Below are 144,179 nucleotides of genomic sequence, written 5' to 3' on the forward strand. Positions count from 1 at the left end.
AATTTAGGTGAGCTGTGGTCATTTCCCATTTGGAGATAAACTAGATTAGAAGACTGATTGAACATTACACCAAGGATGAGGTCTCAGTCATACATGCCCAAGGGCAGGCTATTCACAATGGTATGATATTGCTGATGTTGAGACAGTTTGCTTCTGTATTATCTTCTGACCTGTTATGAAGAGAGAAGGGGATATGGCCTCGATCACTGTGCATGCGAATAGGGCTCCTCAGACCCATGCCTATGGCAACTGATCTGGGATCAGTTCTACCTATTAAAGTTCTCACTATTGCCATTGTAGGCTAAAAAGCAAGTCGGATCCTGTTACAGGTATTGAAGGCAAGAAGCAACCACAAGACCTAGGGACCCTGGCATGTTGGTGCTGCTTTGCCCCTTGATGGTCAGTGGTTATAGATGTGCTTGGTCCCCCTGGCGTGTTGAAGGGCGCATGCCCACTGCGGTGACGCCGCAGCTCCATGTGTGTTGAGAAGCGCATTATTTGGCAACAGAGGCGGTAGCGTGGAGGGCAGAAAAAATACAGGGTATACCCTGAATAAAAAATAAATACATTGAATAATCGGAGCAGATTGTCACCATAAATACTAGTGGCCCTGTCTCTCGGCTGTGTGGCGTACAATTTGAGGTTGTTGTACCCAAAATTCGAATTCTTATTCCATATGAATCTCTAGTCTTACCTTAACTCTGTGTCCTTGATTCCTCAACCTCTTTCACAAAACGCAGGTTCCTCCCCTCGGACCTTCTCCTCCAATGTGTTTTGAGAAGGAGGTTGAGGAATCAAGGACACAAGGAATCAAGGAAAGACATTTGAGATTTACCTCATAGTTGTGCTACCACTGGGACACTGAAGAAGTGGGTAGAAGTACCCCCATACTGAAACAGGGTCATATAATATCATCCCCTAGTGGATTGAGAATTGGGCCAGTAACCCCAGAAACCCGCAGCGAAAGGTCGCTGGTTCGAATACCCGAGCCGTCAAGGTGAAACATCTTCCGTAATACTATGGCTACAGTTGTGGGGGCATAAACTGATCCTACATCTGTAGTTAGAGGCATCTTCTACCTCGAGCGGACATGAGCCAGTTACTGAGATCAGTCCTTCAGAGACTTGTCACATCATTCTCTGACTTGCAGGTAGAAAGTGCACTTCACCGCAGGTCTAGGATCTAAATCTTAACTGTTAGGGAGATGACAAGATATCTGAACCTGTATCAGAGTGTAGAGGCCACTTCTACCCCCTCAGACAGCTCCACTGAAAGGGCAGGAGAAAAACACAAATACCCCCACATAGAATCTGCTTCATCTCAATGCACATGTTTACCCCCCCAATGGTTTTTGAAAGAATAGATTGAAAAGAGGTGAGCTTGGGAAGAGAGGAATAGAGAGAGAAGGAGGAGGGGGGAGATATTCCAAGGCAATGCTGCGAGCGTGATACTAGCCACTGATACTTATTAGGTAATAGGTGTCTTAGCAAAGCTATGAGGAGGAAGCCACTTCCTGCCAAATAGTGAGTGGGGCTGATCGGGACTGGGACAGCTACTTTGTGCTTTGTTATAGTACTTAATGGGAATCATGTTGTTACTGGTGGCCATTACCTCATGCAGGGAGAGTAGAGAAGCCACAGTCCTGACCAGACCACAGTGAAAGAAACGCAGTGTGAATCTGAAATTAGGACGTGGTTCTTTGTTCTCATCGATTGATCATTATAATGTGTTGTGGTTGATGAATATTTAGCAGAGAGCATTCATTCACATTTTCACGTCTTTATGAAAGCCGCATAATGAATGTGGTCTGTTTTCTCACTAATGCTTACTGTAAATAGAAGAAAAACAGAGTGAGTTAGAGAGTGTGAGGGAGTCAGGGAACGTAAGGGGACTTATAAAAGGGAGCCATAGCATGAACAAACTTACATCACAAGCACAACACTTCCATTGTAGTACTACATTTACAAACTTACAAGTGTATGGGAAATAAAGTTGTACGACAGGGCAGCAGGTAGCTTAGCGGTTAAGGGCGTTGGGACAGTAACCGAACGGTCACTGGTCCGAATCTGTCGATGTGCCCTTGAGCAAGCCATTTAACGCTAATCGCTCCTGTAAGTCGCTCTGGATAAGATTATCTGCTAAATGACAAAACATGTAATGACACGATAGTGCTAGGAGGAGGGCTGAGAGTGTTAAAGAAACCCAGTTGCTGTCTGAAGAGAGTGGTATTCAGTCTTCGATGGATGGGTCGCTTCTCCGACTGCAGTAGGTAGTTTCTCACAGAGACCAGAACAAAGAAGCAACCTGAATGTCTGCAGTAGTCTTCTATATTAATATCCTACTCTTTGCTCCACTTCCTGGGGGGCTGTAGGCTTTTGTCTCTGCCTAATGCTACATAGATAAATCCCACCATTAAGTACTCTACGCAAACGGAGCAACGGAGTGTCATATATGGTTCATTACAGAATTTGAGCTGGACAAAAGTACATAAATTGTATGCTCCGTCACTGGGGTGGGCACAAAAGCATGGCACACACAATTGCCTCAAGGACTATAATGCTGGTTGTTCACAGGAAAGGAAAGACCAGGCAAACAGAGATGGCAGAGTGGAGAGGTCTGACATCATTCAGGCAAAGGGAGAACGGCCCCATTCACTGCATTATAAACAAGCAACAGGGCTTTTCTCTGACACTAGCAGACACAGGAACCTGTGAAGAGATGATAGAGATGTGTGTAGTAACTTAGGGCCAAAGATAAGACTTCCCTGCAGCTTACAGGATATATCAGGGGCCTTTTGTGCTCCAGGTATGAGTTACCCATAGGCACAGCCTAATCTATAACTAACATTACATTTACGTTTGAGTCATTTAGCAGACGCTCTTATCCAGAGCGATTCACAGGAGCAACTAGGGTTAAGTGCCTTGCTCAAGGGCACACAGATTGTTCACCTAGTCGGCTCAGGGATTCAAACCAGCAACCTTTTGGTTACAGGTCCAACGCTCTTAAGCGCTAGGCTACCTGACGCCTTCATTAAGGAGGGGAAACACAAAACTGACCTCAGATCAGTGTTTATGGCAACTTCATCCTGCTCCTCCTTTTGTGTCTTTTGGGATAAACAGCAGGACAGTTAGCTGATAAAGCATTCACTTTGAATTTCCCTTTTTGAGTATCCCTCCCCCGGTCCCCCTGCTCTTTGGTGTATCTATCTCACCACTTCTCCCCCCTGAGTACTTTGGAGTAGGATGAAGTTGACACTGGTCTAAGGTCAGTATGGTTAGCATTTGGGCAGAGCAAGGTAAACTAATCTGATCCAATATCTGTTTGTAGAGGAAACCTAAAAACTCACATCTCCCCACTTCCCTCTCACACAGAGCATGCATTTAGGTGAGCTGTGGTCATTTCCCATTTGGAGATAAACTAGATTAGAAGACTGATTGAACATTACACCAAGGATGAGGTCTCAGTCATACATGCCCAAGGGCAGGCTATTCACAATGGTATGATATTTCTGATGTTGTGACAGTTTGCTTCTGTATTATCTTCTGACCTGTTATGAAGAGAGAAGGGGATATGGCCTCGGTCACTGTGCATGCGAATAGGGCTCCTCAGACCCATGCCTATGGCAACTGATCTGGGATCAGTTCTACCTATTAAAGTTCTTACTATGGCCATTGTAGGCTAAAAAGCAAGTCGGATCCTGTTACAGGTATTGAAGGCAAGAAGCAACCACAAGACCTAGGGACCCTGGCATGTTGGTGCTGCTTTGCCCCTTGATGGTCAGTGGTTATAGATGTGTTGGCGTGTTGAAGGGCGCATGCCCACTGCGGTGACGCCGCAGCTCCATGTGTGTTGAGAAGCGCATTATTTGGCAACAGAGGCGGTAGCGGGGAGGGCAGAACAGATACAGGGTATACCCTGGATTAAAAATAAATAAAAATACATCGAATAATTGCAGCAGATTGTCACCCTAAATACCTTGGACGAAGCGCAGTCGACGGATCGCTGTCGAATCGACCGAGTAAGTTGATTGAGGTGTTCCGAAGTTTTTTTGGGGGAAGTGGATTAAGGGAAGCCTTTTATTTGGACTTATCGAGAGCCAGCTCCTCTTCCTCCACCTATCTGTGACGATAGAGAAACTGATGGGCTGTTGAAAAGTAGCACTTCTCCGCAGAATGAAAGCGCTACGGTTGGGTACGGGCTTCATACAAGTTGCATCTCCAGGCTTTATTGTTATGCCCACACATAGTTTGACAATATGTCGTATTTTAATTTCACTTCGCCAATCTAATTTTAGAATGGGATCGATCGAACAGAGACTGTCAATCTGGATTGTCGAGTGTCTGGTCGTGGACTGGGAGTTCAAATTATTTTTAGAGCAGCACTTCGTTACATGGCTGGTTACTTAGTTATCTTTTTTGTCAACCCAGGTAGATGGCTTGCCAGTGCGAATATTCATTATCACGAACTACTTAACACGTGTAATACGTTATACTATTATTTAAATAGAGAGCGAATACGTTTAGCCAATTTTGGAGTTGACGTTTTCCTCTGGCCACATTCTCCTGAACGAAGGCAAGCTAGCCCTAGCTAACGTTCTAGTAGCTACTTGTTTCTTTACGCCTGCTTCGTTCGGTTAGTAACTTACTTGATTGGCTTGATCGGAGGTCCGGGTACCCGGTTGTTTATTTTCTAATACAAAAAACGTCGCTAACACAGCTCAATTTGAGCTTTTCATGTAACTTAAATGCACCACGTTGTGGTTTCGTGAACTGCGTGTTGGTGTTTCACTTTTTTGGGGCAAATAAATAACTGGACAGACAGGTACTGGTAGCTAGTAACGTTAAGTTAGCAAGGTGGCCCAATAATAATTCATTGGCATTGTTCATGCTAGCTGGCTGCTAGGTTATTTTCATGGTTGCGTGATGTATAAACATGTTGTGGTCGAGCGTGACGCCGGTCGGAATACAGCGTGGGCTTTAGTTTTTAAAGGGAGACTTTGGATGGTTTATGTGGGTTTAACCGTGGCGTAATGGTGGACGGGGTTTGAGCCCCTGCCCTAGTCGTGGCACTTAACCCTACAGGCTGCCAGTGTTCTACTGTATCAAAATAGTCCTTGGTAATCTTCCTACTTCTGCAACGACCATAGTCTTCCTCCTCTTAAAGCTGAACGCACACACATTTACACAAACTCACACACACTTTCTCTCCTGCCTAGCGGTATGAGTCGGCTGATGCAGTGCAAAAGTATCTGAACCAGTCACTGTACTGTAAGGCATGCACAGATTCAGTGAGTTGTGATCGGTTGTCAGTGACCGGTTCCTATACACCTCAGCTGTGTCCAGTTTTCTTTCGGCTGCTCGGAAAGTGCTTTTTTTATGTGCTTTTTTGTTCGCTTATGTCAGTTTTGGGCTCACTTTGGTTGGTGAACTATAGGCCAATCATGCAGAGGATTCTTGTAGCCAGAGAGTGTCAACTAAGAGTAGCCTCTGGTATGGGTCCTTAGTTTTTCCTGTTCAGATCACATAGTCAGGAAATACTCAGGCCCCTAGTTATGTGTAACCAAGTAGTACGCTACAGGTTCCTGTTTTTAACAATTAGCATATGAAAATGGTTTGCATGATAAGGCTATCTGCCTGCTGTACTGCTAACTGGTTTATCTTAGGGGTTCTAGAGTAATATAAAAGAAAGGTTCTGGAATGGTCAATCATTTGTTCGTCAGAGCAATAGCTTTGGGGGTTCTTTGCAATGTGTTATCACATGGTTGCATGAATAAGCACCCTAATGGAGGCAGAGATCTGTATACAATGACAAGATGCTCATGTTTCCGTCCCAACAATGGGAGTTGTTGTCTCAAAGGCAGGCGACAAGCAGGTTCAAAATAAGCCCATAGAAACGCATTGGGCTTATTTTGGACAGATTTTGGCGAGAGTCCAACCTCTTGCTTTGCCTCTTCCTCTCTGACGGGGGCTTCTTTAATCAAGAGGACCTTATAGAAAAGGGGGATATGCAACTTAAATGTGTCTTCCGCATTTAACCCAACCCCTCTGAATCAGAGAGGTGCGGGGGGCTGCTATAATCGGCATCCACGTCTTCGGGGCCCAGGGGACAGTGGGTTAACTGCCTTGCTCAAGGGCAGAACGATACATTTTTACCTTGTCAGCTCGAGATTCGATCCAGCAACCTTTCGGTTACTGGCCCAACGCTCTAACCACTAGGCTATTCACTATAATTATAGTTGTCCTCACATTGCCAGTGAGACATTCTGGGCACATTGTAATATGGACTTGGATGGAGAGTAGCAGAGTAAAGACTTTGTATCACCTGGCAGGCCTAAACAGGCTGACGTTTCAGGCAGTCTTTTCAAAGCGCTATTACACTAAAAGGGCATCATCAATTTCACAGTATTATTCCAACCTCATAGTCTGGAAATATATATCAAACACAGGACAATCACGTTTTTGACTGCACTGGGTCTTTATCAAGTTAGGAGCACAACATAACATTTCATATTTTTTCAATTAATTTAGATATAGCCTATGGGCATTTTCATGTAAAAGGACCCATGATCACCAAAATGTGAAGTTCATAGGAGCATATCAAAATGTGTGTAAAATGAATGCCAAGAGTATATATTTTTGGGAAATGAAGGCTTAGATACTTATTTTTAAGATGGAAAATGGTTGAAAAATGTAAGTAAAGGCTTTGATTTCTGAAGAAACCGATGGAAAAGGGTCTTAGAAAACATCTACCAGAAAAAGTCTTCAGAAATACATCAAAACACAATGTTGATAAAGACCCCTGCCACCTATTATCAACACTTTTTATATTTCGTTTTGGATAACATTTTTGCATTTCCAAAAACCCACTTATCTTTAAGATATTTTCTAATTTCTCTCCCTCATGAGGAGGGAGAATAATGAAAGTTCACAGAAGTATAAAGTTATGGTAGACTTATCAATTAGTTATAGTGATTTTACCAATATAAATTTTGTTTATGAAGTGATTAAAACTCATAATTCCCTTGTTGGGTCACCTGCTACTGTCCTCACTTCCATACTGTTATGTTCAGTTCATAACTTTTTTTTCTTTGTCTTTCTGTCGTCTGGTGTTCAAACCAAGAGTGTTAAACCAGTCTGAGTCTGGAGTCGAGTCTGGACTCTCGCGCTCTCATTCATATATATATATATATACTCAGCAAAAAAAGAAACCTCTCACTGTCAACTGCATTTATTTTCAGCAAACTTAACATGTGTAAATATTTGTATGAACATAGGATTCAACAACTGAGAAACAAACTGAACAAGTTCCATAGACATGTGACTAACAGAAATGAAATAATGTGTCCCTGAACAAAGTGGGGGTCAAAAGCAAAAGTAACAGTCAGTATCTGGTGTGGCCACCAGCTGCATTAAGTACTGCAGTGCATCTCCCCCTCATGGACTGCACCAGATTTGCCAGTTCTTGCTGTGAGATGTTACCCCACTCTTTCACCAAGGCACCTGCAAGTTTCCAGACTTTTCTGGGGGGTAATGGCCCAAGCCCTCATCCCCCGATCCAACAGGTCCCAGATGTGCTCAATGGGATTGAGATCCGGGCTCTTCACTGGCCATGGCAGAACACTGACATTCCTGTCTTGCAGGAAATCACGCACAGAACGAGCACTATGGCTGGTGGCATTGTCATGCTGGAGGGTCATGTCAGGATGAGCCTGCAGGAAGGGTACCACATGAGGGAGGAGGATGTCTTCCCTGTAACATTGAGATTGCCTGCAATGACAACAAGCTCAGTCTGATGATGCTGTGACACGCTGCCCCAGACCATGACGGACCCTCCACCTCCAAATCGATCCCACTCCAGAGTACAGGCCTCGGTGTAACACTCATTCCTTTGACGAAAAACGCGAATCCGACCATCACCCCTGGTGAGACAAAACTGCGACTCGTCAGTGAAGTGCACTTTTTGCCAGTCCTGTCTGGTCCGGCGACGGTGGGTTTGTGCCCAAAGGCAACGTTGTTGCCGGTGATGTCTGGTGAGGACCTTCCTTGCAACAGGCCTACAAGCCCTCAGTCCAGCCTCTCGCGGACAGTCTGAGCACTGATGGAAGGATTGTGCGTTCCTGGTGTAACTCGGGCAGTTGTTGTTGCCATCCTGTACCTGTCCCGCAGGTGTGATGTTCGGATGTACCGATCGTGTGCAGGTGTTGTTACACGTGGTCTGACACTGCGAGAACGATCAGCTGTCCGTCCTGTCTCCCTGTAGCGCTGTTTATGGTGTCTCACAGTACAGACATTGCAATTTATTGCCCTGGCCACATCTGCAGTCCTCATGCCTCCATGCAGCATGCCTAAAGCACGTTCACGCAGATGAGCAGGGACCCTGGGCATCTTTCTGTTGGTGTTTTTCAGAGTCAGTAGAAAGGCCTCTTGAGTGTCCTAAGTTTTCATAACTGTGACCTTAATTGGCTACCGTCTGTAAGCTGTTAGTGTCTTAATAACCGTTCCACAGGTGCATGTTCATTAATTGTTAAAGGTTAATTGAACAAGCATGGAACACAGTGTTTAAACCCTTTACAATGAAGATCTGTGAAGTTATTTAGATGTTTATGAATTAACTTTGAAAGACAGAGTCCTGATAAAGGGATGTTTCTTTTTTTTGCTGAGTTTATATACACGGTACGAGTCTAAAGTTTGGACACACCTACTCATTCCAGGGTTTTTCTTAAATTTTTACTATTTTCTACATTTTAGAATAATAGTGAAAACATCAAAACTATGACATAACATATATGGAATCATGTAGTAGGCAAAGTGTTAAACAAATAAAAATATATTGTATATTCTTCAAATTAGCCACTCTTTGCCTTGACAGCTTTGCACACTCTTGGCATTCTCTCATGAGGAAGTCACCTGGAATGCATTTCAATTAACAAGTGTGTCTTGTTAAGTTCATTTGTGGAATTTCTTTATTTCCTTAATGCGTTTGAGCCAATCAGTTGTGTTGTACGGGTGGTATACAGAACATAGCCCTATTTGGTAAAAGACCAAGTCCATATTATGGCAAGAACAGCTCAATTAAGCAAAGAGAAACGGCAGTCCATCATTACTTTAAGACATGAAGGTCAGTCAATCTGGAACATTTCAAGAACTTTGAAAGTTTCTTCAAGTGCAGTCACAAAAACCATCAAGCGCTATGATGAAACTGGCTCTCATGAGGACCGCCACTGGAAAGGAAGACCCAGCGTCACCTGTGCTGTAGAGGATAAGTTCATTAGAGTTACCAGCCTCAGAAATTGCAGCCTAAATAAATGCTTTAAAGAGTTCAAGTAACAGACACATCTCAACATCAACTGTTCAGAAGAGACTGTGAATCAGGCCTTCATGGTTGAATTGCTGCAAAGAAACCACTACTAATGGACACCAATAATAATACGAGACTGTAGTAGGCCAAGAAACATGAGCAATGGAGATTAGACCAGAGGAAATCTGTCCTTTGGTCTGATGAGTCCAAATTTGAGATTTTTGGTTCCAAGTGCTGTGTCTATGAGATGCAGAGTAGGTGAACGGATGATCTCCGCATGTGTGGTTCCCACCTTGAAGCATGGAGGAGGTGCTTTGCTGGTGACACTGTTTGTGATTTTATTTAGAATTCAAGGCACACTTAATTAATAACCTCTTACATCTAGACGTTGTCCACGTATTCTAAGTCAGAGCCGTCCAGAGTACTGATGCTGGACGGGCGAGCAGGTGCGGGCAGTGATCGATTGAATAGCATGCATTTAGTTTTACCTGCGTTTAAGAGCAGTTGGAGGCCACGGAAGGAGAGTTGTATGGCATTGAAGCTCGTCTGGAGGTTAGTTAACACAGTGTCCATATATTCCAGCCTCTGACATTGCTCGTTCGGATATTTCTTAATTTCAGTAGAGCACAGTGCAGTACAGCACAGAAGGGTAGACTTTAGTACTTGTACTTACTGTATTGTACTGTACTCTACTCTACTCACGGTACAGTATGGTGCTGTACTGGTCTGTACTCAATACTGTGCTATCCAAACATCAATGATGGATTTGGTCCAGTAAATCTGTGGACGTTAACATCCAGGCCAGGGTGGACTGACCAAATGTCAACTATATTTCAACTCGGTTGGTACTCAGTGGGTGAGGATGCTGGTTACACTAAATGTAAAGAGAGGAGGCTCATGGGTAGGTGTCAGTAAGACCCAGGAGAGATGACACACAAGCATACACTACCGTTCAAAAGTTCGGGTCACTTAGAAATGTCTTTGTTTTCCATGAAAACATACATGAAATGAGTTGCAAAATTAATAGGAAATATAGTCAAGACATTGACAAGGTTATAAATAATGATTTTTAATTGAAATAATAATTGTGTCCTTCAAACTTTGCTATCATCAAAGAATCCTCCATTTGCAGAAATTACAGCCTTGCAGACCTTCGGCATTCTTAGTTGTCAATTTGTTGAGATAATCTGAAGAGATCACTCCATGCTTTCTGAAGCACCTCCCACAAATTGGATAGGCCTGATGGGCACTTCTTATCCTCTTACATCTAGACGTTCCGCTAGCGGAACACCGCTCCAATATCCAATGATTGGGCGTGGCGCGAAATACAAACTCCTCGAAAATTCTAAAACTTCCATTTTTCAAACATGACTATTTTACAGCATTTTAAAGACAAGACTCTCCTTTATCTAACCACACTGTCCGATTTCAAAAAGGCTTTACAACGAAAGCAAAACATTAGATTATGTCAGGAGAGTACCCAGCCAGAAATAATCAGACACCCATTTTTCAAGCTAGCATATAATGTCACAAAAAACAAAACCACAGCTAAATGCAGCACTAACCTTTGATGATCTTCATCAGATGACACTCCTAGGACATTATGTTATACAATACATGCATGTTTTGTTCAATCAAGTTCATATTTATATCAAAAACCAGCTTTTTACATTAGCATGTGACGTTCAGAACTAGCATTCCCACCGAACACTTCCGGTGAATTTACTAAATTACTCACGGTAAACGTTCACAAAAAACATAACAATTATTTTAAGAATTATAGATACAGAACTCCTTTATGCAATCGCGGTGTCCGATTTTAAAATAGCTTTTCGGTGAAAGCACATTTTGCAATATTCTGAGTAGATAGCTCGCCATCACGGGCTAGCTATTTTGACACCCACCAAGTTTGGTACTCACCAAACTCAGATTTACTATAAGAAAAATTGGATTACCTTTGCTGTTCTTCGTCAGAATGCACTCCCAGGACTTCTACTTCAACAACAAATGTTGGTTTGGTTCCAAATAATCCATAGTTATATCCAAATAGCGGAGTTTTGTTCGTGCGTTCAAGACACTATCCGAAGGGTGACGCGCGGACGCGTATCGTGACAAAATATTCCATTACCGTACTTCGAAGCATGTCAAACGCTGTTTAAAATCAATTTTTATGCGATTTTTCTCGTAAAATACCGATAATATTCCGACCGGGAGTCGTTGTTTTCATTCAAAGACTGATAATCTAAAAGGGGCCTTCACGTGCACGCGCGCGCCCGTCTCAATGTTCTCAGATCGACCACTATCCAAATGCGCTACTGTTTTTCAGCCATGGGCTGCAAAGTCATCATTCAACGTTGTGGCGCCTTCTGAGAGCCTATGGGAGCCTTAGAAAGTGTCACGTTACAGCAGAGATCCTTTGTTTTGGATAGAGATGACAAAGAAGGCCAAGAAATGGTCAGACAGGGTACTTCCTGTACAGAATCTTCTCAGGTTTTGGCCTGCCATTTGAGTTCTGTTATACTCACAGACACCATTCAAACAGTTTTAGAAACTTTGGAGTGTTTCTATCCAAAGCTACTAATTATATGCATATTCTAGTTTCTGGGCAGGAGTAATAACCAGATTAAATCGGGTACGTTTTTTATCCGGCCGTGAAAATACTGCCCCCTATCCATAACAAGTTAACCAGCATGACCACCACAGCATTCTGCATCCCATACGCCATCCCATCTGGTTTGCGCTTAGTCCCACTATCATTTGTTTTTCAACAGGACAATGACCCAACACACCTCCAGGCTGTGTACGGGCTATTTGACCATGAAGGAGAGCGATGGAGTGCTGCATCAGATTATCATTTTTTTTCACCTTTATTTAACCAGGTAGGCAAGTTGAGAACAAGTTCTCATTTATAATTACGACCTGGCCAAGATAAAGCAAAGCAGTTCGACATATACAACAACACAGAGTTACACATGGAGTAAAACAAACACAGTCAATAATACAGTAGAAAAATAAGTCTATATACAATGTCAGCAAATGAGGTGAGATAAGGGAGGTAAAGGCAAAAAAAAGGCCATGGTGGCGAAGTAAATACAATATAGCAAGTAAAATACTGGAATGGTAGATTTGCAGTGGAAGAAAGGGCAAAGTAGAAATAATGGGGTGCAAAGGAGCAAAATACATACGTACATACAGTAGGGGAAGAGGTAGTTGTTTGGGCTAGATTATAGATGGGCTATGTACAGGTGCAGTAATCTGTGAGCAGCTCTGACAGCTGGTGCTTAAAGCTAGTGAGGGAGATAAGTGTTTCCAGTTTCAGAGATTTTTGTAGTTCGTTCCAGTCATTGGCAGCAGAGAACTGGAAGGAGAGGCGGCCGAAGGAGGAATTGGCTTTGGGGGTGACCAGAGAGATATACCTGCTGGAGCGTGTGCTACAGGTGGGTGCTGCTATGGTGACCAGCAAGCTGAGATAAGGGGGGACTTTACCTAGCAGTGTCTTGTAGATGACCTGGAGCCAGTGGGTTTGGCGACGAGTATGAAGCGAGGGCCAGCCAACAAGAGCGTACAGGTCGCAGTTGTGAGTAGTATATGGGGCTTTGATGACAAAACAGATGGCACTGTGATGGACTGCATCCAATTTATTGAGTAGGGTATTGGAGGCTATTTTGTAAATGACATCGCCGAAGTCGAGGATCGGTGGGATGGTCAGTTTTACGAGGGTATGTTTGGCAGCATGAGTGAAGGATGATTTGTTGCGAAATAGGAAGCCAATTCTAGATTTAACTTTGGATTGGAGATGCTTGATGTGAGTCTGGAAGGAGAGTTTACAGTCTAACCAGACACCTAGGTATTTGTAGTTGTCCACATATTCTAAGTCAGAACCGTCCAGAGTAGTGATGCTGGACGGGCGGGAAGGTGCAGGCAGCGATCGGTTGAAGAGCATGCATTTAGTTTTACTTGTATTTAAGAGCAGTTGGAGGCCACGGAAGGAGAGTTGTATGGCATTGAAGCTTATCTGGAGGGTTGTTAACACAGTGTCCAAAGAAGGGCCAGAAGTATACAGAATGGTGTCATCTGCGTAGAGGTGGATCAGAGACTCACCAGCAGCAAGAGCGACGTCATTGATGTATTCAGAGAAGAGAGTCGGCCCAAGAATTGAACCCTGTGGCACCCCCATAGAGACTGCCAGAGGTCCGGACAACAGGCCCTTTGATTTGACACACTGAACTCTATCAGAGAAGTAGTTGGTGAACCAGGTGAGGCAATCATTTGAGAAACCAAGGCTATTGAGTCTGCCGATGAGGATGTGGTGATTGACAGAGTCGAAAGCCTTGGCCAGGTCAATGAATACGGCTGCACAGTATTGTTTCTTATCGATGGCAGTTAAGATATCGTTTAGGACCTGAGGTGCACCCATGACCAGCTCTGAAACCAGATTGCATAGCGGAGAAGGTGCGGTGGGATTTGAAATGGTCGGTAATCTGTTTGTTGACTTGGCTTTTGAAGACCTTAGAAAGGCAGGGTAGGATAGATATAGATCTGTAGCAGTTTGGGTCAAGAGTGTCCCCCCCTTTGAAGAGGGGGATGACCGCAGCTGCTTTCCAATCTTTGGGAATCTCAGACGACACAAAAGAGAGGTTGAACAGGCTAGTAATAGGGGTTGCAACAATTTCGGCAGATCATTTTAGAAAGAAAGGGTCCAGATTGTCGAGCCCGGCTGATTTGTAGGGGTCCAGATTTTGCAGCTCTTTCAGAACTTCAGCTGACTGGATTTGGGGGAAGGAGAAATGGGGAAGGCTTGGGCGAGTTGCTGTGGGGGGTGCAGTGCTGTTGACCGAGGTAGGGGTAGCCAGGTGGAAAGCATGGCCAGCCGTAGAGAAATGCTTATTGGAATTCTCAATTATAGTGGATTTATCGGCGGTAACAGTGTTTCCTAGCCTCAAAGCAGTGGGCAGCTGAGAGGAGGTGCTCTTATTCTCAATTATAGTGGATTTATCAGCGGTAACAGTGTTTCCTAGCCTCAAAGCAGTGGGCAGCTGAGAGGAGGTGCTCTTATTCTCCATGGACTTTACAGTGTCCCAGAACTTTTTTGAGTTTGTGTTGCAGGAAGCAAATTTCTGCTTGAAAAAGCTAGCCTTGGCTTTTCTAACTGCCTGTGTATATTGGTTTCTAACTTCCCTGAAAAGTTGCATATCACGGGGGCTGTTCGATGCTAATTCAGGATGTTTTTGTGTTGGTTAAGGGCAGTCAGGTCTGCAGAGAACCAAGGGTTATATCTGTTCCTGGTTCTAAATTTCTTGAATGGGGCATGCTTATTTAAGATGGTGAGGAAGGCATTTAAAAATAATAACCAGGCATCCTCTACTGACGGGATGAGGTCAATATCCTTCCAGGATACCCGGGCCAGGGCGATTAGAAAGGCCTGCTTGCTGAAGTGTTTCAGGGAGCGTTTGACAGTGATGAGTGGAGGTCGTTTGACCGCTGACCCATTACGGATGCAGGCAATGAGGCAGTGATCGCTGAGATCTTGGTTGAAAACAGCAGAGGTGTATTTAGAGGACAAGTTGGTTAGGATGATATATCTTTGAGGGTGCCCGTGTTCACGGCTTTGGTGTGGTACCTGGTAGGTTCATTGATAATTTGTGTGAGATTGAGGGCATCAAGCTTAGATTGTAGGATGGCTGGAGTGTTAAGCATGTCCCAGTTTAGGTCACCTAGCAACACGAGCTCTGAAGATAGATGGGGGGCAATCAGTTCACATATGGTGTCCAGAGCACAGCTGGTGGCAGAGGGTGGTCTATGGCAGAGGGTGGTCTGTAGCAGGCGGCAACGGTGAGAGACTTGTTTTTAGAGAGGTGGAATTTTAAAAGTAGAAGTTCAAATTCTTTGGGTACAGACCTGGATAGTAGGACAGAACTCTGCAGGCTATCTCTGCAGTAGATTGCAACACCGCCCCCTTTGGCTGTTCTATCTCGTCTGAAAATGTTGTCGTTTGGAATGGAGATTTCAGAGTTTTTGATGGTCTTCCTAAGCCAGGATTCAGACACGGCTAGGACATCCGGGTTGGCGGAGTGTGCTAAAGCAGTGAATAAAACAAACTTAGGGAGGAGGCTTCTAATGTTAACATGCATGAAACCAAGGCTATTACGGTTACATAAGTCATCAAAAGAGCGCCTGGGGAATAGGAGTGGAGCTAGGCACTGTAGGGCCTGGATTCACCTCTACATCGCCAGAGGAACAGATGAGGAGTAGGATAAGGGTACGGCTAAAAGCTATGAGAATTGGTCGTCAAGGACGTCCGGAACAGAGAGTAAACGGAGCAGGTTTCTGGGGGCGATAAAATAGCTTCAAGGTATAATGTACAGACAAAGGTATGGTAGGATGTGAATACAGTGATGGTAAACCTAGATATTGAGTGATGATGAGAGAGATATTGTCTCTAGAAACATCATTGAAACCAGGTGATGTCATCGCATGTGTGGGTGGTGGAACTGAAAGGTTGGATAAGGTATAGTGAGCAGGGCTAGAGGCTCTACAGTGAAATAAGCCAATAAACACTAACCAGAACAGCAATGGACAAGGCATATTGACATTAAGGAGAGGCATGCTTAGCCGAGTGATCATAAGGGTCCAGTGAGTAGTGAGGATTGGTTGGGGTCACGGCGATTCAGACAGCTAGCCGGGCCATGGGTAGCAAGCAGGCAGAAGATGGAGGGAGGTCTGTTTTTAGCCACCTCGTGCGTTTCCGTCGGTAGATTAGTGGGGTTCCGTGTGGTATAGGGGATCAATCCAATTGGCAAAATAGTTATAGTTATAGTGGCCCAAGAAAATTGTCCGATAGACCTATTCAGATAGCAGCCGATAAGACAGCTAACGATTAGCGGGCTGCAGATGGTCGTACAGGTTACGTCGCGACGGTGGGGCCAGTTGGATAACTCCCTCGCACAGATAACATCGGTAGTCCAGTTGTGAAGGCCCGGTGGGGCTCAGCATTGGCAGTAAAACGGGTCCGGATAGGTGATTGTTGCCCAGGAGTGGCTGATGGAACTCTTCAGCTGGCTAGCTCCGGAATAATGGATGTTTGCTCCAGGACCGACATTAGCCAATAGACACTCGGATAGTAGCTAGCTAGCTACAAGATGCAGGTGTAAATGTCCAGAGCTTGCGGTAGAAATCCGGGGATATGGAGAGAAAATAGATCCAGTATGCTCTGGTCTGAGTCGCGTTGTACAAAACTGCCGATAGCTTTTCGAGCTAAAGGATAGCTGATGACCACCAACCGTGGTTAGCTGAATACTAACGTTAGCCAGTGAACTGGCTAGCTTCTGTTGAGGATTTCAGATTTGAGGTAAATAATACTTTTTTTTTTTTTAATTGGTGAGGCGGGTTTCAGGGGAGAGTTTTGAAGTTGAGTTTTTAGAAAAAAAATATATTAAAAAGATATGCGAAGAAAATATGTAAATATATATACACGGGACACGACAAGGACAAAGGATGTCTGACTGCTATGCCATCTTGGATTGCCATCTGACCTCCACATTCACCTGACCTCAACTCAATTGAGATGGTTTGGGATGAGTTGGACTGCAGAGTGAAGGAAAAGCAGCCACAGGTGCTCAGCATATGTGGGAATTCCTTCTAGACTGTTGGAAAAGCATTCCAGGTGAAGCTGGTTGAGAGCATGCCAAGAGTGTGCAAAGCTGTCATCAAGGCAATGGGTGGCTACTTTGAAGAATCTCAAATATAAAATATATGTTCATTTAACACTTTTTTGGTTACTACATGGTTCCATATGTGTTATTTCATAGTGTTGATGTCTTCACTATTATTCTACAATGTAGAAAATAGTACAAATAAAGGAAAAACCATGGAATGAGTAGTTGTGTCCAAACTTTTGACTGTGTGTGTGTACATACACTAACGTTCAAAAGTTTGTTGTCACTTATTAATGTTCTTATTGTTTTGAAAGAAAAGCAAAAACAATATTTAGCCATTAAAATATCAAATTGATCAGAATTACAGTGTAGACATTGTTAATGTTGTAAATGACTATTGTCGTTGAAAACGGCAGATTTCTTTTTAATGGAATATCTACATTGGTTTACAGATGCCCATTATCAGCAACCAATACTCCCATGTTCCAATGGCATGTTGTTACCTAATCCAAGTTTATCATTTTAAAAGGCTAATTGAACATTAGAAAACCCTTTTGCAATTATGTTGGCACAGCTGAAAAGAAGCAAAAAACCTGGCTTTCTTTAGACTAGGTAAGTATCTGGAGCATCAGCATTTGTGGGTTCGATTACAGGCTCAAAATGGCCAGAAACAAAGACCTTTCTTCTGAAACTCATCAGTCTATTCTTGTTCTGAGAAATGAAGGCTATTCCATGTGAGAAATTGCCAAGAAACTGAAGATCTCGTACAACACTGTGTACTGTTCCCTTCCCAGAACAGCGCAAACTGGTTCTAACCAGAATAGAAAGAGGAGTGGGAGGCCCCGGTGCACAACTGAGCAAGAGGACAAGTACATTAGTGTCTAGTTTGAGAAACAGACGCCTCACAAGTCTTCAACTGGCAGCTTCATTAAATAGTACCCGCAAAACACCAGTCTCAACGTCAACAGTGAAGAAGCGACTTCGAGATGCTGGCCTTCTAGACAGAGTTGCAAAGAAAAAGCCATATCTCAGACTAGCCAATAAAAATAAAAGATTAAGATGCGCAAAAGAACACCGACACTGGACAGAGGAAGATTGGGAAAAAGTGTTATCGACAGACGAATCTAAGTTTGATGTGTTCGGATCACAAAGAAGAACATTCGTGAATTCAGAAAAAATGAAAAGATGCTGAAGGAGTGCGTGACGCCATCTGTCTAGCATGGTGGAGGCAATGTGATGGTCTGGGGTTGCTTTGGTGGTGGTAAAGTGGGAGATTTGAACAGGGTAAAAGGGATCTTGAAGAAGGAAGGCTATCACTCCATTTTGCAACGCCATGCCAAACCCTGTGGACGGTGCTTAATTGGAGCCAATTTCCTCCTACAACAGAACAATGATCCAAAGCACAGCGCCAAACTATGCAAGAACTATTTAGGGAAGAATCACCGGATCTCAACCCTATTGAGCTGTTGTGGGAGCAGCTTGACCGTATGGTACTTAACTTGTTATGGATAGGGGGCAGTATTTTCACGGCCGGATAAAAAAACGTACCCGATTTAATCTGGTTATTACTCCTGCCCAGAAACTAGAATATGCATATAATTAGTAGCTTTGGATAGAAACACTCAAGTTTCTAAAACTGTTTGAATGGTGTCTGTGAGTATAACAGAACTCAAATGGCAGGCCAAAACCTGAGAAGATTCTGTACAGGAAGTACCCTGTCTGACCATTTCTTGGCCTTCTTTGTCATCTCTATCCAAAACAAAGGATCTCTGCTGTAACGTGACACTTTCTAAGGCTCCCATAGGCTCTCAGAAGGCGCCACAACGTTGAATGATGACTTTGCAGCCCATGGCTGAAAAACAGTAGCGCATTTGGATAGTGGTCGATCTGAGAACAATGAGACGGGTGCGCGCGTGCACGTGAAGAGTCCATTTTAGATTATCAGTCTTTGAATGAAAACAACGACTCCCGGTCGGAATATTATCGGTATTTTACGAGAAAAATCGCATAAAAATTGATTTTAAACAGCGTTTGACATGCTTCGAAGTACGGTAATGGAATTTTTTGTCACGATACGCGTCCGCGCGTCACCCTTCGTTACCCTTCGGATAGTGTCTTGAACGCACGAACAAAACTCCGCTATTTGGATATAACTATGGATTATTTGGAACCAAACCAACATTTGTTGTTGAAGTAGAAGTCCTGGGAGTGCATTCTGACGAAGAACAGCAAAGGTAATCCAATTTTTCTTATAGTAAATCTGAGTTTGGTGAGTACCAAACTTGGTGGGTGTCAAAATAGCTAGCCCGTGATGGCGAGCTATCTACTCAGAATATTGCAAAATGTGCTTTCACCGAAAAGCTATTTTAAAATCGGACACCGCGATTGCATAAAGGAGTTCTATATCTATAATTCTTAAAATAATTATGTTTTTTGTGAACGTTTACCGTGAGTAATTTAGTAAATTCACCGGAAGTGTTCGGTGGGAATGCTAGTTCTGAACGTCACATGCTAATGTAAAAAGCTGGTTTTTGATATAAATATGAACTTGATTGAACAAAACATGCATGTATTGTATAACATAATGTCCTAGGAGTGTCATCTGATGAAGATCATCAAAGGTTAGTGCTGCATTTAGCTGTGGTTTTGTTTTTTATGACATTATATGCTAGCTTGAAAAATGGGTGTCTGATTATTTCTGGCTGGGTACTCTCCTGACATAATCTAATGTTTTGCTTTCGTTGTAAAGCCTTTTTGAAATCGGACAGTGTGGTTAGATAAAGGAGAGTCTTGTCTTTAAAATGCTGTAAAATAGTCATGTTTGAAAAATGGAAGTTTTAGAATTTTCGAGGAGTTTGTATTTCGCGCCACGCCCAATCATTGGATATTGGAGCGGTGTTCCGCTAGCGGAACGTCTAGATGTAAGAGGATAAGAAGTGCCCATCAGGCCTATCCAATTTGTGGGAGGTGCTTCAGAAAGCATGGAGTGATCTCTTCAGATTATCTCAACAAATTGACAACTAAGAATGCCGAAGGTCTGCAAGGCTGTAATTTCTGCAAATGGAGGATTCTTTGATGATAGCAAAGTTTGAAGGACACAATTATTATTTCAATTAAAAATCATTATTTATAACCTTGTCAATGTCTTGACTATATTTCCTATTAATTTTGCAACTCATTTCATGTATGTTTTCATGGAAAACAAAGACATTTCTAAGTGACCCGAACTTTTGAACGGTAGTGTATGCTTGTGTGTCATCTCTCCTGGGTCTTACTGACACCTACCCATGAGCCTCCTCTCTTTACATTTAGTGTAACCAGCATCCTCACCCACTGAGTACCAACCGAGTTGAAATATAGTTGACATTTGGTCAGTCCACCCTGGCCTGGATGTTAACGTCCACAGATTGACTGGACCAAATCCAAACCCATCATTGATGTTTGGATAGCACAGTATTGAGTACAGACCAGTACAGCACCATACTGTACCGTGAGTAGAGTAGAGTACAGTACAATACAGTAAGTACAAGTACTAAAGTCTACCCTTCTGTGCTGTACTGCACTGTGCTCTACTGAAATTAAGAAATATCCGAACGAGCAATGTCAGAGGCTGGAATATATGGACACTGTGTTAACTAACCTCCAGACGAGCTTCAATGCCATACAACTCTCCTTCCGTGGCCTCCAACTGCTCTTAAACGCAGGTAAAACTAAATGCATGCTATTCAATCGATCACTGCCCGCACCTGCTCGCCCGTCCAGCATCAGTACTCTGGACGGCTCTGACTTAGAATACGTGGACAACTACAAATACCTGGGTGTCTGGTTAGACTGTAAACTCTCCTTCCAGACTCACATTAAGCATCTCCAATCCAAAATGAAATCTAGAATCGGCTTCCTATTTCGCAACAAACCGTCCTTCACTCATGCTGCCAAACACACCCTCGTAAAACTGACCATCCTACCGATCCTTGACTTCGGTGATGTCATCTATAAAATACCCCCCAACACTCTACTCAACAAACTGGATGCAGTCTATCACAGTGCCATCCGTTTTGTCACCAAAGCCCCATACACTACCCACCATTGCGACCTGTACGCTCTCGTTGGTTGGCCCTCGCTTCATACTCGTCGCCAAACCCACTGGCTACAGGTTATCTACAAGTCTCTGCTAGGTAAGGCCCCGCCTTATCTCAGCTCACTGGTCACCATAGCAGCACCCACTCGTAGCACGAGCTCCAGCAGGTATATCTCACTGGTCACCCCCAAAGCCAATTCCTCCTTTGGTCGTCTTTCCTTCCAGTTCTCTGCTGCCAATGACTGGAACGAACTGCAAAAATCTCTGAAGCTGGAGACTCATATCTCCCTCACTAGCTTTAAGCACCAGCTGTCAGAGCAGCTCACAGATCAGTACACCTGTACATAGCCCATCTGTAAACAGCCCATCTATCTACCTACCTCATCCCCATACTGTATTTATTTATTTATCTTGATCCTTTGCACCCCAGTATCTCTACTTGCACATTCATCTTCTGCACATCTACCATTCCAGTGTTTTAATTGCTATATTGTAATTACTTTTCCACCATGGCCTATTTATTGCCTTAACTTACCTCATTTGCTCTCACTGTATATAGACTTTTTTGGTTTTCTTTTCTTGTACTGTATTATTGACTGCATGTTTGTTTAGTCCATGTGTAACTCTGTGTTGTTGTATGTGTCAAATTGCTACGCTTTATCTTGGCCAAGTCGCAGTTGCAAATGAGAACTTGTTCTCAACTAGACTACCTGGTTAAATAATGGTGAAATTAAAAAATTAAAAAAGAAAAAAGAAATATATGTACATATGATATATACTGCTCAAAAAAATAAAGGGAACACTTAAACAACACAATGTAACTCCAAGTCAATCACACTTCTGTGAAATCAAACTGTCCACTTAGGAAGCAACACTGATTGACAATAAATTTCACATGCTGTTGTGCACATGGAACAGACAACAGGTGGAAATTATAGGCAATTAGCAAGACACCCCCAATAAAGGAGTGGTTCTGCAGGTGGTAACCACAGACCACTTCTCAGTTCCTATGCTTCCTGGCTGATGTTTTGGTCACTTTTGAATGCTGGCGGTGCTTTCACTCTAGTGGTAGCATGAGACGGAGTCTACAACCCACACAAGTGGCTCAGGTAGTGCAGCTCATACAGGATGGCACATCAATGCGAGCTGTGGCAAGAAGGTTTGCTGTGTCTGTCAGTGTAGTGTCCAGAGCATGGAGGCGCTACCAGGAGACAGGCCAGTACATCAGGAGATGTGGAGGAGGCCGTAGGAGGGCAACAACCCAGCAGCAGGACCGCTACCTCCGCCTTTGTGCATGGAGGAGCAGGAGAAGCACTGCCAGAGCCCTGCAAAATGACCTCCAGCAGGCCACAAATGTGCATGTGTCTGCTCAAACGGTCAGAAACAGACTCCATGAGGGTGGTATGAGGGCCCGACGTCCACAGGTGGGGGTTGTGCTTACAGCCCAACACCGTGCAGGACGTTTGGCATTTGCCAGAGAACACCAAGATTGCCAAATTCGCCACTGGCGCCCTGTGCTCTTCACAGATGAATGCAGGTTCACACTGAGCACGTGACAGACGTGACAGAGTCTGGAGACGCTGTGGAGAACGTTCTGCTGCCTGCAACATCCTCCAGCATGACTGGTTTGGCGGTGGGTCAGTCATGGTGTGGGGTGGCATTTCTTTGGGGGGCCGCACAGCCCTCCATGTGCTCGCCAGAGGTAGCCTGACTGCCATTAGGTACCGAGATGAGATCCTCAGACCCCTTGTGAGACCATATGCTGGTGCGGTTGGCCCTGGGTTCCTCCTAATGCAAGACAATGCTAGACCTCATGTGGCTGGAGTGTGTCAGCAGTTCCTGCAAGAGGAAGGCATTGATGCTATGGATTGGCCCGCCCCGCCCGTTCCCCAGACCTGAATCCAATTGAGCACATCTGGTACATCATGTCTCGCTCCATCCACCAACGCCACGTTGCACCACAGACTGTCCAGGAGTTGGCGGATGCTTTAGTCCATGTCTGGGAGGAGATCCCTCAGGAGACCATCCGCCACCTCATCAGGAGCATGCCCAGGCATTGTAGGGAGGTCATACAGGCATGTGGAGGCCACACACACTACTGAGCCTCATTTTGACTTGTTTTAAGGACATTACATCAAAGTTGGATCAGCCTGTAGTGTGGTTTTCCACTTTAATTTTGAGTGTGACTCCAAATCCAGACCTCCATGGGTTGATAAATTGGATTTCCATTGATTATTTTGGTGTGATTTTGTTGTCAGCACATTCAACTATGTAAAGAAAAAAGTATTTAATAAGATTGTTTCTTTCATTCAGATCTAGGATGTGTTGTTTAAGTGTTCCCTTTATTTTTTTGAGCAATATATATATATATATATATGTGTGTGTGTGTGTGTGTGTGTGTGTGTGTGTGTGTGTGTGTGTGTGTGTGTGTGTGTGTGTGTGTGTGTATATATATATATGTGTGTATATATATGTGTGTATATATATGTGTGTGTATATATATATATATATATAGTGGTGTGTTTTGTATGTAACATTATTAAAGTGACCAGTGTTCAATGACTAGAATACAGTGTATATACCTTGCGTTTGAAAAGTATTTAGACCAATTGAGATTTTCCACATTTTGTTATGTTACAGCCTTATTCTAAAATTGATTAAATTGTTCAGGGGAAAAAACTATCTACACACAATACCCTATGATGATGAAGCAAAAACAGTTTCATAAATTTTGGCAAATTTATTAAAAAGAAAAAACTGAAGGGCTTCCCGGGTGGTGCTTGAGGCATCACTACAGTCCCGGGTTTGATCCCAGGCTGTGTCACATTGCATTTCCTTGTCCCATTGTGCTCTAGCGACTCCTTGTGGCGGGCCGGGCACCTGCAAGCTTACTTCAGTCGCCAGCTGGATGGTGTTTCCTCCGACATGTTGGTGTGGCTGGGTTCCGGGTTAAGCGAGCAGTGTGTCAATTAGCAGTGGGGCCTATATTGTGCTATAGCTTGCAAAATAAACAAATGTGACTCTGGGTGACAAGATAAGGAAGACTGTTTTTTCCAACATTAGTACTGTTTTCCTCAAAACATTTATTCAAATCAAAGGAAATTTTATGTCACATGCGCTGAATACAACAGGTGTAGACCTTACAGTGAAACGCTTACTTAGAAGTCCTTAACCAACAATGCAGTTTTAAGAAAAATAAGTGTAAAGTTAAAATTTAAAATACCAAATAGTTAAAGAGCAACAGTAAAATAACAGTAGCGAGGCAATATACAGGGGGTAGCGATACCGAGTCAATGTGCGGGGGCACAGGTTAGTCGAGGTAATATGTACAGTTGAAGTCGGAAGTTTACATACACCTTAGCCAAATTCATTTAAACTCAGTTTTTGACAATTCCTGACATTTAATCCTAGCAAAAATTCCCTGTCTTAGGTCAGTTAGAATCACGCTTTATTTTAAGGATGTAAAATGTCAGAATAATAGTAGAGAATTTTTTATTTCAGCTTTTATTTCTTTCATCACGTCCCCAGTGGGTCAGAAGTTTACATACACTCAATTTGTATTTGGTAGCATTGATTTTAAATTATTTAACTTGGGTCAAACGTTTCAGGTAGCCTTCCACAAGCTTCCCCCAATAAGTTGGGTGAATTTTGGCCCATTCCTCCTGACAGAGCTGGTGTAACCAAGTCAGGTTTGTAGGCCTCCTTGCTCGCACACGCTTTTTCAGTTCTGCCCACACATTTTCTATAAGATTGAGGTCAGGGCTTTGTGATGGTCACTCCAATACCTTGATTTTGTTGTCCTTACGCCATTTTGCTAGAACTTTGGAAGTATGCTTGGGGTCATTGTCTATTTGGAAGACCCATTTGTGACCAATCTTTAACTTCCTGACTGATGTCTTGAGATGTTGCTTCAATATATCCACATAATGTTCCATCCTCATGATGCCATCTATTTTGTGAGGTGCACCAGTCCCTCCTGCAGGAAAGCACCCCCACAACATGATGCTGCCACCCCCGTGCTTCAAGTTTGGGATGGTATTCTTCGGCTTGCAGGCCTCCCCCTTTTTCCTTCAAACATAACGATGGTCATTATGGCCAAGCAGTTCTATTTTTGTTTCATCAGACCAGAGGACATTTCTCCAAAAAGTATGATCTTTGTCCCCATGTGCAGTTGCAAACCATAGTCTGGCTTTTTTATGGTGGTTTTGGAGCAGTGGCTTCTTCCTTGCTGAGCGGCCTTTCAGGTTATGTTGATATTGGACTCATTTTACTGTGGATATAGATACTTTTGTATCTATATCCTCCAGCATCTTCACAAGGTCATTTTCTGTTGTTTTGGGATTGATTTGCACTTTTCGCACCAAAGTACGTTCATCTCTAGGAGACAGAACGCGTCTCCTTCTTGAGCAGTATGACGGCTGCGTGGTCCAATGGTGTTTATACTTGTGTACTATTGTTTGTACAGGTGAACGTGGTACCTTCAGGCGTTTGGAAATTGCTCCTAAGGATGAACCAGATTTGTGGAGGTCTACAATTTTTTTTTCTGATGTCTTGGCTGATTTCTTTTGATTTTCCCATGATGTCAAGCAAAGATGCAGTGAGTTTGAAGGTAGGCCTTGAAATACATCCACAGGTACACATCCAATTGACCCAAATCAGTTAGCCTAATAGAAGCTTCTAAAGCCATGACATTATTTTTTGGAATTTTTCAAGTTGTTTAAAGGCACAGTCAACTTAGTGTATGTAAACTTCTGACCCACTGAAATTGTGATACAATGAATTAGAAGTGAAATATTCTGTCTGTAAACAATTGTTTGAAAAATTACGTGTGTCATGCACAAAGTAGATGTCCTAACTGACTTCCCAAAGCTGTAGTTTGTTAACAAGAAATTTGTGGAGTGGTTGAAAAACTAGTTTTAATGACTCCAATCTATGTGTATGTAACCTTCCGACTTCAACTGTAGGTAGAGTTAAAGTGACTATGCATAGATAATAACCGAGAGTAGCAGCAGCGTAAAAGAGTGAGTGGGAGGGCAAATGCAAATAATCTGGATAGCCATTTGATTAATTGTTCAGTAGTTTTATGGCTTAGGGGTAGAAGCTGTTAAGGAGTGCCTTGGACCTAGAATTGGTGCTCTGGTACTGCTTGCCGTGCGGTAGCAGAGAGAGTCTGGAGTCTTTGATAATTTTTAGGGCCTTCCTCTGACACCGCCCGGTATAGAGGTCCTGGATGGCAGGAAACTTGGCCCCAGTGATGTACTGGGCCGTACGCACTACCCTCTCTAGTGCCTTGAGGTCGGAGGCTAAGCAGTTGCCATACCAGGCAGTGATGCAACCAGTCAGGATGCTCTCGATGGTGCAGCTATAGAACCTTTTAAGGATCTGAGCACACATGCCAAGTCTTTTCAGTCTACTGAGGGGGGATAGGCTTTGTCGTGCCCTCTTCACGACTGCCTTGGTGTGTTTGGACCATGTTAGTTTGTTGGTGATGTCAACACCAAGGAACTTGAAGCTCTCAACCTGCTCCACGACAGCCCAGTCGATGAAAATGGGGGCGTGTTCGGTCGTCATTTTCCTGTTGTCCACACTGCCAGGTCTCTGACCACCTCCCTATAGGCTGTCTCATCGTTGTCGGTGATCAAGCCTACCACTGTTGTGTCGTCTGCAAACTTAATGATGGTGTTGGAGTCATGCCTGGCCATGCAGTCATGGGTGAACAGGGAGTGCAGGAGGGGACTAAGCACGCACCCCTGAGGGGCCCCCCTGTTATGGATTAGCATGGCAGATGTGTTGTTACCTACCCTTTTCACCTGGGGCCAGCCCGTCAGGAAGTCCAGGATCCAGTTGCAGAGGGAGGTGTTTAGTCCCCGGGTCCTTAGCTTCGTGATGAGCTTTGAGGGCACTATGGTGTTGAATGCTGAGCTGTAGTCAATGAATAGCATTCTCACATAGGTGTTCCTTTTGTCCAGGTGGGAAAGGGCAGTGTGGAGTGCAATAGAGATTGCATCATCTGTGGATCTGTTGGGGTTGTATAGAAATTGGAGTGGGTCTAGAGTTTCTGGGATAATGGTGTTGATGTGAGCCATGACCAGCCTTTCAAAGCACTTTATGGCTACAGACGTGAGTGCTACGGGTCGGCACTCATTTAGGCAGGTTACCTTAGTCCCTGTGCCCAAGAACACTATGTTGGTCTGCTTGAAACATGTTGGTATTACAGACCCAGTCAGGAACAGGTTGAAAATGTCAGTGAAGACACTTGCCTGATGGTCAGCGCATGCTCGGAGTACACGTCCTGGTAATCCATCTGGCCCCCCGGCCTTACATTGAGGGAAAAAAGTATTTGATCCCCTGCTTATTTTGTACGTTTGCCCACTGACAAAGAAATGATCAGTCCATCATTTTAATGATAGGTTTATTTGAACAGTGAGAGACAGAATAACAACAATTGATTTGCATTTTAATGAGGGGAAATAAGTATTTGACCCCTCTGCAAAACATGACTTAGTATTTGGTGGCAAAACCCTTGTTGGCAATCACAGAGGTCAGACGTTTCATGTAGTTGGCCACCAGGTTTGCACACATCTCAGGAGGGATTTTGTCCCACTCCTCTTTGCAGATCTTCTCCAAGTCATTAAGGTTTCGAGGCTGACGTTTGGCAACTCGAACCTTCAGCTCCCTCCACAGATTTTCTATGGGATTAAGGTCTGGAGACTGGCTAGGCCACTCCAGGACCTTAATGTGCTTCTTCTTGAGCCACTCCTTTGTTGCCTTGGCCGTGTGTTTTGGGTCATTGTCATGCTGGAATACCCATCCACGACCCATTTTCAATGCCCTGGCTGAGGGAAGGAGGTTCTCACCCAAGATTTGACGGTACATGGCCCCGTCCATCATCCCTTTGATGCGGTGAAGTTGTCCTTTCCCCTTAGCAGAAAAACACCCCCAAAACATAATGTTTCCACCTCCATGTTTGACGGTGGGGATGGTGTTCTTGGTGTCATAGGCAGCATTCCTCCTCCTCCAAACACGGCGTGTTGAGTCGATGCCAAAGAGCTCCATTTTGGTCTCATCTGACCACAACACTTTCACCCAGTTGTCCTCTGAATCATTCAGATGTTCATTGGCAAACTTCAGACGGGCATGTATATGTGCTTTCTTGAACAGGGGGACCTTGCGAGCACTGCAGGATTTCAGTCCTTCACGGCGTAGTGTGTTACCAATTGTTTTCTTGGTGACAATGGTCCCATCTGCCTTGAGATCATTGACAAGATCCTCCTGTGTAGTTCTGGGCTGATTCCTCACCGTTCTCATGATCATTGCAACTCCACGAGGTGAGATCTTGCATGGAGCCCCAGGCCGAGGGAGATTGACAGTTCTTTTGTGTTTCTTCCATTTGCGAATAATCGCACCAACTGTTGTCACCTTCTCACCAAGCTGCTTGGCGATGGTCTTGTAGCCCATTCCAGCCTTGTGTAGGTCTACAATCTTGTCCCTGACATCCTTGGAGAGCTCTTTGGTCTTGGCCATGGTGGAGAGTTTGGAATCTGATTGATTGATTGATTGCTTCTATGGACAGGTGTCTTTTATACAGGTAACAAGCTGAGATTAGGAGCACTGCCTTTAAGAGTGTGCTCCTAATCTCAGCTCGTTACCTGTATAAAAGACAACTGGGAGCCAGAAATCTTTCTGATTGAGAAGGGGTCAAATACTTATTTCCCTCATTAAAATGCAAATCAATTTATAACATTTTTGACATGTGTTTTTCTGGATTTTCTTGTTGTTATTCTGTCTCTCACTGTTCAAATAAACCTACCATTAAAATTATAGACTGATCATTTCTTTGTCAGTGGGTAAATGTACAAAATCAGCAGGGGATCAAATACTTTTTTCCCTCATTGTATGAATGATGAATGTTGACCTGTTTAAAGGTCTTACTCAGATCGGCTATGGAGAGCGTGACCACATAGTCGTCCGGAACAGCTGATGCTCTCATGTATGCCTCTCATGCATGCTTCAGTTTTGCTTGCCTCAACGCGAGCATAGAAGTAATTTAGCTGGTCTGGTAGGCTCGTGTCACTGGGCAGCTCAGTCTGTTATAGTTTGTAAATCCTGCCACATCCGACTAGCGTCTTCTTCTGAGGGCATAGCGGGATTTTTTTTTTAGAAGCGTCCGGGTTAGAGTCTCGCTCCTTGAAAGCGGCAGCTTTCATTGTGGATGTTGCATGTAATCCATGGCTTCTGGTTGGGGTATGTATGTACAGTCACTGTGGGGACGATGTCATCGATGCACTTATTGATGAAGCCAGTAACTGATGTGGTGTACTCCTTAATTTCATCAGAAGAATCCCGGATCATATTCCAGTCTGTGCTAGCAAAACAGTCCTGTATGAAGCATTGCTTCATCTGACCACTTCCTTATTGACCGAGTCACTGGTGCTTCCTGCTTTAGTTTTTGCTTGTAAGCAGGAATCAGGAGGATAGTAATATGGTCAGATTTGCCAAATGGTGGGAGAGCTTTGTACGTGTCTCTGTGTGAAGTAAAGGTGGTCTGGAGTTCCCTCTGGTTGCACATTTTAACATACTGGTAGAAATTAGGCAAAACGGATTTAAATTCCCCGGCCACTAGGAGCACCGCTTCTGGATGAGTGTTTTCCTGTTTGCTTATGGCCGTATCCACCTCATTGAATGCCAGCATCGGTTTGTGGTGGTAAATAGACAGCTACTAAGAATATAGATGAAATCGCTCTTGGTGAATAGTGTGGTCTACAGGTTATCATGAGATATTCTACTTTAGGTGAGCAAAAGCTCGAGACTTCCTTAGATTTTGTGCACCAGCTGTTGTTTGCAAATATTAATCGACCGCCTTCCCTTGTCTTACCAGAGGACACTGTTCTCTCTTGGCGAAAAGCTTAAAACATGCCAGCTGTATGTTATTCATGTCGTTGTTCAGCCACGACTTGAAGAAACATAAGACATTACAGTTTTTAATGTCCCGTTGGTAGGATATACGTGATCGTAGTTCGTCTATCATATTTTCCATGGATTGTACTTTGGCTAATAGGACCGATTAAATAAAGGAGTGGCAGTTAGCCTAGTGGTTAGAGCATTGGGCCAGTAATTGAAAGGTTGCTGGATCGAATCCCCGAGCTGACAAGGTACAAATCTGTCATTCTGCCCCTGAACAAGGCAGTTAACCCACTGTTCCCCGGTAGGCCATCATTGTAAATAAGAATTTGTTCTTAACTGACTTGCAAAGTTAAATAAAGGTTAAATATAAAAAAAAATTATAATAAAGGGAGATTACCCGCTCGCCGTCGGTTCCTTACAAGGCACCCAGACCTTTGCCCCCGATGTCTCTTTCTCCTATGAATGATGGGTATGAGGGCCCTGTCGGGCGTCTGAAGTAAATTCCTCCAGTACTGGGTGAGTAATCGCTGTCCTGATATCTAGAAGCTCTTTTCGGTCGTAAGACACCAGTTACACCAATGAGAAGTCCCACATTTGCATCAATACTGTTTGACCATTGCTGATGCGATCTTGATTTCCTTTGTGATGAGATTTTTGCTATGAGTGTATACATCTGGAAGTTCGAAGACCACATACCTCAAGTCCATTTGTTTTGTAACAGCCCACTGGTTTCCTCTGTCCCATTGTTTTTAACAGAATGCCCGTTCTCTTTCTCCTGATGTTGAGATCTGACAAGCTTCTCTGTACAGAATATTGCTGAGCTGCCGGTATATAAAAACTCATAGGTCTGTATGATTTTGTTTTTCTTTAGAATGTTTGATTTGCACAGGCACGATGGCGAGACTACAGCCTTCGTTGCCGACCCCAGTGTGGCCACTTGTGGAAAGAGAAACCATAGCATTGCACACAGTGTCCTCTGTTGTCTCTCCAGCTGACTCTGGAAGCTTTCAACCCTATCCTCTAGTGTGTGTAGCACACTGGGGTGTTTTTTTCCCCCTCACAAATATCACATGTTAATTTCCTCGTGCAATCTTTAATCAAGCATCCAAAGCAAATGCCTTTAGACCTCAGAAACTCTACCTTTTCTTTATGTGGCTTTAACATCCTTTTACATGCTACCTTAGTGTTGTTGCCAGAACAGAACATGCATGCTTTCTGCAGTGCAACTTTCTGACTTGCTTCCTTTTCACTTTGATGAGGTTTCTCTTTTTCAGTCACAGGAGTGACCAAGTGTAGCATAGCTTCCTGACTTCAGCTGAAGCTTTGGTTTGAGAGTTTGGGTTTTGGAGTTCTATTCCCAGTGAAAGGGTCTTGGATATCTGCCTCTCAATGAAAAGCACAAGGCGTCTGAAACAAGCTCGTTGGTTAGTTCATTCTTGAATATCACAGGCTACAGATCTCAAGTTTGAATGGTCATTTTAAAATGATTATTCTCATGTTTGAGGTGCTATTCATTTCATCCATAAATCCAATATGTTGTATAGCATTGCAGCATCCTTGCAAGAAAAGTGCGTATGCGTGAAGAGCTGACTTGCCTAGTTAAATTAAATAAATACAATTACCATCCTCAGTTTCAATGGCAGACCAGCCCAAATCTTTCTCCATGTAAGCAGTTGATATTCTCATTTCACTTCCAAAATGCTGTTCTAATAGCCTCCTAGCTTCCCTGTAACACACCCCAGCTTCCATATGATGACAGCTGCAGACCAGTTCTCTTGCTTGACCATTTGTATATTGCTCAAAGAAATAAAGCTTGACTTGACAGCTTTGCGGTCTATACTGTGCTCAAAGGCTCTTATGAATGACTGGAATTTCTCTGACAGGAAGTAGTGACAACCTTTGCTGCTTGACAATGAGTTCAGTCACTTTGCTTTGTCTGTGTAGAACAGCAGCAAATATAACCTGCTCAGAATTGTTTGGCATATTGGTGCCACCTGTTGGCAATGAAGATATATGCTGGTGGCTACTCCTAGGCCATACATCTTGACTGCGCTTTGGGTTCAGGCGAGGACTAGTGTACATTTCATCATCCTCTGGTGAGTTCTCCACAGAAGACGGATTGACCTTTTCCAGGGTTCTAAGAGGCCTCATTATTCTGGACTCCTCATGATATAAATTCATGCAAATCCTTTTGTGTCTTTGGTCCCATTTGTAAGGAATCTTCATGTTCTTCCAGAACTTTTACTTTGGCATTAGATGCTGCTATTTGGGCTTGCATTTCCAGGTTTTCCTTTTTGGCGTTTAGCTCAGCTAGTATTTCTGCTTCTGAGTGCTTCTGCCTTGGCCAAGAGAGCAGCTCTTGTCCTACTTGAAGTTGTGGAGGAAGTCTTTGAGGATCTCCTAGAGTTTTTTGACGCACTGTCATCAGCATCTATTTCAGGGTGATGTTCAGTGATCAGAGATTTTGCATAACCAACCCATTTATCCATACATTCATCAAACCTTATCATTTTTGGGTCAAACCAATCCATTTGATCCCCACCCGTCATCATCCGATAATAGAGCTTGAACGGATTTATGAAGCTGTATTTTTGTTTAAACATTTTTAAATTGATTTAACCTTTATTTAATCAGGAAGGGCTCATTGAGATTTGAAATCTCTTTTTCAAGAGCGTCCTGGCCAAGATAAGCAGCACCAAGTCATTACACAATTACAGACAGACAACATGAAAAACTACCGGTAATCTAGTAAAAAAAACTATAGAATTCACAAGAGTATAACAATAAAACAGCAAATTGAAAAACTTTGACAGGTCAGGGAATCAGCCTCAAAATCCTTCATCAATGATTTAAAAACACCAATCGGGACAAGTTCTTCCAGTTTAAAAGTATTTTATAAGGCATTCCAAGCTGATGGCGCGGAGTACATAAAAGCCCTTTTTACCAAGTTCAGTTCGGACATTTGGAACAGTTAGCAGGATAAAGTCCTGCGAACGAAGAAAGTACCCACCACATTTCTGAACAACAGAAAGGCCCAAATAAAATGGTACTTAACCCTAAATGGCTTTGTAAATAAATGTATACCAGTGACTGAGCCTACGATTGACTAGAGAAGGCCAGCCAACCCTGGTATATAAAGTGCAGTGGTGCGTAAGGGTTTTGCAGTTTAAAATAAATCTCAATGGGTGTCAATTGATCTCAAACACTGAGCGGAAGCATTCATATATAAAATATCCCCATAGTCTAGTATAGGCATAAATGTAGTTGATACTAGCCTCCTTCTGGCTTCAAAAGAAAAATAGGCCTTATTCCTAAAATAAAATCCCAACTTCAGATTTTAAAAATGTGTAAGTTGTTGAATATGCAATTTAAGAGGCCGTCATCAATTAAAATTCCAAGGTATATATGAGGTTACAGTCTCAATCTCATTGCCCTGACAGGTAGTAATAGGTGAAAGGTTCAGAGGTCTATTTCTTGCTTTAGAAAACACAATTAGTTTAGTTTTGTCATTATTGAGGATCAGCTTCAATTGACACAAGGTATGTTGAAGAGTATAGACGAGGCACAACAATAAATAACAGTATCATCAGCATAAAAGTGAAGTTGCGCATTTTGCAAAATGTTGTCTAAATTATTTATATAAATTCTGAATAAGAGGGGACCAAGTACAGAGCCCTGGGGCACACCATTACAGACAGACAATTTAACTGACATGTGCCCATCAAATTGAGTGCATTGAGTTCTATCAGACAGATAGCTAGCAAACCATGCAACTGCATGCTCCGAAATACCTACACTCGACAATCTCTGCCTCAGTATAGAATGAACAACTGTATCAAACGCCTTAGAGAGATCATTAATTCATTCAGTATACTTTTAAACCCATCTGCAAGAAAGTCACTTAGTCAACCTTGTCTTTATAAACCATGAGCGCATTTACAGTATATCACAAAAGTGAGTACACCCCTCACATTTTTGTAAATATTTGAGTATATCTTTTCATGTGATAACACTGAAGAAATTACACTTTGCTACAATGTAAAGTAGTGAGTGTACAGCTTGTATAACAGTGTACATTTGCTGTCCCCTCAAAATAACTCAACATACAGCCATTAATGTCTAAACCGCTGGCAACAAAAGTGAGTGCACCCCTAAGTGAAAATGTCCAAATTGGCAATTAAGGTCACAGTTATGAAAACTGAGGACACTCGAGGCCTTTCTACTGACTCTGAAAAACACCAAAAGAAAGATGTCCAGGGTCCCTGCTCATCTGCGTGAACGTGCCTTAGGCATGCTGCAACGAGGCATGAGGACTGCAGATGTGGCAAGGGCAATAAATTGCAATGTCCGTACTGTGAGACGCCTAAGACAGTGGTACAGGGAGACAGGGCGGACAGCTGATCGTCCTCGCAGTGGCAAACCACGTGTAACAACACCTGCACCGGATTGGTACAGCCGAACATCACACCTGCGGGACAGGTACAGGATGGCAACAACAACTGCCCGAGTTACACCAGGAATGCACAATCCTTCCATCAGTGCTCAGACTGCACGCAATAGGCTGAGATAGGCTGGACTGAGGGCTTGTAGACCTGTTGCAAGGCAGGTCCTCACCAGACATCACCGGCAACAACTTCGCCTATGGGCACAAACCCACCGTCGCCGGACCAGACAGGACTGGCAAAAGTGCTCTTCACTGACGAGTCGCGGTTTTGTCTCACCAGGGGTGATGGTCGGATTTGCTTTTAGTGTCGAAGGACTGAGTGTTACAACGAGGCCTGTACTCTGGAGCGGGATCGATTTTGGAGGTGGAGGGTCCGTCATGGTCTGGGGTGGTGTGTCACAGCATCATTGGACTGAGCTAGTTGTCATTGCAGGCAATCTCAACTCTGTGCGTTACAGGAAAGACATTCTTCTCCCTCATATGGTACCTTTCCTACAGACTCATCCTGACATGACCCTCCAGCATGACAATGCCACCAGCCAGACTGCTCGTTCTGTGCGTGATTTTCTGCAAGACAGGGATGTCAGTGTTCTGCCATGGCCAGCGAAGAGCCGGATCTCAATCCCATTGAGCACATCTGGGACCTGTTGGATTGGAGGGTGAGGGCTAGGGCCATTCCCCCCAGAAATGTCCTGGAACTTGCAGGTGCCTTGGTGGAAGAGTGTGGTAACATCTCACAGCAAGAACTGGCAAATCTGGTGCAGTCCATGAGGAGGACATGCACTGCTATACTTAATGCAGGTGGTGGCCACACCAGATACTGACTGTTTCTTTTGATTTTGACTCCCCCCTTTGTTCAGGGACACATTATTCCATTTCTGTTAGTCACATGGCTGTGGAACTTGTTCAGTTTATGTCTCAGTTGTTGAATCTGTTATGTTCATACAAATATTTACACATGTTAAGTTTGCTGAAATGTTACACAGTTGTCAGTGAGAGGGCATTTATTTTTTTGCTGAGTTTACTTGTCTATTTATGGAAAATCACATGATTAACTCTTTGGTCCTATCACAGTTAATTTACTTACTAATGGCACTGCCTACTCCAGAACAGGCGTTTTTTAAATCATATGAGCAAAAACTATTTCATTTTATTTGGAATGCTGAGCCAGACAAAATTTAACGTGCCTATTTATATAATGAATATGAGTTTGAGGGGGCTAAAGTGATTAAATATTAAAGCTTTAAACCTCGCACAAAGCTTCACTCATACATAAGTTATACTTAAACCCAAAATGGTTCTCCAGTAGATTATTAATCCTTTGTTCAAAAATTGCCTTTTTGCCTTTATACAGATTACAACTTCTCATTTCCAACTAATTGAAAATGAAATTTTGTTTAAAGTATCGCCCTTTCTTAAACAAGCCATTCAAAGCTGGTTACAATTTCAGTTTTATCCCCCAGAATAGAGAACAAATATTACAACAAATGTTATGGTTAAACTCAAATATACTGATTTAATAAAAATAATGTGAAATGTCAGAATAATAGTAGAGAGAATGATTTATTTCAGCTTTTATTTCTTTCATCACATTCCCAGTGGATCAGAAGTTTACATACACTCAATTAGTATTTGGTAGCATTGCCTTTAAATTGTTTAACGTGCGTCAAACGTTTTGGGTAGCCTTCCACAAGCTTCCCACAATAAGTTGGGTGAATTTGGCCCATTCCTCCTGAGAGAGCTGGTGTAGCCAAGTCAGGTTTGTAGGCCTCCTTGCTCGCACACGCTTTTTCAGTTCTGCCCACAAAATTTCTATAGGATTGAGGTCAGGGCTTTGTGATGGTCACTCCAATACCTTGACTTTGTTGTCCTTAAGCCATTTTGCCACAACTTTGGAAGTATGCTTGGGGTCATTGTCCATTTGGAAGACCAATTTGCAGCCAAGCTTTAACTTCCTGACTGATGTCTTGAGATATTGCTTCAATATATCCACATAATGTTCCATCCTCATGATGCCATCTATTTTGTGAAGTGCACCAGTCCCTCCTGCAGTAAAGCACCCACACAATATGAGGCTGCCACCCCCGTGCTTCACGGTTGGGATGGTGTTCTTTGGCTTGCAAGCCTCCCCCTTTTTCCTCCAAACATAACAATGGTCATTATTGCCAAACAGTTCTATTTTTGTTTCATCAGACCAGAGGACATTTCTCCATAAAGTACGATCTTTGTCCCCATGTGCAGTTGCAAACCATAGTCTGGCTTTTTTATGGTGGTTTTGGAGCAGTGGCTTCTTCCTTGCTGAGCGGCCTTTCAGGTTATGTCGATTATAGGACCCGTTTTACTGTGGATATAGATACTTTTGTACCTGTTTCCTCCGGCATATTCATGAGGTCCTTTACTGTTGTTCTGGGATTGATTTGCACTTTTCGCACCAAAGTATGTTCATCTCTAGGAGACAGAACGCGTCTCTTTCCTGAGCGGTATGACGACTGCGTGGTCCCATGGTGTTTATACTTTTATACTATGTTTGTACTGATGAATGTGGTACCTTCAGGCGTTTGGAAATTGCTCCCAAGGATGAACCAGACTTGTGGAGGTCTACAATTTTTTTCTGAGGTCTTTGCTGATTTCTTTTGATTTTCCCATGATGTCAAGCAAGAGGCACTGAGTTTGAAGGTAGGCCTTTAAATACATCCCCAGGTACACCTCCAATTGACTCAAATGATGTCAATTAGCCTCAGAAGATCAGAAGATTCTAAAGCTATGACATCATTTCCTTGAATTTCCCAAGCTGTTTAAAGGCACAGTCGACTTCTGACCCACTGGAATTGTGATACAGTAAATTATAAATTAAATAATCTGTCTGTAAACAGTTGTTGGAAAAATTACTTGTGTCATGCACAAAGTAGATGTCCTAACCGACTTGCCAAAACTATAGTTTGTTAACAAGAAATTTGTGGAGTGGTTTAAAAACGAGTTTTAATGACTCCAACCTAAGTATATGTAATCTTCCAACTTCAACTGTATCTTGTTTCTTGTCACAAGTTCTGGAATGGTTAAAAAATCACAACATGCATTTAAAATGAACCTTACAAATAGCAATGTTGGGTAATTTGGAAAGCCATAGTCAGTCCATAAATTATATAATTAAACTCATAGGGAAGGTTTTCATGTTTAGCTCATAATCTGTGGATACTGTACGATTTTAGAAAGATTATGTAAAACATCACAGCACAATTGAAAAATATATGGCACATGGAAACCGAACGAGGGTGGTCTATGGTGATAGGTGGGATGGGCTGAGGGTTGGGATTAGAGAGCTTATGTTTGGTAAAGTATTATTGTTATGTGACTGCTTTATATAAAAGTACTATGTATGCAAAATGTATGTACATATATGTAGCAAAAAAAGCAGTAAAAAATCTAAAAGATATTTCTCCTCCGAAGTGGGGGTTGGTGGAGGGGTTAATAATACAAATAATAAATAAACAGCATTTGCAAAAATGTATTTATTACATGTAGTTATCAAACCCGTAAACACACAATCTATTTATCGCTAGCTTTTACGATCACAAGCCCTTTGTTCATTCATACATCCCGCGTTGGCATTCCATTATTTGATGCGCTCCGTGCGCTTTGTTTCACAATAGCCATTTGCTGGCGTGCGAAATCTATAGAGCATACATTTTCCAACTTGATGTAGTGGCTTCCAAGTCTAAATTAGCCACTGCCATAACAATAGTTGATTTAAGTTTTAACGCACCTTTTTGTTCCTTTGTTCTCCTTTACATCCAGGGTTCCGTAGTTTGCCACATGTCTTCATTCATATATAAATTAAACTTTCAAGAACAATGCAATGTCTTTTGTACATCAGTGTGTTATGTGTAAAGGATAATATGAAATGTAGTGGTTGGAAATTGTGTAGCCTCCAACCATTGCTAGTACCCCCCAGCTTCCCAAACTACCTCCCTTATATTGACTTTTGCTTCCCAGTAGAGTGGGCCGGTTCAAGAGGTGGCTCAGGTAAATGGCTCTGGTAAATAAGTGACCATAATATGGGATGCTCATCTAAATAATAATGCATATCCTTCAAATTAATCATAAATTATAAGTCTTCTTTGAAGGGCCTTTTGACTCCTGCAATCTATGTTTCCATATTTCCAAGTTCTATTCTTGAAGATCAAGGGGTATTCAATCAGTTGGAATGACTGGAAATCAGATTTTTTTTAATGTAAAGATATAGCCTAATCGAATTAATAGGCTTATCTGTAGTAGAAAGCAATATGTTAGGAAAAAGCCAGAACTGAGCAATTCCCAGCTGCAAAGTCATAATGGGTATATTGTAAAAATTCTGAAAACAAAAATGTGCTTTTTGGTATCAATTTAAGGTTAGGGTTAAGCATTAGGGTTAACAGTGGGGTTAAGGTTAGGTTTTAAAAAATCTGATTTTATGACTTGGGGCAGCGCAAGCTAGTGACCATGATGAAAAACACTAACCTGCGCCTCTTCAGGGGAAACTAATTTAAAAGTAACTTAAAGTAATCAGATTATGTTACTGAGTTTGGGTAATCCAAAATTTACGTTACTGATTTCAATTTTGGACAGGTAACTAGTAACTCTAACAGATTACGTTTATAAAGTAACCTACCCAACCCTGCCATTATGTACATTTTATAATGCAAATGTGATGATGCCAGCAATTCAAATTCTAGACTCTGTGTAGTTTGCTTGCAGCATATAGAGAGATGCTCAAGTAAACCATTGAATTGCACAGTTCTGAAAAATCCTATCTGTCAGCTATCAGTGTAGAATGTTGAAGTAGCTTAGAGGGAGGTACTGTAGCTCATCAATGCTCAATGACACCATACAGTCACAGGACTGACTAAAGGCGTCTCCATGCTTCCCAATCGAATGAGTTTGTGCATATACAGTGGATTTAAAAAGTCTACACACCCCTGTTAAAATGCCAGGTTTTTGTTATGTAAAATAATGAGACAAAGATGACCATGTCAGAACTTTTTCCACCTTTTAATGTGACCTATAACGTGAACAATTCAATTGAAAAACAAACTGAAATCTTTGAGGGGGAAAAATAAAAAATAAAAACCTTACAATAACCTGGTTGCATAAGTGTGCACACCCTCTTATAACTGGGGATGTGGCTGTGTTCAGAATTAACCAATCACATTCAAACTCATGTTAAATAGAAGTCATTACACACCTGCCATCATTTAAAGTGACTCTGATTAATCACAAATAAAGTTCAGCTGTTCTAGTAGGATTTTCCTGACATTTTCTTAGTTGCATCTCAGAGCAAAAGCCATGGTCCGCAGAGAGCTTCCAAAGCATCAGAGGGATCTCATTGTTGAAAGATATCAGTCAGGAGAAGGGTACAAAAGAATTTCCAAAGCATTACATATACCATGGAACACAGTGAAGACAGTCATCATCAAGTGGAGAAAATATGGCACCCCAGAGACATTACCAAGAACTGAATGTCCCTCCAAAATTTTTGAAAAGACGAGAAGAAAACTGGTCAGGGAGGCTTCCAAGAGGCCTACAGCAACAAAGGAACTGCAGGAATTTCTGGCAAGTACTGGCTGTGTGCTACATGTGACAACAATCTCCCATTTTCTTCATATGAATGGGGTAGGGTGACAAGACGGAAGCCTTTTCTTACAATGAAAAACATCCAAGCCCGGCTGAAGTTTGCAAAAACAAACATCAAGTCCCCCAAAAGCACGTGGGAAAATGTGTTATGGTCTGATGAAACCAAGGTTGAACTTTTTGGCCATAATTCCGAAAGGTATGTTTGGCGCAAAAACAACACTGCACATCACCCAAAGAACTCCATACCCACAGTGAAGCATGGTGGTGGCAGCATCATGCTTTGGGGCTGTTTTTCTTTAGCTGGAACCGGGGCCTTAGTCAGGGTGGAGGGAATTATGAACAGATCCAAATACCAGGCAATTTTGGCACAAAACCTTCAGGCGTCCGTTAGAAAGCTGAAGATGAAGAGGACGTTCACCTTTCAGCACGACAACGACCCAAAGCACACATCCAAATCCACGAAAACATTGCTTCACCAGAAGAAGATTAACATTTTGGAATGGCCCAGCCAGAGCCCAGACCTGAATCCAATTGAACATCTCTGGGGTGATCTGAAGAGGGCTGTGCACAGGGGATGTCCTCGCAATCTGACAGATTTGGAGCGCTTTTGCAAAGAAGAGTGGGCAAATATTGCCACATCAAGATGTGCCATGCTAATAGACTCCTACCCAAAAAGACTGAGTGCTGTAATAAAATCAAAAGGTGCTTCAACAATGTATTAGTTTAAGGGTGTGCACACTTATGCAACCAGGTTATTGTGAGTTTTTTTTATTATTTTTTATTTTTCCCCCTCAAAGATTCCAGTTTGTTTTTCAATTGAATTGTTCACGTTATAGGTCACATTAAAGGTGGAAAAAGTTCTGACATGATTTATCTCTGTCTCATTATTTTACATCACAAAAACCTGGCATTTTAACAGGGGTGTGTAGACTTTTTATATCCACTGTATTATGACATTTTGTGACGTTTTTGTTTGTTTTGGACTTTGGTATGGGTTTTTTCAGCTATCCGGGCACATTACATTTTTTCTTGAGGCAAGCCAAAGTCTACGCCCCTTCATCGGTGATTGGTCAACAGTAGGGACCCTTCAATCAAGTCTTTCTTGTCATTCAAGGAGATGACTAGTTTTCATCCAAAAAACATGTGATTGTGAAATGCAGCACCAGACATCTTAGTTAGAGGTAAAATTGTGCGACTGAGATCTCCTCCGCAGAAATGTCAAAATTGATGACATTTCTTGAGTTATATTAAATTAATTTGGACTGTTTTGAGGAAGAGTATACTGGGTATGGCATCTCAAAATGGACAAACAGTACTATTGCCACTTTTTTCAAATTTTTCAAGCAAAGGTCTTTTAAGGGAGTATGCGAGCACACTGAAGCATGCTGATGCCTTAAGACTCGGAAGATCTGCCGCTCACACTCAGTACGTAAAACCCCATCTCATCTGTTAGCCAATTAATTAGGCAGAAAGGGTTATTAAGACTGTCTTCATATGTGACAAAAAATGTCTGTCTTTTTGTCTGTCATTATAGGCCTAAAATCTAGTCTGAAAGAGAAGATTAGACATATGGTTTAATACATAGAGAAGGTTCTCAGTCCCCCCCCCCCGTGTGTTTGTAATTTTTAAAGATCGCATGTGTTTTAGGGGAGCCTTATTTTGGCAAAATGCCAGGCCCAACCATGATTCTAGAGCTATCATAATGTGTGGCTCTGTCTGCATAGATCCATTGAGATGGATCGAATTCCGCAGTGTGGATAGAAAAATATCTTCTCACCAGGGTTAAGGTCTGTATTGGTGAGTAAACAGCAGGCTGAAGACTGATGTGGCTGCAGATGACCGCTGCTGAGATTGAGTTTTTGCTGATTATCTGATCTTGGATAATCAGCAACATCATTGCAAGCATACCTACAGTGAGGGAAAAAAGTATTTGATCCCCTGCTGATTTTGTACGTTTGCCCACTGACAAAGAAATGATCAGTCTATAATTTTAATGGTAGGTTTATTTGAACAGTGAGAAACAGAATAACGACAAAAGAATCCAGAAAAACACATGTCAAAAAAGTTATATAATGATTTGCATTTTAATGAGGGAAATAAGTATTTGACCCCTCTGCAAAACATGACCCTTGTTGGCAATCACGGAGGTCAGACGTTTCTTGAAGTTGGCCACCAGGTTTGCACGCATCTCTGGAGGGATTTTGTCCCACTCCTCTTTGCAGATCTTCTCCAAGTCATTAAGGTTTCGAGACTGACGTTTGTCAACTCGAACCTTCAGCTCCCTCCACAGATTTTCTATGGGATTAAGGTCTGGAGACTGGCTAGGCCACACCGGGACCTTAATGTGCTTCTTCTTGAGCCACTATTTGTTGCCTTGGCCGTGTGTTTTGGGTCATTGTCATGCTGGAATACCCATCCACGACCCATTTTCAATGCCCTGGCTGAGGGAAGGAGGTTCTCACCCAAGATTTGACGGTACATGGCCCCGTCCATCGTCCTTTTGATGTGGTGAAGTTGTCCTGTCCCCTTAGCAGAAAAACACCCCCAAAGCATAATGTTTCCACCTCCATGTTTGACGGTAGGGATGGTGTTCTTGGGGTCATAGGCAGCATTCCTCCTCCTCCAAACACGGCGAGTTGAGTTGATGCCAAAGAGCTCCATTTTGGTCTCATCTGACCACAACACTTTCACCCAGTTGTCCTCTGAATCATTCAGATGTTCATTGGCAAACTTCAGACGGGCATGTATATGTGCTTTCTTGAGCAGGGGGACCTTGCGGGCGCTGCAGGATTTCAGTCCTTCACGGTGTAGTGTGTTACCAATTGTTTTCTTGGTGACTATGGTCCCAGCTGCCTTGAGATCATTGACAAGATCCTCCCGTGTAGTTCTGGGCTGATTCCTCACCGTTCTCATGATCATTGCAACTCCACGAGGTGAGATCTTGCATGGAGCCCCAGGCCGAGGGAGATTGACAGTTCTTTTGTGTTTCTTCCATTTGCGAATAATCGCACTAACTGTTGTCACCTTCTCACCAAGCTGCTTGGCGATGGTCTTGTAGCCCATTCCAGCCTTGTGTAGGTCTACAATCTTGTCCCTGACATCCTTGGAGAGCTCTTTGGTCTTGGCCATGGTGGAGAGTTTGGAATCTGATTGGTTGATAGCTTCTGTGGACAGGTGTCTTTTATACAGGTAACAAGCTGAGATTAGGAGCACTCCCTTTAAGAGTGTGCTCCTAATCTCAGCTCGTTACCTGTATAAAAGACACCTGGGAGCCAGAAATCTTTCTGATTGAGAGGGGGTCAAATACTTATTTCCCTCATTAAAATGCAAATAAATTTATAACATTTTTGACATGTGTTTTTCTGGATTTTTTTGTTGTTATTCTGTCTCTCACTGTTCAAATAAACCTACCATTAAAATTATAGACTGATCATTTTTTTGTCAGTGGGCAAACGTACAAAATCAGTAGGGGATCAAATACTTTTTCCCCTCACTGTACATCTGTATCCAATTGTTGGAATCAACCTGTCAAGTAGCCTTTTTCCTGTTTTCTCCATGTTGTGTGTTGATGATTACCTAAAGTTGATACTTGGATATCATGAAAAAATTATATAGATATGATACTCAATAAAACAAAACTTGCTTTATTTATCTTCAACATCTTGTATACAATTAGGCCTAGTTGGACAGGGATGTACAGAGATTGGGTGAATAGCAGAGTAAACAAAAATAGTATAATTTGGTCAGGATGGACAAGATGTCACGGAGACAAAGGACTGAAATGCCACAAAACAAACAGATGCAGTGATGCAGACGGAGACACTGTGTTAACTCCTATTGGTCGGTGGTGCTTGTGCAGACACCCTCAGCGGAATCGGCAAAAGTATGGTTTTCAGGGAAAAAGGAAGAGACCCTGTAACGCAACTTCTGCTTTTGGACGTGCCTCGCTGTTTACAGTCCCCGGTGAAACATATTGCAGCTAGCGACGGCACATTTGCAAACTGGCTCCCAAAAGTTGTTTCCATCCTGAATTGTGACACTCCATCTTAACTCCTCCTCCACATTTACTGGATTGGTTGAACAATGCAGAAGGTTACCTCCCCCGACCAGTTTTTTTCCCCTCGTCATGACCAGAATGTGGGCGTGTAGTTTCAGGCATTTCATATCAATCAAATTGTATTTGTCACATGTGCTGAATACAACAGTGAAATGCTTACTTACAAGCCCTTATCCAACAATGCAGTTTTAAGAAAAATAAGTGAAGTATTTACTAAAATATAAACTGAAGTAAAAAAAAAAATATATATATATATATATATATATATATATATATATATATATTTTTTTTTATATATATATTTTTTTTTATATATATATAATAAAAAATTGAAGGAAATAGAAAAATAACTTTGGGGTAGAAGCTGTTAACCTCTCTCGGGTATGTGGGACGAAATCGTCCCACCTAGTCAACAGCCAGTGGAATCGAGTGGCGCGAAATACAAAAACCTTAAAAATGCTATAACTTCAATTTCTCAAACATATTACTATTTTACACCATTTTAAAGATAAGACTCTCATTAATCCAACCACATTGTCCGATTTCAAAAAGGCTTTACAGCGAAAGCAAAACATTAGATTATGTCAGGAGAGTACCAAGCCAAAAATAATCACAGCCATTTTTCAAGCTAGCATACATGTCACAAAAACCAAAACCACAGCTAAATGCAGCACTACCCTTTGATGATCTTCATCAGATGACACTCCTAGGACATTATGTTATACAATACATGCATGTTTTGTTCAATCAAGTTCATATTTATATCAAAAAACAGCTTTTTACATTAGCATGTGACGTTCAGAACTAGCATACACACCGAAAACTTCCAGTGAAATTACTAAATTACTCACGATAAACGTTGACAAAATACATAACAATTATTTAAAGAATTATAGATGCAGAACTCCTTTATGCAATCACGGTGTCAGATTTTAAAATAGCTTTTCGGCAAAAGCACATTTTGCAATATTCTTAGTAGATAGCTCGGCCATCAAGGCTAGCTAAACAGACACTCGCCAACATCGAGGCTCAGTAAACTCAGAATTACTAGTAGAAACATTTTATTACCTTTGCTGTTCTTCGTCAGAATGCACTCCCACGACTTCTACCTCAACCACAAATGTTGTTTTGGTTCAAAATAATCCATGGTTATGTTCAAATATCCTCCGTTTTGTTCGTGTGTTCAGGTCCCTATCCGAAGGGTGACGCGCGGACGCATGTCGTGACAAAAAAATTCAAAATATTCCATTACCGTACTTAGAAGCATGTCAAACGCTGTTTAAAATCAATTTTTATGCTATTTTTCTCATAAAATAGCGATAATATTCTAACCGGGCGACGTTGTTTTCGTTCAAAGGCTGAAAGAAAAACATGGCCACTTCTCGGGGCCGCGCATCTCCTGTCTCTGAGCCACCAGCCTGACCACTCACAAACAGCGCTCCTATACGTAGCCCAGAGACAGCAGAGATCTCATTCCACTTTCTGGCGCCTTCAGAGAGCCTATGGGAGCCTTAGAAATTGTCACGTTACAGCAGAGATGCTGTATTTTCGACAGAGATGCCACAGAAGCACAAGAAATGGTCAGAGAGGGCACTTCCTGTATGGAATCATTCAAACAGTTTTATAAACTTTAGAGTGTTTTCTATCCAAATCTACCAATTATATGCATATTCAAAAGAGTAGTAACCAGTTTAAATCGGGTACGTTTTTTATCCGGCCGTGAAAATACTGCCCCCTAGCCCTAAGAAGTTAAGAAGCCTTTTGGACCTAGACTTGGTAGCAGAGAGAACAGTCTATGATTAGGGTGGCTGGAGATTTTGGCAATTTTTGGGGTCTTCCTCTGACCCTGCCTGGTATAGAGGTCCTGGATGGCAGAAAGTTTGGCCCCAGTGAAGTACTGGTCTGTACACACTACCCTCTGTAGTGCCTTGCGGTCGGAGGCCGAGCAGTTGCCATACCAGGCGATGATGCAACTAGTCATCTGATCTAGGGACCCATGCCAAATCTTTTCAGTCTCCTGAGGGGGAATAGGCTTTGTTGTGCCCTCTTCACGACTGTCTTGGTGTGTTTGGACCATGTTAGTTCGTTGGTGATGTCGACACCAAGTATCTTGGAAGGTCTCAACCTGCTCCACTACAGCCCCGTTGATGAGAATGGGGGCATGCTCGGCCCTCCTTTTCCTGTAGTCCACGATTATCTCCTCTGTCTTGATCACATTGAGGGAGAGGTTGCTATCCTGGCACTACACTGCCAGGTCTCTGACCTCTCAGCCTATAGGCTGTCTCATCATTGTCGGTGATCAGGCCTACCACTGTTGTGTCATCGGCAAAATTAATGATGGTGTTGGAGTCGTGTCTGGCCATGCAGCCATGGGTGAACAGGGAGTACAGGAGGGGACTGAGCACGCACCCCCGAGGGGACCTCATGTTGAGATCAACGTGGTGGATGTGTTGTTACCTACCCTTACCACCTGGGGGCGGCCCGTCAGGACATCCAGGATCCAGTTGCAGAGGGAGGTGTTTAGTCCCAGGGTCCTTAGCTTACAGATGAGCTTTGAGGGCACTATGGTGTTGAACACTGAGCTGTAGTCAATGAGATAGCAAAAGCTCAGGTTGCCCAGGCCGGCGGAGATACAATCTTCGGCAAAATCATTCGCAAGGAGATTCCTGCAAAAATATTATTTGAAGATGAAATACATAGGTGTTCCTTTTGTCCAGGTGGGAAAGAGCAGTGTGGAGTGCAATAGAGACTGTTCCCCGGAGCAAAGCAGTTAACCCACTGTTCCCCGGGCCCCGAAGACGTGGATGTCGATTATGGTAGCCCCCCGCACCTCTCTGATTTAGAGGGGTTGGACTAAATGCGGAAGACACATTTCAGTTTAATGCATTCAGTTGTGCAACTGACCAGGTATCCCCCTTTCCCTTTCCTGTGTGTAGCGAAGGGGGAGAGCTTTCTGATGGATCTATCATCTTGGTGGATGTGTGTGAGCTGCCATAGAGATGTAACCTGATACCTGTCTGCCATTAAGTCGTTCAGATCCTGACTTTCCCTGTTAAAAAGCTGAACTGCCCTTGGACCGGCTGCTGATCGGGTCAACTTCCACTACACTCTATGGACAGTGACACTGCACTTTTCACTGTAACAATAGGATCAAGTAGCCTTTAAACCAGGGGTGGGAAAGGAACTAAATATACTTTAAAATGACTGAAATCAAACTGTGTAGGAATGATAATGGACCTACGTTCATAGACAGTCAGGGAGCATCGAAAATGAGTTTAAGACACTAATCTAATCGAAAGTTAGTTTTGCGTTTTCTGCCCTAATAGATGAGTTTAGGATTTGAGGAGGGTGAGCTGATCCTAGACCTGTGCCTTGTAGGCCCTACTGCCTAGTGCCTTCAGAAAAGTTCTACCCAGAGTTGTAGTCTTGACCGCAGCAGACATGAGTGTGCTTCAGTATTTTGGGCGTTTTATTCCTCCCTCCCTCTCTCTTTTTCTTCTTCCCTCATCTTCCCGGCAGACGTGTGTTTTGGAATGCTACCTCCCTCAACCCCCCCTTCTTTCCCCCTTCCTCTCGTCTCTCCCTCACTCCCTATCCCTTATACAAGCGTCTGTTAGTGTAGAAACAGAGTTTCCGTTCCAGCCCTCAAAGGGTTAAAAACTGCTTCAGCCTCTCGCACGCACGCACGCACGCACGCACGCACGCACGCACGCACGCACACACACACACACACACACACACACACACACACACACACACACAATCACTCGCCAACCGGTTTAGACTGGTTCTTAGAAAAAGTGCTTTGTGTCTCCCTATGAATCCTGGGAAGGGTCATGTGTGCCTCAGTGATGTCAGAGGTTGAAAAAAAAAAAAACTTGAGTCAGCTTTCTTTTATCAGATGAGATGTGTGAGCATGTGTGTGTGGCCCAGGTACAGTAATGAGTGTGGCAGTGTGTGCTGCATATTTGCCGCCATTACTACCCTATTCTGAGAAAAGGAAAAAGGAGGGTGGTGAAAGGGTTAATGTGGCGTTTTTTTTTCCGAAGCCGTAGCTTCCTGCCGTGCGTCACTGGGCAGACAAGGGGCCTGAGTAAGTGAGTGTTCTGTTTATTTATGGAGGACAGCAGTGGGACCCCAGTCCACATGTGTGACGCAGGACACTACTCCTTACTGTACTGTCTGTCTGTTTCTTAGTATGACTGTGATTAGTCTCGGAGTACCTCCTACAGCCAGTCTAGTCTTGTCTCAGTCTTGTCAAGTCTCTCAACATCTTGTTTCCTGGCACCTCCTCTGTCTGTCGGTTTCCCTATCTGTGTGTGTGTGTGTGTGTGTGTGTGTGTGTGTGTGTGTGTGTGTGTGTGTGTGTGTGTGTGTGTGTGTGTGTGTGTGTGTGTGTGTGTGTGTGTGTGTGTGTGTGTGTGTGTGTGTGTGTGTACAGGAGGTAGGGATTAAGACCCGCTAGCATCTGGGTAGTGGGCACCAAGGTGGTCATGTGTGTTCCAATCACATAGCCATCGGTCCCATTGACAAACAAGGGAGAGGAGAGAGGGAGAACTAGCTACTGTAAGTCTGTCTCCATTCTGTCCCACAGGACAACTTCTGGTGCCCACTTAGCTAGCTTAATAGAGAGGGACTGAATCTGGTGCCCACTTAGCTAGCTTAATAGAGAGGGACTGAATCTGGTGCCCACTTAGCTAGCTTAATAGAGAGGGACTGAATCTGGTGCCCACTTAGCTAGCTTAATAGAGAGGGTCTGAATCTGGTGCCCACTTAGCTAGCTTAATAGAGAGGGACTGACTCTGGCGTTGTTTTTTGCCTCTGTCCGTAGTAAATGCTTCAAGGTCAACTGCGCTTTATCTCTAAAAATGGATTCAAGGTCAGCTATGCCTGACCAAGTTCTATAGACTTTATGTTTTACAACTGATTTGAGGTCAGCTATACCCATCCTGGTCCAAGGCTATATGCTTTACTGTCTATTGACGTCAGCTTTGTCTATTCAAGTGAATGTCTGACCAAGTCTTCTTCTTCTGTCTCTTTGTAGGGGGATGTCTGAGGAGGCTGTTCGCCAGACGCGCAGTCAGAAGAGGGCACTAGGGAGAGAAGTCCCTCTCACTGAGTCTGACCGCAAGAAGCCCAAACTAGACCGGGCAGAGACTGGAGTTCCAGACCAGGATGATGAGAGCTCAACTAAACCGGAACCACAACCCGAAACCACAAAAGATGACCTAGACCAGTTTAAACATGTGGTCAAGCCTGAGAAGGCACCAGAACTATCCAAGTTAAAATTATCGCTAGTGTTACCATCCCAACCAGCAAAGGAGCCAGAGCGGGACCGGGCCTCGAAACGGTCAGATCCGAGCTTAGACTACCGGCCTGAGAGGAATGACCACAGCGACCAGGTCAGGGTGAAGAGTGAGGTGCCTCTAGATGGGCGGAACAGGACCGTGAAGTCGGAACCGATGGTGGCTAGTGGTATGATGGCGACAACGGAGGTGAAGGCTACCATTAAAGTGGAGGTCCAGACAGGAGAGCAGGTGCTGGACATGAGCACCTCTAGAGGGTGAGACCACACACTATTTATTATCCTGAAAACTGATGTGAGATCAGCTCCTTTTACTGTATTTCTAGTACCATTTACTCTATGCCATTCAAAACTGGCTTGAGGTCAGTTTCCCTGACTACTCAAGTAGTTTCAAGAAGGCAGTTAGTTTTAGAAGTCTTTAAAACCTGTTTGGTGTGTGGGGGGGGCATACTGTGAGATCAATGAGAGTACGTTTTTAAGATTTTGTAATTGTAGTCTAAATAGCTTTTATTGAACAGAGTACCTACTATTGGGGGGGGTGCAGTTTTTTTATATTTTTTTTTTCGAAAAAAAACTGTCCTTCAAAACTTCCAGTGTCTGGCCCTCCCTCCATTTCCCCTGTCACCACCTGAACCCTAAAACTCCCCTCCACAAAATGAAGCCTGTGTGTCACAAACCGGTTCCAACCAGCCGTTGCCATGGTTTCCACTGTGGAAGGAAGGGGGGGGGCGTGAGAGGCAGGGTCACGTGATGATGCCTGAGTGGAGGGTCATGTGACCTGCTTTGGATGAGTGATTAACCCACAGGAAGTGGTAATGGGGCGACACACACACTCTCAAGGTGCTAAGCCCTGAGGAGGAGAAGGCTGCGTATTGTAATGCCCACTTCTGAGGATTGACAATCTGTCTCATTAGAGTTCATCATTTACTCTACATTTAACTTTCATTTTCCAATCTAAACTGGGTTATTCATATCCATAAAGGTTTACAGCAATCCACATTTCATTGATGCTGATCAAACTCAAACAGAATGTCATTAGACTAGCGGCAACTGGCAAGCCCACAAAATATTTTGGACCCACGAACATACAACAGATATAAACTGGTAGCCTTCCAATACAAACACTGCTACTCCTTAACAAATCAAATCAAATGTATTTGTCACGTGCCAAATACAATGGGTGTAGAATTGACCATGAAATGCTTACTTATGAGCCCTTTTCCAACAATGCAGAGTTAAGATTTATGACAATTTGCAACAACAAGAAAAAAGATAGTAACACAATAAAATAACAATAACGAGACTATATACAAGGAGTACTTGTACCGAGTCAATGTGCTGGGGTTATGAGGTAATTGAGGTAATACTGTGTGTACATGTAGGTAGGGGTAAAAGTGACTAGGCAATCAGGATAGATAATAAACAGTAGCAGCAGCGTAATGAATAATGGCGCTGGAGGGGATGGCCGCCGTTTTACGGGCTCCTAACCAACTGTGCTATTTTGTTTGTTTTTTCGCATTGTTTAACTCATTTTGTACATAATGTTGCTGCTACCGGCCCTTATGACTGAAAAGAGCTTCTGGACATCAGAACAGTGATTACTCTCCTCGAACTGGACGAAGATTCTTTCTTTAATGAGTCCGACGTGAAGGATCTACTGCTTCCCGAGACCAGGCCCAAATCCCCGTCATTAGCTTGAAGAAATGACGGGAATACAGGGGGCGGGGTGCCTTGTGAGAATTAATTGGCGAGTGGGTAAACCGCCTTTACCATCCGTTCTAATGTGCAATGTGCAATCACTGGAAAATAAAAGTGGATGATCTTCGATCGGGACTATACTACCAACGGGACATTAAAAACTGTAATATCTTATGTTTCACCGAGTCGTGGCTGAACGACTACACAGAGAATATAGAGCTAGCTAGGTTTTCCGTGCATCGGCAGGACAGAGCAGCTTCGTCTGGAAAGACGAGGGGCAGGAGTGTGTGGCTATTTGTCAATAACAGCTGGTGCGCGATGTCTAATATGGAATAAGTCTTGAGGTATTGCTCGCCTGAGGTAGAGTACCTCATGATAAGCTGTAGTCTACACAATCTACCAAGAGAGTTTTCATCAATATTATTCATAGCCATCGATCTACCACCACAAACCGATACTGGCACTAAGACCGCACTCAACGAGCTGTATAAGGCCATAAGAAAATGCTCATCCAGAAGCGGTGCTCCTAGTGGCCGGGGACTTTAATGCAGGCAAACTTAAATCCGTTTAACCTCATTTCTACCAGCATGTCACGTGCAACCAGAGGAAAAAAACAGAGACGCATACAAAGCTCTCCCTCGCCCTCCATTTGGCAAATCTGACCATGATTCTATCCTCCTGATTCCTGCTTACAAGCAAAACTAAAGCAAGAAATACCAGTGACTCGCTCAATATGGAAGTGGTCAGATGGATGCTACGCTACAGGACTCGTATGCTAGCACAGACTGGAATATGTTCCGGGATTTATCCAATGGCATTGAGGAGTATACTACCTCAGTCACCGGCTTCATCAATAAGTGCATTGACAACGTCGTCCTCACAGTGACCGTACGTACATATCCCAACCAGAAGCCATGGATTACAGGCAACATCTGCACCGAGCTAAAGGCTAGAGCTGCCGCTTATAAGAAATCCCGCTATGCCCTCAGACGAACCATCAAACGGGCAAAGCGTCAATACAGGAATAAGATTGAATCCTACTATACCGGCTCTGACACTCGGCAGCTGTGGCAGGGCTTGCAAACTATTACGGACTACAAAGGGAAACCCAGCTGCGAGCTGCCCAGTGATGCAAGCCTACCAGACCAGCTAAATACCTTTTTTTATGCTCGCTTCTAGGCAAGCAACACTGAAGCATGCATGAGAGCACCAGCTGTTCCAGATAACTGTGTGATCACGCTCTCCGTAGCCGATGTGAGCAAGACCTTTTAAACAGGTTAACATTCACAAGACCGCAGGGCCAGATGGATTACCAGGACTTGTACTCAGAGCATACGCACACCAACTGGCAAGTGTCTTCACTGACATTTTCAACCTCTCCCTGACCGAGTCTAATACCTGTTTCAAGCAGACCACCATAGTCCCTGTCCTCAAGAAAGCGAAGGTAACCTGCCTAAATGACTTCTACCCCGTAGCACTCACGTCGGTAGCCATGAAGTGCTTTGAAAGGCTGGTCATGGCTCATATCAACATCATCATCCCGGTAACCCTAGACCCACTCCAATTCACATACTGCCCCAACAGATCCACAGATGACGCAATCTCTATCGCACTCCATCCACACAGCCCTTTCCCACCTGGACAAAAGGAACACCTATGTGAGAATGCTATTCATTGACTACAGCTCAGCTTCAAAACCATAGTGCCCACCACCCTCTGCACCTGGATCCTGGACTTCCTGACGGGCCACCCCCAGGTGGTAAGGGTAGGCAACAACACATCTGCCATGCTGATCCTCAACACTGGTGCCCTTCAGGGTTGCGTGCTCAGTCCCCTCCTACACTCCCTTTTCACGACTCCAACACCATCATTAAGTTTGCCAATGACACAACAGTGGTAGGCCTGATCACCGACAATGATGAGACAGTATATAGGGAGTAGGTCTGAGACCTGGCAGTGTGGTGCCAGGATAACAACCGCTCCCTCATATGAGCAAGACAAAGGAGCTGATCGTGGACTACAGGAAAAGGAGGGCTGAACAGGCCCCCATTAACATCGACGGGGCTGCAGTGGAGCGGGTCAAGAATTTGAAGTTCCTTGGCGTCCACATCACCAACAAACTATCATGGTCCAAACACACCAAGACAGTCGTGAAGATGGCACATATTTTCACCTTCAGGAGACTGAAAAGATTTGGCACGGGTCCCCAGATCCTCAAAGTTCTACAGCTGCACCACCGAGAGCATCCTGACCGGTTGCATCACCGCCTGGTATGGCAACTGCTCGGCATCTGACTGTAAGGCGCTACAGAGGCTAGTGCGTACGGCCTAGTACATCGCTTGGCCCCAGCTTCCTGACATCCAAGACCTATATACCAGGCGGTGTCAGAGGAAGGCCCAAAATATTTTCAAAGACTCCTGTCAACCAAGTCAAGGACTGTTCTTTCTGCTTTCTCACAGCAAGCAGTACCAGAGCACCAAGTCTTGGTCCAAAAGGCTCCTTAATAGCTTCTACCCCCAAGCCCCATAAGACTGCTGAACAATTAATCAGATGGCCACCTGCACTATTTACATTGACCCCCCCCCCGTTTTATTATCTATGCATAGTTGCTTTACCCCTACCTACATGTACAAATGACCTTGACTAACCTGTACCCCCGCACAATGACTCTGTACCGGTACCCCCTGTATATAGCCTCCACATTGACTCTGTACCGGTACCCCCTGTATATAACCTCCACATTAACTCTGTACCTTAACACCCTATATATAGCCTCCACATTGACTCTGTACCGGTACCTCCTGTATATAGCCTCCACATTGACCTTGTACCAGTACCCCCTGTATATAGCCTCCACATTGACTCTGTACCAGTACCCCCTGTATATAGCCTCCACATTGACTCTGTACCATAACACCCTGTATATAGCCTCCACATTGACTCTGTACCGTAACACCCAGTATATAGTCTCCACATTGACTCTGTACCGTAACACCCTGTATATAGCCTCCACATTGACTCTGTACCGTAACACCCTGTATATAGCCTCCACATTGACTCTGTACCGTAACACCCTGTATATATCCTTGTTGTTGTTGTTTTGTTACTTTTTATTGAATCTTTTACTTTAGTTTATTTAGTAAATATTTTCTTAACCAACAATGCAGTTCAAGAAGTAGAGAAAACGGCTTGTAAGGTAGCATTTCACGGTATGGTCTAAAACTGGATAATTGATCCTCCTTTCTCAATATCCTCACCTATTCCCCCATCCCAAAAACCTTTTTTTCATTAACACTCAATGACTTGATAATGTGCAACACATACAGTGCATTCAGAAAGTATTCAGACCCCTTCCCTTTTTCCACATTTTGTTACGTTACAGCCTTATTCTAACGTATCAATTTACTTTTTCCTTCATCAATCTACACACAAAATCCAATAAAGAGAAAGTGAAAACAGATCGTTAGTCATTTTTGCACATTTATTAAAAATAAAAAACAGGTACCTTATTTGCATAAGTATTCACACCGTTTTATATGAGACTCGAAATTGAACTCGGGTGCATCCTGTTTCCATTGATCATCCTTTGATGTATCTACAACTTGGAGTCCACCTGTGGTAAATTCTATTGATTGGACCTGATTTGGAAAGGCTATATAAGGTCCCACAGTTGACAGTGCATGTCAGAGCAAAAACCAAGCCATGAAGTCGAAGGAATTGTCTGTAGAGCTCAGAGACAGGATTGTGTTGAGGTACAGATCTGGGGAAGGGTAACAAAACATTCCTGCAGCATTGAAGGTCCCCAAGAACACAGTGGCCTCCATCATTCTAAAAAATGGAAGACGTTTGGAACCCCCAAGACTCTTCCTAGAGCTGGCCGCCCTGCCAAACTGAGCAATCAGAGGAGAAGGGCCTTGGTCAGGGAGGTGACCAAGAACCCGATGGTCACTCTGACAGAGCTCCAGAGTTCCTCTGTGGAGATGGGAGAACTTTTCAGAAGGACAACCATCTCTGCAGCACTCCACCAACCAGGCCTTTATGGTAGAGTGGCCAGATGGAAGCCACTCCTCAGTAAAATGCATATGACAGCCCGCTTGGAGTTTGCCAAAAGACACCTAAAGGACTCTTAGACCATGAGAAACAAGATTCTCTGGTTTGATGAAAACAAGATTGAACTCTTTGGCCTGAATACCAAACATCTCGTCTGGAGGAAACCTGGCACTATCCCTACGGTGAAGCATGGTGGTGGCAGCATCATGCTGTGGGGATGTTTATCAGTGGCAAGGACTGGGAGACTAGTTATGATAGAGAAAAAGATGAATGGCGTAAAGTACAGAGAGATCCTTGATGAAAACCTGTTCCAGAGCGCTCAGGACCAGTGCCAAGTATGTAGCATCATATCCAAGAAGACTCGAGGCTGTAATTTCTGCTAAAGGTGCACCAACAAAGTACTGAGTAAAGGGTCTGAATACTTATGTAATATTTCAGTTTATTTATTTTTATTAATTAGCAAACATTTCTAAAAACCTGTTTTTGCTTTGTCATTATAGGGTATTCTGTGTAGAATTAATCACTCTTTTCTTCTTCGATTAGCACTTTAAAGAGGGAGAAGTGTCCCCTGTCCCCAGACGATGATGTCATTGTCCTGTCGGATAATGACTCCTGCAGTCCGCCGATGAATGGCTTGAACCACCTCAAGGAGCTGGACACAGACCTACTTATGGTTAGTGAAAGAATTATTCCAGTACCCTGCCCTGAACTTTAGTCACTGTTTCTAGCCGGTTACCACCCGGTACTTAATCCTGCACCTTAGAGACTGATGCCTCATAGTCATTGAACACTGGTCCCTTTAATGTTACATCGTTTTTTTACCCACTTCATATGTACAGTGCATTCGGAAAGTATTCAGACCCCTTCCCTTTTTCCACATTTTGTTACGTTCCAGCCTTATTCTAAAATTGATTAAATCGTTTTTTCCCCTCATCAATCTACACACAATACCTCATAATGACAATTTTTGCAAATATATTACAAATAACAAACTGAAATATACCATTTACTTAAGTATTCAGACCCTTTACTAAGTACTTTGTTGAAGCACCTTTGGCAGTGATTATGGCTTTGAGTCTTCTTGGGTATGACACTACAAGCTTGGCACTAGTGATGCACCAATATGACGTTTTTGGCCGATATCCAATATTTTCCTTGCCAAAAAAAATGATACCGATATTTAAACTTTTAGCGGCCTTTTAAGCATTCTAGTACAGTTTAACTAGTTAACGCACACACATGGACACAGCGGTCTAAGGCACTGCATTTCAGTGCAAGAGGCGTCACTACAGTCCCTGGTTCAAATCCCGGTTGTATCACATCCGGCCGTTATTGAGAGTCCCGTAGTGCGGCGCACAATTGGTCCAGCATCGTCCGGGTTTGGCCGGGGTAGACCGTCATTGTAAATAAGAATTTGTTCTTAACTGACTTGCCTAGTTAAATAAAGGTTACACACACACCACACTGACCAAAAGCTATTTTGTTAGGATTTACGTATGTCCCAATTACCAGTAAAACATAATCAAAACCTATTTCTTTCACTTACTTGCTGTGCTGTTTCGTTGTTCATTTGTTCAGTCGTTTCATTCTCAACCAGGTTTTCATCAAACATGTCAAGCAGGGAAGTTTCAGCTCTGTCTGTCCGTGGCGCCTCTTCCTCGGTGCGCACTGTCACTGTGTCCGTTTCCATCTTGTCCAGCTGTGTATGTAACATTTCACGTAAACCCTGTTTCTTGTCTGCATCGAAATAGCGGTCCTTGTACATAGCATCGAGCATGGTTCACAGCCTGTGTCGGCAGTTTTGTTGAGCAGGCGTTTCAATGCCATGACAGAGGGTATCACGTCTGCGGCAGGCACAGTTGATGAGCTTATTTCTCCAGTCAGTTGTTCGAATGGAGCTAACTAGTGTGTTCATGTTTCCAAGTTTCAAACATGTTCTCAAATGCCATTTAAATGGCAGCAGCGGTATGACAACCAGCACATTCATGAGCATGCAATATGACTTTCCTCAGTACGAAATCCTCTACGACCCACTGTGCTGTCAGACTCCGCATGCTCATGGGGCTGATATCACTGGTCCAAGTGTCAGTCGTGATGCTAATAGCAGTGACGCTGTTACTGTGTAACTCCAGTAGGGCAACATCTGAAAAATAGCACACTTGGTCACCCACGACAGAGAATGGTTGATTGTCAAGGGCAATGAATTCCATTATCTTGAAGTTAATGGATTTCGCCATTGAGTTGTCTCGCTGAAATGTTCTTACTCTTTCAAATGACTACTGGACTTGTTGACTGCTCGATCCACACAGCAGACATTGTGGGCTAGGTTAGGAATGCTGTGTTGCATGTGTAGTGCAAAATGTTATGTGGCATCATTACGTCATGTACCTACGTTATTTAGGTCTGCATGTCAGCTTTGACATTGGTTTTGCACATCGCCGTCAACTAGACATCGGGCCGATACCAATGTTGGCATTGTTAGCTAATATTGGCCGATTCCGATATGTTCACCGATATATCGTGCATCCCTACTTGGCACACCTGTATTTGGGGAGTTTCTCCCATTCTTCTCTGCAGATCTTCTCAAGCTCTGTTAGGTTGGTTGGGGAGCGTCGCTGCACAGCTATTTTCAGTTCTCCAGAGATGTTCGATCAGGTTCAAGTCCAGGATCAGGCTGGGCCACTCAAGGACATTTAGAGACTTGTCCCGAAGCCACTCCTGCGTTGTCTTGGCTGTGTGCTTAGGGTTGTTGTTCTGTTGGAATGTGAACCTTCGTCCAGTCTGAGGTCCTGAGCGCTCTGGAGCAGGTTTTCATCAAGGATCTCTCTGTACTTTGCGCCGTTCATCTTTCCCTCGATCCTGACTAGTCTCCCAGTCCCTGCCGCTGAAAAGCATCCCTACAGCATGATGTGCTTCACCATAGGGATGGTGCCAGGTTTCCTCCTGAAGTGATGCTTGGCATTCAGGCCAAAGAGTTCAATCTTGGTTTCATCAGACCAGAGAATCTTGTTACTCATGGTCAGAGTCCTTTTAGGAGCTTTTTGACAAACTCCAAGCGGGCTGTCATATGCATTTTACTGAGGAGTGGCTTCTGTCTGGCCACTCTACCATAAAGGCCTGATTGGTGGAGTGCTGCAGAGATGGTTGTCCTTCTGGAAGGTTCTCCCATCTCCTCATAGGAACTCTGGAGCTCTGTCAGAGTGACCATCGGGTACTTGGTCATCTCGCTGACCAAGGCCCTTCAACCCCCGATTGCTCAATTTGGCCGGGCTGCCAGCTCTAGGAAGAATCTTGGTGGTTACAAACTTCTTCCATTTAAGAATGATGGAGGCCACTGTGTTCTTATGGACCTTCAATGCTGCATAAATGGTACCCTTTCGACTACCTCATGGCTTGATTTTTGCTCTGACATGCACTGTCAACTGTTGGACCTTATATAGACTGGGACCTTATTTTGACAGGTGTGTGTGCCTTTCCAAATCATGTCCAATCATTTGAATGTACCACAGGTGGATTCCGATCAACTTGTAGAAAAATCTCAAGGATAGTTAATGGAAACAGGATGCACCTGAGCTCAATTTCAAGTCTCATAGCAAAGGGTCTGAATACTTATAGAAATAAGGTATTTCTATTTTTATTTTTAATAAATTGGCAGAACTTTCTAGAAACCTGTTTTCACTTTGTCTTTATGGGGTATTGTGTGTAGATTGATGAGGAAAACATTTAATCCATTTTAGAATAAGGTTGTAATGGGAAAAGTCAAGAGGTCTGAACTTTCTGAATGCACTGTATTCTAGATGAGGCTCATGCTATGTAACTACTGCTGTATACACCTTTTCTATTCATACACTGAGACTAAACGTAGTGTAGTAAATGTAAATCCGGGACACTCAAATTAGTATGATATGTTACTTTATGGTATGGTTACATAAGATAGAATGTTACTTAAGGCAAGGTATAACGCGAAGGTCTTGCAACCCAAAGGCTGCGTGTTCGAATCTCGTCACAGACAACTTTTGCATTTTAGGTAATTAACAACTTTGCAACTACTTAATACTTTTTAGCTATTTCTCTCTGTCTGCTGTACTGGCCTTTCTCATGCTGGTCTCGCGCTCTCTCTCTCTCTCTGGTCTAATTGGTCTTTATCTGGTCTCTGTGTGTAGAAGACCAGTCCAGAGGACAGGGATCGCATCATAAAGCAGTTGAAAGAGGAGCTGAGGCAGGAGGAGGCCAAGCTGGTGCTGCTGAAGAAACTACGACAGAGCCAGATACAGAAGGACACACTGCAGAAGGTATGGATGCATATAGCCAAGGTGAGTTGTCGTGATGAGGTATCCCTGCCTGTGACATAAAATCAGTGTCACCCTCTGCCCAAGAAGGAATTTGGTTTCCCAAAGCGGAAAACTGGAGTTCAGATCCCAGTTCTCTTGCTCTCTCTCTCACACACACACACACACACACACACACACACACACACACACACACACACACACACACACACACACACACACACACACACACACACACACACACACAAACACAAACACACACACACACACGCGATACAGAAAAAGCCACACAGGTAAACACAAATACATTCACCCAGATGCATACTTCCTCAAACGTACAAATGGACACACACATACCCAGCTCATTCTATCCATCTCTGTCTTGTTCCACAGCCCTCAGTATTGTTAGGTTCTGCAGCTCCTCCATCTCTGATCCGGGGATCCATTACAGCCAGCAAAGGCTCCCAGCAGGTCAGACATCTCTCTCACACAAACAAGCTTGTATGCACACACAGGTTTTTTATGTTTACCATGTTTCTGTTCATTTCATAATTTACTTTAAGTCCTAAGACTTTATTTCATCCCCAGGTGGGGTCAAGTAGGAGTTCAGGCACAGTCATTCCTCCTCCTCTGGTGAGGGGCGGGCAGCAGATCTCCTCCAAACATGGCTCCCACAACTCCCAGATCATCATGCCACCCCTAGTTAGAGGGGCACAGGTAAGAGAGACCACAATCTACCTGCCAAACTGGTCATCAGATGATATCAATACTCACTACTAATGACTGACTTTTGTGTTTTTGACTACACTCACCTGTTTTTTCTTTTCTCTCTCTCTTTTTGTCTCGGTCTCTCTCATTCCCCCTTATCTCTCCACCCTCCCTCACATATTGCTGCTGTGTCCCTCATCCTCTTCTGTCCCATGAGCATGACTGTCCGATGCTCTCTTCTATATGCACTCTCTCTCTGTCCAATGTTGGCCCTCTTTATCCCTTCCCTGTCCCTCTTCTCCTCCTCGGTCCAATCTTTCCCAATTCTCTCCCCTGACCCCCTTTGTAGCCAATTGCTGTGTCTCCTCAGCAGATCCAGTCTCTCCGGCAGCAGCAACAGCAGCAACTGTCAGGGTCTGGCTCTGGAGGCTCTGGCCCCCCTCCCCTGCTGCTGGCCTCCAGGGCCAACGTACCCGGCACCCAGGCCCAGAGAGGCCTCATGCAGTCTGGCCTCATCAGGGTGGGAAACGTCAACAATACCAGCCTGCTGGTCAACATCTCACAGGTGGGTCAGAGGCAGGGCTCGAATTTATTAGATTTTTTTATCGAATCAAATACAGCCTATATGAATTCTAGCTACTTCTGAATCACATGTTGTGCTCTCACCTAATATGTAACCCTGTAAATAGATTTGTTTATCATAAAAACCTAAAATGTTGATATAAATACCTGTCATTGAAATTAAAAAGTAATTTGTGGAATATTAGGTTTCTACATTATTTAAAAGCACTATTTTCCTATTGAGATGCATTGCATTGTAAATTATACACTGCCTCTTTTAAGAGCATCACGTTTGTGATGATAATAATAACAACTAGATGTTTTTTTCCATTAATGAAAATTGTGACTTCCTTCAGTATTTTTGTGGCAGTGGATGTAATAGCCTGAACATGTGAAAATTGCTTTGGTGTCTCCAGCTTGAACAGTTCAAGAGTTAGGGAAGGGAAAGGGAGATACCTAGTCCTTGACCAACTGAATGCATTCAACTGAAATGTGTCTTCCACATTTAACCCAACCCCTCTGAATCAGAGAGGTGCGGGGGGCTGCCTTAATCTACTGTTGGTGGGAAATTTTTATGCTAATTTATATAGTTATAGTTGATTAACGTTTTAAAGAATTTGAAGTTAGTATAGCCTGAACATGTGCAAGTTGGTTTGGTGTATCTAGCTTGAACGGTTCAGGAGTTACTGTTGGTACGTTACTTTATGCTAATTTATGCAAATGTTTTTGTATGTAGTTGATAGAGATTCGAAAGACCTTGAAGTTAGCATAGCCTGAATGTTTTGAAGATGGTCTTTGTAGCTTAATTGGCCAAGGAGCAGAACCATTTGTATTCCTATGGTTCTCATTCAAACCCACAATGTCTGCTGTGTTTATGCACATTTTAAATGGTTATAGTTCCAAAAGTATATATAAACTCGGCAAAAAAAGAAACGTCCTCTCACTGTCAACTGCGTTTATTTTCAGCAAACTTAACATGTGTAAATATTTGTATGAACATAACAAGATTCAACAACTGAGACATAAACTGAACAAGTTTATGTGACTAATAGAAATGGAATAATGTGTCCCTGAACAAAGGGGGGGGTCAAAATCAAAAGTAACAGTCAGTATCTGGTGTGGCCACCAGCTGCATTAAGTACTGCAGTGCATCTCATGGACTGCACCAGATTTGCCAGTTCTTGCTGTGAGATGTTACCCCACTCTTCCACCAAGGCACCTGCAAGTTCCCGGACATTTCTGGGGGGAATTGCCCTAGCCCAGACGTGCTCAATGGGATTGAGATCCGGGCTCTTCGCTGGCCTTGGCAGAACACTGACATTCCTGTCTTGCAGGAAATCACGCACAGAACGAGCAGTATGGCTGGTGGCATTGTCATGCTGGAGGGTCATGTCAGGATGAGCCTGCAGGAAGGGTACCACATGAGGGAGGAGGATGTCTTCCCTGTAACGCACAGCGTTGAGATTGCCTGCAATGACAACAAGCTCAGTCTGATGATGCTGTGACACACCGCTCGAGACCATGACGGACCCTCCACCTCCAAATTGATGTAACACTCATTCCTTTGACGATAAACGCAAATCCGACCATCACCCCTGGTGAGACAAAACCGTGACTCGTCAGTGAAGAGCACTTTTTTCCAGTCCTGTCTGGTCCAGTGACGGTGGGTTTGTGCCCATAGGCGACATTGTTGCCGGTGATGTCTGGTGAGGACCTGCTTTACAACAGGCCTACAACAGGCCTCTGTCAGCCTATTGAGGACAGTCTGAGCACTGATGGAGGGATTGTGCGTTCCTGGTGTAACTCGGGCAATTGTAGTTGCCATCCTGTACCTGTCCCGCACGTGTGATGTTCGGATGTACCAATCCTGTGCAGGTGTTGTTACACGTGGTCTGCCACTGCGAGGACCATCAGCTGTCCGTCCTGTCTCCCTGTAGCGTTGTCTTAGGCATCTCACAGTACGGACATTGCAATTTATTGCCCTGGCCACATCTGCAGTACTCATGCCTCCTTGCAGCATACCTAACAGGCTGACCACACCACTCACGTTGCAAAATACATTTTGAAATCTATGTTATTTAAATATTGCGCCCGCCAACGAGCGTCTGCGTTGCTAAGGGCTAAAATAGAATTCAGTTATTTTTCTGATGCAGATCGCGCTGCAAGTCCTGCCTCTCCCATCTCCTCATTGGTTTATAGAAGCAGGTACCCACGTGCCATCTCCTCATTGGTTATACCCATGTGGGTGACTGAAAGACGAACGAGGTCAGTGGCGGTAATTCACCTAATTTATGAAAGTTGCCAATCGCAATATAAAGTCAAGAGAAGAAAAGGCCTGGAAGGAAGAGAGATGACTAGAAACGATTTGGTTGACCGTTTTATGTGTTGATTAATTGGCGGAATAGAGGACCTTGTGTATTTCAGGTAAAATAACAACTCAATGTTTATATCCCAGGACAAATTAGCTAGCAACAGCAAGCTAGCTAAATAGGACAAATTAGTTAGCAAGTGCAAGCTAACTAGCTAAATTGCCATAAATGTTTAATGCTTTTCGACCTGTCCCCAAATTAATATAATTGGTTCAGAGTTTGTTTTGATATTTTAACCTGCGTGTCGTGATCGCGTTTGGTGTGGGGGGACAAAATAAATGTATGCCCGATGCCCGATGGCGCACGCGCGCAGCCGGTTTGGGTTCCGTGTAAGGCACGTTCTCGCAGATGAGCAGGGACCCTGGGCATCTTTCTGTTGGTGTTTTTCAGAGTCAGTAGAAAGGCCTCTTTAGTGTCCTAAGTTTTCATTGACTACCGTCTGTAAGCTGTTAGTGTCTTAACGACCGTTCCACGGGTGCATGTTCATTAATTGTTTATGGTTCATTGAACAAGCATGGGAAACAGTGTTTAAACCCTTCACAATGAAGATCTGTGAAGTTATTTGGATTTTTATGAATTATCTTTGAAAGACAGGGATGTTTTTTTTTTTTTGCTGAATTTACTATCAAAAATCTTTTGACAAGCAATCTAAGTAGCATCTGTATGAACATCTCAATGTTGGTTTGGAGTTGATAGTTTAGATGGTGAAAGAGGAGAGATCTAGAATTTGATTTTTGATTTTTACATTCTAGTCTATGGCCCTTTTTTGCCATTGAAATGCATTGGTATCCATAACAATGGCTCCGTTTGTGCTGCTCAATGACGAGACATGAGAGTGCTGTTAGCTGGCGTTAGCTAGCAAGTTTTCATCACTCTAAACAGTGACAAACAGCTGTAACTTTTGATTGGTAAAAGATAATTATGTTCTGATTCCAGATTTGAATAGCAGTGAAGTAGAACAAGATGCATACATTTTTGTCTAATTTGTTTGGAAAGTGGTCAAATGTCTTTTTAAAAAAAAAATTATATATATATATAAAAAGTTAGAGGAAATGTAATTGACCTGGTTAGTAAAACAGCTATATGATATATTTGTGTTACAATTTCAGATTTGAATATAAGAGAAGTAGAGGAAGATTTCAAATGCCTTTTGTCTAACTTGTTGGGAAAGTGGTCAAAGTTCTGATTTGTGTCCAAATTTACATTATTGCATTCACAGCGAATGGAATGTTGGAAGTCATGATGTCACAATGGAAGCTTTAGAATATTGAAGAAATCCCATAAAAGTGGATGAAGTTTTTAGTAGTTTAATAAGTATAGATAGTATCAAAAAGTTGTATGCAAGCACACTATTCCAGACCAGTCTGTACATTTTAAAGTTTGAATGGCATTTCTAATTTAAACGCCGTAAGGGGAGTAGTGTTCCTAAGAAAAATAATAATAATAACTACATTGTAATTGTACATGAAGTACAATTGGTGGGACAACTCTTTTAAAAGTGTTTTTGTTGTAATGGAAGAAATTCTAAGTGTTTTAGTTAAGCCAAGCAGTCAGATATTGTCAAAGTTAAATATTGGTAATTGGTCTGATTACTTTGATAGACCACACTGTCAACCTTATTACTTTGGATTGGGGGGCAGTTCAATCACAAAAATGTCTAAACTACCGTTGTTGCGGGTGAAAACTGAAAAATATTCTGTCAGACGGATTATTTAACTTATAATTCAGACGGATTATTTAACTTATAATTCACTGTATCACAATTCCAGTGGTTCAGAAGTGTACATACACTAAGTTGACTGAGCCTTTAAACAGCTTGGAAAATGTCAGAAAATTATATCATGGCTTTAGAAGCTTCTGATAGGCTAATTGACATAATTTGAGTCAATTTGAGTCAATTGGAGGTGGATCTGTGAATGTATTTCAAGGCCTACCTTCAATCTCAGGGCCTCTTTGCTTGACATCATGGGAAAATCAAAAGAAATCAGCCAAGACCTCAGAAAAAATAATTGTAGACCACCACAGGTCTGGTTCATCCTTGGGAGCAATTTCCAAACGCCTGAAGGTACCAAGTTCATCTGTACAAACAAGAGTACACAAGTATAAACACCATGGAACCACGCAGCTATCATACCATTCAGGAAGGAGATGCGTTCTGTCTCCTAGAGTTGAACGTACTTTGGTGCGAAAAGTGCAAATCAATCCCAGAACAACAGCAAAGGACCTTGTGAAGATGATGGAGGAAACAGGTACAAAAATATCCATATCCACAGTAAAATGAGTCCTATATCGACATAACCTGAAAGGCCGCTCAGCAAGAAGGAAGCGACTGCTCCAAAACTGCCATAAAAAAGCCAGACTACGGTTTGCAACTGCGCATGGGGACAAAGATTGTACTTTTTGGAGAAATGTCCTCTGGTCTGATGAAACAATAATATAACTGTTTGGCCATAATGACCATCATTATGTTTGGAGGAAAAAGGGGGAGGCTTGCAAGCCGAAGAACACCATCCCAACTGTGAAGCACGGGGGTGGCAGCATCATGTCGTGTGGGTACTTTGCTGCAGGAGGGACTGGTGCACTTCACAAAATAGATGGCATGATGAAGGATGAAGAATGAAAATTATGTGGATATATTGAAGCAACATTTCAAGACCTCAGTCAGGAAGTTAAAGATTGGTCGCAAATGGGTCTTCCAAATGGACAATGACCCCAAGCATACTTCCAAAGTTGTGGCAAAATGGCTTACGGACAACAAAGTCAAGGTATTGGAGTGGCCATCACAGGACAACAAATCTCTGACCTCAAATTTGTGGGCAGAACTGAAAAAGTGTGTGCGAGCAAGGAGGCCTACAAACCTTACGCAGTTACACCAGCTCTGTCAGGAGGAATGGGCCAAAATTCAGCCAACTTATTGTGGGAAGCTTGTGTAAGGCTACCCAAAACGTTTGACCCAAATTAAGCAATTTAAAGGCAATGCTACCAATACTAATTGAGTATATGTAAACTTCTGACCCACTGGGAATGTGATGAAAGAAATAAAAGCTGAAATAAATCACTCTACTATTATTCTGACATTTCACATTCTTAAAATAAAGTGGTGATCCTAACTCACCTAAGACAGGGAATTTTTACTAGGATTAAATGTCAGGAATTGTAAAAAACTGAGTTTCAATGTATTTGGCTAAGGTGTATGTAAACGTCTGACTTCAACTGTATACTGAGATCATGTGACACTTAGATTGCACACAGGTGAACTTTATTAAACTAATTATGTGACTTCTGAAGGTAATTGGTTGCACCAGATCTTATTTAAGGGCTTCATAGCAAATGGGGTGAATACATATGCACGCACCACTTTGCCATTTTTTTGTTGTTGTTGAATTTTTCGAAACAAGTCATTTTTTCCCCGTTTCACTTCACTAATTTGGACTATTTTGTGTTTGTCCATTACATGATATCCAAATAAAAATCTATTTAAATTACAGGTTGTAATGCATCAAAATTGGAAAAAAGCTAAGGGAATGAATACTTTTGCAAGGCACTGTACTGAAAAGTAAATTTCCTGGAGAAAATGTGTGCTTGCTAGCTTGTTTTGAAATAAGTCATAGTAGTGGTAGTGTCTGCAGTAGTAATGGTGGTGACTGGTTATAGTTATAGTAGTGGTAGTGTCTGCAGTAGTAATGGTGGTGGTTGGTTATAGTTATAGTAGTGGTAGTGTCTGCAGTAGTAATGGTGGTGACTGGTTATAGTTATAGTAGTGGTAGTGTCTGCAGTAGTAATGGTGGTGGTTGGTTATAGTAGTGGTAGTGTCTGCAGTAGTAATGGTGGTGACTGGTTATAGTTATAGTAGTGGTAGTGTCTGCAGTAGTAATGGTGGTGGTTGGTTATAGTTATAGTAGTGGTAGTGTCTGCAGTAGTAATAGTGGTGACTGGTTATAGTAGTGGTAGTGTCTACAGTAGTAATGGTGGTGGTTGGTTATAGTTATAGTAGTGGTAGTGTCTGATGTAGTAATGGTGGTGACTGGTTTTAGTTATAGTAGTGGTAGTGTCTGCAGTAGTAATGGTGGTGACTGGTTATAGTTATAGTAGTGGTAGTGTCTGCAGTAGTAATGGTGGTGACTGGTTATAGTTATAGTAGTGGTAGTGTCTACAGTAGTAATGGTGGTGACTGGTTATAGTTATAGTAGTGGTAGTGTCTACAGTAGTAATGGTGGTGACTGGTTATAGTAGTGGTAGTGTCTACAGTAGTAATGGTGGTGACTGGTTATAGTTATAGTAGTGGTAGTGTCTACAGTAGTAATGGTGGTGACTGGTTATAGTTATAGTAGTGGTAGTGTCTGCAGTAGTAATGGTGGTGACTGGTTATAGTAGTGGTAGTGTCTACAGTAGTAATGGTGGTGACTGGTTATAGTAGTGGTGGTGACTGGTTATAGTTACAGTAGTGGTAGTGTCTACAGTAGTAATGGTGGTGGTTGGTTATAGTTATAGTAGTGGTAGTGTCTGCAGTAGTAATGGTGGTGACTGGTTATAGTTATAGTAGTGGTAGTGTCTGCAGTAGTAATGGTGGTGACTGGTTATAGTTATAGTAGTGGTAGTGTCTGCAGTAGTAATGGTGGTGACTGGTTATAGTAGTGGTAGTGTCTACAGTAGTAATGGTGGTGACTGGTTATAGTAGTGGTGGTGACTGGTTATAGTTATAGTAGTGATAGTGTCTACAGTAGTAATGGTGGTGGTTGGTTATAGTTATAGTAGTGGTAGTGTCTACAGTAGTAATGGTGGTGATTGGTTATAGTTATAGTAGTGGTAGTGTCTACAGTAGTAATGGTGGTGACTGGTTATAGTTATAGTAGTGGTAGTGACTGGTTATAGTTATAGTAGTGGTAGTGTCTGCAGTAGTAATGGAGGTGACTGGTTATAGTTATAGTAGTGGTAGTGTCTGCAGTAGTAATGGTGGTGACTGGTTATAGTTATAGTAGTGGTAGTGTCTACAGTAGTAATGGTGGTGACTGGTTATAGTTATAGTAGTGATGGTGTCTGCAGTAGTAATGGTGGTGGTTGGTTATAGTAGTGGTAGTGTCTGCAGTAGTAATGGTGGTGACTGGTTATAGTTATAATAGTGGTAGTGTCTGCAGTAGTAATGGTGGTGACTGGTTATAGTAGTGGTAGTGTCTGCAGTAGTAATGGTGGTGGTTGGTTATAGTTATAGTAGTGGTAGTGTCTGCAGTCGTAATGGTGGTGGTTGGTTATAGTAGTGGTAGTGTCTACAGTAGTAATGGTGGTGGTTGGTTATAGTAGTGGTAGTGTCTACAGTAGTAATGGTGGTGACTGGTTATAGTTATAGTAGTGGTAGTGTCTACAGTAGTAATGGTGGTGGTTGGTTATAGTAGTGGTAGTGTCTACAGTAGTAATGGTGGTGGTTGGTTATAGTTGTGGTAGTGTCTACAGTAGTAGTGGTAGTGACTGGTTATAGTTATAGTAGTGGTAGTGTCTACAGAATTAATGGTGGTGGTTGGTTATAGTTGTGGTAGTGTCTACAGTAGTAATGGTGGTGGTTGGTTATAGTAGTGGTAGTGTCTACAGTAGTAATGGTGGTGGTTGGTTATAGTTGTGGTAGTGTCTACAGTAGTAGTGGTAGTGACTGGTTATAGTTATAGTAGTTGTAGTGTCTACAGTAGTAATGGTGGTGGTTGGTTATAGTTATAGTAGTGGTAGTGTCTACAGTAGTAATGGTGTTGGTTGGTTAAAGTAGTGGTAGTGTCTGCAGTAGTAATGGTGTGTGACTGGTTATAGTTATAGTAATGGTAGTGTCTACAGTAGTAATGGTAGTGGTTGGTTATAGTTATAATAGTGGTAGTGTCTACAGTAGTAATGGTGGTGACTGGTTATAGTAATGGTGGTGACTGGTTATAGTAGTGGTAGTGTCTGCAGTAGTAATGGTGGTGACTGGTTATAGTAGTGGTAGTGTCTGCAGTAGTAATGGTGGTGACTGGTTATAGTTATAGTAGTGGTAGTGTCTGCAGTAGTAATGGTGGTGGTTGGTTATAGTTATAGTGCTGGTAGTGTCTACAGTACTAATGGTGGTGACTGGTTATAGTAGTGGTAGTGTCTACAGTAGTCATGGTGGTGGTTGGTTATCGTTATAGTAGTGGTAGTGTCTACAGTACTAATGGTGGTGACTGGTTATAGTAATGGTGGTGACTGGTTATAGTAATGGTGGTGACTGGTTATAGTAATGGTGGTGACTGGTTATAGTAATGGTGGTGACTGGTTATAGTAATGGTGGTGACAGGTTATAGTAGTGGTAGTGTCTGCAGTAGTAATGGTGGTGACTGGTTATAGTTATAGTAGTGGTAGTGTCTACAGTAGTCATGGTGGTGGTTGGTTATAGTATTGGGAGTGTCTACAGTACTAATGGTGGTGACTGGTTATAGTAGTGGTAGTGTCTGCAGTAGTAATGGTGGTGGTTGGTTATAGTTATAGTAGTGGTAGTGTCTACAGTAGTAATGGTGGTGGTTGGTTATAGTTATAGTAGTGGTAGTGACTACAGTAGTAATGGTGGTGACTGGTTATAGTTATAGTAGTGGTAGTGTCTACAGTACTAATGGTGGTGACTGGTTATAGTAGTGGTAGTGTCTACAGTACTAATGGTGGTGGTTGGTTATAGTAGTGGTAGTGTCTACAGTACTAATGGTGGTGACTGGTTATAGTAGTGGTAGTGTCTGCTGTAGTAATGGTGGTGGTTGGTTATAGTTATAGTAGTGGTAGTGTCTACAGTAGTAGTGGTTGGTTATAGTAGTTGTAGTGTCTACAGTAGTAATGGTAGTGGTTGGTTATTGTAGTGGTAGTGACTGCAGTAGTAATGGTGGTGACTGGTTATAGTTATAGTAGTGGTTGTGTCTGCAGTAGTAATGGTCGTGACTGGTTATAGTTATAGTAGTGGTAGTGTCTGCAGTAGTAATGGTGGTGACTGGGTATAGTTATAGTAGTGATAGTGTCTGCAGTAGTAATGGTGGTGACTGGTTATAGTTATAGTAGTGGTAGTGTCTACAGTAGTAATGGTGGTGACTGGTTATAGTTATAGTTATAGTAGTGGTAGTGTCATTACATTACATTACATTTAAGTCATTTAGCAGACGCTCTTATCCAGTGCATTCACCTTATGATATCTAGTGGAACAACCACTTTACAATAGTGCATCAAATCTTTTAAGGGGGGGGGGGTTAGAAGGATTACTTTATCCTATCCTAGGTATTCCTTAAAGAGGTGGGGTTTCAGGTGTCTCCGGAAGGTGGTGACTGACTCCGCTGTCCTGGCGTCGTGAGGGAGCTTGTTCCACCATTGGGGTGCCAGAGCAGCGAAAAGTTTTGACTGGGCTGAGCGGGAACTGTGCTTCCTCAGAGGTAGGGGGGCCAGCAGGCCAGAGGTGGATGAACGCAGTGCCCTTGTTTGGGTGTAGGGCCTGAAGGTATGGAGGTGCCGTTCCCTTCACAGCTCCGTAGGCAATCACCATGGTCTTGTAGCGGATGCGAGCTTCAACTGGAAGCCAGTGGAGAAAGCGGAGGAGCGGGGTGACGTGAGAGAACTTGGGAAGGTTGAACACCAGACGGGCTGCGGCGTTCTGGATGAGTTGTAGGGGTTTAATGGCACAGGCAGGGAGCCCAGCCAACAGCGAGTTGCAGTAATCCAGACGGGAGATGACAAGTGCCTGGATTAGGACCTGCGCCGCTTCCTGTGTGAGGCAGGGTCGTACTCTGCGAATGTTGTAGAGCATGAACCTACAGGATCGGGTCACCGCCTTGATGTTAGTGGAGAATGACAGGGTGTTGTCCAGGATCACGCCCAGGTTCTTAGCACTCTGGGAGGAGGACACAAGGGAGTTGTCAACCGTGATGGTGAGATCATGGAACGGGCAGTCCTTCCCCGGGAGGAAGAGCAGCTCCGTCTTGCCGAGGTTTAGCTTGAGCTGGTGATCTGTCATCCACACTGATATGTCTGACAGACATGCAGAGATGCGATTCGCCGCCTGGTTATCAGAAGGGGGAAAGGAGAAGATTAATTGTGTGTCGTCTGCATAGCAATGATAGGAGAGACCATGTGAAGATATGACAGAGCCAAGTGACTTGGTGTATAGCGAGAATAGGAGAGGGCCTAGAACAGAGCCCTGGGGGACACCAGTGGTGAGAGCGCATGGTGCGGAGACAGATTCTCGCCACGCCACCTGGTAGGAGCGACCTGTCAGGTAGGACGCAATCCAAGCGTGGGCCGCGCCGGAGATGCCCAACTCGGAGAGGGTGGAGAGGAGGATCTGATGGTTCACAGTATCAAAGGCAGCAGATAGGTCTAGAAGGATGAGAGCAGAGGAGAGAGAGTTAGCTTTAGCAGTGCGGAGAGCCTCCGTGACACAGAGAAGAGCAGTCTCAGTTGAATGCCCAGTCTTGAAACCTGACTGATTAGGATCAAGAAGGTCATTCTGAGAGAGATAGCAGGAGAGCTGGCCAAGGACGGCACGTTCAAGAGTTTTGGAGAGAAAAGAAAGAAGGGATACTGGTCTGTAGTTGTTGACATCGGAGGGATTGAGTGTAGGTTTTTTCAGAAGGGGTGCAACTCTCGCTCTCTTGAAGACGGAAGGGACGTAGCCAGCGGTCAAGGATGAGTTGATGAGCGAGGTGAGGAAGGGGAGAAGGTCTCCGGAAATGGTCTGGAGAAGAGAGGAGGGGATAGGGTCAAGTGGGCAGGTTGTTGGGCGGTGTGTCCACAGTAGTAATGGTGGTGACTGGTTATAGTTATAGTAATGGTGGTGACTGGTTATAGTAGTGGTAGTGTCTGCAGTAGTAATGGTGGTGACTGGTTATAGTAGTGGTAGTGTCTGCAGTAGTAATGGTGGTGACTGGTTATAGTTGTGGTAGTGTCTGCAGTAGTAATGGTGGTGGTTGGTTATAGTTATAGTGGTGGTAGTGTCTACAGTAGTAATGGTGGTGACTGGTTATAGTTATAGTAATGGTGGTGACTGGTTATAGTAGTGGTAGTGTCTGCAGTAGTAATGGTGGTGACTGGTTATAGTAGTGATAGTGTCTACAGTACTAATGGTGGTGGTTGGTTATAGTAGTGGTAGTGTCTACAGTACTAATGGTGGTGGTTGGTTATAGTAGTGGTAGTGTCTACAGTAGTAATGGTGGTGGTTGGTTATAGTAGTGGTAGTGTCTACAGTAGTAATGGTGGTGGTTGGTTATAGTTATAGTAGTGGTAGTGACTGGTTATAGTAGTGGTAGTGTCTACAGTACTAATGGTGGTCACTGGTTATAGTAGTGGTAGTGTCTACAGTACTAATTGTGGTGACTGGTTATAGTAGTGGTAGTGTCTACAGTACTAATGGTGGTGGTTGGTTATAGTTATAGTAGTGGTAGTGACTGCAGTAGTAATGGTGGTGGTTGGTTATAGTTATAGTAGTGGTAGTGTCTGCAGTAGTAATGGTGGTGGTTGGTTATAGTAGTGGTAGTGTCTGCAGTAGTAATGGTGGTTGGTTATGGTAGCGGTAGTGTCTACAGTAGTAACGGTGGTGACTGGTTATAGTAGTGGTAGTGTCTACAGTAGTAGTGGTTGGTTATAGTAGTGGTAGTGTCTACAGTAGTAATGGTAGTGGTTGGTTATAGTTATAGTAGTGGTTGTGTCTGCAGTAGTAATGGTGGTGACTGGTTATAGTAGTGGTAGTGTCTACAGTAGTAATGGTGGTGGTTGGTTATAGTTACAGTAGTGGTAGTGTCTACAGTAGTAATGGTGGTGACTGGTTATAGTTATAGTAGTGGTAGTGTCTACAGTAGTAATGGTGGTGACTGGTTATAGTAGTGGTAGTGTCTACAGTAGTAATGGTAGTGACTGGTTATAGTTGTGGTAGTGTCTGCAGTAGTAATGGTGGTGGTTGGTTATAGTTATAGTAGTTGTAGTGTCTACAGTAGTAATGGTGGTGACTGGTTATAGTTATAGTAGTGGTAGTGTCTACAGTAGTAATGGTGGTGACTGGTTATAGTTATTGTAGTGATAGTTTCTACAGTAGTAATGGTGGTGACTGGTTATAGTTATAGTAGTGGTAGTGTCTGCAGTAGTAATGGTGGTGACTGGTTATAGTTATAGTAGTTGTAGTGTCTGTAGTAGTAATGGTGGTGACTGGTTATAGTAGTGGTAGTGTCTACAGTAGTAATGGTGGTGGTTGGTTATAGTTATAATAGTGGTAGTGTGCAGTAGTAATGGTGGTGACTGGTTATAGTAGTGGTAGTGTCTGCAGTAGTAATGGTGGTGACTGGTTATAGTAGTGGTAGTGTCTGCAGTAGTAATGGTGGTGACTGGTTATAGTTGTGGTAGTGTCTGCAGTAGTAATGGTGGTGGTTGGTTATAGTTATAGTGGTGGTAGTGTCTACAGTAGTAATGGTGGTGACTGGTTATAGTTATAGTAATGGTGGTGACTGGTTATAGTAGTGGTAGTGTCTGCAGTAGTAATGGTGGTGACTGGTTATAGTAGTGATAGTGTCTACAGTACTAATGGTGGTGGTTGGTTATAGTAGTGGTAGTGTCTACAGTACTAATGGTGGTGGTTGGTTATAGTAGTGGTAGTGTCTACAGTAGTAATGGTGGTGGTTGGTTATAGTAGTGGTAGTGTCTACAGTAGTAATGGTGGTGGTTGGTTATAGTTATAGTAGTGGTAGTGACTGGTTATAGTAGTGGTAGTGTCTACAGTACTAATGGTGGTCACTGGTTATAGTAGTGGTAGTGTCTACAGTACTAATTGTGGTGACTGGTTATAGTAGTGGTAGTGTCTACAGTACTAATGGTGGTGGTTGGTTATAGTTATAGTAGTGGTAGTGACTGCAGTAGTAATGGTGGTGGTTGGTTATAGTTATAGTAGTGGTAGTGTCTGCAGTAGTAATGGTGGTGGTTGGTTATAGTAGTGGTAGTGTCTGCAGTAGTAATGGTGGTTGGTTATGGTAGCGGTAGTGTCTACAGTAGTAACGGTGGTGACTGGTTATAGTAGTGGTAGTGTCTACAGTAGTAGTGGTTGGTTATAGTAGTGGTAGTGTCTACAGTAGTAATGGTAGTGGTTGGTTATAGTTATAGTAGTGGTTGTGTCTGCAGTAGTAATGGTGGTGACTGGTTATAGTAGTGGTAGTGTCTACAGTAGTAATGGTGGTGGTTGGTTATAGTTATAGTAGTGGTAGTGTCTACAGTAGTAATGGTGGTGACTGGTTATAGTTATAGTAGTGGTAGTGTCTACAGTAGTAATGGTGGTGACTGGTTATAGTAGTGGTAGTGTCTACAGTAGTAATGGTGGTTGGTTATGGTAGCGGTAGTGTCTACAGTAGTAACGGTGGTGACTGGTTATAGTAGTGGTAGTGTCTACAGTAGTAGTGGTTGGTTATAGTAGTGGTAGTGTCTACAGTAGTAATGGTAGTGGTTGGTTATAGTTATAGTAGTGGTTGTGTCTGCAGTAGTAATGGTGGTGACTGGTTATAGTAGTGGTAGTGTCTACAGTAGTAATGGTGGTGGTTGGTTATAGTTATAGTAGTGGTAGTGTCTACAGTAGTAATGGTGGTGACTGGTTATAGTTATAGTAGTGGTAGTGTCTACAGTAGTAATGGTGGTGACTGGTTATAGTAGTGGTAGTGTCTACAGTAGTAATGGTAGTGACTGGTTATAGTTGTGGTAGTGTCTGCAGTAGTAATGGTGGTGGTTGGTTATAGTTATAGTAGTTGTAGTGTCTACAGTAGTAATGGTGGTGACTGGTTATAGTTATAGTAGTGGTAGTGTCTACAGTAGTAATGGTGGTGACTGGTTATAGTTATTGTAGTGATAGTTTCTACAGTAGTAATGGTGGTGACTGGTTATAGTTATAGTAGTGGTAGTGTCTGCAGTAGTAATGGTGGTGACTGGTTATAGTTATAGTAGTGGTAGTGTCTGTAGTAGTAATGGTGGTGACTGGTTATAGTAGTGGTAGTGTCTACAGTAGTAATGGTGGTGGTTGGTTATAGTTATAATAGTGGTAGTGTGCAGTAGTAATGGTGGTGACTGGTTATAGTAGTGGTAGTGTCTGCAGTAGTAATGGTGGTGACTGGTTATAGTAGTGGTAGTGTCTGCAGTAGTAATGGTGGTGGTTGGTTATAGTTATAGTGGTGGTAGTGTCTACAGTAGTAATGGTGGTGACTGGTTATAGTTATAGTAATGGTGGTGACTGGTTATAGTAGTGGTAGTGTCTGCAGTAGTAATGGTGGTGACTGGTTATAGTAGTGATAGTGTCTACAGTACTAATGGTGGTGGTTGGTTATAGTAGTGGTAGTGTCTACAGTACTAATGGTGGTGGTTGGTTATAGTAGTGGTAGTGTCTACAGTAGTAATGGTGGTGGTTGGTTATAGTAGTGGTAGTGTCTACAGTAGTAATGGTGGTGGTTGGTTATAGTTATAGTAGTGGTAGTGACTGGTTATAGTAGTGGTAGTGTCTACAGTACTAATGGTGGTCACTGGTTATAGTAGTGGTAGTGTCTACAGTACTAATTGTGGTGACTGGTTATAGTAGTGGTAGTGTCTACAGTACTAATGGTGGTGGTTGGTTATAGTTATAGTAGTGGTAGTGACTGCAGTAGTAATGGTGGTGGTTGGTTATAGTTATAGTAGTGGTAGTGTCTGCAGTAGTAATGGTGGTGGTTGGTTATAGTAGTGGTAGTGTCTGCAGTAGTAATGGTGGTTGGTTATGGTAGCGGTAGTGTCTACAGTAGTAACGGTGGTGACTGGTTATAGTAGTGGTAGTGTCTACAGTAGTAGTGGTTGGTTATAGTAGTGGTAGTGTCTACAGTAGTAATGGTAGTGGTTGGTTATAGTTATAGTAGTGGTTGTGTCTGCAGTAGTAATGGTGGTGACTGGTTATAGTAGTGGTAGTGTCTACAGTAGTAATGGTGGTGGTTGGTTATAGTTATAGTAGTGGTAGTGTCTACAGTAGTAATGGTGGTGACTGGTTATAGTTATAGTAGTGGTAGTGTCTACAGTAGTAATGGTGGTGACTGGTTATAGTAGTGGTAGTGTCTACAGTAGTAATGGTAGTGACTGGTTATAGTTGTGGTAGTGTCTGCAGTAGTAATGGTGGTGGTTGGTTATAGTTATAGTAGTTGTAGTGTCTACAGTAGTAATGGTGGTGACTGGTTATAGTTATAGTAGTGGTAGTGTCTACAGTAGTAATGGTGGTGACTGGTTATAGTTATTGTAGTGATAGTTTCTACAGTAGTAATGGTGGTGACTGGTTATAGTTATAGTAGTGGTAGTGTCTGCAGTAGTAATGGTGGTGACTGGTTATAGTTATAGTAGTGGTAGTGTCTGTAGTAGTAATGGTGGTGACTGGTTATAGTAGTGGTAGTGTCTACAGTAGTAATGGTGGTGGTTGGTTATAGTTATAATAGTGGTAGTGTGCAGTAGTAATGGTGGTGACTGGTTATAGTTATAGTAGTGGTAGTGTCTTCAGTAGTAATGGTGGTGACTGGTTATAGTTATAGTAGTGGTAGTGTCTGCAGTAGTAATGGTGGTGACTGGTTATAGTTATAGTAGTGGTAGTGTCTGCAGTAGTAATGGTGGTGACTGGTTATAGTTATAGTAGTGGTAGTGTCTGCAGTAGTCATGATGGTGGTTGGTTATAGTTATAATAGTGGTAGTGTCTGCAGTAGTAATGGTGGTGACTGGTTATAGTAGTGATAGTGTCTGCAGTAGTAATGGTGGTGACTGGTTATAGTTATAGTAGTGGTAGTGTCTACAGTAGTAATGGTGGTGGTTGGTTATAGTATTGGTAGTGTCTGCAGTAGTAATGGTGGTGACTGGTTATAGTTATAGTAGTGGTAGTGTCTGCAGTAGTAATGGTAGTGACTGGTTATAGTTATAGTAGTGGTAGTGTCTGCAGTAGTAATGTTGGTGACTGGTTATAGTTGAAGAAGTAGGTGGATTGAGAAAAGATTGGTTGATAGGATAGCTTGAACATGTGAAAGTTGGTTTGGTGGCTCTATCTTGAACTGTTCAAGAGTTAGAATTATTGTTGCTGGCTATTATGCTAATTTCTGCACACTTAAGTAGTTATAATTTGTTGTGCAGACCAGAGCTAGTGTGACCCAGAGCTAGCAAGAACCAGAGCAGGCAAGCTATGCCCAGGGCCAGAGCTGTCGTTGTGGTCAGTAGTTGTATGGTTAGCAGTTATATGGTCAGCAGTTGAGGTCAATAGATATGTGGTTGTGTTGCAGGTTCTTTGGGCCCTACTGTGTGGATGTGGTCAGTAGTTCTGTTGTGTGGTTCAGTAGTTTTGTGGTCAGGAATTTGTGGTCAGTAGTTCTGTTGTGGTCATTGGTTGTGTGGTTCAGTAGTTGTTTGGCTGTGGTCAGTTGTTTTAGTAAGTAGTTGTGTGGTTGTAGTCAGTATTTGTGTGGTTGTGGTTTAGTTGTTGTGGACAATAGTAGTCAATAATTGTGGTCAGTAGTTGTGTGGTTGTGGTCAGTAGTTGGTAATATGTGTGTGGTTCAGTAGTTGTGTGGTTGTGGTCAGTAGTTTTGGTAATATGTGTGTGGTTCAGTAGTTGTGGTTAGTGTTTAAACTACAGTTATTGCGTGTGAAAACTGAAAGAATTGTGATGAGAAAGTGATCTGGTGAAATATGAAGCAAGTGAACAGCTTGGACAGCTTGGACAGCTTCTCTAGCCAATCAGAGCAGCAGGATCAACATACAGCCCGTCCTTGTCTTTACAAACAGGCAAACTAGTCAGTTGATTTATTTAGAGCATGGGGCATGATCCAGAGAAGGAGGACGATGTGCTGTTGCCTTGGCTGCCTCACCCTCTTCACCCTTGTCATACATTTTTGTCTTCGCTGCCATATGTGCTCCTCTGCGTCCGTGAGTATCCATAACAATGGCTTTGTTTGGGCTACTCAATGATGAGACATGAGAAAGCTGTTAGCTGATGTTAGCTAGCTACTTTTTATTGCAAAAAATGTGTTACTGTGGTTACTAAAACAGCTGCATTGTTAGATTGGTAACATATTTTTGTTCTGACATCAGATTTAAATAGCAAAGAAGTAGACAAAATTGTCATACCCTCTAACTTTTGGTCTAACCTGTTGGGAAAGTGGTCAAAACTTCAGTTGTTTATAAAAAAGTTGATAAAACAACTCTAGTTAGGTTGTATGTAAGCTCACTGGTCCTGACCAGTCTACATGTTTTAAAATTTAGCTTGTTATAATTTTTTTTTAGTTGTGGTCAGTTGGTATAGTCAGTAGTTGTGTTGTGGTCAGTAGTTATGTGGTTGTAATTAGCAGTTGTGTGGTTGTGGTCACTAGATATGATCAGAAATTGTGTGGTCAGTGGTTGTATGGTTGTGGTCTGTAGTTGTGTGGTTGAGGTCAGTAGTTGTGTGGTTGAGGTCAGTAGTTGTGTGGTTGAGGTCAGTAGTTGTGTGGTTGAGGTCAGTAGTTGTGTGGTTGAGGTCAGTAGTTGTGTGGTCAGTACTTGTGTGGTTGTGGTCTGTAGTTGTGTGGTTGTGGTCTGTAGTTGTGTGGATGAGGTCAGTAGTTGTGTGGTTGAAGTCAGTAGTTGTGTGGTTGAAGTCAGTAGTTGTGTGGTTGAAGTCAGTAGTTGTGTGGTTGAAGTCAGTAGTTGTGTGGTTGAGGTCAGTAGTTGTGTGGTTGAGGTCAGTAGTTGTGTGGTTGAGGTCAGTAGTTGTGTGGTTGAGGTCAGTGGTTGTGTGGTTGAGGTCAGTGGTTGTGTGGTTGAGGTCAGTGGTTGTGTGGTTGGGGTCAGTAGTTGTGTGGTTGGGGTCAGTAGTTGTGGTCAGTAGATGTCTGGTTTAGTAGTTGATGTCAGTAGTTGTGTGGCTGTGGTCAGTAGGTTAGGTCAGGAGTTGTGGTCAGTAGGTTAGGTCAGTATCGTCTTTGTGGTCAGTAGGTTAGGTCAGGAGTTGTGGTCAATAGGGTAGGTCAGTAGTTGTGGCCAGTAGTTGTGGTCAGTAGGTTAGGTCAGTAGTTTTGTCTTTGTGGTCAGTAGTAGTTGTGTGGTCAGTAGTTTTGTCTTTGTGGTCAGTAGGTTAGGTCAGTAGTTTTGTGGTTGTGGTCAGTTTTGTGGTTGTGTGGTTGGGGTCAGTGGTTGTGTGGTTGGGGTCAGTGGTTGTGTGGTTGGGGTCAGTAGTTGTGTGGTTGGGGTCAGTATATGGGGTCAGTAGTTGTGTTGCTGTGGTCAGTAGTTGGGGTCAGTAGTTGTGTGGCTGGGGTCAGTAGGTTAGGTCAGTAGTTGTGGTCAGTAGTTGTGGTCAATAGGTTAGGTCAGTAGTTGTGGTCAATCGGTTAGGTCAGTAGTTGTGGTCAGTAGCTTAGGTCAGTAGTTTTGTCTTTGTGGTCAGTAGGTTAGGTCAGGAGTTGTGGTCAATAGGTTAGGTCAGTAGTTGTGGTCAGTAGTTTTGTCTTTGTGGTCAGTCGGTTAGGTCAGTAGTTGTGGTCAGTAGGTTAGGTCAGTAGTAGTTGTGTGGTCAGTAGTTTTGTCTTTGTGGTCAGTAGGTTAGGTCAGTAGTTTTGTGGTTATGGTCAGTTTTGTGGTCAGTAATTGTGGTGATTAGATGTGTGGTCAGTAGTTGTGTGGTTGTGGTCAGTAATTGTGGTCAGTAATTGTGGTGATTAGATGTGTGGTCAGTAGTTGTGTGGTTGTGGTCAGTAGTTGTGTGGTCAGTAGTTGTGTGGTTGTGGTCAATAATTGTGGTGATTAGATGTGTGGTCAGTAGTTGTGTGGTTGTGGTCAGTAGTTGTGGTCAGTTGATGTCTGGTTCAGTAGTTGATGTCAGTAGTTGTGTGGCTGTGGTCAGTAGGTTAGGTCAGGAGTTGTGGTCAGGAGTTGTGGTCAATAGTTTTGTCTTTGTGGTCAGTAGGTTAGGTCAGTAGTTGTGGTCAGTAGGTTAGGTCAGTAGTTTTGTGCTTGTGGTCAGTAGTTGTGTGGTCAGTAGTTGTGGTCAGTAGTTGTTGGGTCAGTAGTTGTGTGGTTGTGGTCAGTGGTTGTGGTCAGTAGTTGTGGTCAGTAGTTTTGGTTAATAGTTGTGTGGTTCAGTAGTTGTGTGGTCAGTGGTTTTGGTCAGTAGTTGTGTGGAAGTGGTCAGTAGTTGTTGGGCTGTGGTTGTGTGGATGGGGTCAGTGGTTGTGTGGATGGGGTCAGTGGTTGTGTGGATGGGGTCAGTGGTTGTGTGGATGGGGTCAGTGGTTGTGTGGTTGGGGTCAGTAGTTGTGTGGTTGGGGTCAGTAGTTGTGGTCAGTTGATGTCTGGTTCAGTAGTTGATGTCAGTAGTTGTGTGGCTGTGGTCAGTAGGTTAGGTCAGGAGTTGTGGTCAGTAGTTGTGGTCAGTAGGTTAGGTCAGTAGTTGTGGTCAGTAGGTTAGGTCAGTAGTTGTGGTCAGTAGGTTAGGTCAGTAGTTTTGTCTTTGTGGTCAGTAGGTTAGGTCCGGAGTTGTGGTCAATAGGTTAGGTCAGTAGTTGTGGTCAGTAGTTTTGTCTTTGTGGTCAGTAGGTTAGTTCAGTAGTTGTGGTCAGTAGGTTAGGTCAGTAGTTTTGTCTTTGTGGTCAGTATTAGTTGTGTAGTCAGTAGTTTTGTCTTTGTGGTCAGTAGTTGTGGTCAGTAGGTTAGGTCAGTAGTTTTGTGGTTGTGGTCAGTTTTGTGGTCAGTAGTTGTTGTGTGGTCAGTAGTTGTGTGGTTGTGGTCAGTAATTGTGGTGATTAGATGTGTGGTCAGTAATTGTGGTGATTAGATGTGTGGTTGTGGTCAGTAATTGTGGTGATTAGATGTGTGGTCAGTAGTTGTGTGGTTGTGGTCAGTATTTGTGTGGAAGTGGTCAGTAGTTGTTGGGTCAGTAGTGTTGTGGTTGTGGTCAGTAGTTGTGTGGTCAGTAATTGTGGTGATTAGATGTGTGGTCAGTAGTTGTGTGGTTGTGGTCAGTAATTGTGGTGATTAGATGTGTGGTCAGTAGTTGTGTGGTTGTGGTCAGTGGTTGTGGTCAGTATTTGTGTGGAAGTGGTCAGTAGTTGTTGGGTCAGTAGTTTTGTGGTTGTGGTCAGTTTTGTGGTTGTGGTCAGTAGTTGTGTGGTCAGTAATTGTGGTGATTAGATGTGTGGTCAGTAGTTGTGGTTGTTGGGTCAGTAGTTGTGTGGTTGTTGTGTGGTCAGTAGTTGTGTGGTTGTGGTCAGTAGTTGTGGTGATTAGATGTGTCAGTAGTTGTGTGGTTGTGGTCAGTAATTGTGGTGATTAGATGTGTGGTTAGTGGTTGTGGTCTGGTTGTGGTTGTGGTGATTAGATGTGTGGTCAGTAGTTGTGGTTGTTGGGTCAGTAGTTGTGTGGTTGTTGTGTGGTCAGTAGTTGTGTGGTTGTGGTCAGTAATTGTGTGGTCAGTATTTGTGTGGTTGTGGTCAGTAATTGTGGTGATTAGATGTGTGGTCAGTAGTTGTGTTGTTGAGGTCAGTAGTTGTGTGGTCAGTAGTTGTGTGGTTGTGGTCAGTAATTGTGGTGACTAGTTGTGTGGTCAGTAGTTGTGTGGTTGTGGTCCGCAATTGTGGTGATTAGATGTGTGGTCAGTAGTTGTGTGGTTGTGGTCAGTAATTGTGGTGATTAGATGTGTGGTCAGTAGTTGTGTTGTTGTGGTTGTGTGGTCAGTAGTTGTGTGGTCAGTAGTTGTGTGGTTGTGGTCAGTAATTGTGGTGATTAGTTGTGTGGTCAGTAGTTGTGTGGCTGTGGTCAGTAATTGTGGTGATTGATTAGATTTGTGGTCAGTAGTTGTGTGGTTGTGGTCAGTGGTTGTGGTGACTAGTTGTGTGGTCAGTAGTTGTGTGGTTGTGGTCAGTAATTGTGGTGATTCGATTTGTGGTCAGTAGTTGTGTGGTCAGTAGTTGTGTGGTTGTGGTCCGTAATTGTGGTGATTAGATGTGTGTTCAGTAGTTGTGTGGTCAGTAGTTGTGTGGTCAGTAGTTGTGTGGTCAGTAGTTGTGTGGTCAGTAGTTGTGCGGTTGTGGTCAGTAATTGTGGTGATTAGATGTGTGTTCAGTAGTTGTGTGGTCAGTAGTTGTGTGGTTGTGGTCAGTAGTTGTGTGGTTCAGTAGTTGTGAGAGGTTATTTATTAGATAGAATTATAGCTAGTTATCAGTAGGTCTACATACGAACCTATTCTACATAGTTCTTCAACTAACACAAAAATACTTTTAAAGAGCTGTCATCACTAGATGCACCATCATATTTCTCTCCCCAAATAATAGCCTAATACTTTCTAATCATCACTACAGACCCGGGGACGATCCCGGGCTGTATCACAACCGGCCGTAATTTGGAGTCCCATAAGGCGGTGCACAATTGGCCCAGTGTCGTTCGGGTTTGGCCGGGGAAGGCTGTCATTGTAAATAGGAATTTGACTTGCCTGGTTAAATAAAGGTTAAATAAAATAAAAAGATCTTACCCCCTTCTTTCTCCGTCTCAACCCCTTTTCATTCCTCTCTCCCCCAGGCCACCCCAACTAACATGAAGGTTCCTTCTATGACGTCCCAGTCTGGAAACAGCAGTGTGTCTGTGGTCAATGTGAACGACTCTCCTGCCGCCTGTCAGGCCGCAGCTAAGCTAGCCCTGCGTAAGCAGCTGGAGAAGACCCTTCTGGAGATCCCTCCTCCCAAACTTCCCACCCCAGAGCTAAACTTCCTGCCCTCGGCAGCCAACAACGAGTTCATCTACCTGGTGGGCCTGGAAGATGTGGTGCAGAACCTGCTGGACTCCATGATGAGAGGTACTATACATATTATGCTTGTGTAAACACTATATAACACTATACCATCAGAGGTGGCAGAGGTGCAAACACTACATACAGTATTCCATCATATTACGTACAATTAATTTACACAATAATATCACTATCACTTTCTTACCCCCAACCCTCCCCCTGCTGCGCTATCCTTTTTGTTTCCCCCAGCTAAAACAGGGAAGCCCCCAGTCAAGCCCTCCATCAAAGAACCCTTCACCTGCGCCCAGTGCATCACCGATTTTACCTGCCGTTGGAGGCAAGACAAGGCCAAGGGCGGGACCATCCTCTGTGCAGATTGCATGTCCTCCAATCAGAAGAAGGCCCTGAAGGCCGAGCACACCAATAGGCTGAAGGCTGCGTTTGTCAAGGCCCTGCAGCAGGAACAGGAGATAGAGCAGCAGATCCTCCAGCAGGCTGCCTCCCCCATCTCTCACACCCCCTCCTCCTCTTTCTCCTCCTCATCCACCTCTCTGTCGGTGAAGGCGGAGCATCTAGTGTCCCAGCAGCTGAAACAGGCTCAGGCCCAGGCTAGGGCCTCCTCTCTGCATCACCAGCACCATCACCAACAGCACAACAGAGGACAGAGCATTGCACGCCACCACTCCACCAACATCAAACAGGTAGGGGTGACACACTACTCATCAGTTCCCTGAAACTGTCACATCATAACCTGTGCCACTCCAGGCCCTGTCACATTCAATTAGATATAGACGGTTATAATATTCACGTACATATGGTTCCCTTTTTCATTTTTTGAACAACTACAATACAAAATCAATACAAATGGCTGCTTAATACAAATGGCTACTCCCATCAGTGGGTGTTCTGATCAGTGGTTACGCTCGCCCCCACCCGCCTGAGATGCTGGCAGGGCGAAGCCCCCAGCTTGAAGGGATTTTCCAAGGGCTGGACCAAGACCCGCCGACGCCCGGGCAGGCATGGAAGCAAGTGCACCCATAACCACCAGGACCGGCACACACTTCGCTCACAGCGTGAAACGAAAACACAAAACATACATAACTAAACGCACCCCCACCATCACCCCTGATTAGAGGACCTCAAACCTTTACACTGTGCATGTGTGTATGTATTTATCCCATCACTCATTCATTCCAACATTCAGCCACAGATCACCCAATCTTTCCCATTAGATTAGCATTCTACCATTTCCTCTTGCAATACATCCCTACATTCTACCATGTGTCTCACTAGGGACTTGAACCTCCCCATCTGCAATAGCCCAATGGTTCCCTTGGCTTGTGTTGTATGTTCTTGTCACACAGACCTTGTCACTCAATCTTCTTTTTCCTTCTCCCCCCCCTCCCTTCCACCTCAGGGCCAGCTCTCCCGTGGCGGTGTCCCATCTGTGGGGGTGTCCCACTCTTTTTCCTCCTCTCAGCTGCAGAGTGCAGTGGCCGCTGCAGGCTTGGTCAGCCGGCCAGGTAAGCATGCCTATGTACGCTTGGCTGCCCAGGGTTCAAAGGGCAGCTCCAGTGGGAACAGCAGCAGTGGTAGCGCCCAAGCCACTGCATGGAGGAAGCAGAACAACATCAACACAGGTAGACTAATACCGTCTCGGACCCCAACCTACCACCACACCTCACTTACTTACACACACACCCCCCCCAACCTCTACCTCTACACCCTGAACTTTTGTCCTGTCCAAAAAATATCCCGTAGCCCCTTTTACTCGTCACCTCCACCGTGGTGTTTGCAGGTCTCAATGAATAAGTACAAGTATTTAAGCAATATGGCTGGAGCTCCTTTACGCCCATCAGAGGGTTAGATGGATCACAATATTGCTTACACCTGCGTAAGAGGCCAGGGATTGTTTTTGGACTAGGCATCTGACTGCTCTTCGTGTCCCCAATGCTCTGTTTCCTTCTTTCTGCTTCAGTCCCTCTGGTGGCTGGCATTCTCCTTTGACTCCATGGCTAGCTCACCTCCCCAATAGTAGAGTTAGTCCATGATTTCCCTGCTATGATATCAATGTTATTTGTGTGTGTGTGTGTGTGTGTTTTATTCTGCTCAGTGCACCCTCCCATTCAGAGACTGACCCCTCTCCCCTCTTTCTCTCCAGGTGTGACCATGGCCTATGTGAACCCCAACCTGCCAGTCCATAAGACCTCGTCCACAGTGGACGCCCGCCAGAGAGAGTACCTCCTGGACATGATCCCCTCACGCTCCATCTCCCAGACAGCTAACACGTGGAAATAATAATCTCATACTCATTATCAATAACCTTTTACCAATAGCTACTGTTGTCAATGCAAACAATGCAATCTACAGTTAAGGAAACGCAGTCTTCAAACATTTTTTTTCTCCTTTTTTTTGCCGAGTGTTTTTGTTTCTCTTATGTTATTTTTCATGTCTATTGTTTCTTATGAAGTTCACCGATGTTTGGTCAGTGTGCATAAACAGCGATTTACTTCGAAGAAAAAAAATAAATGTGCCTAAAGGGCTTCCTTCCATATGTTCGTCAGCCATGATGTCTGCGAGTTCATGATGGTTTGAGAATGTTGCTTTTCTCTCAACAACTCATGAGATGGCGTTCTGCCAACTGTGCGTTGATATCCGACCATGAAAACGATGTATGGAGCTTTACCTATTGGACGGAACAATGAGCCTTGGCCTTCTGTCATCATAGACTCAGCAATGGGATGCAGAAAAACTGTCGAGGTGTGTTCAAGATTAAATGACTGACTAGCTTGAACTGTTTGCCTTATATTCAAGAGTACCCTAAAAATAGATATATGACAAAAAATATGATCAAAAAACATCCTCTTTAAATTAGAAGTTAGCTTTTTACAACCAAATCTCTATTTTCGATGTAAATTGCATGTTATAGAAGGGTCCACACACTTTTTGCGATTTCCCTTTAAAAAAGTTGTACTTACCAGAACCAGCGATTCACTTCCTCATGTTCATTGTGCAGTACGTGGGCTCTGAAAAAACATGAACAAATGCTTCAAAAACACCTAAATACAGAAACACTGTCAGTATAGTGATGCAGGTCTTTAGATGTTGTACACATGCAATTGTGTCATTCCAAACTTTATATTCCATTTTGTATAACATCTAAAGACCTGCATCACAATAGAGCATTTCAGTTTCTAAAAGGGTGTTTTTGGAGCATTTGTTCATGTCTTTTCCGAGCCCCCATTATGGCACAACGAGGATGAGGAAGTGAATGGCTATTTGGGGTAAGTTTCTCAAAAACAAGTGAAACTGAAAAAAAAGTGTCTAGACCTTTCTATAACATGCTATTTGCTTACAGAAAAGGAAAATTCTCCTTTTAAAGAAAAACCGAGCAGTGAAGTTTTCAGTGCATAAACTCAGTAACAGTTGATTTAGATTTGTTGGGTATTTACAGTAAGTTATTGGTTATTTTGGGGGGACTGATGTATAAATGAACAATTCCTGTTATGGTTTTAAAAACTGAACAATTAATACTAGCCTCATACACATTTGTTGTCTTTTTTAAGTAAAGATTTTTTTCCCCCACCATGTATGTTATTCAGCTATTTACAGAGTTTGACAGAGCTTTCACATAAGCAGAACAAGTAGAGAGGATCTCTTTATTATATGTTTGTCTGTAGCCTCTGCTTTGGTTTTACATTATTTAATTCCGAGTTGTCCCTTCATGTGTAATAACATGTCTGTAAAGAGAACTAGTGGCATAATAAAGACTGTTTGAATTACATGCAAACAAAGTTTCAGTGGAAGACATAAGATTCTAGACTCACAGGAGTCATATCCCAGATCATTTTACAAAATGTTTACATTGCTGTCACCTGCTTAGGTACATTTCAAGTTTAGGTTTTTGGTTGCCATGTCATGAAGCTTGGTTACGTACAGCAACTTTTTGGTGAAGTTTGAGGATGTACAAAAGACAGAGGAGAGAATAAACATGTCTTATATTGAAATCACTCATTGATTTTGTATGCTTGGCATCAGGACCAATAACTTGTATCCCAGACAGGCCTGTGGTGATGTAATTGGGTTTACTACAGTGCTGCTGTAGGCTCCTTTTACTTCCTCAAGTAGTCTCATACTCGCTTTTCAGTTTTGTTCTCTTCTACTGTAATTCTCTTCTGTAAAAGTTCCATAGGCCTGCTATGTGGTTTATAAATGAATGAACATCTGTGTTTGGGTTTCTGTCTACTGCTGTCAAAATTGTTTAGGAAATCATTTTCAGTGCGAGTTCAGATGCCATCGCTGAGAAATATGAAAAACATGACACCTAGCGCAAGAACTGAAGTTGGGCCACAGAACCACTACACAACACTGACCGCCAGCAGCCACCCTGTTACTTAGGTTAGCTTGGGCTCTTCACTGTCAAACGTAACCCTCCCATCCCTTCATGGAAACTGATTGTCCAATTTGTTTGGTTTAATGTTTCCCAGCTCCAAGAAGTACCAATAAAAAGACGAAGTAATTTGAACCCTTCCATTTAGTGGCAATGTGTCATTAAATTGTTGATTCTGCCAGTCATAGTATTATTTTTCAGGACTTTACTTTCCATGACACTTTTGCTTGTCCGGGTGCGAAGGAGCCCATTCTCCTGTGGTTTGTCGCGCTAGACTAGAAGTAGATTAATATGAGTGTAACAGAAGTTCAACATTCACCTTCTGCTACCCTTTCTGTCAAGCAGTTTGCGTACAATTTGATGTATACGTTCAATAAATCCAACGTATGCGCCACACAGAACAGACCGCACTGCAACTGCCTCTGCAACGCAACACTGAAAGGCAAACGGATGTACTTCTGGTGTTCGTAAACGCAATACATTGTGGGTGTGATCGAGGAGTAACCTTCTACGAAAAAGTCACTTCCGGTCGTAGCTGTATACCACGGAGTGAAAACCTCTCCGGTCTGTTTTGGAGAAGGGAAGGAGTGGAAGATGGCGGCGTCCAAGGTGAAGCAGGACATGCCTCCTCCGGGAGGTTATGGACCTGTCGATTATAAGAGAAACCTCCCGAAACGGGGCCTTTCTGGTCAGTATACTAGTTACAGTTGGAATGGGCGAAGTTCTGAGTAGGTCATTTTACAGTCAAACAATTACGCCAATGCTAGTGGCTAACAAGTTTAATATTTTAGCTATTTATTCTACACATTAAATAGTTGTTACCATGTTTATTATCCCACTATTGTACTTTATTAATATGGAAACCGATGTAGCGAAGTGTAGTTGCTACCAACTATAGTTGGTTCGTTTAGCTTGCTAGCTTAGCTGACAAACGAATCAGTTGCCTACCTTTATGGTGAGGTCTAATCAGTGAAACATCTTGTACATGTTACCCCATGTTAGTCGTTTGAAAATTAGGGTTGTGTTGGCTTTATTAGAATGTATGCCATGCATGGCGCAGTAATGTAAACGATTAACAGATCAGTCCAAGTTCAATGTAACAGATCTAACAACAAAACACTAGTAGCTAGGTGTCCATCCAATTGGCGAAAGACTTTTATGCGAAATTTCAAAACTCATCATAAAAACAGTGTGCATTTTCCCATCAGAGATGCGTTTCCATCAAATTGACTTGTTGCGGATAAAAGTATTTGCATGATGAAGTAGTGCACATAAAACATACATTTTGCGGTTAAATTCCCATATACCGAATAAAACAATAGAAGTAAAATGAGTTTCCATCGAATTTTAAATGGTGAGTGTGCCCACTCTGGTATATTGGCATATGCGCTGTAGCCAACAGCTCGCAGATACAATGCAGGTAGGATAGCCTACATCAGGTATTCGCAAACCGTTTCACTCAGGCCCCCCTTCCAGCATTGGGGAACATCTTGTGCCCCATCCGTCTATTTCTATGAGCACAAACACTGTTCATGACAGTTTGCCTAATTTAAGTTTGTGACAAAACTAGTAAGTATAGTGTAGAGAATCATTGTACAATATAAACCGATGTGAAATATGTTTTCCATAACCAAAAATATTAGATTTTCAGCTGTTTGAAGCTGGTGTACAAAACAAAGTAAAATAGGAAAAAATGAATCTTAAGCATGGGAAGCATAGAAATAGCACACATAAAATATATCTACGGCTCCTTAGACTTGCTTTCAATGTGAGTAACATCTATAACTCACATTTCTGTGTGAATTTGGTCAGGTCACCCAAAAAGTTACATATTGCAGCTTTAAAGCTAATTTTCTTAAATTCTACACATTTTGCCATGTCTAATATGTATTAATGTGATATTTGAGTGCCTCAAACATTACAACAAAAGGCCTGTTGACATTTTTTTTTTTTTTATCCGATATGTACTTTACTCGCATAAAGGTTGGATGGAAACCTGATTAGTAACTTGCATTAGTGGTCAAATTGGTTGTGGTGATTCTTATCTTGCTGAAATAAATGGCTGACAATTAATATACATTCTTATTTTCAGGGTATAGCATGCTCACCATTGGAGTTGGTGTCATGTGTTTCGGTTATTGGAGACTCTTCAAATGGAACAGGGAGAGGAGGCAAGAATTTCCATAATCCAGTTAATGTCACTGATTCATTGTACCAATTCAGATCATTGTGATGAGTTATTGTTGGTCAATGTCCTTATGTTATGTTCTGCTGGTGTGTTGTAGGCGGTTGCAGATTGAGGAGCTGGAAGCGAGGATAGCTCTTCTGCCTTTGCTGCAAGCAGAGCAGGACCGGAGGTAAGAGGGAGAGAGTCAAAGGCTACTTCAACAGGGGTAAAGGTGATGTGCCAATTTTGCCAATGAACAGTGTTGGGGGTAACACATTACATAATCAGATTACTGTAGGGAGTGAAGTAAAGCATTCTTTTTCCTAATTAAGTAATATTATTACAGTCTGTCCAGCTATTTGGCTTATAGTACATATGGCTAATTAAGCAGCTGATATGATAGTGCAGCACTTGTAGACTAGCACAGGGAAGCAGCGCCACAGATGAAAGGAGGAACTAGTGATCAAACCTGAGTTAGTAAGTAGCCTATCTTTGTTAAACGTTATGAGCAATGTGTAATACATTACTGTAGATAATTAAGCAGCCCATTATTAGAGCTGCACTTGTAGACTAGCACAGGAAAGCAGCACCACAGATGAAAGGAGAAACTAGTGATCAAACCTGAGTAAGTAGCCTATCTTTTACGACTCGGGGAAACCATGCCGTTTAGGCTACCGATGAAATAAGTTACGATGAACTTCACAGGGTGGTGAAAGTGCATGGTTATGAGCTTGATGCTCCTTTCCAATAAATATCAAGGGTTTTATTCTGGTGACATGATGGTCGATGTTTGACTACCGTTTGGGAAAAATATAAATATATTTAATACATACAGTGGCTTCCGAAAGTATTCACCCCCCCTTGGCATTTTCCCTATTTTGTTGCCTTACAACCTGGAATTAAAATTGATTTTTTTTGGGGGGGGGGGGGTTGTTGTATCATTTGATTTACACAACATGCCTACCACTGAAGATGCAAAAATATTGTTTATTGTGAAACAAGACAAACAGAACTTGAGCATGCATAACTATTCACCCCCCCAAAGTCATTACTTGGTAGAGCCACCTTTTGCAGCAATTACAGCTGCAAGTCTCTTTGGGTATGTCTCTATAAGCTTGGCACATCTAACCACTGGGATTTTTACCCATTCTTCAAGGCAAAACTGCTCCAGCTCCTTCAAGTTGGATGGGTTCTGCTGGTGTACAGCAATCTTTAAGTCATACCACAGATTCTCAATTGGATTGAGGTTGGGCTTTGACTAGGCCATTCCAATACATTTAAATGTTGCCCCTTAAACCACTCAAGTGTTGCTTTAGCTGTATGCTTAGGGTCATTGTCCTGCTGGAAGGTGAACCTCCGCCCCAGTCTCAAATCTCTGGAAGACTGAAACAGGTGTCCTTCAAGAATGTCCCTGTATTTTGTGCCATCTATCATTCCTTCAATTCAGTTTCCCAGTCTCTGCCGATGGAAAAACATCCCCACAGCAGGATGGGGGTGTTGGGTTTGCACCAGACACAACGTTTTCCTTGATGGCCAAAAAGCTCAATTTTAGTCTCATCTGACCAGAGTGCCTTCTTCCATATGTTTGGGGAGTGTTTCCTTTTGGGAAACACCAAACATGTTTGCTTATTTTTTTCTTTAAGCAATGGCTTTTTTCTGGCCACTCTTCAGTAAAGCCCAGCTCTATGGAGTGTACGGCTTAAAGTGGTTTTATAGACAGATACTCTAATTCTGCTGTGGAGCTTTGCAGCTCCTATAGGGTTATCTTTGGTCTCTTTATTCAGAGAGGCAACAATGTCCTCCTTGCCTGGTCTGAGTTTTGGTGGGCGGCCCTCTTGGCAGGTTTGTTGAGGTGCCATATTCTTTCCATTTTTTAATAACGGATTTAATGGTGCTTCGTGGGATGTTCAAAGTTTCTGATATTTTTTTATAACCCAACCCTGATCTGTACTCCACAACTTTGTCCCTGACCTGTTTGGAGAGCTCCTTGGTCTTCATGGTGCTGCTTGCTTGGTGATGCACCTTGCTTAGTGGTGTTGCAGACTCTGGGGCCTTTCAGAACAGGTGTGTATATATACTGAGATTATGTGACGCTTAGATTGCACACAAGTGGACTTTATTTAACTAATTATGTAACTTCTGAAGGTAATTGGTTGCACCAGATCTTATTTAGGGGCTTCATAGCAAAGGGGTGAATACATATGGACGCACCAATTTTCAGTTTTACATTTTTATTTTTTATTATTTGAAACAAGTTATTTTTTTCACTTCAGCAATTTGGACTATTTTGTGTATGTCCATTACATGAAATCCAAATAAAAATACATTTAAATTACAGGTTGTAATGCAACAAAATAGGAAAACCGCCAAGGGGGATGAATACTTTTTCAAGGCACTGTAATAATGTCATCATGTAGACTAGCCTACCTGCACATACCTGCAGTTTATCTGCGAGCTATTGACTAGAGCTACAACTAGTATAACTAGCTCTGTGATAGGTCTATCAGTAGTTAATACAGTATAACTAGCTCTGTGATAGGTCTATCAGTAGTTAATACAAGACCGGAGTAGGCACATTTACTATTTAAGTGTTTGTGACAAAATTATCAGTACAGATAAAAATGCGAGGGAAGCACATTGAGCATTTTATTCGTTACATAAAAAATGTAAGTGGGAAAAGTACTTTTTTTTGTGGACTACATCACGCAATTTATTTATTTTTGATCCGCAGTAAGTCAGTTTAATGGAAACAACACTGTTGGGAAAATGTGAATATTTTCTTCATGCAGAATTTAGAATATTCACATGAACATCTGTCGTCAATTGAATGGAAACCTAGTTACTGCCCATGAATTATCTGTTTTAGGAGCTCTGAATTTAGCTCATTTATTTTATTTTTTTCTCTAGGCAACTACGGATGCTGAGGGAGAATCTGGAGGAGGAAGCAGTTGTAATGAAAGATGTCCCAGGCTGGAAGGTAAAGAGAAGCTTGATTCTATTTCAGTCTAGACAGACAAACATCTGTTTTATTTGTCAATTGTCATGAAGCAGCAAATGGTAGTTCAAAATGTTCTAGAATATGCACTAAAATGGAAGCAAGAAAAGGAAATAACTCTGCAATGCTGCTTATTCTACGGTGATGATGAATACTAAGCTCCTATTTGTTTCCGTCTAGGTGGGCGAGAATGTCTTCCACACAGATCGCTGGGTGGCCCCCCTCACAGAGGAGCTGTTTAACCTTCGACCCCATGAAGAGCTTCTCCACAAGCGCTTTGGCTTCCTGTGGTACGTGTAGGCGCCCCCCAGTCCAACTGTGTCACTCCAGTACACCTCAGCTACCATACCAGCCACAGCCAGTACCCTTTTGACCGGAGTCCACAACTCCACACAGCTTGTAAATGTTCTATATTAAAGTGATATTTTCTGTACACCATTTTCTGTCGGTTTTGTTTATTTTAATTACTGAAGGAATATTACAGGATCTTGAATGTATTCTATTCTTCAGCCAGGCCTACATGGTTATGTCATCGAGTTCCTGCTTTTTTTTTTTTACCTCCAGGTTAGTGAAAGTGTGTAGTCTACCCAACATGTAAGCACATTTTCAAAGCACAAGCCTGAATTCTTCCCTTATAACAATATGCAATAGAATAGGCAAACATGTTGTCAATGCAATGTGGATTGCCTTTATTAACAATGGCTGTCTGTGCAGCCCCGAACACAGCCTTCCAGCCCTCATGGACAGAGTGATTCTGTTGAGCGGTGCCAAACAGGCTACTCTTCAGACTCCTTTGAGCCTTGTTGGGGAATTTCAACCAAATAAAGTTGTTTTCCTTTTAGCCTGCTATTCAGTGAGATGCAGTCAGGTTAAATTGCTCTTCATTGTGCTGGCACCTGTTACAACAGGAAGCCTGACTGTGCAGCGGTCAGTGGAGGCAAGGACCATCACCAAGCCTATTCAGGAGTGCTCTATATAAAAGAATGCCCAGCCGCATGATAGAAATGTGTTGTGTAGAACAGACATGCCTCTGTCATGTGGAGAACTGTGTCTGTCAACTACACATTACTTCTCTATTTGCAACCAAAATCCAGTACAAACAGGCCAACATGTCTGATCTTAAGTCAGTTGTGCATGTTATTTATTATTCTGTTATGGTTAAGATTGGGGCAAGAGGTAGGGAACTAGTCTATCTGCCCAATATAAAACAAAAATAGCATAAATAGGAAAGTATACCAGTTTCATTTGAGGATCAGTATGTTGACAGCTGTGGAAGGGAAGGTTTTTCGGGCGGTTGAGGGGCAGCTCTCGGGGAACTGTGGGGGAATCTTGAATGGTTGGCCTGGTGGTTGGGAGCTTGGGCCGGTGGCCGATAGGTCGCTGGTTCGTGTCCCCAATTTGACTTGGCTGGAGATCTGTCGACGTGCCCTTGGGTGGGGCGCTTGACCCTGGTTGCTCCTGTGGGTTGCTCTGGATGAGAGTGTCTGTTAGATGACTGAATGTAATGTAAATGTTGAGCGGCTTCACTGCAGGTAGATGTCCCCCAAAAAAGGTTTGGGGCAAGAAACGTGGATCCTGATTCAGTGGTAATGTCTTCAGCAATTATTTTGTCCCATTCAACAAAGGGGGCCAACACTTGTCACTACACCCAGACTATGTTCAAAACATGCTTATTTTATTTCATAATATACATCATTTAAAACGGCCAAGTTCTATTCACAACGGTAATCAGTTGGTAAGAGACAGACATTCCGTAAATACTAGGAATAGATTGTCCACCATCTATGCGTTACCCAGACAGAAAAGAGAAATAGGCAAAAGAACATTTCGATTTAGAGCAATAAAGAAATTGAATAAATTAACTGAGCAAATCAGAAACCTTTCAATATATAAATTTAAACATTATTTTAAAACAATTTAAATATAATACACAGAAATGTTGTGGGATTACAGTAGATGAAGAATTCATATTTTTTAGATTGATTACTTATTGGTTTATTACGTTAGTATATGAACCATCAGATCCTCCTCTCCACCCTCTCCGAGTTGGGCATCTCCGGCGCGGCCCACGCTTGGATTGCGTCCTACCTGACAGGTCGCTCCTACCAGGTGGCGTGGCGAGAATCTGTCTCCGCACCATGCGCTCTCACCACTGGTGTCCCCCAGGGCTCTGTTCTAGGCCCTCTCCTATTCTCGCTATACACCAAGTCACTTGGCTCTGTCATATCTTCACATGGTCTCTCCTATCATTGCTATGCAGACGACACACAATTAATCTTCTCCTTTCCCCCTTCTGATAACCAGGCGGCGAATCGCATCTCTGCATGTCTGTCAGACATATCAGTGTGGATGACAGATCACCAGCTCAAGCTAAACCTCGGCAAGACGGAGCTGCTCTTCCTCCCGGGGAAGGACTGCCCGTTCCATGATCTCGCCATTACGGTTGACAACTCCCTTGTGTCCTCCTCCCAGAGTGCTAAGAACCTTGGCGTGATCCTGGACAACACCCTGTCATTCTCCACTAACATCAAGGCGGTGACCCGATCCTGTAGGTTCATGCTCTACAACATTCGCAGAGTACGACCCTGCCTCACACAGGAAGCGGCGCAGGTCCTAATCCAGGCACTTGTCATCTCCCGTCTGGATTACTGCAACTCGCTGTTGGCTGGGCTCCCTGCCTGTGCCATTAAACCCCTACAACTCATCCAGAACGCCGCAGCCCGTCTGGTGTTCAACCTTCCCAAGTTCTCTCACGTCACCCCGCTCCTCCGCTTTCTCCACTGGCTTCCAGTTGAAGCTCGCATCCGCTACAAGACCATGGTGATTGCCTACGGAGCTGTGAAGGGAACGGCACCTCCATACCTTCAGGCTCTGATCAGGCCCTACACCCAAACAAGGGCACTGCGTTCATCCACCTCTGGCCTGCTGGCCCCCCTACCTCTGAGGAAGCACAGTTCCCGCTCAGCCCAGTCAAAACTGTTCGCTGCTCTGGCACCCCAATGGTGGAACAAGCTCCCTCACGACGCCAGGATAGCGGAGTCAGTCACCACCTTCCGGAGACACCTGAAACCCCACCTCTTTAAGGAATACCTAGGATAGGATAAAGTAATCCTTCTAAAAGATTTAGATGCACTATTGTAAAGTGGTTGTTCCACTGGATATCATAAGGTGAATGCACCAATTTGTAAGTCGCTCTGGATAAGAGCGTCTGCTAAATGACTTAAATGTAATGTAAATGTAAATGTATATTATGTATGTTTGTAATAGTGTGTTATATGTGAAATTGTGTTCGTATATAAATTGTATTTTAATATTTAAGGACTCTTGGAAGATTAGTCCAAATGGGGACTAAAATAGATCCAAATCAAATCAAACACTGAAAGAAAAACTGTGACAGATGAAGAGACTTGCCCTTTCCTTATTCCTTTCAGCCTCTTGCTGTCTCTGGATGACACCTTCTGTTGGAAACACTGCTTCATTATGTGTGCAGATGGAGTGAGAGGCCTCAATGCTTTGATTTTTATGTCCAGTTCATCGGTGGGAGCTTGAAAATTGGTTACTAGGTCCCTGCATCTGGCACACACCCATATACCCCTCCCAGCTGCTTTGCATTCCAGTGGTGTGTTACCCTTTACTTTAGCTTAGTTAGATTGAGATGTTTACTTTGAACGAATCAGATTCACCCATATTGAGTCCTGAAAGGGCATCACTCACACAGGAGGTGTGCATCACTGTGAGTTTGAGAGACGAGACAAACAAAAATACCAATTTGTGACAGATTCTGAAGATGACCTGGAGGAAATGCCCAGAAAGCCTCTCAGGTGAGACTGAACACCGTCTCACTCATGTAGCTACTCTTAAGGCATTCTTGTCAATGGATCATGTTTTTTCATGTGTAGTGTTTGAGGAAGTTCTCTCTCCTTCCAGAAGGCTGAAAATTAGTGTTTCCACATATGATTTGCTGTCATTCTCTCAAAATTCTCACATTACTGTTACAAGTATTGATGTAAATATTCTTGTAGAAATTGTGACAGACCGGTGTCAGATTGATCGTATGTTATGAATAATCCCGCTATGTGACATTTGAGGATTACTGTGGCCCCATAGGGATTAGTAGAGGGGTTGGGAGGTCTTTACCTGCTTTTAGATGTTCTCTTTTAAATCAGACCATCAATCTAATTGAAATTTAGTAGTGTTTAAAATATTTCCTCATAGAATTCCTAACCAATCCTCTAAATCCCATAAAAGAGCAAATGTAGTGCATCAGATGAAGAAAAGATTTAGAGAAACCAGTTGCAGCACTCCAGCCCTACATGCCACACTCCCCTCATTTCCCCTACCCACCACCAGTTTCCAATCTGGGGCAAAGAGGCAGTGCTAGACACCCTCCAGCATCACTCATTCATAATGGATATACACTGAGTATACAAAACGTTAAGGACACTTGCTCTTTCCATGACATAGACTATCCAGGTGAAAGCTATAATCCCTTATTGATGTCACCTGTTAAATCCACTTCAATCAGTATAGATCAGGGTTCCCCAACTGGCTGCCTGCTGGTGGTTTTATTTTGCCCCCATGTTTTCTGAGCTCCCCAAAGTTTTTTGGTTTCTTTCAATGTTGGATATAAAAAATTGAACGCCAGGAATTCAGCTGTTCCCAAGCGGAAATCTGTTTCCAAGTATTTCCATGCATAATAGGGAGATCATATACAAATGTAAGCAAGGTTTGAAATAATGTTTCCCTGCTGTAGATGAAGGGGAGGAGACATGTTAAAGAAGGATTTTAAAGCCTTGAGACATGGAGTGTCTATGTGTGCCATTCAGAGGGTGAATGGGTAAGAAAAAATACTTAAGTGCCTTTGAACGGGGTATGGTAGTAGGTGCCAGGCGTACTGGTTTGAGTGTGTCAAGAACTGCAACACTGCTGGGTTTTTCACGATCAACAGTTTCCCTTGTGTATCAAGAATGGTCCACCACCCAAAGGACATCCAGCCAACTTGACACAACTGTGGGAAGCATTGGAGTCAACATGGGCCAACATCCCTGTGGGACGCTTTCGATACCTTGCAGTCCATGCCCCAACAAATTGATGCTGTTCTAAGGGCAGAAGGGGGTGCAACTCAATATTAGGAAATTGTTCATAATGTTTTGTACACTCATTGTATATGCTGTTAATAGAGCTGTGTATTAGAGTAGGATGCACTGAAAGTTCAGCTCCTTGCTTCCTGATCTCACACAGTGGCCATTGATTAGACAGCAGAGGGTAGTGCATACTGCCCAGTACATCACTGGGGCCAAGCTTCCTGCCATCCAGGACCTCTATACCAGGTGTCAGAGGAAGGCCCTAAAAACTGTTCTCTCTGCTACCACACGGCAAGCGGTACCAGAGCGCCACGTCTAGGTCCAAAAGTCTTCTTAACAGCTTCTACCCCCAAGCCATAAGACTCCTGAACAGCTAATCAAAGGGCTACCCAGACCCCTCTTTTACACTGCTGCTACTCTCTGTTTATAGTCTATGCATAGTCACTTTAACTCTACCTACATGTACATTTACCTCGACTAACCGGTGCCCCCGCACACCGACTCTACCGGTACCCTCTATATAGCCTCGTTATTGTTATTTTACTGCTGTTAATTATTTGTTACTTTTATTTAGGTATTTTTCTTAAAAGTGCACTGTTGGTTAAGGGCTTGTAAGTAAGCATTTCACTTACACTGAATTTGGTGCATGTGACAAATAAAATTTGATTTGATTTACTGTAACACCCTCCTCTAGAGTTTTACCCCCTAAAGGACACTTTTAAGTGATCTCTATTTCTCCAACTATTCCTCCTGATGTCAGTAATGAGGAGGCAGCAGAGTTGCTGGGAGAGTATCCCTTTGGACCGCAGCAGCTGATGGAGATCTGGGGCCATGCCTGTGCCATCGCTATCAACAAGGTCTGTGCTCTCCCTTCTTAGGGTAGTTTTGAACTAGGGAATTAAATTCTCATGTACAGGCCTTCCCCCTGATTTCCCTGAAGAGGCATCCTACAGTCTTGGTGATCTGTGGTCCCAGTCAGAACGGCTGTATTGGTCTGGCCTGCGCTTACGCATGTTTGTGAGTAACCTGCCAGTGGAGTGTTTTTCTGAACTAACTAAAAGGTACTTCCTTGACACCAAGTCCCTCTTCTTCTCCACTTATCTGTCTTTGTGTCAGGACTATATACCCACGGTGTGCTACCCTAAACGCTCGATTCTTGCCCTGCACCGGGACTTTACAGCCGTGTGAGAGAACTGACATCCCTTTCCTCTCATTTCTCCCCGCAGAGGTAAGGGAACTACTATGAATCAATGAATGCTAACCAAGGTTCAGTCCTACAGCAGCATCTTGCTCTCCCTCAGACACAGAGGCATCCCCATCGCCAGCGTGGACATCCCCTCATGTGACCACAACGTATACACACACTTGGATGAAAGCATCAATAATAAAATGCTTGATATGATATGCACCTGCAGGATTACCAGGGGCTAAAAACCTATCCAAGGTTAGTGTTATTTGATAGGGTTGGACTGATGATGCCGTAATGTGTTATTTTACTGCCAGTACAGTATAAGATAAGACATATGATATTGTTGGATAATGGCGCCGGAGGGGATGGCTGCCGTTTTACGGGCTTCTAACCAACTGTGCTATTTTGTTTGTTTTTTCGCATTGTTTGTAACTCATTTTGTACATAATGTTGCTGCTACCGGCTCTTATGACTGAAAAGAGCTCCTGGGCATCAGAACAGTGATTACTCACCTCGAACAGGACAGAGATTCTTTCTTTAATGAGTCCGACGTGAAGGATCTACTGCTTCCCGAGACCAGGCCCAAATCCCTGTCATCAGCATGAGGAAAGGGGGGAGGAGGGGCCGGGGTGCCTTGTAAGAATTTTCCGATGAGTAGGTAAACCACCACTTCCCTCCGTATTATTGGCCAACGTGCAATCATTGGAAAACAAATTGGACGATATATGATTAAGACTATCCTACCAACGGGACATTAAATACTGTAATATCTTATGTTTCACTGAGATGTGGCTGAATGACGACACGGATAATATAGAGCTGGCTGGCTTCTCCATGCATCGGCAGGACAGAGCAGCTATGTCTGGTAAAATGAGGGGCAGGGGTGTGTGTCTATTTGTCAATAACTGCTGTGCGCAATGTCTAATATTAAAGAAATCTCGAGGTATTGCTCCCCTGAGGTAGAATACCTCATGATAAGCTGTAGACCACACTATCTACCAAGAGAGTTCTCATCTATATTATTCGTAGCCGTCTATTTACCACCACAAACCGATGCTGGCACTAAGACCGCACTCATTGAGCTGTATAAGGCCATAAGAAAACAAGAAAATGTTCATCCAGAAGCGGTGCTCCTAGTGGCCAGTGGACTTTAATGCAGGCAAACTTAAATCCGCTTAACCTCATTTCTACCAGCATGTCACGTGCAACCAGAGGGAAGAAAACTCTAGATCACCTTTACTCCACACACAGAGACGCATACAAAGCTCTCCCTCACCCTCCATTTGGCAAATCTGACCAGAATTCTATCATCCTGATTCCTGCTTACAAGCAAAAACTAAAGCAGGAAGTACCAGTGACTCGCTCAATACGGAAGTGGTCAGTTGACGCGAAAGCTACGCTACAGGACTGTTTTGCTAGCACACATTGGAATATGCTCCGGGATTCATCCATGAGTATACCACCTTGGTCACCAGCTACATCAATAAGTGCATCCGAACGTCGTCCTCACAGTGACCGTACGTACATTTCCCAACCAGAAGCCATGGATTACAGGCAACATTAGCAAAAGCTAAAGGCTAGAGCTGCCGCTTTCAAGGAGCGGGACACTAATCCGGATGCTTATAAGAAATCCCGCTATGCCCTCAGACAAACCATCAAACAGGCAAAGCGTCAATACAAAATTTTGAATCCTACTACACCGGCTCTGACGCTTGTCAGATGTTGCAGGGCTTGAAAAACAGACTACAAAGGGAAACCCAGCCGCGAGAGCTGCCAAGTGACGCGAGCCTACCAGATGAGCTAAATGCCTTTTATGCTCGCTTTGAGGCAAGCAACACTGAAGCATGCATGAGAGCACCAGCTGTTCCGAACGACCTACATGTTTCAAACAGACCACCATGTCCCTGTGCCCAAGAAAGCGAAGGTAACCTGCCTAAATAATTACCGACCCATAGCACTCACGTCTGTAGCCATGAAGCGCTTTGAAAGGCTGGTCATGGCTCACATCAACACCATCATGCCGGAAACCCTAGACTAACTCCAATTCGCATACCGCCCCAACAGATCCACAGATGACCCAATCCCACTCCACTCTGCCCTTTCCCACCTGGACAAAAGGAACACCTATGTGAGAATGCTGTTCATTGACTACAGCTCGGTGTTCAACACCATAGTGCCCACAAAGCGCATCACTAAGCTAAGGATCCTGGAACTAAACACCTCCCTCGGCAACTGGATCCTGGACATCCTGACGGGCCACCCACAGGTGGTAAGTGTAGGCAACAACACATCTGCCACGCTGATCCTCAACACTGGGGACCCTCAGTGGTGTGTACTTAGTCCCCTTCTGTATTCCCTGTTAACCCACAACTGTGTGGCCAAACACGACTCCAACACCATCATTAAGTTTGCTGACGACACAACAGTGGTAGGCCTGATCACCGAGAACAATGAGACAGCATATAGAGAGGAGGTTAGAGACCTGGCAGTGTGGTGCAAGGACGACAACCTCTCCCTAATATGAGCAAGACAAAGGAGCTGATTGTGGACTATAGGAAAAGGAGGGCCGAACAGACCCCCATTAACATCGATGGGGCTGTAGTGGAGCGGGTCAAGAGTTTCAAGTTCCTTGGTGTCCACATCACCAACAAACTATCACGGTCCAAACACACCAAGACCTTTGTGAAGATGGCACTACAACACCTTTTCCCCCTTAGGAGACAGAAAACATTTAACATGGGTCCCTTGATCCTCAAAAGGTTTTACAGCTGCACCATCGAGAGCATCCTGACCGGTTGCATCACCGCCTGGTATGGCAACTGCTCGGCATCCGACCATAAGGCACTACAGAGGGTAGTGCGTATGGCCCAGTACATCACTGGGGCCAAGCTTCCTGACATTCAGGACCTATATACTAAGCGGTGTAAGGCCCCAAAAATTGTCCAGTCACCCAAGAGACTCCAGTCACCCAAGTCATACTGTTCTCTCTGCTACCGCACGGCCAAGTCTAGGACTAAAAGGCTCTTTAACAGCCTCTACGCCCAAGCCATAAGACTGCTGAACAATTAATAAAAATGTATTTATAGTGTAATTTTCCCTTCACTTTAGTTTATCTTAACTCTTTCTTGAACTGCATTGTTGGTTAAGGACTTGTAAGTCAGCCTTTCACGGTAAGGTCTACACCCGTTGTATTTGATTCTCTAATTTGTGTGATTTCAGGGGGACGAGGCCAATGTCGACTGTATAAACCCGACAGTGCTTATCTCCCTCATGGCACCAAAGAAGTGTGCTGTCAGTTTCAGTGGGACACATTACCTGGTGAGACCAGTGCTTAATGTGAGCCAGATCCTGTTCATCTCTGTTTTGGACCGTTTCGTTCAGGAACCCATTTGCCAGGATCCGGTACCTTTCCTGACATGAGACATTTTCACTGTTTGCAATGTAAAAATAAAGCAATCAGTTCATTAAATTGCTTTTCTGTAATTGTTCTGGCTGCCCCCTAAAAAAAAAAAAAACTGTGCCTTATATTCTAAGAATTGATTTGTGTTGGGCTGGCCCATGGTTTGCGCAGCGCAACATTGTAGCCTATATAGACCAACGTGTGGCCAGAGAGAAGTGCACCTGTATCTACCACAGAACTACAATGACATTTCTCTCTAGCGTTGCACTTGATTCTGTAAGGAAAATGATAGCCGTGGGAAGGGTGCTGGAGGTGCCGCAGCACCTCTGATAATTGAATTACATTTGCCAAAGTTATAATTACTGTCAACCAAATCAGGCCTTTCATGACATTTCAAATACAATTGTGGGAAAAGAGAAGACGAATCTGTCTGTAGGCCAAGTAATCAACTTCCAAATAGACCTGAGTGAAGAGAACTGTTTTACAAAGTAAAATGAGAAGCTTTAGGCAAGAGCGCATTGGCTGTCAGTGAAACTGGAAAGGTTTTTAGGGTTATCATTTGCTCATATTGTACAATGTGTGTCTCCACAGACCTAGGCTATTGATTGATTCAAGACAAGGCTGTTTTCATTGATCTCAGATTGTCAGTGTCAAAGTAGCCTGTCATTTCGATCATTTGTGAGGTATTAAAATATTCTCGTCATCTGAATTGTGTGAAATCAAAGATGTTCCCCATGTGTGCAACTTCTGCAAGCACCTCTTTATACCAGTACGCAAAAGCGATAATGCATGCAACGCTCTATACGCGATTTCTTTCATGCGTTCCGGTACCTTAGAGCTCCCTAGGTCACCCCCCTTTCGGGCTCGCCTCCCAATTTACAAATGATGCACTGGGTGGGACGCACCTTGCCCTATGATAAATGCTCTAGAGTACTGCAGCACACTGTCTGAGCTGGGATAACCAAACATTGCTTGCTGTCTTTCAGGGGTTTTAACTGAACATTAATTCAATGTCTAATTGAAAGACTCAAGAGGTTTGACCCCATCATCTATTTCCTTTGAGAAATAATTGGATAGGTAAGCAATATGGGATTGGGCACTTAATGATTTGCACCTTTATTGAAGATTCTTGAATTCACAATACATCATGTACAAACACATCACATAAAAACTACTAGTTGAACACATGCTCCAACATGTTTCAAGAGCCATGAACACATGCAACACAACTGAGCTGTGAAATGTTGAAACTCAAATTAAAACAGAAGCGCATTTGTTTATTCTGTAACAAATCAGTATAGGTGATTTTCGCTAACGGCAGATTCCTAAATAAGGGGCAGCTTGTAGGACCTTAATTGTTAATGATCATTCGTTGGGTTTTTATTTAAAAACATTTACACAAAAATCTTCAGACTAATGCAGATTTCTGGCCTGGTGTAGACTCCACTTCTGCACACACTCACATCAACTCCATACACTGGACCTGAGACCAAGGAATGAAAGAAACCAATTATAATCAATGTATTGTCAGAGTATTAGAAGTGGCGGCTTAACGGATACACTTAAAGGCTCAACGTAATATTTTTTGCATTGACATTTAAAAAAAAGTCCTTAATATCTGCAGTAATATGTTTCAATACTTTTACATTCTAATGAATAATTGCCTTTAACTGTGGAGCCCTCTGATTTCACAACCAAAGCGGGTCTGTCTCTTGTTATCAAATTGGAAGGCCGCACCATCCCCCTCTTCAATCAGTCACTCAGAGGCATGGGCATTTCGAGCAAGCGTTCAAAAGATATCACTGCCATTTCCTGGTAACCAAAATCCTACATTAGCCTAATTTCAGTTTGTGACAAAAGCAAGCAAGCGTAAAGAATCATTGTACCAGCTAAATTGCTGCATCTTTTCAATAACAAAAAAATTATATGTTCAGCTGTTAGACAAAACCAAAAGCAGAAGACTAAAAAGTGAGTCTCCAACGAGGTTGTGGGGGAGGGGAACACTTGTATTCAGTGGATACAATTCACCCTAGCTTCCACCAGAAGGCAATGTCAACCGTAGACAATTCCTGCCTTAGAGCGGAAATGCTTGTTTAGGTTCCACCCCCGAAGAATGACGCAGGCCACTAATACACTGAACAATAAAATGCAACATGTAGTGTTGGTCCCATAAGCTAAAATAAGAGATCCCATACATACAAAAAGCTTCTCAAATGTTGTGCACAAATTGGTTTATATGCCTGTTAGTGAGCCTTTCTCCTTTGCCAAGAAAATCCATCCACCTGACAGGTGGCATATCAAGAAGTGGATTAAACATGATCATTACACAGATGCATGCACATTGTGCTGGGGACAATAAAAGGCCACTAAAATATGCAGTTTTGTCCACTAGACCTGTTGCGAGAGAATTTAATAGCAGCAGCCTGATCAACTCTGTTGCCTATTATGGAAGCAAATGGTGGTCACACGAGATACTGACTGAAGATACCCATTTGAGAAACATCAAACGGGGAACCTATTGGCTAGGCTGTCAACCACATTTCAAGCCAGTTATGAGAGTCAAGTCAAAAATCATGACAGCTGTGAAGGAAAAATGTCGGTGTAATTTTATAAATTCCGACAATCTGTTTGTATGACATGGTGGGCTCTGTCAGTAAAATGTATTATGCAGGAAAAGGCAGTGGAAACTTAACCATTATATTAATATTTGGCATAAGTAAGAGTCACATGATGATATGGTGTGTGGTCCTCCCACTACGACTCAAACCATGCAGTTTATTAGGCTACAGATGAAGTTAACTTCACAGGGTGGTGAAAATGAGCAGTAATGAGCTTGATGCTGCTTTCCTATAAATACAGAGCATCTTACTCTGGTGAAATTATGCTTGACTTTAACAAATAAATATATTCTCGCTCTTATCCATAATAATCTCATAACGTAGACTAGCCAATCCTCACAGCCTACCTGCACTGTATCTGCTAGCAGTTGGCTAGAGTGCAGGTGCCAAGACCAGAGGGGGCACATTTGCTATTTAACGCAACAGTTTGTAACAAAACTAAATTGGTAGAGTTGAAAATGCGATATGGGTACATGAACACTTGAGCAAAAAAGTACATTGTGCGCATTACGTCATCATGCACTGATATTCATCCGCAACAAATCCATTTGGTGGGACAACACGCATTTTCTTTGATTATAGAATATTTGTTGTCAATTCAATGGATATGTAGCTAGTACGGCTAGCTAGCATGCTAACCACAGCTAGCCATCTTGTTAACCTTAATTGTTGACCTTTAATTTCTCCCCACACCGTATTACGATTGGCTAGGCTGTTTCTAATCTCACGGGACAGATTAAACCGCGAGAATCTGTCAAGCCTTATGTAGAATTGTGATTACAAGCAGCAGCAATGTGGTTTGTCATTGATTATTTGGACGAATCAGGACTGGGCGAAGGCGGTGCTTAAACGGGTGTGGTGATTTTCAAGCCTGTGTGCAGATGAAGTTTCCACAACCAGTCAAAATTGTCTATATTTTAAGTCATGAACAGAAATGACCTTTTTGCCCATGATAAACAGTTGAAACTTGCAGAAGGAAGGGGTTTGGCCTTGAGTATCCTTTCACGAAAGAGGAGCCTAAGCTTCCTTCACACAACGGTTAATCAACTGTTAACGGCATTCCCCAGACAAACACAAAATTAAACTTTCGCACGAATTTCCCTTCTGGGTAGTGGAGATTAGGCTGGTTCTGGAGCTGGATTTGTCAATCATAATAGGGAAACTTTGCAACAGATGGAAACCAATATCTTTGACTTTGCCATCTATTTATTGTTATTTCCAAATGTTTTGCATCTTCCATAAGTATTAATAATAGATTGGATTAATATTGTACTTTTCTACCAACTGAGGTAATCAGAAAGCACTTCACATAGTAAGGGGGAAACTCACCTCATCCACCAATGCACGGCAACCATTGTGCCAGAACGCCCACCACAGTTATCAGATGGAGGTGAGGAGTGACGCCAATTAGGAATGAGGGAGATGATTAGGTTACAACGATGGAATGGTGGCAGGTTAAGAATTTAACCCTGGGGCCGTGGCTAACACCCCTACTTTTACATTTAAGTGCCATGGGATTTTTTAATGACGACAAGAGTCAGGACAACTGCCGGTAAAATGGTGCAAATACAAGTTTGCAATCCCCATTTTAATTTGTGCCATGGCTCAGGCATGAGTTCTACATTGTATGTAATACAAATCTAACAGCACAACAAAAGTTACAAATTCCTAGAATTTTTTCGCAGATGCCTGTTAATTGTAGGATAGATGTGGTATAGCTGCACCAAAGCTGTGAGTCGCATAGTGAAGCAAAACCATTTGTCTTTCAGGTCAAAAATTATAATAGAAAGAGGGGCAAAAACATATTCGCTACCCCCTGTTTTAATTTGCTCCATGGCTCAGGCAACCAAGTGTCGCCTACGACAAAAAGCTGTTTGGATTAGTCGCAAAGAATTTAAGGTGTTTCTTTCTGATTAATAAAGCATGCTGGTGAGTGGGAACATTCAAATAAAACCCAGCACTGAAAATAAAGACAAAAGTACTAGCACATATCAAATAGTAAAGCACGGCATTGTCACTGAAAAGACAGACAAGTGAATTTCCGATCGTGGGCCTTTAAACAAAACAAAAAAATACTTTACGGGAACAAGAGACACAAACCTGGTAAATTTAGCTGCGGCAGTAACTGCAATTCCAGCTCATCACCATCTGACACACTGGAGAGTTCAGGACAGGTAAGTCTCCAGAGGGTAAATTCATCCTAACGAAAAGACATTCATGAGATTAGAACAGAAGCTCACAAAAACAGCAATACTTTGGCAAGCAACCGTTTCATTACATGTTCATCTACCCAGACTTTATACACAATGCTTAGAACCACACTATAAAAGAGGGAGGGGGGGAGTGGTTGCAAAAATCAGGCCTGAAGGAGGGGACAATTGAGCCAGTTGAGGTGATCAGAGAATTTCTGATGGACATGATGCAAACGTAATCGGACTGAGGCCAGGTGAATGGTAATTTTGCCACGGCACATTTCAAGAGGGGGGGGGGCAGTTGTTTTCTATGTGGATTTAAGAGTAGTTCTGAAATTCAGAAGTGGCCAAGGAACATTGGACTGTGGCAATCTTTGCAGCTGAGGGGGACAATGGATAACATATTTCTGGAAATAAAATGAGAACTCAGTTTGAAGGATGTGAGCAGGAGAGCAAAAGGAGTTTACCTCACGTGAACTGGCCTATCGATTCTCCACAAATGAACTAGGCAAGAGAGCAGCTTTCACTTCTGACGAGCACTTGTTGGTAGGCGCAACACTTCATTCTCCAAGGACTTGTAGGCATTTTCTGTAGCTGAGCAATGGAGCATTAACAGGACCACCACCATCTACTCCCCACTATTAGGCCCCACTTAAGTCATGGAAGATTAGTCAACCCAATAGGGGCTGAAATGTACCCCTCAATTGTCATATGCATGTCTCTTAGCACTGTTTGACAAACTATTGAAACATACCAAGTTATACTGAACTGCCAATTTGGCAACTGCCATTGACTCCAACTAGAGGATTGTATGACCATTTACCAACCACTGCTTTGCCCTGCGGTGGCAAGCCAGTAGAAAATGAGAACAATACTTGAGTGAAATTTTGCTTTGAGGAAACTGGAAAAGTGCATTGATTATACTTTACCAGTACCCCACTCACTGTTAACCACTTATAAAAGGCAAACACCACACTTGCATCAGTGGCAACATAAGCCACCAGAGAAGCATCACTTAAATAGGCCAAAGACCAGACAAATACTGGAACCATGTCACTTCCTATGAATCTCTGTAAAATTTCAAAGTTCTTGTTCTCACTTTTTTTCTCAAGTTTAAACCATAGAAATTAGCTCTAAAGCCCCACATAAGGGAAACAAGCCAACGCTATGAAGATAACCTAACGATTAAGATCACTGACAATAAACCAGCCAATTCCCCCATAAGCATGTTCAAGGCACAAGAAAGTATTTTCAACAAATCGTTTTAATAGGCTCCATGAAGCCAAAATAATCTTCAATGTTGATGATACAAAGAACAGAAAGTACAAAATCGTTCCCAGATGGAATATTATTGGGCAAGAAGTAACAACATTGATGTTGATCTTTGTGTTCAGTCCATTATAACAAGCACATTTAAAATGCAGGCATTGAGCAGAGCAAAACAACAAAATACCGTGAGCAGACTGTAGCATGCTGCAATTTGCAACCTCATGAAGTTTCACCAGTCTGAAAGGAATTCACTCTTTTTGGAAACTGAACACACAGGACCCTCAGCTATTTTAAGAACCTCAATTGTATAGATAAAGGTTGTCAAAGGAATAATTTTATTTCTCGCTCAGTTTAAAACTTGGCAGGAGGTAGGTCGACATTGTCGTTTAAAACAAAGGAAAACAAGAAGGTAAACAAGCCTCATTGATATCCACAATACCAATATCAAGGATTTAAATGGACATGTCAGTGCTGATAGGGACAGGGAGTAGAATGTAAAGAACAGTGGGCGTTTATATACAAACAGCCATGTGAAGCAACGTTTTGGTTTTTACAGCACCAACAAGTCAGACATTATGCTTTATCAATTTAACTAAATGCCATTAAGAGCAAATTGAAATGCATCCTTTAGAGATTATTAACTTTTTAAACATGGTTTGTAAATTAACGGCCAAACCTCATGGCTAAATTGAAAGACGCTCGAGCTACTTAAACACAGAATAGGACTACAAAAATCAGGTCAACATGTGGACAAATTTCTTGAGGAGCTTTTTAAATACAGCCAGCCAAGGGATGATCTTGAATCAGGGGTGGATTTTTACTCGTGTGCAGCTGAGGACAAGAATTGGGCACACAGGTAAAGACACTGAGTTTAGGAAACAAGTTTCACGAACATTAGAGCTTGATAACATCCCCAGTTACCCACTAAACCAGAGTTCTCCAAACAATATTCCTGGAGAGCTACCCCCCTGTAGGTTCACTCCAACCAGTTGTAACTAACTAATTATTAGAGTCAGGTGTGCTAGATTGGGGTTGGAGCAAAAACTTACAGGATAGTAGCTCTCCAGGAAAAGGGTTGAGAGCCTTGCACTAAACAGTCCCAAATAGTTACAGGGAGGGGAGGAGGAGGGGGGGGGTGTCATCTTCCTGTATAAACTGTGCTGGTGTAAGATCAAGGAAATGTATGATCCTGTAGATTGGTATGAATGACTTCAAAGTAGGAGGGAAGGTACACCGAAGAGAACTAGATCTCATCCTAAACTATTCAGCAGCAGCCTAGTAAAAGATTCAAGTCCAGAACCTTGGAATGAGGAAGTGGTCTAACGCAGCCTAGGCCTATGAAGCAAGAAACAAATACATTAGCACATACCTTAACTGTCGTAGCTGTCTCTATAGGAACCTCCAGAGCGATCCCCGTAGCCTCCCTGGCCCCTAACATTGGAAGGGAAAAAATATAGGTAAGGTCCCTGTTCATTAGTGCTTTGAGGTCAGTTCGGTTTCAGCACAAATATTACAAAAATAATCACTGTTTAAAATATTTAACATGAAATGTCTTTAGCAGAATTGTTTTTTTTATATATATATCCCAAAGCCAAACATTCAATTGTTTGGCAGGTCCACATTGCCTCGACAATAGAAAGTTACTATGAAATAAGATAACAGGTGTATATTACGTAGTTTGATGACTTAAAGTAATAGTCCCGTCTCTGCTCCCCCTCATGTGTGCATCCAACCTAACATGCAGGCATGAAAGTGTAGGCCTATCCATCCAGAGAGCTGTACACAATGACGTGATTATCATATCTATGCCCCAACAATAGGTGATCCCATAAATACGCATTGTGCTTGTTTTTGGCGGGTGTGAAACCTTGCTTTTAAACCCCTTCCGCCGAGCTGGGGGGGGAACCCAGTCGAGCAGTCTTTGCATTTAATTACCACGCCGTACCAGGCTGAAAACGTGCTTAATGAAAACCTCAACTCCCTTCAGCCCAGCGTCCCACAGTTCTTGACATCAAGAACTGGGGGAAAGGGGGCACGTTGGGCTTAAAAACTGAGCTAAGTGGAATTTATAACATCAGTTAATCGTTCACCACTACAGTTCATTGTAAAGGATGTAAGAGGGGAATGTCAACAAACACCAATTTAGGAAATGTGTAATCAGACGTCTCGCCTCACCTATTGTCTCTGTATCCTCCGCCACCAGAAGAGTACCCTCCGCCACCGCCGCTCCTGTATCCACCGCCACCCCCGTAACTCCGGTCTCCACCCCCATAGCTGCGGTCTCCACCACCACCATAGCTCCTCTCACCATATCCCCTGTCACCGCCACCATATCCTCCACCACCTGGGAACAAACACCACAAGACTTCAAAAACAAACTCACGGTTAAAGCAAACTCACACCGAAATGTAACTACGGCTAAGAGGGAGGGCAAGACAAAACGCTAATGGATGATGGGGAGCACACCATCTTGCAGATTGCCTGCCCATACCTCGCGAGTAAACTCGCCCACCTCTTCCTCTCCCACCTCCATAGCCACCTCCACCACCATATCCGCCACCGCCTCTGGAACCTCTGAATCCACCGCCGCCTCCGCCTCCTGAGCGACCGCCACCCTTGCCGGCTTCATCCACACGAATGGTTCTGCCATCAACAGACTGTAAGGGACAGGAGTTACTCAGCATGGGTCATAAACATGCGACCTTTCATAATGGGATTATGACTTAACCGGATTAATAAGTTACCTGGCTAACTTCGATATGATAAACCAGAAATAAATTGATGGTTCATTAAGCTACACCTCGATGTATTCTTAGCTATTTAGTCAGTTATGTCATTAAGTTCATTTAAACAAAAGTAATTATAATACTTGGTAAATATAAGTAGTGATACCGATATACCTTGCCGTTCATTCCCTCCAATGCGTCCTTCGCGTCCTCGGCATTATCGTACTTCACGAAGCCGAATCCACGAGACCTTCCCGTTTCTTTGTCCCTGATGACATCAACTGTGCGAGAGAAACGGAAATTAAACATTTCGGTTATGAATAATATTTCTGGAAGTAGCCAGCTAGCACTTAACAAATAAAATAAATATGTCTAGAACGCACCTTTTGCGATGTTTCCATACTTGGCGAAAGCTTCTGCCAGAGATTCCTCTGTGGTGTCGAAGCTCAGGCCTCCCACGAAAAGTTTTCCTTCGTCGGACATGATTCTTTGTCTGCAAGGGATAAATCCGGATCAAGTAAAAGCAGCTACTTATTTACATTGTGTACACGATACTTGTTAGGAGTTGTAAACGCAAGTCACGTCGTGTGCGGGAGCTATTGTCCGACACAATGCGCACAGAATTAGCCAGATAGCTAGCGTTAGGCCAACCAAGGTGATGTGGTTAGCTAGCTGTACATAGTTAACCGAATTCAGGCAAAAAACAAATTCAAATGTTATTTGGCATAACGTGTTAAGGTTTGGACAACAGATTAAGCCCAGTAAATGAGTCTGGCTAAATGCGTGTTGGGGGTGGAAGCAGGCCAAGAATATAAGCGCCATTTTGCACCACGTTGGCCTGCTTCGCCACTTGGTGCTAAGCTAACTGGCTAAAGGCGGATGCAGCAATCTTTACAATGAAGTTCATAACTAGCGTAGGTACATACATTTAATTATATATTTGCAAGAAAGTGAAACACCCGCCGTGTGTTTAATAGATGTTTCTTTCGCCCGTACAAATGTTCACAGCTTAAGTAAACTGGCAAATTGCTGCGTGTGAAGAATAGCTACTATAGCTAATGTTAGATAACAGCTAAAGCCGCATTCCAACCATGTTTATTCACAATAAATAAAGTCTGGTAATGTACACATTAACTATTACTTAGAATACCTAAAGAATAATAACAAAATAGTATATTGAGATAAATACGAACTTATATAAAATGCACCTTTTTACAGCCCGAACGCGAAGAGCTGGTGCTTGAAGAGGCACGTCGTCGCAGAACAAATGGAAGGTCGTACTCTCTGCGAGGAGTGCTGGCTAAGTATTTAAAATGGGGGGCGGGATCTTGTCTTATTTCAATATGGACACATCTTTTTGGCGGTAACCTTCTATTGAAAATGTCCTGATCAAACGAATTGATGAAATTATAACAGCTATTCAATAATAATGAGTTTGCTATTTATCAATTAAGCAGACACTAGTTTTATTTAGGCAACTTTTCAAAACATTTGTACTAAAGTGGAAAAGAGACAAATAATGATAATTGTGTCCATGTATCTATCCCACAGTCCACTTTTTCTGCAAGCATGGGACCTTTTCCTGCATATAGCACATAAGCTTTTTTAGTTGTCTCCATGTGTGTGATGGGGATTTAGCCTACAGAAGACAATATACAAAATTCAGCCATATAAATCTCTGTCTTGCCTACTCTAAGATCCTCTATATCACCTTCTTTATTTTGCCTTTTTGAGGGGGAATATTACATTGGAAAGATGAAGAGATTGATCAGTGGCGACCCATCATTCAGGGCAGGTGGGCTTGCCTGTTTTGCATGTTATTTTGGCATTAATACGAGTCACATAAGTTTGCAAACATTTTTTTTTTAAATGTAAAAAATCATTGGGTTAATAAAGCTGCATACAAACATGTTCTCTTTTTTGCTTTCTTGAGTAAGGCAGCTCCAAAATGCAGTTGTTTCAGCCTAGCTCAGTGCTTTCTGTGGTGGTGGGGCAGCCAGCGGAAAATACAGAGCGTAGGGGATGGTAATGTTTTCTAGTTGCGCTATGATTGGCTCAGTGTTCTGTCACTCATGGGAACACTACGTCACCGCCAAATCTAAGGGTAGAGCTTGAAAATTCAAGCCCCTTGGGTGCTGCCATAGAGTTACATTAGAAGTGCCCATCCAAGAAGGCTCAAGGTTATTGACCACAGATAAAATAATGTCAAATCACGTTATATCTACAGTAGCTTTGATTGGGCTGATCATGTCAGCATCATACTTTCAAAATCTTAGCTAGCAGTCATCATCATGAATCAAGTCGACAATGTACTGGCAAGTCCTTTTTAATCCTCGTGATATGAAGAGAAATAATGAAGAGAAATTCTAGATAAAACGTATCAATGCTCATCGACCATTGGACATAAACATTACACAACAAGTTGGAAAACGCAAATTCAACAATGAGTGGTTTGGAAGGAATCAGTGGCTAACTGCAAGCTTGGCAAAACAATCACTAGCCTGCTATTCAGTGGAGTGGGTGTGTGGTCCCAGGTCTGGGTTTAAGGGTATATTTTCCAAGCTTAAAATGATAAACATTCAACATTGGCCATGCTGACAATCCAGCATGATTTCTGCCGCGCTCAAAACAACCGTTAACTCTGGAACTGGGAAATCTGACTTCAGTGAGTTTAAGACAACTGGGAACTCGGGGAAAAAACGAGGTCTGAATGGGAAAATAAGTTTTGAACGGTCATCCAACTTGGAATTATAAGTTGGGAACTCAGGCCTCTTTCTAAAGCTACGGCTTGAAGATCACTGACGTCATCATGATTCAACATTGTTTCTTTCAGAGTTCGAAGTTGTTTTGATAGCACCATAAATCCAGAGAATTCCAGACTTTGATGACAAAGTTTGATGACAAAATTTGCCCACGAAGGACCTCTGTGCCACCTTCCTGTTCAAGTGAGCAAAGCACAACAAGGTGAGTCTTGTATGTTGCTGCATAAATGATGTAATATGCCAGGGAGATTTGTATACCGTAGCTTAGAAAGTAATACTAAGTGTATGTTGTGTAGTAAGCTGTTTGTAGCCCATTCCCCTCTTAATTTCACCTACTGTTCTGACTTGGTGGTGAACATGTAGCTTATAACCTGTTTTAGAGAAATGTAATCATTGAATATTGTAAGAGCTTTCATTGTCTGCTTAAATGACCCCTTTATTTATCCTATGGTTCTGACTTAGTGTACAGGGAGAATTCGGTCACTGTACATTTCAAAAGTGCTGAACAAATAGTTATATTGACTACGTGGTAAGGTGTTGGGACTGCTGTTGGGACTCTGCTGTTGGGACAACTTTATGTAGGCCCTAACAGTTTGTGGGCATCGTTTGTCATCTTTATACTGCAATTAATGTATTGTTTAGTGTTGTGTAGTGGCTTTGCTGGCATGCATCCCAAATGAGTTTTGTTTGTTTGCACCACCAAGATTTACATGCTAAAATCCCCACTGGAAGAGATAAGTTGGTTTTGTTTGGAAGTGTAAAAGGTTCTACACCCCACCAGGGAAGGTTGGTCCCTTCAGGTTCATGACTGTACTTTGGGTAAGTGTCCCTACAGGGGTGACAGTTGGTTGTTGGTGAAAGATCTACCCCTCCCATCTTGAACAACAAAGACGGGACCATCCCCCACATCACTGAATACAATGTGAGACACACTGGGGTGGATGGCTGTCCCATTCACAGTCAACTTTTGATTGTGTGAATGGAAATGAGACAATGCTGTCCATGTGGCCAAGATATCGGCATTTACATTAACAACAAAACCTCCACAGAATATACAGTAAATGTAAAGTTGTTGGGGTTAAGGGCAGGTTATAGGTGGAACATGTTGAAGTATTTAAATCCATCTGAATAATCTATCGAACCCTTTACATGTGGAATGTGGAACTTTTCCATTCCTTTCTCTTTTCACAAAGTACATGATCAAAGTGTTCCTCTCAATACCCCAAATGGTGCAACAGGGTCATCTGCTGGCAGACAGTATGAAAAGCTGGTCTTTAGATGTCCTCAACCTTTCTTTAACTTCCTCCTCCCTCCCCCTTCCTGTATGGCTTCTAGTTTTACACATTTTTTTTTTTAATTCTCTGTTATAACATAATAACATTGTATTTAAAATAATAGCCAAATGTTATCCTCACCCATCCGAATGAGCTATTTGATGAGGAAACAGTTTACTGAGACCAGAAGAGTAATGAGATACAATATAAATATTCTATTTAATGTAGCTGAGGGACAAACAAATACCAACTCAATCATTTTGAGTCAATGATGTGATGATAAAGTAAGCAATCCTGATGGAAATCTGCGCCCATATTCATAGTGTCTCAGAGTAGAAGTGCTGATCTAGGATCAGGTCCCCGCTGTTCATATAATTTTATTCTAGATCAGCATATTATGAATACTGGTCTAGATTGTTCAAATCTATCCAGAGACATTAAATGCATCACAAACATATCCACTGTTTAATGAATCAAATATAAAATCTAAATCTAATTTTATTTGTCACATGCTTCGTAGACAACAGGTGTAGACTAACAGTGTATTGTCGCTGTCCAGCCAGACTCTTCAGCCATCAGACATCATCGCAGGGAGGTAACCCAAGCTCATCATGCAACAACCAAAGGATCAAGGTAAAACCCCAACCTTCCTTCAGCATCTAGATGTAGAGGGCAGCCCATAGAACACGCTGGAGACTAGGTCATGGTGCTCAAGCTCTAGAGACTCTAGGTACCGTAATTTCCGGACTATTAAGAGCACCTGAATATAAGCCGCACCCACTGAATTAAAAAAAGATATATATTTTGAACATAAATAAGCCGCACATGTCTATAAGCCGCAGGTGCCTACCGGTACATTGAAACAAATGAACTTTACACAGGCTTTAACGAAATACGGCTTGTAACAAAAATAAATAGGCTTTAACGAAACACGGCTTGTAACAAAAAAAACAAATTAGCAGTAAGCTTTAGTTGTCTTTTTGCACTGAGTCAATTCCTCACGCTGCTGTTTCCAACGTCTTATCATCGACTCATTAAGACCAAGCTCCCGTGCAGCAGCTCTATTTCCTTTTCCAACAGCCAGATCAATCGCCTTCAACTTGAAAGCTGCATCATATGCATTTCTCTGTGTCTTTGCCATGATGAGGGTGACAAAATGACTACCGTAATCAGAATGATGGGAAGTTTGAGAGCGCTCGATTTAATCTAAACAGTAAACAAAAAAGTTGTTTGACCTTAACCCGTTCGGCAATTTCATTGGTCTAATGAAAGCTTCATGCCGCCAAAAAACTGAGCACGTCACAGAATGTGTTTTTTTGGAGAAAAAACATTTGAAAGCGGGAAAAATCCATATATTAGCCGCGTCATTGTTTAAGCCGCGAGGTTCAAAGCCTGGGAAAAAAGTTGCGGCTTATAGTCCGGAATTTACGGTAATCAAACCTGACATCAGCTAGTGCTGAAGCTGCCATGTCACAACGCACGAGTTCTAGGCATTCAAGTCACTCTAACCTGTCATCAGCTAGTGCTGCAGCCACCAAGGCTTGTGCTAACGCAGAGGCAGCACGCGCACTGGCTTCTTATACTATACGTGAAGCGGATATCGTTAGAGAACAAGCCTGCATAGAAGAAGGTCAGCAAAGGCTTATGGCTGAAGTAGCTGCCCTGGCAGCTAGAAGGAAAGCAGAGGTAAAAGTACATTTGCATGTTCTCAAACAGGAGAAAGCTGCCATAGCGGAAGCTGAGGTTCTGGAAGCAGCCGCCGAAGATGAAAACATGGAGTCACATCGTCTGATAGAAACACAGATGACACCTCTCAGCACAGCTCAACGCATCAGTGAGTATGTACAATCGCACACAACCATGTACACTGCTCCATCTCATCATGACCCAAGGTAGGTTTATTTGAACAGTGAGAGACAGAATAACAACAAAAAAATCCAGAAAAACGAATGTAAAAAATGTTATAAAAGGATGCTGCCTATTTTAATGAGGGAAATAAGTATTTGACCCTTCTGCAAAACATGACTTAGTACTTGGTGGCAAAACCCTTGTTGGCAATCACAGAGGTAAGATGTTTCTTGTAGTTGGCCACCAGGTTTGCACACATCTCAGGAGGGATTTTGTCCCACTCCTCTTTGCAGATATTCTCCAAGTCATTAAGGTTTCAAGGCTGACGTTTGGCAACTCGAACCTTCAGCTCCCTCCACAGATTTTCTATGGAATTAAGGTCTGGAGACTGGCTAGGCCACTCCAGGACCTTAATGTTCTTCTTCTTGAGCCACTCCTTTGTTGCCTTGGCCGTGTGTTTTGGGTCATTGTCATGCTGGAATACCCATCCACGACCCATTTTCAATGCCCTGGCTGAGGGAAGGAGGTTCTCACCCAAGATTTGACGGTACATGGCCCCGTCCATCGTCCCTTTGATGCGGTGAAGTTGTCATGTCCCCTTAGCAGAAAAACACCCCCAAAGCATAATGTTTCCATCTCCATGTTTGACGGTGGAGATGGTGTTCTTGGGGTCATAGGCAGCATTCCTCCTCCTCCAAACACGGCGAGTTCAGTTGATGCCAAAGAGCTCCATTTTGGTCTCATCTGACCACAACACTTTCACCAAGTTGTTCTCTGAGTCATTCAGATGTTCATTGGCAAACTTCAGACGGGCATGTATATGTATTCTTGAGCAGGGGGGACCTTGCGGGCGCTGCAGGATTTCAGTCCTTCACGGCGTAGTGTGTTACCAATTGTTTTCTTGGTGACTATGGTCCCAGCTGCCTTGAGATCATTGACAAGATCCTCCCTTGTAGTTCTGGGCTGATTCCTCACCGTTCTCATGATCATTGCAACTCCACGAGGTGAGATCTTGCATGGAGCCCCAGGAATAGGGATATTGACAGTTCTTTTGTGTTTCTTCCATTTGCGAATAATCGCACCAAATGTTGTCACCTTCTCACCAAGCTGCTTGGCGATGGTCTTGTAGCCCATTCCAGCCTTGTGTAGGTCTACAATCTTGTCCCTGACATCCTTGGAGAGCTCTTTGGTCTTGGCAATGGTGGAAAGTTTGGAATCTGATTGATTGATTGCTTATTTTTTACAAGTAACAAGCTGCGGTTAGGAGCACTCCCTTTAAGAGTGTGCTCCTAATCTCAGCTCGTTACCTGTATAAAAGACACCTGGGAGCCAGAAATATTTCTGATTGAGAGGGGGTCAAATACTTATTTCCCTCATTAAAATGCAAAACAATTTATAACTTTTTTGACATGTGTTTTTCTGGATATTTTTGTTGTTATTCTGTCTCTCACTGTTCAAATAAACCTACCATTAAAATTATACACTGATCCTTTCTTTGTCAGTGGGCAAACGTACAAAGTCAGCAGGGGATCAAATACTTTTCCCCCCCACTGTATATCTGGTGTATTTCTCCTGTCTTATCCGGTGTCCTGTGTGAATTTAAGTATGCTCTCTCTAATTCTTTCTTTCTCTCTCTCGGAGGACCTGAGCCCTAGGACCATGCCTCAGGACTACCTGGCCTGATGACTCCTTGCTGTCCCCAGTCCACCTGGCCGTGCTGCTGCTCCAGTTTCAACTGTTCTGCCTGCTGCTATGGAACCCTGACCTTTTCACCGGACGTGCTACCTGTCCCAGACCTGCTGTTTTCAACTCTCTAGAGACAGCAGGAGCGATAGAGATACTCTGAATGGTCAGCTATGAAAAGCCAACTGACATTTACTCCTGAGGTGCTAACCTGTTGCACCCTCAACAACCACTGTGATTATTATTTTTTGACCTTGCTGGTCATCTATGAACATTTGAACATCTTGGCCATGTTCTGTTATAATCTCCACCCGGCACAGCCAGAAGAGGACTGGCCACCCCTCATAGCTGTTTCCTCTCTAGGTTTCTTCCTAGGTTCTGGCCTTTCTAGGGAGTTTTTCCTAGCCACCGTGCTTCTGCACCTGCATTGCTTGCTGTTTGGGGTTTTAGGCTGGGTTTCAATACAGCACTTTGAGATATCAGCTGATGTAAGAAGGGCTTTATAAATACATTTGATTTGATTTAATGTGTACAGCAAGAAGTCTTCAAAGAAGAAATCAAGTGCCTCGCCAAAAGAGAAGAGGTCACCAAACACAGTCCACTAAAGAAGCTGGACCCTATCATCGATAAGGACAGGTTAATAAGAATCGGAGGTCACACATCTGATATGTCATGGGAAGAGAAACACCCTCTCATCATGCCCAAGAACCACCACATCACCATTCTGTTGGTGAGGAAATACCATGAGCAAGTTGCACATCAGGATCGTCACTTCACTGAAGGCACAGTCCGGTCAGCTGGATTGTGGATCATTGGAAGTAAAAGACTGGTATCCAGCATAATCCATAACTGTGTGATCTGCAGAAAACTTAGAGGAAAACTAGAAGAGAAAAAGATGTCAGACTACCTGCAGATAGACTTGCCTCTGATCCTCCGTTCACTCATGTTGGACTGGACATCTTTGGACCCTGGAGCATCACCTCCCCTCGGACCAGAAGAGGCAGCGCTGAAAGTCAACGCTGGGCCGTCCTGTTCTCCTGCATGAGTACAAGAGCAGTCCACATCAAATTGATAGAATCTATGTCTACCCCCAGATTCATCAATGCTTCGAGAAGATTCTTCTCTATCCGAGGACCTGCAAAGCAACTACGCTTGGATCGTGGCACAAACTTCATCGGAGCCTGCAAGAGCTGAAGATCAGAACAGATGACTCTGAGATGAGTAATTATCGGATGAATCTCGAAACATATTCCAGTCTGTGCTAGCAAAACAGTCCTGTAGATTAGCATCCGCATCATCGGACCACTACCGAGTTGAGCTTGTCACTGGTACTTCCTGTTTGAGTTTTTGCTTGTAGGAATCAGGAGGATAGAGTTATGGTCAGATTTGCCAAATGGAGGGCGAGGGAGAGCTTTGTATGCATCTCTGTGAGTGGAGTCAAGATGATCTAGAGTTCATTTTTTTCATCTAGTTGCACCAGCCTGGTCTCAGACTATATATAACATAGTAAATGTATGTCCGGGACACTTAAATTAGTATGAAATATAACATTTGGTATGGTTACATAAGACACAAGGTTACTTAAGGCAAATACAAAAGTAGGATGGTTGGTCGGGGTGGATGGGTGAGCGTACAACGCAAACGTCTAGCAACCCAAAGTTTGTGTGTTCGAATCTCATCACGGACAACTTTAGCTAATTAGCAACTATTCAACTACTTACTACTTTTTAGCTACTTTGCAACTACTTAGCATGTTAGCTAACCCTAACCGTAACCCTTTTAGCTAACCCTACCCCTAATCCTTTAACCTAACTCCTAAATTTAACCCTAACCTTAAGTCTAACCCCTAACCCTAATCCCTATCATTAGCCAGCTAGCTAAAGTTAGCATTCACCAACTAGCTACCTAGCTAATGTTAGCCACAACAAATTAGAATTTGTAACATATCATAATTTTTGCAAATTCTTAATATATTGTACCTTTGCAAATTTGAAACAGATGTTACGAATTACAATTTGTATATCATACAAAATGGATGATGGACATCCACAATTGAATACATACCATACGAAACTTAACATATACTAAATGGAGTGTCTCGGATTTACATACAGAATAATATGAAATGCTCTGAGACCAGGTTGGTTGCACAGGTGACATGTTGGTAGAAATTAGGTAAAACGGATTTCAGTTATCCTGCATTAATATCACCAGCCACAAGGAGCGCTGCCTCTGGATAAGCATTTTTTTGTTGGCTTAAGGCCCTATATAGCTCGTTGAATACGGTCTTAGTGCCAGCATAGGTTTGTGGTGGTACTGTAAATAGTATGGTCTACAGCTTATCATGAGGTATTCTTACTCAGGCGAGTAGAACCTCGAGGCTTCCTTAATACCTGTATTAGAGATTGCGTACCAGCTGTTGTTAACAAAGAGACACACACCCCCACCCTTGAGTTTACGAGACGCTGCCGTTCTGTCCTGCCGATGCATAGAAAAAACAGCTAGATTTATATTAAACATGTCCTCGTTCAGCCACGACTTCGTGAAGCATAGGGTATTACAGTTCTTGAGGTGCCGTTGATAGGATAGTCTTGAACAGAGCTCATCTAGTTTGTTCTCCAGTGATTGTATATTCGCCAATAAAACAGAGGGCGGTTTGTTCACTCACCTTACCTCTACCTATGTCATCGTATTTTCATCTTCCAAGTGTCAGGGATTAACATTTACATTTTAGTCATTTATTAGACGCACTTATCCAGAGCGACTTACAGTAGTGAATGCATACATTTCATACATTTTTTTCCCCCCGTACTGGTCTCCCATGGGAATCGAACCCACAACCCTGGCGTTGCAAATACCATGCTCTACCAACTGAGCCACACGGGATGGCATGTTGTTGCACTTCACATTTTGTTTTGGGTGTCTGTAGTGTGCAAACCACAGTGGAGGCCTAGAGGGAAGGTCCTTTGGCCAGACAAAGACAATTCAGTTCATGCTGCCATGCTTGGATGTGCTAGAGGCTTGTCTGTGCTTGAGAAGATAATGTGAGCGTGAGGCCAGAGGGAGGCGAGGGAGAGGACCACACACACACACACACACACACACACACACACACACACACACACACACACACACACACACACACACTATTAGCCTGAAGCCCCCGTCTGTCCATCTCGGCCTACCACCCCAGCTGTCTCAGTCTAGTGATACCGATAGGCTGGCCCTCTCACATTCTCCACTACTAAAAAAACATGCTTCTGCTGTTGTCAAGAAAATCCTTTGATGCTTGAGGAAAGAGGACGCTGCAGAGAGATTCTTCTTTTCCAATAGAGGCCATTTTGAAATGGAAGTAAAAGAGTACACAGTGGTATTGTTTCTGATTGTCATTCTTTTCAGTGGACTCTTTACGGACATATTCAGTCTCTTCCTATCCCAGTCTGCTGTCCCCACTTGCTTCAAGATATCCACCATTGTTCCTGTACCCAAGAAAGCAAAGGTAACTGAGCTAAATGACTATCGCCCTGTAGCACTCACTTCTGCCATTATGAAGTGCTTTGATAGGCTAGTATCACCTCCACCTTACCTGACACCCTTGACCCACTTCAATTTTAACATACCGCCCCAATAGATCCACAGAGGAAGCAATCGCCATCGAACCGCACTCCTATCCCATCTGGACAAGAGGAATACCCATGTAAGAATGCTGTTCATTGACTATAGCTCAGCCTTCAACACCATAGTACCCTCCAAGCTCATCATAAAGCTCGAGGGCCTTGGTCTGAACCCCGCCCTGTGCAATTGGGTCCTGGACTTCCTGACGGGCGTCCCCCAGGTGGTGAAGGTAGGAAACAACACCTCCACTACGCTGATCCTCAACACAGGGGCCCCACAAGGGTGTGTGCTCAGACCCCTCCTGTACTCCCTGTTCACCAATGACTGCATGGCTACGCAGATGACAACAGTAGTAGGCCTGATTACCAACAATTACGAGACAGCCTACAGGGAGGAGGTGTGTGAAAAATAACCTCTCCCTCAACGTCAACAAAACGAAGGATCTGATCATGGACTTCAGGACACACATAGGGAGCACGCCCCCATCCACATCAACGGGCCGCAGTGGAGAAGGTGAAAAGCTTCAAGTACCTTGGCGTACACGTCACTGACAATCTGCAATGGTCCACCCACACAGACAGTGTGGTAAAGAAGGCACAACAGCGCCTCTTCAACCTCAAGAGGCTAAAGAAATTTGGCTTGGCCCCTTAGACCCCAGAAATAATTGAAAGCATCTTGTCGGGCTGTATCACCGCCTGGTACGGCAACTGCACCGCCCGCAACCGCAGGGCTCTCCAGAGGGTGGTGCGGTCTGCCCAATGTATCATCGGGGCACACTGCCTGCCCTCCAGGACACCTACAACACCCGATGTCACAGGAAGGCCAAAACGATCATCAAGGACAACAACCACCCGAGCCACTGCCTGTTCACCCCGCTATCATCCAGAAGGCGAGGTCAGTACAGGTGCATCAAAGCTGAGACCGAGAGACAAAAACAGCTTCTATCTCAAGGCCATCAGACTGTTAAATAGCCATCACTAGCCGGCTACCAGCCGGTTACTCAACCCTGCACCTTAGAGGCTGCAACCCTATATAGATACTGTAGACATGGAATCACTGGTCACTTTAATAACTGATCACTAGTCACTTTAATAATGTTACATACTGTTCAATTTCTTTTCATATGTATATACTGTGTTCTATTCTACTGTATTTTAGTCAATGCCACTCAGACATTGCTCATCCTAATATTTATATATTTCTTAATTCCATTCCTTTACTTTTAGATTTGAGTGTATTGTTGTGAAATGTTAGATACTACTGCACTGTTGGAGCTAGGAGCACAAGTGTTTCATTACACTGGCAATAACATCTGCTAAATATGTGTATGTGACCAATAACATTTGATGTGATTATTATTTTTGTCAATATGCTCCAGTTGGATAATAGTATGGCTAATTGAGGCAATTTAGTGTTGACCTACAAACCCGATATAGTAAAACTACTAAAACTGTTCTGTATTTTGTCCTAGAATGATAGTTCTACACAACCTTGACCACTGCTATCAAGGTGTCCCAAAAAACAGACAATGCCTTCACATAACAAACTTGACCAGATTTACAGATCCTATATCCACATTTTTATGTCAAGAGAGTAGGCCTTAATATGCACGAATAAGTAAATATATATTTTTTATGAATTGCCAACTTTGTGGTACAACTGTTTATTAGAAACAATAAATACGTAGCAAAATCAGGAGCCCATGTTGTATTATAGTCATGTAAACATGAATCTTAGTGGCAGAGCTAAAGTTGATGTCTGAAATTGTGCATAAGCTGCTGTTTAGCCGTAATCAGGATATTTTCAACTAACCTTTACTTTGCAATACTTTCTTCTTTAACTTCTGTGGCTAGTTGCAGGTAGAACTCCATAAACCAGAGAATATTCAGAAAAATACTTGTATCGAGTGAGAAATGCCTCTTGCACGTGTATAGATCTTTGTTTTGGTTGCACTGTGTGATACGGCCACGTCGCATAGAAACGACTAGTTCCTGCAAAGATGTTGGGAAATGCAAGATGTCTGGCAGATAAAATGGCAAGGGATCCTCACTTGGTGCAAAAGGTGGATTTAATATCGTTCTGAATATTCTCAGATTTTTGGAGTATCACCTGCAACTAGGTTGCTAGTTTGAATCCCTGAGCTGACAAGGTAAAAATATGTTGTTCTGCCCCTGAACAAGGCAGTTAACCGACTGCTCCTAGGCCCTCATTGTTCCTAACTGACTTGCCTAGTTAAATAAAGGTAAAATAAAAAAAACTGGACATGGGTGTTTATTAGAGACAAGTTTCTTACGAATCAAGAACAAAGAAAGTATCGCCAATTAAAGGTTTGTTGAAAAATGAGTGCCAGTGCTTTTCACTACCTCCGCTGTAACGGGTATGGAAGTACGGAGTACATTATTTCATATTTGCAACTTGTATTTTACTCTTATTTTGACAGACAGTGGTTGTTTCTGGATCAGTCCACTGACTAGTCTAGACAATATGTTGCTGACCATTTAATTGCACAGGGTTGGTAGGGATTCATTTTGATTACAGGAGGCAGTTTCTAGCATTCCATTATACTCAGGTATAAATCTGTATTAGATAGTATAGGTTGTATAGGCAATATTGCAGATACCTGTATTATTGAAGATAGCTTATATCTTATTGAGCAGGTATGGCAGTGAGGTGGTGTTCCTTTGGGTTTGTGTTGTTGGTAGTGTTTGCATGTTGTTCTGATGCACAGCGTAACTTGAGGTTTCCTTCATACAACAACCCCCAACCCCAAAATACAGACTCCACGCCTCGGCAGCCCCAGTGGCAACAACTGCAGACTCCCCAGAGGCAAGAGCCCCAGTGGACACAGCTGCAGACTCCCCAGAGGCAAGAGCCCCAGTGGACACAGCTGCAGACTCCCCAGAGGCAAGAGCCCCAGTGGACACAGCTGCAGACTCCCCAGAGGCAAGAGCCCCAGTGGCCACAGCTGCAGACTCCCCAGAGGCAAGAGCCCCAGTGGCCACAGCTGCAGACTCCCCAGAGGCAAGAGCCCCAGTGGCCACAGCTGCAGACTCCCCAGAGGCAAGAGCCCCAGTGGCCACAGCTGCAGACTCCCCAGAGGCCAGAGCCCCAGTGGCCACAGCTGCAGACTCCCCAGAGATGAGAGCCCCAAAAGCAGACTCCCAAGAGGCCAGAGCCCCAGTGGCCACAGCTGCAGACTCCCCAGAGGCCAGAGCCCCAGTGGCCACAGCTGCAGACTCCCCAGAGATGAGAGCCCCAAAAACAGACTCCCCAGAGGCCAGAGCCCCAGTGGCCACAGCTGCAGACTCCCCAGAGGCCAGAGCCCCAGTGGCCACAGCTGTAGACTCCCCAGAGATGAGAGCCCCAAAAGCAGACTCCAAAGAGGCCAGAGCCCCAGTGCCCACAGCAGCAGACTCCTCAGAGGCCAGTGATCCAGGGGCCACAGCTACAGACTCCCCAGAGGCCAGAGCCCCAGTGCCCACAGCTGCAGACTCCCCAGAGGTCAGAACCCCAGTGGCCAGCAGTAACCAAAACTCCAGATCAGAGATGTCAAGTACAGGTTCAGGATACAGTGCAATGTGGAACCCCAGACATTGCTCCATCTCAATGTCAGACTATCGACTGCTGCTTCAATGGACAGCAGTGTTACTATGGAAAGGCAGGTGAGTGTCTGATATTGTTTCTGTCTTGTAATGCTCGGATAATATTGTAATGCTCAAAAACATTCACTTTTTCCTCTCTTTGTGCAGTGTACCAGGGATGCTCAGTTTGTGGTGGTGGTGGCCAGGGATGCCACTTCGCCTAAAATAGACATCGATTCCATCAGTCTGTTGGGGGTAAATGACAGCCCCTGCAGTCCTGTTGGCATCACTTTAGCCTTTGCCATATACCAGTTCCCTGTCACTGCCTGTGGCACCACTCTAAAGGTGAGTAGAGATAATATAAATGTTATACACTGGCTCAGTATTAACTGTGGACTCTCCCCTGCAGGAAGAAAGTGGCTATGTGGTTTATGAGAACAGGATGGCATCTTCCTATAACGTGGGGATGGGACCTCGAGGCTCTATCACCAGGGACAGCCATTTTGAGTGAGTCTTCTCTCTGTACGATTGAATTTACTTTATTGATTCCCCAGAGGGAATTCAGAACATCCCAGGCGTGTAAGGACTTAGATTTAGCTTAAGTAGTGATACAGTATGCTTAAAGATCCTATTGTATCACTGCTTTCTTCTCCCTATCTAGGCTGCTGTTCCAGTGTAAGTACTCTGCCACTGCAGTAGAGGCTCTGGTTATTGAGGTGTATCTAATACAGATTTATACCTGAGTATAATGGAATGCTAGAAACTGCCTCCTGTAATCAAAATGAATCCCTACCAACCCTGTGCAATTAAATGGTCAGCAACATATTGTCTAGACTAGTCAGTGGACTGATCCAGAAACAACCACTGTCTGTCAAAATAAGAGTAAAATACAAGTTGCAAATATAGATCGCAACAAGGAAACAAAAACCAGCTTCAGTGCAGAAAAATTGTTCAACTTCCATTGGAAGAACACAGCTTATATACCTTGAGATATATGATGTAATACATCACTATGTGTGTACGTGTTCCTGTGTGTCCTCAGTCCTTGTACTACGACCTTCAGCGATTAGCTGATGCCGATTACTATCATCAGTGAACAAGAGAAATGTAAAATCTTTCCAAATATTCAGTCGACACCTTGAGTGTATGTCTGGAGACTAAATAATGTGAATCATGTGGGTTACAGAGACTCTGACTATGTTATGCATTATGTCAATCACACACACAATCTAAATACAGTATTTCTTGGTCGACTCATGTCAACGTCTCTGCGCATTAGTGGTGGGGTAGCCTAAATAAATACAACAGATAGGCCTAATTAAAAGAACGGTAATGAAGGAAATAAAAAATGCTGGGCAAAGCATTATCCAGACCTCGTGGCTGAGCACAGTGGAGGCTCCTCAGAAGAGCAAGGGGAGGACCATCCTCTTCAGTGAATTTCATAAAAATAGTGAATAATTTAAAAAGTTATCCTTTTTAGACAAAACTATAATCAATATATTCACATCACCAAATAATTGATTAAAACACACTGTTTGCAATGAAGGTCTACAGTAGCCTCAACAGCACTCTGTATGGTAGCACCATGGTGCAGCCTGAGGACAGCTAGTTTCTTCCTCCTCTAGGTACATTGACTTCAATACAAAACCTAGGAGGCTCATGGTTCTCACCCCCTTCCATAGACTTACACAGTTTTATTTTTTACCATTATTTAACTAGGCAAGTCAGTTAAGAACAAATTCTTATTTTCAATGACAGCCTAGGAACAGTGGGTTAACTGCCTTGTTCAGGGGCAGAATGAGAGATTTTTACCTTGTCAGCTCAGGGATTCAATCTTGTAACCTTTACGGTTTCCAGTCCAACGCTCTAACCACTAGGCAACCTGCCGCAGTAATTATAACAACTTCCGGAGGATGTCCTCCAACCTATCAGAGCTCTTGCAGCATGAACTGACACTTTGTGTGTAAGACAGTTACATGACCTACAGCAAGGTTAAGCAAGTTAATCTTTCCGACATTTTCGGACCACTAAACCACTATTGATTTAGAACCACAGAGAGTTACCACAAGTCGCAAAGAAATCAGCAGCTGCCTCCACTATTCCAGCACCATTTCAACATCATCAAATCACCTATGCTTAGTCTAATTCAGTGACAACTAAAAGATACCAAAAACAATTTGTCCAATCAACATAAGCTAAATATGATGTGGCTGTCCATGGTTCTGATTTCTCTGTTGCGCGCACGTATGTGTGTGCATGCACGCAAGTAGAAAAACATTGTTGACTCATCCAAAGTGTAGAGAATTGCCAATGCCATCCTCTCTTTCATTCTGTCATACAGTACACACTTTTATTTTTAGTTGTCCTAGGCTACCTAGCTAAAATGCTTGCTCGCTAGCCTAACTTCCATTCATGGGCAACGTTAGCTAGTTAACATTAGCCTTCTACATCTAGCTATCGCACATATTGAACTTCCATCCTCTCAGGCCAGGGGCACAACAATGTATGAATTAATGGTTGGATCAGAATCTCCATTATAATCATTGACCAGTACAGAGAATTAAGTAAAACCAAGTCCAAATCATCATCTCCATCCATGGATTATTTAGGAAACAGACAGTTTTAGCTAGCTAGCCATCAGAGGGCAACAACACAACGAGATGCAAAAATTAAAGCTGTTTCTGTTAATGATGTATGCTGTCAAAGTGATTTGATAGGAGAGACGCCAAATCCAAGCTTTTTTTCCCCTGCCAGGACCATTCACAGTTGAGCTTGCTCAGTTTAGCTCAACGCTGATTGGCAAATTTTGTATACGTTTTTTGTCAATGGCGGCCAAATGCTAACTGGTTTCCCTTCATTCAATGCTACGGGTGGCAACAATGTCATACTTGTTTGGACCAGACAGTATCAGATAGACGGCCTACACATAGAGAGACAGCGGGCCGCTGTTTTGCTCGCTCTGATGCTTTCTCCTGTGAGATACATTCAGTCTTTTGCGAATTGAAGGAACATTATGAAACACAGAGAGACCAAAGATGATTCATTTGTATGTGTTTTTTTATTTTGGGGGGGAAGCCTGGCTTCCCTTGGCATCCATGAATACACGCTACTGCTGAAAGCATAAGCTACAGCTAGCTAACACTGCCGTGCATAAAAGCGAGCGAGCGAGCGAGCGAGCAAGAGCTATATTTCGTAGTTTATTTTATTTTTTACTTTCACTTTCTTAGCTAGTGAATGCAACAAGCTAGTTTAGCCTACTCAAACACCCGGTTCAAACAGAGAGGGATGCTATGTTAGCTAGCTGGCTATGGCTGTCCAACACAGGAACTCTTCCAATTCAAGGTTAGCTTTTGGTTTTATGAATTTATTGTGCCCGGGGTGTAACTGCTAAACTGCTTACTGTACACTGTACTGCATGATTGTAGCGGGTTTACTAATGCGTTAGTTCTAGTAGCTATGTTGACTATGATGTTAATATGGTGACTATGATGTAGGCTATATGTAGTGGTTAGCGGTTATGGTATGACGGTTTGGCTTGGAATGTTTTCTTTTGCCTGGTCACAGACAGCTGATATGTTGTGCACTGAAGTCCACAAACGATAGGAAAAGGTGAGAGGTGGAGCAAACATATGCAAGAAGCAGTTATATATACAACGAGCAAAGTGATCATGCTGTTTATATGTGTGGCTGGCTACTAATCCTGTGTTTGCGTGTGATCAGAGGTCTATTCATTCTGTTGAAAAGCGTTTCTTAAACGGAAGGAAATGGAACGAAACGAGGATAAACATACCTACATTTGTCCAATAGAAACTCTCGTTTTGTGACTGTAGGAGTAATGATTACAACCTAGATAGGCTAGATGCAGGCAAGAGTGTTCAAGGTGGTATTTAATGTGTCACTGTCTGTCACCTTGAACACTCGACCTGTGCACCTACGCTGTAAACTTTAATTTGTAGGTTAGGTTGTAGCAACCTCATGATGGGTATAAGCCCCACAAACTGGGGGCTCAGCTTCCGGCAGGGCAGGCGAAGCAGGAGGTTCCTGGTAGAAAGCCAGACGTGATCACCAGGATGGAACACAGGAGCCTCACTGCGGTGGCGGGCCGCCTGCTCCTTTTGGCGGCGGAACCTCTCTTCTACCGCAGGAGCTTCGTTCTGGCTCGGGGTCCATGGAGCCAGGGCCAGCTGGTACCCCAGAACGTACTGGAAGGGAGACAGCCCGGTGTAGGAGTGATGAAGGGAATTCTGGGCGTACTCCACCCAGGGAAGGAACCGGGCCCACTCCCCCTGCTGGTCCTGGCAGTGACTCCTAAGGAACATCCCCAGCTCCTGGTTCATCCACTCCACCTGCCCGTTGGACTAAGGCCGGTACCCGGAAGTGAGGCTGACCGTGACCCCCAGCTTCTCCATGAAGGCTCTCCATACCCGTGACGTGAATTGAGGGTCACTGTCGGAGACGATGTCCTCCGGAAGGCCATAGTGCCGGAAGACCTGCTATAACAGTGCCTTAGCGACCTGGAGAGCGGTAGGGAGACCAGAGAGGGGAATAAGACGACAGGATTTAGAGAATCTGTCCACAACAACCATAATAGTAGTGTAACCATCAGAAGAGGGGAGATCAGTGATGAAATCAATGGACAGATGAGACCAAGGCTGCTGAGGCACAGGAAGGGGAAGGAGTTTCCCTGCTGGAGCTTGCCGTGGTATTTGGTTTGGGCACATACGGAGCAGGGGTTGACGTAGCGAGCGACGTCCTGCGCCAAGGTGGGTCACCAGTACAGCGGAGATGGATTGAATGGTGCGGGTGATAGGTCAACAGCTGATCCCTTACCCCGTGGGAATGTAGGTGCGCTCCAGAGGGCAGGTAGCAGGCACGGGTTCCCTCTCGAGAGCCTGGTGGATGTCCATGTCTACGTCCCAAAGCACAGGGGCAACGATTTGGGAGGTTGGAATGATGGGGGCACTCAGGACAAGAACCTCTCCCAACTCGTGGAGACGGGACAGGGCATCGGCCTTGATGTTCTTTAAGTCTGGGTGATATGACAGAGTGAAGTTGAATCTAGTCAAGAAAACGGCCCACCTTGCTTGGTGCAGGTACAGCTGCCTCGCTGTCCGTATGTACTCCAGGTTCCCGATGGTCAGTGAGGATGAGAAATGGGTCCTGGCGCCCTCCAGCCAGTGTATCCACTCCTCTAGTGCCAACTTCACCGTCAGGAGATCCCAGTCGCTGACGTCATAGTTCCTCTCTGCAAGAGACAGTTTTTTTAGTATGCACATGGATACAATTTTTGTGGGTTACCTTGGCATTGTGACAGGACAGCCCCCATGCCTACTTCGGAGGCGTCCACCTCCACCACAAAGGGCAGCGTAGGATCTGGGTGTTTCAGCAACGGGTCGGAGGTGAAACGTCTCTTCAGGAGAGAGGTGAGGCGAGAGGTGAGAGGAGAGGTGATTGAGCTGAAGTTCTTAATAAAGCAGCGGTAGAAGTTAGCAAACCCCAAAAATCATTGTAGTCCCTTTATAGTGGTTGGGACTGGCCATGACCTGACTGCCTCGACCTTCCTTTCATCCATAACCACTCCTTGCGGGGAAGGAGACAGCGGCCTGATGGAACTGGCACTTCTCCATCTTGACGTACAGGTGATTCTCAAGGAGGCGTTCCAGGACTACCCGGAAGTGGGCGATGTGATCCTCCAAGGTGGCCGAGTAAATTAGGATGTCGTCGATATACACGACTACCTGACGCCCAAGCATGTCCCGGAAAACATTGTTCACGAATGCCTGGAACACAGACAGAGCATTGGCTAATCCATAAGGCATCACCAAGTACTTCCATTCATCCCCCTCCAGGATGCGGATCAGGTTTTAGGCACTCCGCAGGTCCAGTTCAGTAAAAAAACGGGCCCCACGGAGCTGTTCGATAGCGGCCGGCACCAACGGGAGAGGGTAGCGGTACTTGGTGGTGATGGAATTAAGACCTCTGTAGTCAATGCATGGACGTAGACCACCCTCCTTCTTGGCCACAAGAAGAAGCCTGCCAATGCAGGAGAGGTGGATGGGCGGATGAAACCCTGTTGGAGAGCCTCCTGGATGTACTCCTCCATAGCCTTGGTTTCAGCAAACAATGGGGGTAGGCATGGCTGCGTGGAGGCGCAGAGTCTGCTAGCAGGTCGATGGCACGGTCCCAGGGGCGATGAGGAGGGAGACAGGTGGCGTGGCTCTTGGAGAAAACCTCCCGGAGATGGTGGGGTCGTGGCGTTGGAGCCACAGGAAGCCGAGGATGACTTTGTGTATGTGTGCCTTGATGATGAGGAAGGGAAGGCTTTCTTGGTGCAGGGATCCCACGGTGATGGTGAGTAGTGCTGTGATGTGTGTGATTGTCCCAGATCCTAGTGGTTGATTATCCAGCGCTTGAACCAGAAAGGAGAGTGGGTATGAGATTAAGGGAGGAAGCAAGGGCCAGGTCAATACAATTCCCCGTGGCACCGGTATCCATTAGAGCTGTAGAAACAACACAAAGGACAGCCAGCTAGTGAACTCTGTACTAAAACGGGTTTTGCAGAAAGTGATGATTATGGAATACTCACACTTACCCCAGGAGACGGATGATCACGGGGCCGTCCCTCTGCTCTAGTGGACCCCGGGTTGGGACGTAGTGTACACCGTTGAAGCTGGTGCCCCTCCTGACCACAATAGGGACAGAGCCTCAGCTGTCTCCGACGGTGTCGCTCAGCCGCAGGGAGGCGTTTGGCCCCTAACTCCATGGGGTCAGGCTCTGAATCAGAATGGTCAATGAAGGAGGGAGGGAGACGATGGGGGTACCGACGCTCCCGAAGAAGGCTATCCAGACAGATGGCCATCGTGATGAGTGTGTCCAAGGAGAGGGTGTCTTCTCGTTATGCCAACTCTGTTTGGACCTCATCGCGCAATCTTCTTCTGAATAAGGTGCGGAACGCAGGTTCATTCCATCCATTGGATGCTTCCACTGTATGGAAGGTGAGGAAGTATTCCACAGCAGTCTGGCCATCTGGCCGTAGTTGGAGTAGGCGCATACCCCCCTCTCTGCTCTTCAGTGGATGATCGAAGACTCCTCTGAACATAGCCATGAACCTCTCATAGGAACCCAGCTCCTCCTCTCCTCTCTCCCAGACAGCCATAACCCACTCCAAAGCCCGTCCGGAAAGCAGGGAAATAACCGTGGATCTAGACATTGAAGAATTCGGAGGACCTCATCCATTGCCGTTCCCAGTTGCGCCAGATGGTTGTGTTGTTGGCGAAGTAAATCTTCCTGTTCGTCGACCATCTGGGAGATGTCTCGGTTGGCTGCTGCTTCCATTTTGTGAGGCAGTATTCTCTAACGAAGACGCAGGGAGTCAGGAAGCAGGTGCAGAACGGTGAGTTTATTGTAAACGAACATAGAGACAATACAAGAACAAGAGTAACATGAACATAGAAACAATACTGCCTGATGGGTGATACAATGGACTGCTAAAAAAAGGGGAAGTAATCAGGGAAGTGATGAATTCCAGGTGTGCCTGATGATGAGGCACTGGTGTGCGTAATGATGGTTGAGTCGAGTGCCGAAGTGGGGGAGCGGGAGTAAACGTGACACAGAAGTCTAATGTACTGTATGTCAGACTTCATTTGAAAGTTTGAGTTCCAAAGTATGAGACTAAAAAATAAGGTCCATTGTTTCGATGTGCATACATCAATGTTTTGAAATACTATCTTACTGTAAGCCATTTACCTCTGCTCTATGATGCTCTTGCAGGTGAGCATGTTGGAGAAACTGCTGTGAGGCAAAATGAATCACATGTTAAAACCTCTTAAGGGTCAGATGCCTAAAATGACATACCCAAATCTAACTGCCTGTAGCTCATGACCTGAAGCAAGGATATGCATATTCTTGATACCATTTGAAAGGAAACACTTTGAAGTGTGTGGAAATGTGAAATGAATGTAGGAGAAAATAACACATTAGATCTGGTAAAAGATAATACCAAAAAAACATGCGTTTTCAATTTTTATTTTTGTCATCATCTTTGAAATGCAAGAGAAAGGCCATTATATGACTTAGGACTCTAGGTGCAATTTAGAGTTTGGCCACTAGATGCCAGCAGTGTATGCAAAGTTTTAGACTGATCCAATGATCCATTGCATTAAAACATCTAATCAAATCAAATGATATTAGTCACATGCGCCGAATACAACAGGTTACAGTGAAATGCTTACTTACGAGCCCATAACCAACAATGCAATTTAAAAAAAATACAGATAAGAATAAGAAATAAAAGTAACAAGTAATTAAAGAGCAGCAGTAAAATAACAATAGCGAGACTATATACAGGGGGGTACTGGTACAGAGTCAATGTGCGGGGGCACCGTTTAGTTGAGGTAATATGTACATGTAGGTAGAGTTATTAAAGTGACTATTGTCACGGCTCCTCCTCTGCAGTGCAGGGGCAGTTCCTCCTGCAGGCAGAGGAGGGTCATGAGGGTATAAAACTGAGGGTATAAAACTGCTCCACTACTGTCTCTCCCTGCTCCTCCAGGTATGATCCTGTTTTGTTTGTTCCTTTGTAGTTTTACGTAGTTTCCACTCAGTCATGTTCACACACACACACACACACACATATTCACTCATCCATGCACCTTACATACACCCTACATTATGACATTCCCACACCTCATTCCTTTTTCTTTGTTTAGAGTTAATAGTTTTCTTTACAATAAAGAACTTTTTGAATTGGCCTATACCTGTTGTTGATGTTCCCTCACTTTTGCCACAGGCTATGAGCTGGCCTGTGACAAGTGGGGGCTTGTCCGTAAGTTAAAGTTGATTGTACTTTAGTCTTTAGTATTTTAGTTTACTTTAACATTTTGTCATTGTTGGTTAAGGTCTTGTCTAGATTGTCTTTGCTTTATTATTGATATGTTTGTTTTTGTAATTTGGCTTATTTGACTTGTTTTAAAGTTAACTTGGGTTAGTTTAGTTCAGATTGCCAAATCTTTTGTTTGAGGGGATGTTTTGGTTGGGCCAATATTGTTGGAGAGAGCGTTGAGAGCCATGTGTTCTTTTGGTTCAGTTAGTTTGGTAGCTAAATTTGGTTAGCAATTCACTCTGGGTTTTTGTTCAAGTGGGAGTCCTCTCCTGTTCAGGCTTATCAGCGAGTGTCAATGGGAGGCTCGTGTTGTTTTTGTTTTAGGTGGCAGTGAACGTGGGTAGAGCTTCCCTTTTCCCCAACATCGGCTCGGGAGCACCTCCGTGGTTATGGGGCGGCCGCCAGTTCCTGGTTGTATTTTCCACTCCGCTGGTTTTGTGTGCATAAAACCCCACCACATGTGACTGCACGAAGACCAGGGCCAGTTAGTTAGTTGTTTTTGGAGGATAGTGGGGTGTGGCTCCTGTCCTTGAACCCAGACTGACAGCAGGTGAGTTGTGTATTTTTTTTTGAGCATTTGTAATAGTTGTATTGGTTGAGGAAAATGTCTTCCATTCTGAGTGGTTTTGTTCAAGCTCCTTCAGAGGTAGCCTTAGAGTTGTGTACTAAGGCGCAGTTAATTGAAATTGCTGAACATTATCAGATTGAGATTGTTGATAAAGAAATTAAAGAGACTGTTTAAGCTAAATTAAAGCATGGTCTTAGGGAAATAGGTGTTTTTCGGGGTCAGTCTGCTAGTTGTGAAGGTACAAGTTTTCAGTCTAGCCCTTCATTAACTTTTGAGCTGTTGCAAATGCAGTTGGACGAATATCATTGCCGATGCTCTGTCCCGTGCTCCTTTAGCCTAGTTTGTTTTCTCTCTGCTGACCCCTGCGGGCTGTCTGCACCTCTTTCCTCTTAATTTGCTCCCCAGGTACCAGGGCTGCTGAGTTTGAGGACGGACAGTCAGCTAGGGGACACGGGGCTACTACTAGCAGCCAGGACTGGTATCTGTTTTTTTTTTGGGGGGGGGGATTTTGGATTGTTTTGAATATGTTGGGTCGTAATTTGGATTGAGGGTGGGACCCTCATTTTAAGGAGGGGGGGTGTCATGTCTCCTCCTCTGCAGTGGGCCTTCCCTGTAGCTCAGTTGGTAGAGCATGGTGTTTGCAACACATGGTGTTTGCAACGCCAGGGTTGTGGGTTTGATTCCCACGGGGGGCCAGCACAGGAAAAAAATGTATGAAATGTATGCAGTCACTACTGTAAGTCGCTCTGGATAAGAGCGTCTGCTAAATTACTAAAATGTAAATGTAATGCAGTGCAGGGGCGGTTCCTCCTGCAGGCAGAGAAGGGTCATTAGTGATTGGAGCTGGTGTGATTGGAGCCACCTGGGCTCAGGGTATAAAACTGCTCCACTACCCTCTCTCCCTGCTCCTCCAGGTATGATCCTGTTTTGTTTGTTCCTTTGCAGTTTTACGTAGTTTCCACTCAGTCATGTTCACACACACATATTCACGCATCCATGCACCTTACATACACCCTACATTATGACATTTCCACACCTCATTCCTTTTTCTTTGTTTAGAGTTAATAGTTTTGTTTACAATAAAGAACTTTTTGAATTGGCCTATACCTGTTGTTGATGTCCCCTCATTTTTGCCACAGGCTATGAGCCGGCCTGTGACACTATGCATAGATGATAACAACAGAGTAGCAGCAGTGTAAAAGGGGGGAATGCAAATAGTTTGGGTAGCCATTTGTTCATGAGTCTTATGGCCTGGGGGCAGAAGCTGTTTAGAAGCCTCTTGGACCTAGACTTGGCGCTCCGGTACCGCTTGACGTCCGGTAGCAGAGAAGTCTATGACTAGGGTGGCTGGTGTCTTTGACAATTTGTAGGGCCTTCCTCTGACACCGCCTAGTATACAGGTCCTGGATGGCAGGAAGCTTGGCCCCAGTGATGTACTGGTCCGTTCGCACTACCCTCTGTCGTGCCTTGCGGTCGGAGGCCGAGCAGTTGCCATACCAGGCAGTGATGCAACCAGTCAGGATGCTCTCGATGGTGTAGCTGTAGACCCTTTTGCGGATCTGAGGACCCATGCCAAATATTTTCAGTCTCCTGAGGGGGAATAGGTTTTTTCATGCCCTCTTTATGACTGTCATGGTGTATTTGGATCATGTTAGTTTGTTGGTGATGTGGACACCAAGGAACTTGACGCTCTCAACCTGCTCCAATGCAGCCCCGTCGATGAGAATGGGGCGTGCTCGGTCGTCTCTTTCCTGTAGTCCACAATCATCTCCTTTGTCTTGATCACGTTGAGGGAGAGGTTGTTGTCCTGGCACCAGACGGCCAGGTGTCTGACCTCCTCCCTATTGGCTGTCTCGTTGTTGTCGGTGATCAGTCATGAGTGAACAGGGAGTACAAGAGGGGACTGAGCATGCACCCCTGAGGGGCCCCTGTGTTGTGGATCAGTGTGGTGGATGTGTTGTTACCTACCCTTACCACCTGGGGGCGGCCCGTCAGGAAGTCCAGGATCCAGTTGCAGAGGGAGGTGTTTAGCCAGGGTCCTTAGCTTATTGATGAGCTTTGAGGGCACTATGGTGTTGAACGCTGAGCTGTAGTCAATGACTGTGTCATCGGCAAACTTAATGATGGTGTTGGAGTCGTGCCTGGCCGTGCAGTCATGAGTGAACAGGGAGTACAAGAGGGGACTGAGCATGCACCCCTGAGGGGCCCCTGTGTTGTGGATCAGTGTGGTGGATGTGTTGTTACCTACCCTTACCACCTGGGGGCGGCCCGTCAGGAAGTCCAGGATCCAGTTGCAGAGGGAGGTGTTTAGCCAGGGTCCTTAGCTTATTGATGAGCTTTGAGGGCACTATGGTGTTGAACGCTGAGCTGTAGTCAATGAAGAGCATTCTCACATAGGTGTTCCTTTTGTCCAGGTGGGAAAGGGCAGTGTGGAGTAGTGATGGGCAATCCTGCTCTTTTCAGTGGGCTCGTTCGGCTCAGCTCATCAAAAATAGTCGGCTCTTTTCACTCCCAAACAGCTCTTTAAAAATACATTTTGTATTTTTTCAAGTCAAAAAGATTGCGATAGTTTTACTATGATAGGTGTTATAACAATTCTAATTAAATTATTAAATGAAATCATATTCTACCTGAACCACAATGTATTAAAAAATGCATTGGTTTGTTATGAAAAAGAAGGCTATTAAATATTTGCATTTAAAGTATAACTTTTTAATGTATATAAACAAAGTGCATAAATCTGACCATTCAAAACGAATACAATCTGAACAATATAATAGAATATTGCACCATATCAAAGAAAAATAATTAACAATTTGCAAAACTGCAGCATCCCACAAATTTAAATAAATGTAAAAAAAGCAGGATGCTATTACACATGTGCATTTAAAGTATAACTTTTTATTTTATATAAAGTGCATATAAATGTAACAATTCAAAACGAATACAATCTGAACAGCATAATAGAATATTGCTCCATATCAAAGAAAAATAATTAACAATGTGCAAAACTGCAGCATCACGTAAAACATTAAACGGGTCCCTCTTTTCTCTCCTTTATTGCCATGTTATAACCAGCAGCACACAGCAATGCTGACCATATTTAGCTTTTATGAGAGGTTTGCATTCAGAAATGCAAGCTGCCTCACTTTCGAGGGGCTGATGCTGTTTCTCTTCTCTCAGTAATTATTTGTCCTGTTTTCGAGAAGACCCTCTCAGAGGGAACGGATGTGGCCACTATGCAGAGTCTCCCTGTCATGACTTTAGTAAGGCGTGGGTAGACAGTATAGAATAACTATCTTCAAAGTAATGACCCGGGACGTCGGGCTTGAGATGAAAGCTTCTTTTAGTAATAACACTTGTTCACGTTACATTTAACAACTTTAGATTCTATAAAACAAAAGTAAGTTGCTAGCGAAATGTCAGGATAACCACTTGTCACTTGTACATAACTGGCGCGTTCTCGCTCTACCTCCTGTCGCAAGGCATTCTGGAACTTGCAGTCAAAAGCGTAATTCAATACTAACCAATACAACAAAGTATGTATGTAGTTCTCAATCTCCAACACACAAATTCTAATACAATGACATATGTAAATAACTGTAAAGAAAATATCTGTAGATACAGCTCAATGAATTAACTTAAACATTAACTTTGTAACACATTAAAGTTACAACAGACAAAGGCCTTGCTCTTCCACCAGCTTAGAGGAACTGCAGGATCTGCAGGAGCTCCTCCAAATAGGACCGCACCTCCATTATGGCATCTGCTGAGGGATTCCTTCATGCTGCATCCCCAGTTGCTCTCTCGTCAAACAGCATCTATTCGTTCTTTGAATTAGTTCATTCTATTCATTTAAATATTTCAATTATTCATATCTTAATTTTATAAATAGATAAATAGATTTGGCTCTTCTGTTATGCAAGCCGGCTCCCAACGTTCACCTACAAGAGCTGGCTCTTAGAGCCGACTCCTTCGCGAACATCCCATCACTAGTGTGGAGCGCAATAGAGATTGCATAATCTGTGGATCTGTTGGGGCGGTATGCAAATTGGAGTGGGTCTAGGGTTTCTGGGATAATGATGTTGATGTGAGCCATGACCAGCCTTTCAAAGCACTTCATGGCTACAGACGTGAGTGCTACGGGTCGGTAGTCATTTAGGCAGGCTACCTTAGTGTTCTTGAGCACAGGCACTATGGTGGTCTGCTTAAAACATGTTGGTATTATGATTCGATCTTAGTCCTGTATTGACGCTTTGCCTGTTTGATGGTTCATCGGAGGGCATAGTGGGACTTCTTATAGGATTCTGGGTTAGAGTCCCGCTCCTTGAAAGTGGCAGCTCTAGCCTTTAGCTCAGTGCGGATGTTTCCTGTAATCCATGGCTTCTGGTTGAGGTATGTACGTACGGTCACTGTGGGGACGACGTCATCGATGGACTTATTGATGAAGCCAATGACTGATCTGGTGTACTCCTCAATGCCATCGGAGGAATCCCGGAACATATTCTAGTCTGTGCTAGCAACACAGTCCTGTAGCTTAGCGTCTGCTTCATCTGACCACTTTTTTATTGATCTAGTCACTGGTGCTTCCTGCTTTAATTTTTGCTTCTAAGCAGGAATCAGGAGGATAGAATTATGGTCAGATTTGCCAAATGGAGGGCGAGGGAGAGCTTTGTATGCGTCTCTGTGTCTGGAGTAAAGGTGGTCTAGAGGTTTTTTTCCTCAGGTTGCACATTTCACATGCTGATAGAAATTTGGTAAAACGGATTTAAGTTTCCCTGCATTAAAGTCCCCAGCTACTAGGAGCGCCGCCTCTGGGTGAGCGTTTTTGTTTGCTTATGGTGGAATACAGCTTATTCAATGCTGTCTTAGTGCCAGTCTCAGTCTGTGGTGGTATGTAAACAGCTACGAAAAATACAGAAACTCTCTAGGTAGATAGTGTGGTCTGCAGCTTATCATGAGATACACTACCTCAGACGAGCAATAGCTTGAGACTTCCTTAGATATCGTGCACCAGCTGTTATTTACAAAAATACATAGTCCGCCGCCCCTTGTCTTACCAGATGCCGCTGTTCTATCCTGCCGGTATAGCGTTTAACCAGCCAGCTGTATGTTGATAGTGTCGTCGTTTAGCCACGACTCCGTGAAGCGTAAGATATTACAGATATTAGTTTAATCTTCCGCGTAGGTCATCTATTTTATTCTACAAAGATTGCACGTTTGCTAGCAGAATGGAAGGAAGTGGAGGTTTATTTGATCGCCTACGAATTCTCAGAAGGCAGCCTGCCCTCTGGTCCCTTTTTCTCCGCCTCCTCTTCACGCAAATCACGGGGATCTGGGCCTGTTCCCGAGAAAGCAGTATATCATTTGCGTTGGGCTCGTCAGACTCGTTAATGGAAAAAAAGGATTCTGCCAGTCCGTGGTGAGTAATCGCAGTCCTGATGTACAGAAGTTATTTTCGGGCATAAGAGATGGTAGCGGCAACATTATGTACAACATAAGTAAAAAATTAAGTAACAAACAACGCAAATAAACAAACAAAAAACACAATCGGTTGGGGACACGGAAAACGTCAGCCTTCTTCTCCGGCCTTCTTCTCCGGCGCCATTGTTACTGTTCAAAATGTTGTATGAAGTCTGCCCAAATGTGCCTAATTGGTTTATTAATACATTTTCATGTTCATAACTGTGCACTCTCCTCAAAAAATAGCATGGTTTTCTGCCACTGCTGTAATAGCTACTGTAAATTGTATAGTGCAGTTAGATTATCAAGAATTTAAGCTTTCTGGTCATATCATATATGTTTATGTCCTGGTAAATGTTCTTGTTACTTACAAGGTCATGCTAATCACATTTGCGCAGGTAAGCTCAACCGTCCCATGGGGGGACACCGATCCTGTAGTGGTTTTAAATACTATCACGTTACTGTAAGCCATTTACCTCTGCTGGGGGACGGTCTTCCATGTGAGCTTGGTGGAGAAACGTTTGCGAGACAAATGTATTAGAAGAAGTCGTGGTATATTGTTTAATTAATAAAAACATTTTGTGACCTCATTCTTTGAACCAAAATATGACAGATGAGACAAATGTTCACCTGCCCCGTTAAGGGCGGGATGTTGCCGTGTTAATGAAACTCGAATCATGTTTGTGCCTTGTGAGATTTGAGTCAGACGACTATCCCTGTTGCTTCTCATCCCTAGCAGTTGAAACTCAAACATTGAAAAACGGCCTTTAGCTTTATTCCTTCCTAATAATCTGGTTACAAATAATTCTACAATGGTTACTTGTTTGAAATGATAGGCCAAATCCCAACGTAAAGTCCCATACTAGACATGCCCTATTAGATTGTCATACTGAATAGAGATTTTATATATGCTATCACTCTCAAAACATTCACTTTACCTGTAGTCTCAAGAATTCTGGCCTGTTGCCTTTTCCATGTCTTGCCGGGTCATTCAGTTTTTCACTTTTTTGGGGTTACCTTTTTTGGCCCATTAGCAATACACACCCTGATGAAGGGTTGTATTTAAATTATAACCCAATAAACAATATATATTATAATCTTTTTTTTAAAGGTCAGAACACAAGCTTTGGTTGTCAGAGTAGAAACTTACTAAATAGGTTTTGACAGTCCAAGTGGTTGGAACGACCGTCACATGTTTCACTCCTTCAAATTCTGCATACAGATGCTTCATTCAAGAGGGAAAAGAAAAGGGGAAAAACATATTGGTATTTCTTTGTGCGATTAGCAGCTAAAAAAAAACAGGAATACTGAAATACTTTGAAAACATCTACTGCAGCATTTTTCTCCTATAAATCACAACTCGCACATGTGCTCATAGTTGACTTTTTACTCTATTTTTATTCTCAATGCGAATATAATGCTTGCACTGTAGAGCCCTACAAATTGACCACACGTCAATTAAATAGACATTCTTACCCGCCAATACCTAAATCTCCCCGTATATGCTGGGTGTTATTTTTATGCCCTGCTTGTATTTATTTATTAACTTGTTGGAACACATCTCTGCATCCCCACCATCATACTGTTGTTGTTTACGCAACCAAAAAACGGTCCATTATAAATAGAAATCTGGGTCAGGTGGGCATCATTTGAAAGCTTATTCTATTGCCAACATGACTAGCTAAATTATAAAAAATGACCTTATAGTGTTAGGCAAGTATATTAAGGTTATAATATTGTAGAGAACAATCTAGCTAATTATTAATTCTATGTAATTTATAATGACATAGGGCAACGAAAACTACGTTTTGACATTCATTTCGTAACACCCTCTTGAATTGCCCCATTTTTCTCTACAGTGTTGTACAGCAGTGAGTGAACACCCTGTAAAATGCAAATAATGTAAGCTAAGTAGCTATCGTCAGCTACAACTCCGCCAACGAAAAGCGATTAACGTTAACATTAAAACAACCCGATAGCAACAATTATAACTTTTGTCTATGCCGATACCAGTTTGGTAGGTAACATTAATGTTTGCTTAATTTGTAGCCAAATGGCTAGCTAGCTACTATTAGCTAGAACTACCTACAGTAGCTAGCTAGCTAGGACTATCCAAACTAACGTTAACTATAGCTTGACGACTGATGGTATTTATGTAGCTAGCATTATGTAACTAACCTTTCTTGTGCTTTCCAACGTTAGTATAGTAGTTAGCTACATTCAGTGACAGTCAATAGTAATAAGATAATGAATTACCTTCATCCTTCTTGCTTTGGTTAGCTAGCGTTAGTGGCTGCTAACGCTTGCTGTTAGCTAGCCCGGCTAAGCTAGCTAGCTAATACAAAACTCCTAATTTTGTTCTTCTCACAAATACACAATATACACTCAACACACAATTAAATATATACACGAGTTTAATATTATAATAGGTTTTTGAGAGATTATTTTGGCAAATGTGCAGAAACATTAGAGGAAACTTTCAACGAGCTAGTAAACCAACAGTCTAATAGTTCTGGGGAATAGTTCTGGGGCCAGTGTTTGCATGCTTGTTTTGATCCAGGTAGTTTGGGTGTTTCTCTTCCCATGACATATCAGATGTGTGACCTCCGATTCTTATTAACCCGTCCTTATCGATGATAGGGTCCAGCTTCTTTAGTGGACTGTGTTTGGTGACCTCTTCTCTTTTGGTGAGGCACTTGATTTCTTCTTTGAAGACTTCTTGCTGTACACATTAAATCAAATCAAATGTATTTATAAAGCCCTTCTTACATCAGCTGATATCTCAAAGTGCTGTACAGAAACCCAGCCTAAAACCCCAAACAGCAAGCAATGCAGGTGCAGAAGCACGGTGGCTAGGAAAAACTCCCTAGAAAGGCCAGAACCTAGGAAGAAACCTAGAGAGGAACCAGGCTATTAGGGGTGGCCAGTCCTCTTCTGGCTGTGCCGGGTGGAGATTATAACAGAACATGACCAAGTAGTTCAAATGTTCATAGGTGACCAGCAGGGTCAAATAATAATCACAGTGGATGTCAAGGGTACAACAGGTGAGCACTTCGGGAGTAAATGTCAGTTGGCTTTTCACAGCCGATCATTCAGAGTATCTCTACTGCTCCTTCTGTCTCTAGAGAGTTGAAAACAGCAGGTCTGGGACAGGTAGCATGTCCGGTGAACAGGTCAGGATTCCATAGCCGCAGGCAGAACAGTTGAAACTGGAGTAGCAGCACGGCCAGGTGGACTGGGGACAGCAAGGAGTCATCAGGCCAGATAGTCCTGAGGCATGGTCCTAGGGCTCAGGTCCTCCGAGAGAAAGAAAGAAAGAGAGAGAGTTAGAGAGAGCATACTTAAATTCACACAGGACACCGGATAAGACAGGAGAAATACTCCAGATATAACAGACTGGCCCTAGCCCCCCCGACACATAAACTACTGCAGCATAAATACTGGAGGCTGAGACAGGAGTGGTCGGGAGACACTGTGGCCCCATCCGACGATACCCCCGGACAGGGCCAAACAGGCAGAATATAACCCCACTCACTTTGCCAAAGCACAGCCCCCACATCACTAGAAGGATAACTTCAACCACCAACTTACCATCCTGAGACAAGGCCGAGTATAGCCCACAAAGATCTCCGCCACGGCACAACCCAAGGGGGGGCGCCAACCCAGACAGGAAGATCACGTCAATGACGGTAGCGTCCCACCTGGCCAACATCC

The 144,179-nt window shown here is 43.4% G+C and overlaps 3 protein-coding genes across 19 annotated transcripts; 2 read left to right on the forward strand and 1 right to left on the reverse strand.

Annotated features, from left to right (window-relative positions):
• The first annotated feature begins 3,844 nt into the window (after positions 1-3,844).
• LOC106600556 (transcriptional repressor p66 alpha) lies at positions 3,845-86,989 on the forward strand. Of its 7 annotated transcripts, none has more exons than XM_045714892.1 (11): positions 3,845-4,018; positions 49,090-49,608; positions 55,642-55,771; positions 59,262-59,411; positions 59,781-59,858; positions 59,976-60,104; positions 60,445-60,660; positions 82,553-82,826; positions 83,010-83,461; positions 84,178-84,400; positions 84,922-86,989. In XM_045714892.1, exons 2-11 carry the CDS (start codon positions 49,094-49,096, stop codon positions 85,056-85,058), a joined length of 2,304 nt encoding a protein of 767 aa, XP_045570848.1. In that variant the 5' UTR covers positions 3,845-4,018; positions 49,090-49,093; the 3' UTR covers positions 85,059-86,989. The 7 variants fall into 7 exon arrangements, with proteins under 7 accessions (XP_045570848.1, XP_014047480.1, XP_045570846.1 ...); XM_014192005.2 differs by lacking the exon at positions 3,845-4,018 and adding an exon at positions 4,064-4,191; XM_045714890.1 differs by lacking the exon at positions 3,845-4,018 and adding an exon at positions 47,946-48,142 and having other exon boundaries at positions 60,466-60,660.
• A 594-nt stretch (positions 86,990-87,583) lies between these two features.
• LOC106600555 (NADH dehydrogenase [ubiquinone] 1 alpha subcomplex subunit 13) lies at positions 87,584-92,750 on the forward strand. The gene is made up of 5 exons (XM_014192003.2): positions 87,584-87,838; positions 89,243-89,321; positions 89,436-89,507; positions 92,225-92,294; positions 92,493-92,750. Exons 1-5 carry the CDS (start codon positions 87,745-87,747, stop codon positions 92,610-92,612), a joined length of 435 nt encoding a protein of 144 aa, XP_014047478.1. The 5' UTR covers positions 87,584-87,744; the 3' UTR covers positions 92,613-92,750.
• A 10,322-nt stretch (positions 92,751-103,072) lies between these two features.
• Positions 103,073-112,133, reverse strand: LOC106600554 (glycine-rich RNA-binding protein). Of its 11 annotated transcripts, XR_001327836.2 has the most exons (8): positions 111,999-112,133; positions 111,174-111,283; positions 110,965-111,071; positions 110,556-110,721; positions 110,240-110,408; positions 109,434-109,495; positions 106,704-106,803; positions 103,073-103,468 (listed from the first exon to the last, which is right to left on the reverse strand). XR_001327836.2 is itself a non-coding variant. In XM_014192002.2 (7 exons), the coding sequence occupies exons 2-6, from the start codon at positions 111,271-111,273 to the stop codon at positions 109,435-109,437; spliced, it is 555 nt and encodes a 184-aa protein (XP_014047477.1). In that variant the 5' UTR covers positions 111,274-111,283; positions 111,999-112,133; the 3' UTR covers positions 108,042-108,895; position 109,434. The 11 variants fall into 11 exon arrangements, 6 of the variants coding, with proteins under 6 accessions (XP_014047477.1, XP_045570850.1, XP_014047475.1 ...); XR_006769142.1 differs by lacking the exons at positions 103,073-103,468; positions 106,704-106,803 and adding an exon at positions 108,042-108,895 and having other exon boundaries at positions 109,434-109,499; positions 110,604-110,721; XR_006769141.1 differs by lacking the exons at positions 103,073-103,468; positions 106,704-106,803 and adding an exon at positions 108,042-108,895 and having other exon boundaries at positions 109,434-109,499; positions 110,592-110,721.
• Positions 112,134-144,179: the final 32,046 nt, after the last annotated feature.

The sequence above is a fragment of the Salmo salar genome, chromosome ssa03, assembly GCF_905237065.1.
Source record: "Salmo salar chromosome ssa03, Ssal_v3.1, whole genome shotgun sequence".
NCBI lineage: Eukaryota > Metazoa > Chordata > Actinopteri > Salmoniformes > Salmonidae > Salmo > Salmo salar.

Excerpts from the sequence above, each read along its gene's own strand:
- LOC106600556 (XM_045714888.1), top strand. The coding sequence starts at position 48,072 with ATGTGGCGTTTTTTTTTCCGAAGCCGTAGCTTCCTGCCGTGCGTCACT. Across the intron at positions 60,105-60,444 it reads CCCTAGTTAGAGGGGCACAG|CCAATTGCTGTGTCTCCTCA; the intron begins GTAAGAGAGACC and ends CCCCCTTTGTAG. Across the intron at positions 60,661-82,552 it reads TGCTGGTCAACATCTCACAG|GCCACCCCAACTAACATGAA; the intron begins GTGGGTCAGAGG and ends TCTCTCCCCCAG.
- LOC106600555 (XM_014192003.2), top strand. The coding sequence starts at position 87,745 with ATGGCGGCGTCCAAGGTGAAGCAGGACATGCCTCCTCCGGGAGGTTAT. Across the intron at positions 87,839-89,242 it reads CCCGAAACGGGGCCTTTCTG|GGTATAGCATGCTCACCATT; the intron begins GTCAGTATACTA and ends TCTTATTTTCAG. Across the intron at positions 92,295-92,492 it reads AAGATGTCCCAGGCTGGAAG|GTGGGCGAGAATGTCTTCCA; the intron begins GTAAAGAGAAGC and ends GTTTCCGTCTAG.
- LOC106600554 (XM_014191997.2), bottom strand. The coding sequence starts at position 111,273 with ATGTCCGACGAAGGAAAACTTTTCGTGGGAGGCCTGAGCTTCGACACC. Across the intron at positions 110,722-110,964 it reads TGGAGGGAATGAACGGCAAG|TCTGTTGATGGCAGAACCAT; the intron begins GTATATCGGTAT and ends TGTCCCTTACAG. Across the intron at positions 110,409-110,555 it reads TGGGCGAGTTTACTCGCGAG|GTGGTGGAGGATATGGTGGC; the intron begins GTATGGGCAGGC and ends GTTTGTTCCCAG.